Raw genomic sequence first — 144,179 nt, forward strand, 5'->3', positions numbered from 1 at the left:
GGGGGACAGAATGTCAAGTGTAATACCAGTTTTTTTCAGACTTTTGTTGACAGGTTTTTGCTTAATTGTCTTAATATGCTATTTATTTTTAAAGCAATAAAACAGAAAGATAGAACGATGTTCATTACTTTATATTGCACATGCAGGGTTTTTCCTGGCTCAAAACTAGGCGGAAGTGGTAAAATCCTGATCATGCATTTTAATAATAAGATAATTAAATTTGTATTTTTCATAGACCATCATATACCCTACTGTGTTTGTGGGTGGAGCTCGGTACCCCTAGGGGGGTCCGGGGGCATGCCCCCCTGGAAGAAAATGTGTAAATTTTAAAGATAAATGCATTAATCTGGTGTACTTTGAGTCACCCGAATCTGCTGTTAAAAATAAATAATCCACCCGCCAACCGCCCAAACCTATGATATTTGATCATCACATTACAATTATTCAAACTACAATTATTACATCACTGTTGGAAAACATTCTTATCAGAATACGTTTTTTACCTTTATAAAGGGCATTTTTTCCTTAATTTTATTAAATGTAGCCTATGCTTCATCTTTCATTTCAAATTGAAACTTTGTTACCGTCAGTGTATAGGCTATCAATCGCCACTTAACATTAGATTAAATTAAATCAGAATCATCCTTGCATTATCTGTGATTCCCTATTTATTATTAATATAATACTATCTATCTATCTATCTATCTATCTATCTATCTATCTGCCTATCTGTCTTACTAAACTAAAACTTTCCAATTGAAAACCTTCAAACTTCAAGCTTTTAAAACTACTTCAAACTTTCTGGTTAGGCTTTTTCAAGATAACTTAAAGTTTGTCATCATGTACACGTGTTACAACGCTGCCTGATTCAAGCAGGCTGTTAATGCATGAAAATACAAATTCAGCATTAGGCTAACAATCACCATGTTTATTCTAATTTGAAGGGCTTTGATAACATCTGTGAAAATAAAAGACATTACGAATAAAAAAAGATTGAAAATAAACGCACGTTTGTGCGGGTAGTGAATATTTTCAATTTACAACGAAACTTGTTCATTATTCAACAAGAGAAATAGGCAGAGTTATTCATCATTGTGCAACACAATTCAGATACCACATGACAATGTCATGATTCTGCCATCTAGTCCTTGTTGTTCTTTAATTCTTGAGGTAGGATCATGACAGACCCATGTTTTGTGTGCAAGCACATGGCCTTTTGTTTGTGCCATGTGCTTGTGTTGTCTCGTTCTCTTGCCCCGCCCTCTTGTTATCCTCGTTTTGTCATTGCTTTACCTGTCACCTGTTTTATCATTAGTATCTCTATTTAATCCCCTTGTGTTTGCTGTCTTGTGCCGGTTCATTGTGATTCTCAGTGTGTGTATCCTGTGATACATTACCTGTGTGTAAACCTTCTCGTGAGTACCTTGTGAAGAACTCTGTCTTGTAAAGTCCTGATCTTGTTGCTGTTGTTAGTTATTTGTCTAGTTATCTGTCAAGTCTTAGGCTGCGTCTCATTTCTCTGTCTTACCCCTTACTCTTACCCCTTCCCCTCGGTTTTGCGCGTTCATGTGAGGGGAAGTGGTGTCCCAATTCTCATTTTGATTATGGGCTAGGGCCAAGGCGTAGGGCTACATAGCCCTTGAAACGAAGTCTGCGGAGGACCACACTTGAAAGAGAGGGGTAGGAATTTCTCAGAAGTGAGTCGCACAAATGTATGTATTTTCAGCAGTTTAATGACACTCGTGTTTTATGATACCTTTAATAAAACGTTCAAGCGGTTTTAATTGTAATGTTTTTGTTTTGAATCACTAGTTAACCGCTAGCTAGCAGCTATGCGCTATTTGCCGTTTGCTAATGTTTTGCTTATGGTGTCGCCGGCGCCGCCGTTAAATACAATGAAACAATGTCTTTGACTGATGGCACACAAGCGTGCAAAGATAAAGAGAGACCAGGCAATCGATATCACAACCCGAGATGACGGCATCTTCGTTTGTTTATGTCAACGCGTATCGCTTCTGTTGACGTAGCAGCCAGCTAGCGGAAAGGGAAGATGACGCAAACGGTAATCGAGTGGTGTCTCATTTCTTAGAGAAACGTTCTTCCCCCTACCCCCCTTCACTCGGTATCGAAGGGCAAGGGGAAGACGCAGACAAAGGGGTAGGGGAAGGGGAAGGGGAAGGGGTAAGACAGAGAAATGAGATTGGCCCTTAGTCTAGTGTAGTTAGTCTTTGTTTTTGCCCACCAGCCTTGTTTTTGCCCCATCGTGGGTTTTGTTTTCCCTGTTTTGTCTGAATAAACACATGTCCCCCGTGTAATCTACGCCCATGGACACGTAAGTTACTTCTCTAACGTGGATTTACATAAACCATATACTATACATCTTAAAGATGCTTATTTTAAATGTCTATTTACACCTGACAGGAACATCTTCAGTAGGCCTAAGTATTGCAGAAGAGCACATCACAACATGAAATACACATCTGAGTGATGAATGTGTGCTATTATGTAGAACAAATCTATAAAGTAACTAAACATAAGTTATCTATTTTATTTGTCCATTACTGTTGATAAATTGAGGAACATTTATGTTGGATAAAAAGTTAAAACAACCTCAACATGTAAATGTAGTGTTGAGCTCATAAATCACAGAGGTAATGTGAATCTTGTCTGGATGTTACAGGGTCCGATGAACAGATGTGTTTATCCAGTGGAGAGTGGCTCATGAAGCTGAATGCTGCCATCAAAGGCTTTGAGTGAGTATACTACAGAAATGAATAACAACTATTTAAATATTAAGTTGTAGTTTATTTTAATTATTGTAATTTCAAACAGAGCTATTACAGCACTTTTCTGATTCTTGATTTCTGTGCATTTGCTGCAGATCTTTTGTGGTGGAGCAGGACCTGCAAGGAAAGATGATGGCGGCATTTGTGAAAAAAAGCGTTTTTGTCTTCTAAATAATACTGAAATCAAATGACATTGTGCGGTTGAAATGACTGCTTTTGTGTTATGTTTGTCCATTTTTGTAGGATATGAAATGTCAGCAGGCTGGTGTGAGCACTGAGGATGAGGAGCCCAGAGCTGAATCCTGGTGATGGTGCCATGGACGAGACCCTCCACCACTCCACCTGCCCTTACGAGACCCTCCCATCACTCCACCTGCCCTTCTGAGACCCTCCATCACTCCACCTGCCCTTCTGAGACCCTCCATCACTCCACCTGCCCTTACTGCCTCATATTGTGAAGCACAACGCATCACGCAACAACCTCAGGCACGAAGGAACGGCTCACCTCTGGCGGTCAGCTGATTCATCAGAATAAAGCCGCAGAATGGGAACCGCTGTGTTGAGATGGCAGAAGGATGTGGGGTTCAGCGCCTGTAGTCTACATACATGATTGTAGTTTGAATAAAGCTTTGTTTCATGTGTTGACTTGTATGCATTTGTTTATTGTGTGATGGTGACTTTCATTCATTCTTTTACTAATTTATAAAAATTTCTCATTGTTGTCAGTAAATAAAATATAATTATTTAATTAATACTTTATTTAATTGTTTGAATGAAAATGTAGATATATTTACTATATACACATCTAGAGTGTATTCATGCATAGCTATGACATACATTACATTTTGTTTGTTTTATTGAAATATATCATTTTCAGTAAAAAGTAATATAATTAAGTATTGGTCAGCATTTATCATTGTTATTATTGTATGTTTTGGGGTGGGATGGCAATGCAATTCATTCTGGGGTAATATTAATTTTTAATATTAATGATACTTAAATTTTTCGAGTATAAAATCAACAGTTTTCTCAAAAGGCAAATCTTTGCACAGCTGCCCATCTCCTTTGTGCAGACATTACAAGCACTGAGGAAAACGTACTCGGTTACTAACGTAACCTCGGTTCTCTCTAGAAGAGGGAACGAGTACTTGCGTAAGTATCTTACGCTAGGGGAAAACCTCTTTTCCTCAAGATATTGAAGCCAAAAATTATCCTTAATTTTGCAATAATGTAAAACGCATTGCAGCAGCATGCAGACATGGGCGAGACAGCTCGCGCGCCCATTGGCTGCTCTGCGGCAAATGCACCAGCCTATCGAAAGAGGCCCCTCATGACGTCAGAACCAATGAGGGTGCTTCGCGCCCATTACGTCATGTCCCGCCGAAAGCGGGTGGGGCTAGGGCTATAAATACGGCCCAGAGAGGCTGGTTTGGTCAGTTTTTCATCGCTGAAGTGAAGTGGCAAGATACGCAAGTACTCGTTCCCTCTTCTAGAGAGAACCGAGGTTACGTTGGTAACCGAGTACGTTCTCTTACGAGAGGTCTCTCGTACTTGCGTAAGTATCTTACGCTAGGGGAACACAATGTAAAACGCTGTGCGTGCTTGAGACATAACACTAAAGTCCCAAGGGCAGGTGCCCGGGGCTCATACAGTGCCTAATCACAAGGGACTCACAGAGAATCCGGGAAGAGGGGCTAGAATAGCATCATTCCTGTAATATGGAGCTCTGATAAGAGCATGTTATATCAAGTGTTCCACACAGCCAGGGCGAACTCGGCCTGGACTGGTAAATATGGGGGACTTACGCACTGCCCACAGAAGTATACAGACGATCAGTGATCGACGCTCTAGCAGTTTCAGCATCCTGAGCCGATAGCATCGGGCGGGCAATACTGAAAAATTAAACCGAGAGCAACCTAGCTTGTAAAGCGGGAACCTTGAGGTTATAAAACCTTATAAATGTAGACGGGGAGGCCCAGCCTGCCGCCATACAGATATCTTGCAAGGCAATCCCACTGGACCAAGCCCATGACGAGGCCATGCCTCTTGTGGAGTGCGCTTTGACACCTATCGGGCATTGCAGGCCCTTGGATGTGTAAGCTAGCGCTATAGCATCAACTATCCATCTGGATAGACTCTGTTTTGATGCAGCTAGTCCCTTAGAACGTCCGCTGAACAAAACAAAGAGCTGCTCCGTCTGTCTGAAAACAGATGAGCGAGACACATAGGCTCTTAACGCCCTGACCGGGCAAAGGAAGCCTGCGTCCCCCTCCTCTTCAGATACCGGCAGGGCCTACAGGGAGATAACCTGTGCCCTAAACGGTGTATTGAGGGATTTAGGAACATATCTGTGCTTTGGTTTGAGTATGACTCTCGAGTCATTAGGCCCAAACTCCATACACGTCGCGCTCACTGAGAGCGCTTGCAAATCCCCTATGCGCTTCACTGAAGCGAGAGCCAGAAGAAACACTGTTTTGAAAGACAAGAGTTTCAGGTCTATTGACTGTATTGGCTCGAATGGGGCACCTTTCATGGCTTCCAGAACCGTGGAAAGGTCCCAAACGGGAACTGAGGAAGGTCTGGGAGGGTTCAGCCTCTTAGCTCCTCTAAGGAAGCGAATGACCAGATCGTTCCTTTCTAATGACTGGCCAAGCGGTGGTTCAGCGAACGCTGCTATGGCCGCCACATAAACTTTGAGCATGGATGGGGTTCTTCCCTTATCCAGAAGCTCTTGTAAAAAGGAGAGAACCTCCGGCACCCCACAGCGTGAGGGTGAAGTGCCACTCGCTGTACACCAGCTAGTGAACACAGACCATTTTGAGGAATAGAGCCGCCTCGTAGATGGAGCTCTAGCCTGTGTGATCGTGTTTAACACTCCCGCTGGGAGGTTAACGGGTACCCGTTGATGGCCCACACATGTAGGGACCAAAGCTCCGGGTGAGGATGCCAGATCGAGCCGTTTGCCTGCGAGAGGAGATCCCTCCTCACTGGTATCGGCCACGGGGCGGTACTCGTCAGCTGCATCAGGACTGGAAACCAGACTTGGTTTGTCCAAAAATGGGGCGACGAGTAGCACCGGGCATCCGCTCTCCCTGATTTGCTCTAACACCTGGGGTAGGAGCGTGACAGGGGGAACCGCATAGAGCGGGCAGCGGGGCCACGTGAGCCAGCGCATCCCTGCTCTTGGAGAAAAATTCCTGACAATGAGCGTTCTCTTGAGACGCAAATAGGTCTATTTTCACTCTGCCAAATGTCCTCCATAGCAGTTTGATTGTCTGTGGGTGTAAAGACCATTCTCCTGCCGGAAGATAGTTTCTGGACAGTCTGTCTGGTCCCACATTCAGATGGCCGGGCACATGCGCTGCCCTGAGCGAGCGCAGATTGTGCTGAGCCCAGACCAGGAGGTGTTCCGTCAGCCTGTGAAGGATTCTGGATCTGATACCTCCTTGGTGATTTATATAAGCCACCACTGACATGTTGTCCGAACGGACCAAGACGTGGTGTCTTATCTGGGGACAAAAAATGCCTCAGCGCGTTGTCGACTGCCATCATTTCCAGGCAGTTTATATGCAGAAGCTTCTCCCGTTGCGAACACTGGCCGAATAATGGTCTGCCCTCGAGCAGCGCTCCCCATCCCGAGGTTGAGGCATCCGTAGACACCACCTACACACTCGAGGAAGTCCCCAGGCTTACTCCTGACCGGTACCAGTCGGTCACTGTCCAAGGTTTCAGAGCTGCGACGCATTTCTTATCGACCTTGAGGCGCGCGAGACCGGAGGTCCAAATACTGCAGCGGGCGCATGCGAAGCAGACCCAGCTGAAGCACTGAGGATGCTGAAGCCATGAGACCCAGCATCCTTTGAAAGTTTTTGAGCGGGACTAAAGCGCCGTGGCGAAAAATCTCTGTCATGCGCTGAATACTTAGTCTGCGCTGCGGCGACAGCTGTGCTGTCATAGACAGCGAGTCCAGATCTGTGCCCAGAAAATATATTTTCTGACTGGGAGACAGCGAACTCTTCGCCCAATTGACTGTGAGACCTAAATTCTCGAGGTGATCGAGTAATATGGTCCTGTGTTCTATGAGCTCCGACTGTGATCGAGCTAGAACCAGCCAATCGTCCAAATAATTCAGCACTCGTATGCCTCGGAGCCTGAGGGGTGCGAGCGCTGCATCCATGCACATCGTGAATGCGCGAGGTGCCAGGGATAGGCCAAATGGCAGGACTGTGTACTGATATGCCTGACCCTCGAAGGCGAATCTCAAAAATCGCCTGTGACGTGATGCTATTTGTATTTGAAAATAAGCGTCTTTCAGATCTATCGACATGAACCAGTCCCCTTGACAAATTTGCGAGAGGATTTTCTTGGTCGTGAGCATTCTGAACCGTCGTTTCAGAAATGCTTTGTTTAGCCGTCTTAGATCTAGAATGGATCTGAGACCCCCGTCTTTTTTGGGTACCAGAAAAATATCTGCTGTACATGCCCCCTCCGCTCTGAGCTTGTGATAAGGGTTCTATAGCCCCTTTGCTCAGTAGCTTCGCTATTTTGGCTCGAAGTAGGTGTGCTACTTCCTTTTCACCGTAGTATCGATTCGCGCCGCTTTGCGTTGCGGGCGTCGACCGAACTGTAGCGAATAGCCTCTTTCTATAATGTCTAGCACCCACTTCGAAACCCCGGGTAGCCTTGCCCATGCGTTTGCACGAATGGCTAGGGGTTGAATGCGAAGCGCGCTCTGGTCGCTCAGCAACAGAGGGGCTTCAGTGTGCTGCAACATAAGCGTCGCGCTTATGACATTTGAGGCAGGGGGCGCGCTGATAACAGCGGGCAGATTGCCCGCGCTCGACTCCTCTGCGGTAGTCAACCGAGAGGGGGAGGGCTGGGCGAGTCCCGTAAGACCTGTCATGTCTATGTGTGAATGTGGGCGTGGGATAGCGGGCACATTTACAACACTGAGAGCATTGTCCGCCTGAGCAGAGCGAATGCATGTTGGTTTCGTTTTCCAGAAACCTTGAGACATGCAGAACGTAGTGTTTGTGGGCACTGGGCAGTGGGCACATTTACCACATTTAATGCGCAATCGATCTGGGTCGATTTCATGTGCGCGAGCCCTGTGTGACGGGCTGTGTTTCTGTGTAGGAATGAGCACTGGCAGTGGGCATTTTTTTTCTACACTCATAACACCATCGGCCGTGGCCGGAACACCAGAAAATACACTCTTATGGGATTTATCTGGGTAGCTGTAAAAGCGGCGTTTGTGTGCAGGCACGCAGGCTGTGTCGCCGATTTGTTTACTGCAGAATACACTGGAACAGTCGCATTTACTGGAACTGAACGAGTGAGAAGTTGCCATAGAAACAGAGAGCGTCAACATGCTGGCGTTTGTTTGCAGGCGTGCGTGTATTACAATAGGCTCGTCCACTGCAATATTGACATTTCCAGAGAAATGTGTGAGAATGGAGGTAGATCCAGCCGCAGCTGGACTAGGGACACTCTCTTTTCTCCTTTCGCCAGTGACGCACCGAAACCATAGAAACGGTGCTTGGGTGCAGGCGAGCGGGTTGTACAACGCGCTCGTTGGCTGCAAAAATACACATCTGCAGTCGCCTTTTCAGGGAACTGACAGAGCGAGCATTGACGACATAATTTTATCTGCCGCTGGACCCGGGATCGAACACGGGTCTCTCGTGCGATAGCCTGAGAATCTGCCACTGGGCCACAGGGGAAGACACATAGGCATTTAGTTAGCGCGAGTATTATCAGAGAGCGTCAACATGCTGGCGTTTGTATGCAGGCGTGCGTGCGTGCATTACAACAGGCTCGCTCACTGCAGTATTGACATTTCCAGTCGCCTGAACTTCAGAGGGGAATGAGAAATGTATGAGAAATAGAATTCGGCCCGGCCGCAGCGGGACATAAACGCTCTTTTCTCCTTTCGCCAGTGACGCACGGGAACCATAGAAACGGTGTTTGGGTGCAGGCGAGTAGGGCTGTCAACGAATATTCTAAATTCGAATATATATTCGAATAGTTTTAAAAAACAGAAATTCGAACGTGAAAATTAATATTCGAATGTGAATTTCGAATATGGAAAAACACGCCCGCGGAAGCAGAGGCGCGGCTGTCTGCTTTGCGAGTGCGCGCGCGCTGCCTGAAGCCTTGTTCCGCAGACTGCGCGCGCACCTCCCCAAACGGACGAGGCGTTTACTCGACGCGCTCGCCGTTGTACTATTCTTTGAAACGATAGGGGGCGATTCGCGCTCGTGCGGACGCGTCGAGTATAAACAAGGCTTGAGGGACAGGTCACACGAGTCGCACTGCTGAAAGTTGACAGTGCACTAAAAGAAAAATGGAATAAATTGCAGTCAGTTTTTCCTTTTTTTAATACAAGCACCAATAATGTAAGTAGCCTTTTTCTTTTTTAATAGCACTTTATTTTTTATGAACCTCAGGGTAAAAGTTCTTTATTGTCACATTTCTCGGAATTGTGTGCCTCATTTTATTTAAAGTTAAACAGAAAAGTTCAATGTTTACCACAGCACAGCTCGCTCGGAGCGTTCAATGTCGGTTCTATACTGTAAAACTTCAATTAATGTTAATACATTTGTTTCAATCACTGAATGAAGCCTGCTATATTTGGGGCAAGAGTCGCGACCTTAAATTGCTTGCACAAAACTCTTGATCAGCACTCAACATGTGCTTATTGTTGTTCATTTAAACCGTTATGAGCAGAGAGAGCGTGAGCGCGAGAGAGAGAGAGAGAGAGAGAGAGAGAGAGAGAGAGAGAGAGAGAGAGAGAGAGAGAGAGAGAGAGTGCCTGCGAGTGAGCGAGACTGAGGTCTGCGGTCTTGGCCATTCGTTTATTTACTTGGTTTTGTGTTGGTAATACATTGTCAAATATGTTTAAACTTAAATTAACTACCTATACAAGTTATGTATGTCTCTTTGTATTAATTTGTCCTGTTATTGACGTAATGCGCGTCATTGAAAAAATGCGCAACCAGATGTTCGAATAGTTCGAATATTCGTGTGTTTTTTAGAGGGAATATTCGAACGTCATTTTTGAGCAATTTTGACAGCCCTACAGGCGAGCGGGTTGTACAACGCGCTCGTTGGCTGCAAAATGCACATCTGCAGTCGCCTTTCAGGGAACTGACAGAGCGAAGCATTGGAGGCATAATTTATCTGCCGTTAGACCGGGATTCGAACACCGGTCTCTTGTGCGAAAAACCAAAGATTCCGCCACTGAGCCACAGGGGGAACACAAAGGCTTTCAGATGCACGAGCATATAAGAGCGTCAACATGTTTTCTTCGGCGTTTGCTTGCAGGCGCTGCAATATTTATATTTCCAGTCGCCTGATCAGGGAACTGAGAAAATTCAGGTCAGTCCAGCTTCGGCGGGACTATAAACGCTCTTTACTCCTTTCGCCGGTGAGTGACGCGTGAAAGGGGCGCAGGGGCAGGGTATAGCTTTCTTGTACGTAAAGAAAAACTAACCCCGACCGTCCGCTTCCAGCCTCCCCTATGTGAACGGCGCAGTTTGCGCGGCTCGAACAGAGGGAGAGAGAAAGCTAGCCCAGTGACCGTCCGCTCCTGACATCCCCTGTGAACGGCGCGGTTTGCGCGGCTCGAACAGAGGGAGAGCAGGTATCATCCTCCAAGCAGGCAAGGCAAGCGGGCGCACCGGCGAGCTTTGCGGGTTGGGGGGGAAAGGGGCGTCTTGAAAAAGCTCTTTTAGTGCAATGAGAGTGTGTGTCGCGGCGGCGAACACACACACATACACAAAACACAGTAGCAGAGAAAAGGATATGTACGCCGGAAAGCGTCAGCAGAAACGGCGACTGAAGGCGGCGAGATGTCGACAGCAGCTTCAGATGCACTAATCCCGCTGGGTGCTTGACTCAGACGGCGCGGCTTCCTCTCAGGATCCAGCGATGCGAAGGCCCGCTGAAGAGATGAAAAACTGACCAAACCAGCCTCTCTGGGCCGTATTTATAGCCCTAGCCCCACCCGCTTTCGGCGGGACATGACGTAATGGGCGCGAAGCACCCTCATTGGTTCTGACGTCACGAGGGGCCTCTTTCGATAGGCTGGTGCAGTTGCCGCAGAGAAGCCAATGGGTGCGCGAGCTGTCTCGCCCATGTCTGCATGCTGCTGCAATGCGTTTTACATTATTGCAAAATTAAGGATAATTTTTGGCTTCAATATCTCGAGGAAAAGAGGTTTTCCCCTAGCATAAGATACTTACGCAAGTACGAGAGACCTCTCGTAAGAGAACCGTTCTAGGTAGGGCTGTCGAGTTACTGATGTTATGAGGTATCAATCATGGGTTTGCATACATAATATGAGATTTTTTACACAGGAAAAAAGAACCTACAAGATTGAATCTTAATATAAATTTTCTTAAATAATTCGTTATAATACATTTAAAAAATGCATTTTTTATATTTTTAGGCCTAGGCCTGAGGAATGAAACGAGAGTTAAATTCAACAAGAAAAAGAGGAAAACAAAGCAAAAAGCCACTTTTGCTTGTGGATGAAAATTTTTGGATATAAAATAAAGAAATTAACAACATATTCAAGAGATGACAATTTTGGGATTTCGTAATAAAAATAAATAATATCGTTAAGGATATAAAGGTGGGTCACATTAGTAGGGTTAAATATAAGAACTTAAATCAACCATAAATGTATTCACAAAATAAATGGCAGCAGTTTCTTCAAAAAGACCACAAAATGAGCAAGTTTAATCAATATCAAGATATTTACAGATATTATGATGAATTAAACGTGTCGTTCAAATCTTTTAAGTTGTTGCGCGTGTGATAACGCGTCGTAGGTCACATGACAACGTCAACATGGCAGATGTCCGGTTCGCATTCATACTCAACGAGATCTGGCTATAAAGTAGCCTACCTACTCTTTTAGCGCTCGTTAAGTAAGTATTGAAATTAAGTAGGCTACCTACTCATTGAGTATGTGGTTTCGAACGCAGCAAGTGAGTATGAGTTGCCTATATCAAACAAGTAGCCCTCTAGACTATTTTATCCCTTCGGGGAGCCCTCACTCACAAAAAGGTTGGAGACCCCTGCTGTACACTTATACGTTCAAAAGTTTGTGGTCAGTTGGATTTTTAAATGTTTTTTTAAATAAGTCTCTTATGCTCACCCAGCCTGCATTTATTTGATCAACAGTATTAAACAAACAACAACAGTATTGTGATATATTATTAGTAGTAGTATTGTGAAATCGCGCTTAAGAAGTCTCATTCCGAACACATCGCGATATTTGGCATCAGTTCGTGTGCCAGATGTTGGTAAAATACAAAATAGTATTTTTTATTTCAAATATGTATTTTAAATACATCATACTGCCCATCCCTGCTTGCCGGTGAGCATGTAGGGGGAGAGATACGATTTTCGATCAATCATCGAATATTTTTTTTTTTTCTAAGGTAGGCTATGACGTTCACTTCACCATGCACAATGAATACCTTATTATCCTTATGTGACTGTTAAACGTAACTGGTATCACCACAAACGTTATTCTGTGCCCTAAAAACTGGTATATTTCATGGTATTGTGTCATGCAAGGTAATTGCAAAATCTAGAGAAATGTGTGAGGTGGCCAGCCGGGGAGACACAGAGTATCATCAACTGTACCAGGCAAAGGCAAGTTTCAAATCAGTGCTTCTTCTGGGAGCGATATTTTTTTTCCCAGGATGGTTGGGGAAGACTCATGAATATTCATTAGGGAAGTCATCCCTGATTGGTCTGATGACCTACACCTAACCCCGCCCCTAAACCTACCCGTCACTGGGGTCTATGTGATAACCTACCCCAACCCCGCCCCTAAACCTACCCGTCACTGGGGTTAAGACCAATCAGGGATGACTTCCCTAATGAATATTCATGAGTCTTCCCCAACCATCCTGGGAAAAAAAAATTCGCCTCCCGCGATAGCGCTAAATTAATCCCCTAGTTTAGCGCCATCTACTGTTTTAGAAGAGGAAGTTGCTCAACTGCATTTGTGAGAAAATCTGCCTGGACACATTTGTGAGAAAATCGAGCCTAGCCATAGACATCTAAAAAAAAGCCAAGTGTCTCACAATCATAACAGACAGATATGCATTTGTATGCACTAGATTTGGTATTTGTTCAAAGGTTACAAGCAATTTTTAGGATGGTTTATATTTATTTGTGAAATATTATCTAGGCTCATTTATTTATATTTGTAAAACACAATACATATTTCTTACTCCACTGCATTTTCGCTCAAATTGACCTTTGTACTTGCAAATTGCTTTCTGATTGTTTGCGAGTCGAGTTTCTTTGCAAAATGCTGGATTTGTTTGTTTAATTATACAAATGCGGAACGCCCAACGTTTGAACCGGAAAACAGGTATAAGCATTTCCGGTTTGCACTACCGAACGCATCTGCAGCAGTAGGTGATCTCTGAGGTAATTTATTTTTTGCTTTTTTAGAAAACAAATCTTATTTCTGTTTTAATTAAAATGTCACGAATGCTTAAGTATCAGAACAATTTTTTTTATAAAAATAAATAAAATGCAGTCTTCATTTGATTGTTTTAATCGTCTGCAAGCAAATATAAAAGGTTAAACTACTATGATAGCATACAAGTCTAAACTAACTTACTGATAATAGCTAACTCTACATCGGGTGCCATTAGCAAAAGCTACATACTAACTTACATACCTTCATAATCATGAATAAATGAGGAGGCGTAAAACTTAAATCCTTTATCTAACGGAGTACTCTGGGCTCTGGAAGTCCGTTTAGCAATACGATAGTACATCTGAAATGGATAGAATGGTTAGCTCCTGTAAACACCGGCTATAAAAGGTCGCCATTCCTACGCTGTGTTTACCTCAGTAGCTGACGACCGGAAGTAGTTATATCTGTTTTGTAGAACCCGGAAGTATGTTGCGCATAACCTCTATTGTTTTGTTTAAAAGTACACATTTCAAGCTTTCTATAGATATATTTCTCAGGTCTGTGAGGCAAGTAGCTTATGAGACAAGCTCCAGTTCACACGCCGGCGTCTCCGTGTCCTGATTATAGTGCCTGCTATATTTTCTTATTCATTAAATCCAGGCAATTGGTTGATGAAACATTGATTAAAATTAAGATACAATTAATACAAAACGAAATGAACTTTAAAGAAAGGCTTTCTACAAAACCAAACTTAATGAAGTGGTCAAAAAATCATGTCTGCCCACTCCATTTGTCTCTTAATCTTAATCATGCTTTTCCAGGGCTCTCAAGTCTCACGCATTCACCTTGAGACACACGCATTTCAACCAGTTCACACGCCACACCTTGTATTTCTCACGTCACGCTGAGGAGTAAACTTGTCCCGCTATACAATTAATGGACGAGGTGCAGGCAAATGGAGGGAAGTTCAGCTGCTGTCTCGAACATACACATAACAAATACATAGACGCCCTATTGGCCGCTGGATCGTACATCAACGGCGCCGCCATATTGCGGAGGGCAACTTTCCCATACCTCTCATAACGAGAATTGAGAAAAATGTCTATTTCGTGTGCTGCTTGGGGCTTTACAAATCGCCACATAATTGAAAACGGGTCTCAGGGAATTACCTTTCACAAGCAAAACTGAAAATTTGTTTCTGGTTGTATTTCATTTACTATTTTTTCAGAGGAGAAAGGCCGCGAAATTTAAAAATACTACTGTTATTGTGTCACGAAATGTAGTTTTAAGAGTTTTTCAGTCGACAATGTAGTTGTTTAAAGCTCAAATCTGTGGTTTATTTATAAAGATAGCGCCTAGGCCTATTTAAAAATGTTATCTGACGGTTTCGGAGTTGTGAGATCCAGCGATCACCGGGCGCTCAGCGCTCATGTACCCCGCCGAGAACAGCCTTACCTCGGCTAGTGCTTCTGACGTTCGCCGCTGGATCTGATGTCTTTAGTCTAGTGGTTAAACATGAGAATAATTCGTCTTGTGTATATCTAACGGCCGATCTTTGGTCTCATTATCCTATAATTTGTTCCTTGGCAAATCGTTTTGGCTGAGGGCAAAGTGAAGTTTCATAACTTTATATATGTAGGCTATTTAACTTTAACGTTGTAGCCTGCTGTATGTTTGACTGAATCGTTTACTTTATTTCTTGACTTGTAGGCTATAGCTTCTTATACCTTTAAAAAACTGAAATTGAACAAAAAGAGACAGGGTTGCGTCATTTTATTTTATATCAGCCTATGTAAGAATATTTTAAAATATATTAATTTACATTATTATTGTTATTATAATAATATACCATTCACGATTATCAATCTATTATAGTTATGCTGTTAAATGATTGTACTATTCATAGTAACTAGCCTATTTAACTTATTATTTTTTATTGTCTATATTCTGTAATTGATATTTAATATTCTATTGCTATTATTATAGTATTATACATAAACTATATGCTATTATCAATATATTATTATTATTATATTATAGTACTTATGATATAATATAATTATACTTTATTACTATTTTATTTGCTGTATACTGTCTGTTTATTTTATTGACTCAACTATTTACTACTAGCCTACTTCTCACTTTATCTTATATTTACTATTTGCATTGCACTGTAGTTGTACCATATCATATGTATTACCATAAAGGATCCATCAGTTATCTTTGTTATTGCTAAAATCGGGTCAATGACAGAGTATGCTTTTTCCACAATAAGAAAACTTTATTTAATTTAATACGAAAATTAAATTATATCTCAGTATGGGGGTGTTCACAATTCTTATCCAAGAATAAAAAGCCAAATACATGACAAGCCTGAGCTTTGGCTATTCCTTATTAAAAATATATATTTTATAAGTCTAACTATCGAGATTTTAAATAACTAGAGATGGAACTTTTTTGTACACCACATACAAACCACTGAAATCGGTTGATAAATGTAATTTTTTTAAAAGTTTTTATCCAGAAAAACCGCAGCTCACCTGTTTACTTGCATTTGATTACAGCGCAGCGCAGTCTTGCTGTCCGCAAAATGGCGGACGCGTTGACCTATCGCAGCAACGTTCCAAAGCGGCCAATAGGGCGTCTATGTATTTATTATGTCTGGAGTTATACAGAATTAAATGCCACCTATCTGCCAATCAGAAATTAGAATTAGTTGTTTCTGGGTAAATTAACGTTACGTGTTCCCGCTGCAAGCACGTTCGTTACTAGGCAACACGCGCGCGCACACACACACACAAACACACGGAGTGGAAGTTGGGAGCGCAAGATCTGATGACTGCGGTTTGCGGTAAGAACCTCTTCATTTTTGATTTTACGATTCCTGGACGAAATATCTTGTCTGTGATCAGCTGTGAGAGCTGATGTTGAGGAATATAGCCAAATTCGTGCTTAATTATTTTTGATGCAGTCAAAAACTCTCAAAATATTATAAAGGGGTCATCGGATGCAAAATTAAACTGTCTCTCTCTTCACTGTCGAGATGGTCTCTTGATACAGCGTAAATGGATCACATTCACAAGTGTTCAAAACTTGCGTTTTATGCACATTTTTGTACAAATTTTGATTTCTTGGCCACAGAGATTGGCACAATGAGGACTTCAGGCAACAGGAAAATGCGAAATGATGAGCCATGAGACAGATGCCAGAAGAGTCACCAACAGCAACAAGACAAGCAGGCATGAGTCTACAACAAATGCCAAGAAGTCACCAACAAGTAAGATGTGACAAACTATTTATTATAAGTTATAGGCTAGTTAAAGGTTTTTAAAGGCACACTATGTAAAGTTTTTTTTCTCCGGAATTTGCCAAATGATAATGAGCAAGTACATCATGAATCCATCTTCCAAATCATGTTTTTGTCTTATCCTGAATTACTGTGATACACCTATAATAAGTAAGGCCGTGCACAGACATTTTGTTGGACACAGGTACATGCTCAGGTGGAAAAAAATGCCACCCCTCTTATAATTACTTAATTACCGGTAATGTAATGTAAAAAAATATATGAAAATTACGTTTTTACATACTGTAGTACTTACATATTGTAGAACACCTTTAAATTACTTTCATATTTATTTATATAAATAAATAAAGGAATAAGTATGTCCTTGAAATTGGTAAATGAGCACAAGCAATGTTGCGCATTACTGACAGAAATAAATGGCTATTTATTATTACTATTATTGTACTTCTCTTGTTTAGATTACAGTTGCAGCTGGAATAATGTTATGAAATTAGTGTTTTAAATGTAACATTTTAAGTGTAGAAAATATAAAATTATACTTTTCTGTACATAATTGGGTAAAATGGGGCTAAGTGTGCTTTTTATCACTCCCATAGTGTATGATTGTTGAACAAAAATATGTTGTTTATTGAACATTAAAGGATTAGTTAAAAAAATTGCTGATAATTTACTCAAAATTACCCATGTCATCCAAGATATCCAAGTCTTTCTTTCTTCAGTCGAAAAGAAATTAAGGTTTTTAAGGAAAACATTCCAGGATTTATTATTATTATTAATTTTCTTTATTTTTCTTGACCTTTCCAACGTGATGACGTAATACGTGGTGCATCTCAGAGATGGTACAAGACGGGCATTTGTGGTTAAAAAGTATATATATATATATATATATATTTATTTATTTGTATTTATTTTTTTAGAAAATGACCGATCGTTACGCTAGATAAGACCCTTATTTCTCGACTAGGATCGTGTAGAGACTTTGAAGCTGCATTGAGACGGACATTTGAACCTTCTTTGAACATTGGAATAGTTGGTTGCCATTGAAGTCCATTCTGTGTAGAAAAATCCTGGAATGTTTTCCTCAAAAACCCTAATTTATTTTCAACTGAAGAAAGAAAGACATGGATATCTTGGATGACATTGGGGTAAGTAAATTATCAGCATTTTTTTTGAAAGTTAACTAATCCTTTAAACGTACAGTATGGAATTTTTCGCCACTAGGGGTCGCTAACCTATTTACAATAACAAAGGCGTAGTTTGATGATGCAACATTTGCTAAGAATTATGGATCTTGTCGTCAACGTCAAGCCGACCGATCTAATCTATGGATCTAATAATGTTTATGGATGACTGAATACATCGATGCTTTTATCATGACTGTGATATGAAGCAGTTCGGGATTGCTAAGAGACAGCTATCAGCTATCATATAAGGAATATGGACATTTCATTCTACCGAACTAACGTTACACGCAAGTGCAGAATTACTACTCACAGTCACAGGTCAGTTTATTAGACAAATTAAACTTGTGAGGTAACGCAGCGTTGTTTCACTTGGTCTAACATTACACTATCACACTAAACTGCATTTGAATGTGTTGAAATGTATGTGTTAGTTTGTCTGTATGAGACTAGCAGTAAGCTAGATCAACATTAGAATAACATACAGATCATATTCTAACATTTCATCATGTTGAGCTATCTAACATTGATTAGTTTTATGTAAATGTGCTCACCTGTTTAATAAAGTACATGTAGAAGCGGTCGAAGTCTCGGATGTGGAGCTCTCGTTTATATACTGTCTATGGGAGCTCTAGGCATCTCGAAAACACAGCGCTGATATTGATTCTCGTTTTAGTTCTCCTTTTGTATCCAAAGTCTGCTTGCCATGGTCCATAATGTTTGAACGAAACAACAACAGCGTGCAAATAGACATTGCGAACTACCGTCAGTCGCTTTGGTTACTATCAGAGGGCTCTGGTTCATAGCTCTGGTTGCCATGGCAGTACGAGCGGAAACCAGGGACAACGCGGATATGACGCCATTGACGGCGACAAAACGGAAATAATGAAACGGGACGTTTCTCGAATTAAATGACAAATTTCTCCTGGTTTGAAAGTTGTTGGAAACAGTCGGGATAATGTAAGTACACAACTAAAAAAAATATATAACATAGATATAGTGATTTTTGCTATTTTTAAAGCAAAAAAGTTACATATTGTGGCTTTAATGGAGCAAAAGATTTTGTGTGAAAATAAATCAGAAAAGTGTTCTTATAAAAATCTTATAAATGTGAGGTGGCAAGTGCTGGCATAATCCTGTTTGTGGGGTAAGAGGCCCACCTTCATGGGGCAAAAGCACTTATCCAGTCAGAGACCAAAAGGGCAGGTTCAGGTTCAGGTTTATTGATATAGCCCATTCCATACACAGAACGGTAACCCAATGTGCTTTACATCATCATAACAATACATATATAATTAAAACAAGTTAAAATAAAATACAAGTTCAGTCAGTCGGTAAATCAAATACAAAACATCAAATACAAAACATCAAATACAAAACATCAAATACAAAACCCCCCGATTAGTAAAAGGCATCAGAGAAAAGTAACATTTTTAGTCTAGATTTAAAAATAGAGATAGAAGGAGAGGTCTTAATATCCATTGGAAGAAGATTCCAAAGACGAGCCGCATAACAGCTAAAAGCTGCCTCTCCTTGCTTAGTACGAGCACTGGATTGTACCAGTTGAAGTTTTCCTGCTGATCTAAGTGATCTTATAGGGCTATAAGTTTCAAACATTTCTGTTATAGAGAGGTCCTTGGCCGTTTAATGATTTAAAAAGAAGAAAAAGGACTTTAAAATCAATTCTATAAATCACTGGTAACCAGTGTAGAGATTTTAAAATAGGAGTAATATGTTCTCTTCTTTTGGTTCTGGTCAATAGCCTTGCTGCTGCATTTTGAATTATTTGAAGAGGTTTTATTGTTTTTTTAGGAAGCCCAGTGAAGAGACCATTGCAGTAATCAACCCTGCTGGTAATAAAAGCATGAATAAGCTTTTCTAAATCCACTGTTAGTATGAAGTTTTTAACCTTTGCGATGTTTTTTAAATGAAAAAAACCAGATTTTGTGACTGCCTTCATGTGGCTTTTGAAGCTTAGGTCACTATCAATAATTACCCCTAGGTTCTTAACGGTTTCTGCTACCTCAAAGCCTTTTGATTCCAGTAGTGTGGCAGTCTTTAATCTCTGATCTTTTCTCCGGAAGATGATTACTTCAGTTTTATCTGTGTTTAATTTAAGAAGGTTTTTAGACATCCAGTCTTGAACTTGATTGAGACAATGATAAAGAGATTCGAGAGGAGCGAATTCGTTGGGCGACAAGGATAAGTATAACTGTGTATCATCTGCGTAACTATGGTAACTAATGTAATTGTTTTTCATAATTTGGCCAAGCGGAAGCATATCGTCGCTGTCGGGCGGAATCCTCGTATCTCCAAAACCATTATATTTCAGGAAATTAAAAAAACTGCATATTTTTTGAGTTATTAAACATTGTATCGTTAAAGTTGGTATTATACCTTATATTGCTATCATATACTGTTGTATACCAACATTAACACAACATTTCCCTAAAATTATGTTTAGTCGGAGATACGAGATTTATGACTTGGGAGCGGGGAGATACGAGGTTACGCTGTCATTGATTAGAATGGAACGGACATAGACGTCGCTGCTGCTAGCAGTGTTCATCAAAGTCTGCGGTCGCGTTCAGCCTTTTGATTAGAGATAAGGCTTTAAGAGCCATTCAAATCTAATGATTGTGGTTACATACATCTTCCTAAACTCCATTTTAAACGTTTAAGAGATACGAGTGATGCAATACCAAAATATTAGGCTGTCTAAAATAGGCGGAAATTAATCTGCACGCAAACAAAATCGGCGGTCGCGTTGATTCTTTTGACTAGAGAAAAGGCTTCAATAGTTAACCAAAGCTAACGACTGTGGTTACATACATCTTCCTAAACTCCATTTTAAAGGTTTAAGAGCTATAAGTGAAGCAGAACAAAAAATGATGAGCTGACTAATGTTGTCTAATAGGTGGAAATTTGCCTAATCTGCACGCAAACTTACCTCCGTGGCTCACGGGCTTCTTTCTGCACCGAAGCATTACAGCTATCGATTTTTAACAAAACAAGCCTACTCAAATGTATCTTACCTAACTATTTTCACTCGTTATTGTCTAAAAAACAGACAGAGTTATGCAAAAATAGGCTTAACTTACTGGCGCCAGTAGACAGACCCTTTTTCTCCCATAAATAAAACCTGCTACTTGGGGTATTTTACATGCACAGTGCCAACTTGTATAATAATAAAAACAACAATTTAAAGCTGGTATCCAAAACATTTAATTCAATTCAAGTATCATATTAGATACATTTTAAAACTTCAATGCACAAGTATAAGACTAATAATAAGCCTAGTAATACGTTGACATTTAAAATACATCAATAACTGATATCATAGTTTAACACAGATAAAATCAGAGTTAAGGCTTGCTTTACGTGTTGCTCGACGAGGGTTTCTTAATCGTTGCGAGTTTCAATCCTGAGGAGACAAAATGCCGCGAGGCTCCCGCCGCGGAGTGAAGAAAAGGTGGAGTTACGAGGATTCTCAGACAGTTGAAGTGTCCAATGGAGTTACGAGATTTGCTCTCAAGCTATTTTCAACACTTTAGATTGGTTAATAATTTGTAAAAATAACAGAACCACGTGGGGACTGACCAATAGCATCGATTTGTGAAAAAATATGAAATTGACCAAATTTGGACATACGAGGTTTCCGCCCGACAGTGACGATATATAAATTGAACAAAAGGGGGCCAAGGATTGAACCCTGAGGGACACCACATGTTAGGGGCAAAGGGGCTGAGGCATGTTGACCAATAGACACATAAAAACTCCTGTGCTCTAAATAAGACTTTAGCCAGTAGATGACTGAGCCAGAAAGACCCACACAGCATTCAAGTCTTTCTATTAGTATGCTGTGGTCCACGGTGTCAAACGCCGCACTGAGGTCCAACAACAGAACAGTGGTTTGTCCAGCATCATTATTTAGCCGGATGTCGTTGACTATTTTAACCAGGGCTGTTTCAGTACTATGGTATTCTCTAAAACCTGACTGGTAAAGATCGAAACAGGAAGTTGAGGTCAGAAAAGCAGAGACTTGATTAAAAACAATTTTTTCCATTATTTTGCCGATGAAAGGTAAATTAGATATGGGTCTGTAGTTGTTAAGGACAGACCCATCCAAGTTGTTCTTTTTAACCCTCTGGGGTCTGAGTGGTTTTTGGGGTCCTTGAGATGTTCTGACATGCCCTGACATTTGTGCTTTTTTCAGTTGCTTATAAACATATGAATGGCAAAGGTATAATTACACTCTATTTAGCACAAACAGGGCTATCATAATATGTGAGCAACATGCATGTACATGTTTGTATTTTTGAGAGAATAATGTTTATGCATGGTTATTGAAAAAACTAAAAACTAAAGTTTCTGAAATAAGGCCACAAAACGCATACTAAATATGTGACAATAAGACTTTTGACTTATGGATGTCGTTGCCTAGAGTTTTTTCTTCAAAATGATGTGAAAATCATCCTGCCCTTATCATTCACATAACACAATACATTGATTTAAATCTTGTAAAACACTTTTTGTTTGTAAAGAGAATATGCGCAAGGGGCGTCAACAATTCAACACCATCATGCATATGTAGTGATTCACACCTGAGGAGACAATGGGGCCCGCATATTTAATGAGCCATTCATTCAGGTGTGTCACCTATAGCCACAAGAAAGAATGCAAGAGCAATATATATATGGGTCAGTGACGTGCCGCACTGATTTGCACTTCCAGGAGCAATAAATATTATATATTTATATAAAATAGGTTTAAAATTATATATATGCTTTATTCTCACATCATTTGTCCTCCTCACTGTTCATAATTGTGTGAAAAATTCAAAAATAGGTAACTTTTAGACTATTAATGTGGTCAAATGTCATACGGTCAAACGGAATTCACTTAAAGTTATTTAAGACAATTGCATTCAAAATGATTAAAAATGTTTAAAAATCATAAAATTTTTCATTTGGCATATTTATTCAAGTCTTAAGATAAGCATATTAAAGTGTCAGTGAGATAGACCTTAAAGAAATGTCATTAGTATCTAAAACAAATTGTTCCGGAAAGACACATTTTCCCTATGTCATACGGTAAAACAAAGTTTGGAAGCCATTTTGGAACTGAATATTAATGACTTAACTCATGTGACATGTGATGACATGACAAAGGCGTAGTTTGATGATGCAACATTTGCTAAGAATTATGGATCTTGTCGTCAACGTCAAGCCGACCGATCTAATAATGTTTATGGATGACTGAATACATTGATGCTTTTATCATGACTGTGATATGAAGCAGTTCGGGGTTGCTAAGAGACAGCTATCAGCTCCACACGCGACGCGAGTCCCGCAGATATAAAAGGAATATGGACATTTCATTCTACCGAACTACACAAGTGTAGAATTACAACTCACAGGTCAGTTTATTAGACAAATTAAACTTGTGAGGTAACGCAGCACTGTTTCACTTGGTCTACCATTACACTATCACACTAAACTGTATGAGACTAGCAGTAAGCTAGATCAACATTAGAATAACATACAGATCATATTCTGACATTTCATCATGTTGAGCTATATAACATTGATTAGTTTTATGTAAATGTGCTCACCTGTTTAATAAAGTACATGTAGGAGCGGTTGAAGTCTCGGACGTGGAGCTCTCGTTTATATACTGTCTATGGGAGCTCTCGGCATCTCGAAAACACCGCGCTGATATTGATTCTCAGTTTAGTTCTCCTTTTTTATCCAAAGTCTGCTTGCCATGGTCCATAATGTTTGAACGAAATAACAACAGCGTGCAGATAGACATTGCGAACTACAGTGGTCCACGTCTGTCGTCTTGGTTACTATCAGAGGGCTCTGGTTCATAGCTCTGGTTACCATGGCAGTACAAGCGGAAACCAGGGACAACGCGGATATGACGCCATTGACTGCGACAAAACGGAAATAAAGAAACGTGCCGTGTCTTCGAATTAAATAAAAATTTCTCCTGGTTTGAAAGTTGTTGTAAACAGTCGGGATAATGTAAGTACACAACTAAAAAATATATATAACATAGATATAGTGATTTTTGCTAATTTTAAAGCAAAAAAATTACATATTGTGCCTTTAAGTAAAGGCTTTACAATGGCTATTTTAACCCTTAAAGACCTAGAACATTTTTGGGGCGCCTGACTCACCTCTACTTTTCTTTGTTTTTCTAACCCATTCAAGCAGCAAGCATCAAGTGTCATATATCATTTTAAACAGGAGAGCCTAAAGTTTCCATCTAGCCCATTTAATATCACAGTTTTACATTTCTTTTGTCAGAGATTTTATGAAATTAACAGGATTTTAAGAAAAACGGCAGCAAAAAATGTGGTGTTTTCAGTGTGAACTCAAACAGAACTTCCTGAAGTTTTGTTTTTTTCCTTTTCCTATATTATAATTTGAACATGAACAACAAATGCAAACAATATAACAAGTACTGACAGCTGTGCAATATAAATACTAACAATACAATATAGCCTACAGAGTGTAAATGAACAAATTTCACAAATAATCTTCACAAACTAAATACAAAAAGAAATAAACAGTGCAAATGAAGAAATGGTTCATTGAGGGTAATATACTGAGTGCTAATGAACAAATAATGCAAATAATCTTCACAAACTAAATACAAATAGATAAATAAACAGTGCAAATGAGTCAAACAATTTTCTGAATCGGAAGGTTCCACCACCAGGTCATCGTCTAACAACTCGTTTAAAAAAAATCTATTCTAACACATCCTCAGATTTGTACTGCTGTTTTTTTTTACATACTCATGCTCTTTCGTGTTTTGCGCTATGGTCAAAAACTTTGCATCCGTTCGTTTTCATGCGTAGTTTTCAATGCATTGCGTTTGTTAAAATGTATAAAGAAACGAAATTGGTTGTTAAAAACACCAATCACTATGTTTATTGGTTGAGTTGATGACCGTTTGGACAAATCTGGGCATGGGGGTGGGACTAAGCATCAACAATCGTTCCTGTTTGGCTCAGAGAAAGAAACCACATGTGTTTCCTTGACGAATCACTGCTGCAGATTTTGATGACGCAATCACCGGCACTACGAAGCCACTGAATGACCAATAGAGACAACTAGAGACAACAGTGATAACACGGGAAAGCTGAGAATCTCATCTTTACGGTGCATTTTAAAGCATACAGATTGGATTAGCGACTCAAAAGTTATTAAACATTTTAGAACGATAGTTATTTTATGCCGCGGGCGGCTGTATCGGTCTTTAAGGGTTAAGGGACGTGGGAAATACGCCGCTCAGTAGAGAAGTATTAATTATTAAAAGCACGTCAGTTGCTATTAAATGAAGAACAGATTTGAAAAAGCTAGTAGGTAAAATGTCCAACTCAGATGTAGAGGAACTTAGACTTTGTACAATCTTTTCAAGGGTATCAAGGTCAACGGGGCTAAAATTTGAAAGAGTGTTGAACTCATCTCTCAGACTAGTTGGTGGTTCAAGGCAAGAAATGCTATGTGACGTATATGAGACATGATGTCTTATGTTCTCTACTTTGCTCTTAAAAAAAGAGGCAAATTCATTGCATTTATCAACAGAGAGTAATTCAGTAGGCAGATGAGGGGAAGGATTAGTAAGCTTCTCAATAGTGGAAAATAGCACACGGGTATTATTTGCTTTGCTGTTAATAATACTAGAAAAATGAGCTTGCCTTGCTCTACAAATTACAGAATTGTATTCGTGAAGTGTCCCTTTATGGATCAGATAATCTGAATTAAGTTTAGATTTGCGCCATTTCCTTTCTGTTCTCCTACATTCTTTCTTTTGCATTTTAACTGACGGGTCATTCATCCATGGAGTTTTCTGTTTGCTCGTGGATTTTTCAGTTTTAAAGGAGCAATGTCATCCATTATGTTTGTCATTCTTAAGTTAAAAACTTCCAACAAGTTATCAGCAGTCTTTTGGAATGGATTTTTTGACTCAGAGAGTGCTTGTTCAAAACGAACACAAGTTCCGTCATTTATAGTTCTCTTTCTGATCATAATGAAATTGTTCTGATGATAGAGGGACAAGCAGACTTTAATAAAAATGCAACTGTGATCATAAAAGGCCAAATCCACAACAGATGTAGAGACAGTTACACCCTTTGTGATAACAAGATCAAGTGTATGCCCCTGAGAGTGAGTGGGGCCCTGTATATGTTGTGTCAGATTGAAGGTATCAATCAAGGCCAGAAAGTCTCTAGCAATGAGGATTTTCAGGGTTATCTACATGGATGTTGAAATCACCTGATATAACAATGCTATCAAAATAGACACAGATTTCAGAGAGCAATTCACAGAAATCTTCAAGGAAGACTGTGACTGATAAAGTAGGAGGTCTATATACAGTTAGCAGCAAAATATTTGGGCAGCCTTTGAGAACAGCACAAAGATATTCAAAAGAAGCATAGTCACCATAAGATAACTGTTGAAACTGAAAAGAAGCTTTAAAAATTTTAGCTATTCCTCCCCCACGTCTATTTTCACGATTAACACGGAGAAGATTCAATTAGGGTAGTATTATAATTTACTGAATCAAGCCAGGTTTCAGTTAAAAGTAATACATCAAGTTTATATGTGGAGATAAGATCGTTAATTAAAAAAGACTTTTTGTTGAGTGACCTGATATTTAACGAAGCAAGTTTTACTGTCCGAAAAATATTTAATTTTTTTTATTTCTTAGGAATAAGAATTAAGTTAGACAAGTTAAGTCTGCGAACTGGGGTGCATTTAAGTCTATTCCACTTTGCTATTCTGGAACCAAGTTGCACGGTAATAGGAGCCTGTACGGACAAGACAGAGGTATGCAGGTATGCTGGGGTCATGCATAGATCTATAGAAAGGTCTATGCAGGGGGATAATTCAGCAAGGCCCTCATAATTACTATGCTGGGTAGAGCGAGGGCAAACTAGGGGAGGGTTAGGCTGAGCATTATGTCAATCAATACCAAAAGCTATATAATTCACTAAATTGGCAGTGAGCAGCTTGCCTAGTCCAAAAGGAATCAAAGTTAGGAATAAAATCAAGGTGCTTGAACAACACTTGGGGTCTATACAGTTGGTACTCAACCAGAATAATAACGGCGGCGGCAAATTGGGGATGTGTATTTGCTGCCCTTTACCGCTAAGTGGCGCTTTAATCACAGACTTTGAAAAGTGTCAGTTTATTCTCTCTATGACGTAATCTGCTGCGGCTCATTGAGAGCTGAGGTCGCAGATAAATTCAAGTTAAACATTGTAGTTAAACTAATTCATAATCACAGTACTGAAAAGAAGTACAAATTTAGAACTGAAAAAAAAAAATAGGCTTCTATTATTGCATCAAATTTAAGCAAAGCAGGCCTAGGCACACGTTAACATTGTGTGTCCAGTTTTTCTGTCATTTAGAAAGGCTATGCTTGTCAATAGGTTACTTGTCTTTTACTTCGTGTTATTTTAATTTGTTAGTAGATTTAATAACTGAAACATAACAGTGAAATAAATTAAAATAAATGATCGTAAAATTAAAACATTGTCAGGACTTTCTAACCGATGTTAGTCGGCATCATTTGTGTTTTTGGATTAATTAAGAATTAAATAGGCTTACAGTAGGTTGTTATTATTTGCATAATTTTCTTTAATAAATAATGAAAACATTTCAACATAAACATTGCAATAGAAAAATGTCACATCAATGAGGCTTTGCGTAAGGATAAGACGTTAAGCTCATGCTCACGAGACAGCGTTCAGACGATAGCTGTGTGGTCGACGCTTCAACAAATGCCTTGCGGTGCTTCAAGCGTTCTGAGTTTGAATCTCAGCTCTATCATATTCATAATTTTGTTTCTTGTTTAATATGCTATTTGTCAAAAATAAAAACTTCTGAAATGTTAATTTATTGATTCAAAACACTTTTCGGAGCATTGTTAGCCTATTCATTGTCTGTCCTTTTTATTTATAGGCGTTTAGACATTGTAGCCTACATACAGTACTATAACTGATGTTAGCCGACAGCATTTATGTTTTACCGTTCTTGATGCTTAAATAGAACAGATTCAGTAGAAATAGAACAGAACAGAAGTCAAGCATTTTGTTTAATTAATAATGGCACATTACAACATAAATTTGCTACATTCAGTTGAGCCTCTGTTGCGCTGTAGCCTACAGAGGACAAAACCCGAAGGTGCTGTTGAAGGAGATTAGGCTATCAGCCGATCGCACTAGAAGATGAAGATGACGAGGCTCGTCTTTAATCTGCTAAATTATAGTTTTGTGAATCATTCACGGAATTGAGACGATTGACAGTGATACCAGGCCATAGCAATGGAAGAAAATTTTCAAAACAGATTTGTGACATTTTAAATTTGTATTGACAAAGAAATTGAACAGTACAAAATGAAAATAGTAGCCTACAAAGCAACATTTAAGAATGGGCGTTTTTCTCTGCCTCTCTCGCTGGATCTCTTTTTAGCAAGTTTCTTTTGTCTCCCTCACTGCGCGTGCCGGGTGTCTCTCGATATTAAATGTTTCAGGGTAGAAACACAACATACAGCTGATAATACTGTATTTCGCTGCGTGTCATCCACACCAATTACAAACAATAACTGTAAAAAATTATTTAGCCTTTGTTGCTTCAAAGAAAAATAATGCTTTTTTGAATTCACCCTACAATAAAACGAGGTTGATCGCGAATTAAAGAGCTCTGTGTCTGCTGCTCACTTGCATTCGTTTAGTTGGCATGAACTAGTTTCGTCAACAGGTCGTGTTTAGACAAGGCCAGATTGTTGACAATCATTCACACTGCTCAAACATTCTAAAACTCTACAAAACCAGTTGAAACAACTGGATTGAACCCTTCAATTTATTTATTTATTTATGGAAAACCTATCCTGAAAGGAATTTTGCCTTTGCCTGTTCTGTATCATAAGGCTGGCTATCTGACACTCTCCATATGAAAGACGGAAACATTAACACCTGGCTATTGTCCTGCACCCCCATGATAACTGAACTGACCAAACCCTCCACAGGCTCTGAGAGGAGTCTGAGACAAAGAGAAGTCGCAGACATTAGCATTATTTAAATGTTGATAATGAAGGAATTAAATCATTTAAGCTACATGACATGTAGTAATATTTCTGTCATAAAAAAGTTTATTAACTAAATATTTCATTATTTCAATAGGCTAATTGAAGAATTAAAACACTACTTCGGTTTAGGCCAGCTTTTTCCAAGCAAAACGAAACACAAACATCAAACTCATGTTCATTTGTTGTCATGAAAAAAAAAATTCTACTCAATATTAAAATCCACAGGGATCTTTCAGTCGGACTGGATCTTTGGATCCTTAAAACCAGGATGCAATTTGTGAATTAAGCAGAGGGCGGTTATTTTAATTTTTTCAAATAAATCTCAAAACACAGTGGGTATTTCGTGCTGCTGTTAAACTAAATAACATTTAGGCCTATAGAATAATTATGAACTTAAATGAAACAATATCGCAACATTTCGACAAATAAATTATTTGATCTATTTTTACATTTTAATTCAAGGCGATTTACTTTAAATTTTTTCACTCTTGAGATTTTCACTCTTGCCTTGTCCTTTCCTCATTGGGACTCGCTCATAGGCTACACATGATAAACATGTTTGAGCAGATCCTCTGTGCCTCTCGGTTTCATATGGATTACATAATCAGATAACATTCTTTAAATATTTTGACATTTGAAGCTTTAAAGCTTTATAGACATAGCCTATTTCTTATTGTGAATGAGCTGAGGCAAGTGGCTTTCAGTTCACTTTTGTGACGCGCAGTTCCCGGAGACAGAGACGACAGATAAACTTTTGTCATTAGCCTATTGTGAGTGTACATGAATAAAAGTTTATACACTGTAAAAATAAAAGGTGCCTGGAGGAACCTTTTGGGGTTCTTCACTTTGCCACACCGGCGGAACCGTCTGTAGATCCTCTAGGCACCCTTTAAAAAGGGACGGTTCTCTGAGGAACCACACAGGTTTCCTGAGGAACTCTTATATTAGGCACTGTGTGGAACCACTTTGGGTGCCTCCAGGAACCAAAAACATTTTTTTTTTACTTTAATTTCATGTTGTTACTATGGTTACCATTGACTTCTATTATAATAAACAAACTGAACCAAATACAAAATAAGAATTGTTTATTACATATTTTAGATCCATTTTAATACATACACTTCCATGCACTTGGGAAAAAAGGTAGTAATAGATTATTATCAATGAATACACACTTTTTTTTTATAATACATAAGAAATACAATATAATACACTTCGATACGATACCAGAACAAAATACCTCGATACCGATACTGAATCGATACCACAGCAAAAAAACTAAAACTGTAAAAGTAATTGAAAAATATGACAGAACTTAATCATTGTTTTATAAATTAATTTAAAAAAGCTAAAAACTCACATGACCAGCATGTTCCTGCCCTGCTTTATGACCATTCCCTCCCCTTTATTAATAATAATAATAATAATAATAATAATAATAATAATTATGTCAGTGTGAACGTCCTTACCGAGATGTTTGCAACAATCACATTATTATCAATCATGCTAACATTTGCAAACCTTTCACAACTCTGAACAGGTTGAGATGACCAAAATCTTATTTCATGATACGAGTCATTTAATATTTTTTAAATGTAATTTTATAATTATAATACAGATATTTAATTTAATTGTATCTTTGTAATAAAAAATAAGCAAAAAAGCAAATTACAAACAATATGACAAATACTATAAGAGACAAATAAAATAAACAGTGCTTAATTTCTTTTTTGAAAGCTTTAGACCTTCTGTAGCTGAAACAATAAGGTCTTCACTCTATAAATTAGCTATAGACTGATTCTTAATAAATAGATTACATTTATTCAGTCAAGCATTGGGTGACTGACGGTCTATTTTCTTTTGTTGTTGGATTAACATTAATCACACAGAATATTACGCTGCCGGTCCGGCCCTTTAAGACCTGCACGTATCCAATACATTGGAACATATACGATTTCTTTTTACAGACGGTTTACGTTCACTAAAGACATACCCGACTGTGTTTACGTGAATACTCGCCAGGACGTGCATTTTTACATATAATTTTGACTATTCAAACCTAATAGTCCGCGAAAGAGAACTGAAGTCGCGATCGTATGCTGTCTGAACGGCGTGTGCGCGCGCTTCAGGAGTGAGCCCGGCAGCGCGAACACGTCCCGCGCTTTATTTTCTCATGCATGCACGTTTCTTTGTCAAGTGCTGCGCGTATATATTTTACTGTTCTGCTTCCGTTGTTTGGTAGTGAATGTACACGTCCTGACTCCTGCTGTCACACAGCTACGCAAATTAAGAAATACTGCTCTTATTATCTCTCTTAAAGTACCGGTACTAATAAAAGTTAATATCGTATTGTTTTTAATAGCAGGGTATCGCGATACCTTCCTAGTACCGGTACATCGTGCAACACTGGTATAAATAGGTTACACAAGAAAAGACATCTCAACAAAATGCATGGATACACATGTTCCATGTAATAAATCAATGTAAATTTTTAAATAAAAAATGTCCATCTTCACTTAAGGCGAGACACGGCAGGCAAAAACATAGTTTTTTTTTCACAGGTCAATTTTGAGATTTTGGGTTATTTGTCTTCAATAACATGTGTTCTTTCAGACTTGTGCTGAAAAAAGTCCAAAAAGTTGGCGTTCTAAATCATCCCGCTGCTCTGCGATCGCTGTGTCTGGTGCACCGTCATCACACACCGTTAGAAAGCTCTCTCTCTTCTTTTCAATGCTGTTGGATCCAAATTTGGTAATTTCCTGTCTATCAGCAACAAATCATGAAAGTAAAACAGGTGATTTAACTCGAAATGCGCAATCTCATTGGCTGATGCCAATTTCTGACAACGTGATTCGTTCAGAATCGTCATGTGACGCGCTCTGACATTTCCGGTTCTCAATCGACCAAGTGTTTACATGTTCCCTCGATAAACCACCACTTTCAATCCGATCGAAATTATTTGTAATAGAGCTGACACTTTGAGTTTGTAATGGGTTATGTTATGAAATATCTGTAGTGACTGGCTGCATGATATCGCTGTATTTTTACAGCCATGCGAGGCACAAATTAAAGCTTGGTGGGCCGCATGAGGCTTGCGAGCCGCGCAATGAGTAACCCCGACATAGTGCGTCGATGCGTTACGAACAAGCTGTAACATTTTGAACACATCTAAATGTAAGTCAAAAAGACACATCACATTTCAAAGCACTTGAAACCCACGAGCCAAATCCTGAAAACAGTCCCCTCAGTCAGCTGATGGTGAAGCTAACCAACCAGGCTCCCTTCAGCACTGGTTCAAAACAACTCAACAGAACAAAACTAATTATGAATCATTCAAAATATCAATATTTAGAACATTGGAGAAAGCAAACAAAGTAGACTAAATTGTTATTTGACAGAATATCTGCACACTGTCAGAGAACAAGAGACGGATCCTGACTAAATACAGGCTCAGTGACCACCAACTGGGTCAGACAGAGATGCACTTCCTCCTCCACTGGGAAAAAATATCTACACTAAGTGATTTACACCTTGGACAAATAGCCAAAAGAATAAAACTTCCCAAAGTTGAATCTGCCTGAGGGACTGTGATATACCGGTATTTAGTTTTTCCATTCCACCTGTGTGATGGACTGTTGATGTGTTGTTTTGGATGTTATGATCAGTGATGGATGAAGCAATAATGAGTTTTGGATGTTAAACAGTGTGATACATGGATTTTACTTGGACCTAAAGCATATTTTGTCTGTAATTCATGGCTTTCAATAGGAATTAGTGGAATTTTGCCATAAAAATCTTTAAAGGCCGTTTTAAATGAGTCAAAATGAGTTTTTTCTCACACTCCTAGTGACGATTTTCCACTTCTGTAGCACCTACATACACCAAACTTTACAGTCGTATTCCTAACTATATTGTGAAGGTTTGTCCAGAGGGATTTGTTGATATATCATTGTTGGCCTGATTTATATGACATTTTATGCCTAAAAATAGGGCGGAAATCTTTTTTTTAAGGCTTTTGGCAGTATTTTCTGATTTACAGGGTAATAAAAGGAGATATTCATTATCCCCTCTGATAATGTCTTTTCATTGAATATATCAACAAAATGCAAAAATAATTTTGTACCTTGTTTTTTTTAATGGTCAGATTTGTCACTTCAAAATATATGCAAATTAATGCATATTTAATTAGATATAGCCTCATTAGCATATTTAAAAATGAAATTACAGAAAACTTGCAATGCATTTTTTTTCTGCTATTCATGTGAGTAATCAACTGGTAAAGTTTGATGGTGATATCTGTAAGTTAACAATTTTACCCTATTCACCTGTAGTGTCTCGCCTTAACTTTAAAACATTTGTGTTTCAGTCCGCTTGTTAAGTCTGACGTCCCTGTTTCCATGTCCAAAAGCTCTATCAGATGCCAAAAACAAACAACAAACAGTGCTAATATACACTCATTGTGCTGTAATATTCCTGAAAATTATGATCCTAACCTTTATCTCTACTCTGAAATCTCAGATGGTTAGTTATTCAGCTATTTTGAATCATAAAATGTTGATGTCTGGGATGCCGTGAGACTGGAGACTGTAATGTACACTATGGCTTTTGAAAAGCATAAATGTGTGACTTGAATCAACAGTGCTATTAAATGGATGTTGAGTATTCTCACTAGAAACAAGATAGAGGAAGCAGAAGTAGAGCCTTCGACCCGGAAACAGTATTCCTTATGTCACAACAAGCAGAAAACATTTTCCATTTTAACAGAGTTAAGGTGCAGTAAAATTAGCTGTTGTTCTGTGAATGTTCACTGGTGAATTCCAGTCATTTCAATAAGAATCCACACGATCAGCAGTTTCGTGTGTGCAGGGTTCCAGACTGCGACCATTTTTTGAGAATGTGCGAGTTAAAATTTTATGTGGTCGCATTTGTGCGAGTGCATGGTCGTTAAATTCACGCATGAATTTTCCTGCATTGAACTTGTTTTAGCGCCCGCCAAAGTGAATTTTTGTCCCGCCAAAGTCTTATTTGATCGGTGAGTAATGTAGATAAACTGCTGCGCGTGACAGGGCGCATGTTTAAAATCGACATGAAATCAAAATTGACCCTATTTACTTTGTTAGCGCATATTACTAGTCTTGTGGTGAACAATTAATCCGTGCAAGTTAATACACAGAAAAAAAATTGTTTGCCGTGGTAATCTTTAATCAAAGTCTGAAAAGTTACTCCGGTCTGAAATGGCGTTCCTTTTCTGATGACGTAGGCTTGACGGCTTGACTTGAAAAACGCTTAACCACTCCCCTCAAACCGTTAGTCTGCTATGAGCAGAGATGGAGAGGAGGAGCACTAAAGTAAAACTGTGCCCTCTGTTCAATATTCCGTTTCACTTGGAAATACGTCACAACACTGGAGAAAAGTAATTGGCAACTTCCGGTTCACGCGGACTTTGAGAGAGAGAGAGAGAGAGAGAGAGAGAGAGAGAGAGAGAGACTCTCTCTTCGGAGCCAGGCGAAAGTGTAAATAAGACCTCACCGTCTCCAAACTAAGCGCTGTCTTGCTCTCTCTCCCTCGCACATATTAATCAAAATACACAGTGGTTAAAGGTCGGAAGACCAAAGTTTCATGTGGAGCATTCGGAGATTTTTTTTTTTTTTTTTGAATTATCTCTGGGTGTGAATTGTGCTAAATAAGTTGCCTTATCTTCTCTGAAAAGCGTTCCGGACATTCAGCTGACATAAAACAACACTTTAATTAAACGAAAAAAACTATCCAGTGATAAAATGTTTTCTGTGTTGACACATGTCCATGTCCTAACTGCTGGGATAATCATAACGCGCATGACACGTCCAATTCGCGAACTAATGACTCCTTTGAACCGATTAATTTTAATGAATGGTTAAAACAACTGATCTTTCCAACAGTGAACTCAGGAGACGTCTGAATTGGTGTGTAACTAATCAGTAACACTTTACAATAAGGTTCTATTTATTACATAAATTACATAAAAAGTAAAAAAATTATAATAATAAAAAATAAAACCACTTGTTTTTTTGAACAGCATATGACTACATTTTTCCACACAGTGCTATCAAGAATCGATAAGAGAAACGTTAAAGAATCGGATCGATCATCAGAATCGTCAGTGGCATTATTATTGATAAAATCTTATCAATTCCCATCCGTATGTGAAGACAGTAAAATTATAATCAAACATTAAAGAACATACATGTTTTTTTAATAGTTTTTTTTGAGAGTTAAAAGATTAAAACATTTAGCTAACATGAGGTCTTGTGTCACTTTCAGTCTTTTTACATCAATGCAAAACTAAGGTATGCAGATTAAGACCACTATTCATCAGCATGCATTGATTAATCCCATGGCATGTATAAAAAAAAAAGTGCCACCAACTGAGAAAGTTGGTAGCACCAGTGCAACCAGTGGAAAGGTTAGTCTGGAGCCCTGTGTGTGGTCAAAAATTTCACTATGGGACCAAGTTGGTCACTGGAATTCGCTGGATTTGACCAACAGAAAGCTGTGTGAAAGTTGACAATGACAATGGTCAATGGAACTTTTTGCCTGTGTAATTTAAAGAAATTCACAAATGTGACCGCACCTTTACATGCTACAACATAAAATGCAATCAGTAATAAAATCTTCACAAGGGACATTTGAGGTACTTAACGAGTTAGAAAAGTGAAAAAGGTGCATCAGCTTCATTTTCCGTTTGTTTTTCCTCTTTTCTGGTGGATGGTCCAGGCACTTCAATGATTTCCAGGTCTACAGGAGGATTTTTATTCTTGTTCAAACTTGTATTTCAGCTTACCGAGGTCCCTGCAAAGAACACAATTTACTGTTAATAAGGTTATTAAAGTGATAGTTGTGAACTTAAAATAATTTCCTCAGCCTTGTGACATTTCAAACCTGTTTGACTTTGTCTGTGGAACCCAAAAGCAGATCACAGGCATAATGCAACCCCAGTCACCATTCGCTTTCACTGCATGAAACAAGCAGAAAAAAATGTTGTAAATCATTCATGAAACCATTCTTATGTACACTTGTCTAGTTCAATTCAATGCAGCAATTTATGTAAAAATGATTAAGCTCCAAAAATGTCCCAGAAAAGATCCTAAAAATAATCAGTGAGTTCACAACTAATGTTATGGGTTGTGTTGTAAGTCTTTTGAAGCCATATAATAGCTTTTTCCTTTTTTTTTGTCGAAAAAGACTAAACTTGAAGTTATAATTCAGAGTTAAAATGTCTTATATTCAAATGCAAATGATAAAAATATTTGGGAACCAAACCTGTGATATTATTTTTCTGAGTAACATGAATGAGATTTGAGAGCATGAGGGAAGATTTTCAGAGAATAACTGATTAAAAAACACAAGTACACAGTCAAGCAATACAATTTCACACAGAGAAAGTTCATAGTAATAAAGTACTTGCATGTGAGCTGTTGGGTTCTGGGTAAAGCCTCTGCTGTTGGGTTCTGGGTAAAGCCTCTGCTGTTGGGTTCTGGGTAAAGCCTCTGCTATTGGGTTCTGGGTAAAGCCTATACTGTTGGGTTCTGGGTAAAGCCTATACTGTTGGGTTCTGGGTAAAGCCTATACTGTTGGGTTCTGGGTAAATCCTATACTGTTGGGCTCTGGGTAAAGCCTCTGCTGTTGGGTTCTGGGTAAAGCCTATACTGTTGGGTTCTGGGTAAAGCCTATACTGTTGGGTTCTGGGTAAATCCTATACTGTTGGGTTCTGGGTAAAGCCTATACTGTTGGGTTCTGGGTAAAGCCTCTACTGTTGGGTTCTGGGTAAAGCCTATACTGTTGGGTTCTGGGTAAATCCTATACTGTTGAGTTCTGGGTAAAGCCTCTGCTTTTGGGTTCTGGGTAAAGCCTATACTGCTGGGTTCTGGGTTAAGCCTATACTGTTGGGTTCTGGGTAAATCCTATACTGTTGGGTTCTGGGTAAATCCTATATGGGTAAAGCCTCTGCTGTTGGGTTCTGGGTAAAGCCTATACTGTTGGGTTCTGGGTAAAGCCTATACTGTTGGGTTCTGGGTAAAGCCTCTACTGTTGGGTTCTGGGTAAAGCCTCCACTGTTGGTTTCTGGGTAAAGCCTCTGCTGTTGGGTTCTGGGTAAAGCCTATAATGTTGGGTTCTGGGTAAAGCCTATACTGTTGGGTTCTGGGTAAATCCTATACTGTTGGGTTCTGGGTAAAGCCTCTGCTGTTGGGTTCTGGGTAAAGCCTCTGCTGTTAGGTTCTGGGTAAAGCCTATACTGTTGGGTTCTGGGTAAAGCCTATACTGTTGGGTTCTGGGTAAAGCCTCTGCTGTTGGGTTCTGGGTAAAGCCTCTGCTGTTGGGTTCTGGGTAAAGTCTATACTGTTGGGTTCTGGGTAAAGCCTATACTGTTGGGTTCTGGGTAAAGCCTATACTGTTGGGTTCTGGGTAAAGCGTATACTGTTGGGTTCTGGGTAAAGCCTCTGCTGTTGGGTTCTGGGTAAAGCCTCTGCTGTTGGGTTCTGGGTAAATCCTATACTGTTGGGTTCTGGGTAAAGCCTCTGCTGTTGGGTTCTGGGTAAAGCCTATACTGTTGGGTTCTGGGTAAAGCCTCTGCTGTTGGGTTCTGGGTAAAGCCTATACTGTTGGGTTCTGGGTAAATCCTATACTGTTGGGTTCTGGGTAAAGCCTCTGCTGTTGGGTCCTGGGTAGGGATGGGCATGATTAATCGACGATCGATAATTGATCGTTAAGAATTTCGTCGATCACGTTTATTTGTTATCGATTAAACTAATGCAGGTTGCGTTGCGTAGTGTGTCTTGAAGCAATGGAATTAATTTTAGCGCGGAGGTACCTGTGCATCCCGGCAACGTCCGTCCCCGGCTGCCCCGGCTTGACAGTCTCACCCCAAAACGTCATATACTGACGCGTCTTGACCATGCGTCAACATACGACGAAAAGGGTACCCCCATAACGTCCATGTGTGACGATTCGGGTTATGGGTAGGTTTAGGTATGCGTTATGGTACCGCTAGGAGGCGCTGCTGGTGCGCTTCTGTCTGCGTCTCATATTGACGTTAAAGGGGTACCCTTTTCGTCGTATGTTGACGCATGGTCAAGACGCGTCAGTATATGACGTTTTGGGGTGAGAGTGAGACCGGGCTGCTCAGAGCGGGTGTTTTCGGCGGCTGGACTGGCTGTCACCAGGTTGCGGTCGCGTCTGATCCCAGATCATGTCAACATATCTTTCTCAACAGACTGGTGCAGAAGTTCTATGGGAACTTCATGCGTTTTCTCAGATCGGATAGCTATCTGATTTATCAAAACGATTCCATTTACACCTGGTCACATAAATGTGTTTTTGCAAAACGGATATAAATCCGATCTTGAATTCCCGCGCTATCTGCATATTTAAATTGTTGCACGTCATCGAATGCAACTGATATGAGCTGCATTTTATTGATCATCAGCGAAAATTTCTAAATCAAAGACCGCAACAAGATATTGCGGCAACAGCCCTGGTAAGATCATTTCGGTTCTTTACTTTTAATGAAGATGATTGTGTGTTGATGAATGACTTTCACTTTGATTTGCGATAGTTTGCACGTTAGCTTGATGAATAGATGCTCATCTGTGGTGATGCGTGTTGAAGTAGCGTCGTCATATCTGGATATAACATGACATATAGCCTATAACACGCTCTCACACGTTTATTTCTTATAATTTTTGGGATAAGTCAAATTTACATATGTGGTTTCAACAACCAGATGCATTTACTCTTGTCCAGTTTCGTCTGGAATGCGTCTCAGATATAAAGTATAAAGTGGTTTGAGCGATCGGATTTAAATCCGTCTCGAATGCGTTTCGGAGGGCATTTAGATTTGGTCTTTTCACGACCGGATAGCTATCCGATCACAGAAAACGGATGAAGTGGCCATGGGTCTCTGTTTAAGAACGCCGGCTCGCAGCTGCAGGTTCCGCTGGTTTAGAGCACCGCAGGAATCTTCAAGTCTACCGAACGTCCAGTTTCACTGCCACAAGTTGATCTTCTTGTAATAAAGATCTCATCGAGGACAAACAAACTGTATTTTTGTATTTTCATTGCATTTTTAATTTATAAAAAGTTAAAGAAATAATAAATTTCAATATAAAAATATTAATGATTAATCGATAGTCGATCGTTAATTCTCCCGACGATCGACTAATAAAATTTAATCGAATGCCCATCCCTAGTCCTGGGTAAAGCCTATACTGTTGGGTTCTGGGTAAAGCCTATACTGTTGGGTTCTGGGTAAAGCCTCTGCTGTTGGGTTCTGGGTAAAGCCTCTGCTTTGGGTTCTGGGTAAAGCCTATACTGTTGGGTTCTGGGTAAATCCTATATGGGTAAAGCCTCTGCTGTTGGGTTCTGGGTAAAGCCACTGTTGGGTTCTGGGTAAAGCCTATACTCTTGGGTTCTGGGTAAATCCTGTACTGTTGGGTTCTGGGTAAATCCTATACTGTTGGGTTATGGGTAAAGCCTATACTGTTGGGTTCTGGGTAAAGCCTCTGCTGTTGGGTTCTGGGTAAAGCCTATACTGTTGGGTTCTGGGTAAAGCCTCTGCTGTTGGGTTCTGGGTAAAGCCTATACTGTTGGGTTATGGGTAAAGCCTCTGCTGTTGGGTTCTGGGTAAAGCCTATACTGTTGGGTTCTGGGCAAAGCCTATACTGTTGGGTTCTGGGTAAATCCTATACTGTTGGGTTCTGGGTAAAGCCTCTGCTGTTGGGTTCCGGGTAAAGCCTATACTGTTGGGTTCTGGGTAAAGCCTATACTGTTGGGTTCTGGGTAAAGCCTATACTGTTGGGTTCTGGGTAAAGCCTATACTGTTGGGTTCTGGGTAAAGCCTATACTGTTGGGTTCTGGGTAAAGCCTATACTGTTGGGTTCTGGGTAAAGCCTCTACTGTTGGGTTCTGGGTAAAGCCTATAGGCTACTGTTGGGTTCTGGGTAAAGCCTCTGCTATTGGGTTCTGGGTAAAGCCTATACTGTTGGGTTCTGGGTAAAGCCTATACTGTTGGGTTCTGGGTAAAGCCTATACTGTTGGGTTCTGGGTAAATCCTATACTTTTGGGTTCTGGGTAAAGCCTCTGCTGTTGGGTTCTGGGTAAAGCCTATACTGTTGGGTTCTGGGTAAATCCTATATGGGTAAAGCCTCTGCTGTTGGGTTCTGGGTAAAGCCTATACTTTTGGGTTCTGGGTAAAGCCTCTGCTGTTGGGTTCTGGGTAAATCCTATACTGTTGGGTTCTGGGTAAAGCCTCTGCTGTTGGGTTCTGGGTAAAGCCTATACTGTTGGGTTCTGGGTAAATCCTATATGCGTAAAGTCTCTGCTGTTGGGTTCTGGGTAAAGCCTATACTTTTGGGTTCTGGGTAAAGCCTCTGCTGTTGGGTTCTGGGTAAAGCCTATACTGTTGGGTTCTGGGTAAAGCCTCTGCTTTTGGGTTCTGGGTAAAGCCTATACTGTTGGGTTCTGGGCAAAGCCTATACTGTTGGGTTTCCGGGTAAATCCTATACTGTTGGGTTCTGGGTAAAGCCTCTGCTGTTGGGTTCTGGGTAAAGCCTATACTGTTGGGTTCTGGGTAAAGCCTATACTGTTGGGTTCTGGGTAAAGCCTCTGCTGTTGGGTTCTGGGCAAAGCCTCTGCTATTGGGTTCTGGGTAAAGCCTATACTGTTGGGTTCTGGGTAAAGCCTATACTGTTGGGTTCTGGGTAAATCCTATACTGTTGGGTTCTGGGTAAAGCCTCTGCTTTTGGGTTCTGGGTAAAGCCTATACTGTTGGGTTCTGGGTAAAGCCTATACTGTTGGGTTCTGGGTAAATCCTATACTGTTGGGTTCTGGGTAAAGCCTCTGCTGTTGGGTTCTGGGTAAAGCCTATACTGTTGGGTTCTGGGTAAAACCTATACTGTTGGGTTCTGGGTAAAGCCTCTGCTGTTGGGTTCTGGGTAAAGCCTATACTGTTGGGTTCTGGGCAGTGTTGTTTTTGGCAGCCCTTTTAGTTTTAGTCTTAGGGCCTGTCCCAATACCTCCCCTTACCCTAGATTTCCGCCCTAACCCTTGTTTTTGCGCGTTCTCGTGTAGGGGTAGGGTGTCCCAATACTCTAAAGAGCAAGGGGGAGTGCTATTCTCCCCTTAAAATCAACCCTCAAAACATAGTGCGGTCCGATGCAGGCTTAAAACGAAGTGGAAGATGAAAATTACCCAGGATACCTTGCGGACTCAGCAAGCCGGTAATTTTTTTTAAACAAGATGGCGGATACCGCTGGAAAGGAACAATTTAATTTTAAGTATATTTTCGCAAATAAGCATGTTAAAATTTCTAAATATGTTGGAATATGTTAGTTTGATGCACATCCAATGGTCTGTTAAGTTTTGAACACTAATGTTAGAAAATATTTCACGAAGCTATCTATCTGACGATGTTCATGATATCTGCCGAGTGCTTCGAGAGAGTATGCCCATCAAATAATAATCTGCTCTGGGTAACTTAGTTCATCTAATTTTATTTTCGATTTTGGCTTCCAAGGATTATAAAAAGAAGATGTGAGGTAAAACTATTAAAAACTAGCCGCGTTCGTCTAGTCTAGTGCTTCATCTTTTTCTTTACAGCGCGCTGTCACTTCTCCCTAACGTTAAACCCAAACAGCACTGAGCACAATCAGTGATTGTTGTAAAATGCAGTGTCTGCTGATTCTAAATTGCGGGAGGTGTTTGATTGTAAAAAGAGCTATTATAAGCACAATGATCCGCGCAAGAGACGTTGATCCTGTTCCCATGGCGGCGCGCGCGCGCGTTCGGAAACGGACTGCAACTAGACAAGCAAACTATACTTTGGGTTTCATGTGCGCGTCTAAACGATCAAATACAGACAAAAATATGGCTAAATGACCGGTTTGGAGATTCACTTTAACACAGTTTATGTCTTAAATGGGAGTTAGTTGTGGAATAGTTGGGAGAAAATGTGTATTATTTAGGGCTGGGGGAATTAACGCGTTAATCTTTGCGATTAATTTGAAATGTTTAACGCGTAAAAAAAAAATAACGCAATTGACGCAGCACTTTTTTTTTTTGCCTCGTTTTAATGATTTCCTGTTGCGTCTGCTATTAAAAAGGCCGAAATATGCCGTCCCGCCCCTCCATGTTCGGCGGTCAGGTTTCATTCTCGGGCAGCTTTCATGAGCGGGTCTTTTCCGCTCGGTATGTGCGTCGCGCTCTGTGCTCCGCGCGCACGCGCGCGTGAGTGTGTGTGTGTGTGTGTGTGTGTGTCGGTCGGTCGGTCGGCGCGCTCTGTGCTCCGCGCGCGCGCGCGTGTGTGTGTGTGTGTGTGTGTGTGTGTCGGCTCGCTCTGTCGTTAATGGCCCAGCAGCGGCAAGCTCTCCGTTCCGTGTGTGTGTGTGTGTGTGTGTGTGTATGTGTGTGTGTGTGTGTGTGTGTGTGTGTGTGTGTGTCGGCGGCTCTGTCGTTAACGGCCCAAAGGCTTCAATCATGTACTAAGCACTGGAAAAGTAAAGTCCACTCAAGTAACGTGAAATTTCTCTGTTGACTTCTGTTTGCTGAGCTGGTATAGCCATGCTGGGCAACAATGGTAAAATGACCTGCTCTGATCACATGCTCTGGTAATAATAGCTTTGTAGGACTATATTTTGTTTTAATAATTAATAAAATAATAATAATAATAATAATCTGTTAAATTGATTATGTTGATTGATTATTGAAAAAGAATAATATATTGATATATTGATGTTTAATATTTTAATATAGGGCTATTTTCTGTTCCCTTTTTTTCCTGTGTTGTTTAATTAGGTGATTCTAAGTTTAAATATTGATGATTACAAGCTTGGGGGAAGCGCAATTAATTGCAATTAATTACAGAAATTGTGCAATTAATTAGTTAATTTTTTTTAATCGATTCCCAGCCCTAGTATTATTAGATCTGCATTCGGTCTTAAAGTGGCAGCGTCTAATAAACCTGCTAATGATTACACCTTTAATGTGAATAACACAACTAAAGGCAATTAATTTAATAAGAATTAATCTATCTATAATAAACTATGCTGTGTTATTTTACATTTGATTACTTTATTAGATTTCTAGCATATTATTATGGATACTTATATCCTGATCATAACTGGGATAGTTATGTGCATGTATTCACATAGTAGTGGTGTCCCATTTCATAAGGAAAGATCTTCAACTCCACTTCCCTCGTTGAGGGGACTTTACTTTCGAGGGCACTCAAAACCAAGTGGAAGTTTTAAGGGGGGAGAAATGGGACGGGGCCTTAGTCTTTTGGACGAAAATGCTTTTTAGTTTTAGTCACATTTTAGTCACTTATAAACCTGATAGTTTTAGTCAAGTTTTAGTCGACGAAAACGCAAAAAGGTTTTAGTCAAGTTTTTAGGCAATTTTAGTAAAAAAAAAAAAAAAAAAAGTACTCTTTAACAAATTAATTTATGTTAAAAAGTATTGGAAATGGGCTTAGGTTTGACAGGTTGTAGCAAGTGTTGCAATTCGAGTGTTGTAACTCAATTCAATTTGAGCTACTACAACATTACACACAGATAAAGTGGTAACCGTGGAATCACTGTTTTACTCCAAAAAAGCCAGGAATAAAAACATTCTTACTTTGGCAATTGTGGCTTTATTATATAATTAGTTAAATAATAATTTATGTTATAATTTATGTCATAATCTAAGTTAATGCTCGGACACACTCGGTCTCTCTCGCGCGCAGACACACTCGGTCTCTCTCGCGTACGCTCGGTCTCTCTCGCGCACAGACACACTCGGTCTCTCTCGCGCGCAGACACAATCGGTCTCTCTCGCGTACGCTCGGTCTCTCTCGCGCACTGTCGCTCGCTCGCGCAGTTCGTTTCGCTTTTGTCCAGTCCGGCGCCTCATATTGAAGATGTGTGGCGAGTGACTAGCCGCAGCCGCAGGTGTGTTGTTGTTGTGTGGAATCTGGTGCGCGGCATGGCGGCAGCCGGGTGGTGGGCGTACCCAAAACAAGGATAGGAAGCGGCAGCATTACTGATACTTTTTTAGCTCAAAACAGACAGATTTCACGCAAAATAGGCAGAAATGACATGCATTGTGAACGTCAGACTTATAATCATTTTCGTTCCGTCTCGTCTCGTCAACGAAAACTCGAAAACGTCTCGTCATGTTTTAGTCACCTTAGAGCCATTTTTAGCTAGTCATCGTCGCGTTATCGTCATAAAAAAAAAGGTGCGTCAACGAAATCATTTCGTTATCGTCATCGTTGACGAAAACAACATTGGTTCTGGGTAAAGCCTCTACTTTTGGGTTCTGGGTAAAGCCTCTGTTGTTGGGTTCTGGGTAAAGCCTCTGCTGTTGGGTTCTGGGTAAAGCCTCTGCTGTTGGGTTCTGGGTAAAGCCTATACTGTTGGGTTCTGGGTAAAGCCTCTGCTGTTGGGTTCTGGGTAAAGCCTGTACTGTTGGGTTCTGGGTAAAGACTATACTGTTGGGTTCTGGGTAAAGCCTATACTGTTGGGTTCTGGGTAAAGCCTATACTGTTGGGTTCTGGGTAAAGCCTCTGCTGTTGGGTTCTGGGTACAGCCTCTGCTGTTGGGTTCTGGGTAAAGCCTATACTGTTGGGTTCTGGGTAAATCCTATACTGTTGGGTTCTGGGTAAAGCCTCTGCTGTTGGGTTCTGGGTAAAGCCTCTGCTGTTGGGTTCTGGGTAAAGCCTATACTGTTGGGTTCTGGGTAAATCCTATACTGTTGGGTTCTGGGTAAAGCCTCTGCTGTTGGGTTCTGGGTAAAGCCTATACTGTTGGGTTCTGGGTAAAGCCTATACTGTTGGGTTCTGGGTAAATCCTATACTGTTGGGTTCTGGGTAAAGCCTCTGCTGTTGGGTTCTGGGTAAAGCCTATACTGTTGGGTTCTGGGTAAATCCTATATGGGTAAAGCCTCTGCTGTTGGGTTCTGGGTAAAGCCACTGTTGGGTTCTGGGTAAAGCCTATACTGTTGGGTTCTGGGTAAAGCCTCTACTGTTGGGTTCTGGGTAAAGCCTATACTGTTAGGTTCTGGGTAAAGCCTCTGCTGTTGGGTTCTGGGTAAAGCCTATACTGTTGGGTTCTGGGTAAAGCCTATACTGTTGGGTTCTGGGTAAAGCCTATACTGTTGGGTTCTGGGTAAAGCCTCTACTGTTGGGTTCTGGGTAAAGCCTCTGCTGTTGGGTTCTGGGTAAAACTTCTGCTGTTGGGTTCTGGGTAAAGCCTATACTGTTGGGTTCTGGGTAAATCCTCTGCTGTTGGGTTCTGGGTAAATCCTCTGCTGTTGGGTTCTGGGTAAAGCCTCTGCTGTTGGGTTCTGGGTAAAGCCTATACTGTTGGATTCTGGGTAAAGCCTATACTGTTGGGTTCTGGGTAAAGCCTCTGCTGTTAGGTTCTGGGTAAAGCCTCTACTGTTGGGTTCTGGGTAAAGCCTCTGCTGTTTGGTTCTGGGTAAAGCCTCTGCTGTTGGGTTCTGGGTAAAGCCTCTGCTGTTGGGTTCTCAGGGCTCTAGAGTGCGACCGAATTTTGTAAGGGTGCGACTAAAATTGTACCTAGGTCGCACCTGTGCACCTAATGTCCTCGCATCCACTGCGTCTCCACGAACTAAGCGTTTGTTCTCCTTTGACGGAACTCACACTCTTCTCTCACGCGGTGCTACAGCTCGCACAACACTACAGCCCTGCTTAATGAGTGACGACGGAGGACAGAATTAAACATTCAAACGTAGCCTGATTACACTTAAGGCGGCCGCACACCGGACGCGCAGCTCAGCGCCGCGTCGCGCCACGTCTAGGACAACTCTCACCTGAAAATCAGATAACATCAGCAATTTTCTGATTTCTGTAAATAAATATAAAACTAAATGTATATTGCAGCACATGGTGAAGTCCGTATATACATTAACTACGATTTGAGACACATGTATACATGTAAATTTAATATAAAACTACGTAAATGGCGCTCTGTGGCGCGGCAGGATTTTGACCACGGTCCTGAGCCGCCGCGGACAGACGCCGAAAGGCGCCGCCGGTGTGTGTACTCTCATAGAGAATAATGTGTTCGAATTTAAAAGACGTGGCGCTGCGCGGCGCGCCGCCGAGCTGCGCGTCCGGTGTGCGACCCCCTTTAAGGTCTGTGATATTAGTCTGATTTTATTTTAGATTTCGGCTTCCAAATATTAGGCTATAAAAAATAATATATTGAGTTAAAACCATTAAAAACTATAGCCGCATTCTGTCTTACGCAACTTCTTCCCTTCGCAGCATTGCGCTGTCATTTCTCCCTAAAACTCAAACTTACCGACAGAATCAGCACGATCGGTGATTGTTGTAAAATGCAGTCTAGCTATTGTTGCTAAATTGCGGGACACGTTAAATAACTAAAAGAGCAATTAAAGGCACAAAAATCTGCGCAAGAGATGCTGTTCGCAAGGCGGCGCGCGCTCCGAAACAGACCGAGACAAGCAAATTATACTTTGGGTTTCATGTGCGCGTCTAAACGATCAAATATACAAAAGTATGTCAAAATGACTGGCTTGGAGATTCAGTAAAAACAGTTTATGTCTTAAATGGATGTAGTTCTGGAACAGTTCGGAGAATATGGTGCATCAGTGGCCTATTAGATCTGCACTCGGTCTTAAAGGGGCAGCAGTCTAATGAACATGCTGACGATTGCGCCATTACTGCGAATCAAACAACAAGAGAAAAATCACTCACAGCTCTTGAAAGAATAACTTCAGCTTTAATAAGCATTAATCTATTTATGATAAATTATGTAGTGTTATTTTACATGTGATTACTTTATTAGATTTCTTTTTAGACCATACCTGATCAGTAATGTTAGTAGACCTTCCTGAAATGAAAGCACTGTTTAGGCCTATACAATGTGTATCTTTGTTTAATTGTTTATCTTTTGTGTATCTATTGTTTATCTTTGTTTAATATATATAAAAAAAAAAGAACCGATAAGAATACAGTTAAAGTACCGGATCGATAAGCAGTATCGGTAAGAGTAGGAATACCGTTAAAACCCTACTCCCCGGTCAATGCTATTGGGTTCTGGGTAAAGCCTCCGCTGTTGGGTTCTGGGTAAAGCCTCCGCTGTTGGGTTCTGGGTAAAGCCTCCGCTGTTGGGTTCTGGGTAAAGCCTCTGCTGTTGGGTTCTGGGTAAAGCCTATACTGTTGGGTTCTGGGAAAAGCCTCTGCTGTTGGGTTCTGGGTAAAGCCTATACTGTTGGGTTCTGGGTAAAGCCTCTGCTGTTGGGTTCTGGGTAAATCCTCTGCTGTTGGGTTCTGGGTAAAGCCTCTGCTGTTGGGTTCTGGGTAAAGCCTATACTGTTGGGTCCTGGGTAAAGCCTATACTGTTGGGTTCTGGGTAAAGCCTATACTGTTGGGTTCTGGGTAAAGCCTATACTGTTGGGTTCTGGGTAAAGCCTCTGCTGTTGGGTTCTGGGTAAAGCCTATACTGTTGGGTTCTGGGTAAATCCTATACTGTTGGGTTCTGGGTAAAGCCTCTGCTGTTGGGTTCTGGGTAAAGCCTATACTGTTGGGTTCTGGGTAAAGCCTATACTGTTGGGTTCTGGGTAAAGCCTCTGCTGTTGGGTTCTGGGTAAAGCCTCTGCTGTTGGGTTCTGGGTAAAGCCTCTGCTGTTGGGTTTTGGGTAAAGCCTATACTGTTGGGTTCTGGGTAAAGCCTCTACTGTTGGGTTCTGGGTAAAGCCTATACTGTTGGGTTCTGGGTAAAGCCTATACTGTTGGGTTCTGGGTAAAGCCTCTGCTGTTGGGTTCTGGGTAAAGCCTCTGCTGTTGGGTTCTGGGTAAAGCCTATACTCTTGGGTTCTGGGTAAAGCCTATACTGTTGGGTTCTGGGTAAAGCCTCTGCTGTTAGGTTCTGGGTAAAGCCTCTGCTGTTGGGTTCTGGGTAAAGCCTCTGCTGTTGGGTTCTGGGTAAAGCCTATACTGTTGGGTTCTGGGTAAAGCCTATACTGTTGGGTTCTGTGTAAAGCCTATACTGTTGGGTTCTGAGTAAAGCCTATACTGTTGGGTTCTGGGTAAATCCTCTGCTGTTGGGTTCTGGGTAAAGCCTCTGCTGTTGGGTTCTGGGTAAAGCCTATACTGTTGGGTTCTGGGTAAAGCAGATACTGTTGGGTTCTGGGTAAAGCCTCTGCTGTTGGGTTCTGGGTAAAGCCTCTACTGTTGGGTTCTGGGTAAAGCCTCTGCTGTTGGGTTCTGGGTAAAGCCTCTGCTGTTGGGTTCTGGGTAAAGCCCATACTGTTGGGTTCTGGGTAAAGCCTATACTGTTGGGTTCTGAGGAAAGCCTATACTGTTGGGTTCTGGGTAAATCCTCTGCTGTTGGGTTCTGGGTAAAGCCTCTGCTGTTGGGTTCTGGGTAAAGCAGATACTGTTGGGTTCTGGATAAAGCCTCTGCTGTTGGGTTCTGGGTAAAGCCTCTGCTGTTGGGTTCTGGGTAAAGCCCATACTGTTGGGTTCTGGGTAAAGCCCATACTGTTGGGTTCTGGGTAAAGCCTATACTGTTGGGTTCTGGGTAAAGCCTATACTGTTGGGTTCTGGGTAAAGCCTATACTGTTGGGTTCTGGGTAAATCCTCTGCTGTTGGGTTCTGGGTAAAGCCTCTGCTGTTGGGTTCTGGGTAAAGCCTCTGCTGTTGGGTTCTGGGTAAAGCCTATACTGTTGGGTTCTGGGTAAAGCCTCTGCTGTTGGGTTCTGGGTAAATCCTCTGCTTTTGGGTTCTGGGTAAAGCCTTTACTGTTGGGTTCTGGGTAAAGCCTCTGCTGTTTTGTTCTGGGTAAAGCCTCTACTGTTGGGTTCTGGGTAAAGCCTCTGCTGTTGGGTTCTGGGTAAAGTCTCTGCTATTGGGTTCTGGGTAAAGCCTATACTGTTGGGTTCTGGGCAGGGTCCGAAATTAACTTTTTGGCTCACCTGCCACGGGGACTGGTAGATGAAAAAATCCACCAGCCAAGCATATTTTTTACCGGCCAAAATAATAAACAGCCTTTTTTTTGTCACATACATTCATTTTAGTACATTTAATTGAGATAATAAGGTAGGCCTATTATGTTGAATACAAACATTAAAAAATTGTCCAGAGAAAAATTATAATAAAGTAGGCCTATAATAAATAAAAAACATCTAACGTTATATATTGATCAGAATGAGAGAAATATATGAAATATTACTATCATTGGGATGAAAATGAATAAAACCATTTTTTGTCAGTTTTGTTACCTGACTCATGAGGAAGGGAAGACAGAACGTACTTGGTTACTTACGTAACCTCGGTTCCCTGAGAGATAAGGGAACGAGTATTGCGTTGCAAACGCTATAGGAAAACTCATTTTCTCGAGAAAAGAACGGCCATGGTGTGTAAAGCAGAAACGTTATGCACGATCCGCGAGTGCTGAAGACGTTCTGTACGGACTTTAGATTGGTGCGCGCCCTTTGCTCTCCAACTGCCAGCAGGACACAAATGGGCGGCGACCGCTTCTTCCAGTGCGGGAGCTTCACATATCCTTTTTCCTCAGCGCCGTCAACAGATAGAGCGTTAACTGTACGTACACACCGCCGCCGACTTGAGCTGCAAAGAAGCTCTGGCCGCCCGTCAAGGACGCTTGTCAAAAAGTACGGGGAAGCTTGACGCTTTGGCCGCTCTGAATAGTGAGTGCGCGCGCACGGCCAGCTCTCTCTCTCTCTCTCTCTCTCTGCTCGTTCTAGAGGCAGAAGAGCGCGCGCGCGCTGAAAATTTCATATTTTGGTATAAACATTCACCCGCCAGTGTGGCGGGTAGCCTTTTGAGATTTACTCGCCAAACGGAAAATCTACCCGCATTTGGCTTAATTTCGGACCCTGGTTCTGGGTAAAGCCTATACTGTTGGGTTCTGGGTAAAGCCTCTGCTTTTGGGTTCTGGGTAAAGCCTCTGCTGTTGGGTTCTGGGTAAAGCCTCTGCTATTGGGTTCTGGGTAAAGCCCATACTGTTGGGTTCTGGGTAAAGCCTATACTGTTGGGTTCTGGGTAAAGCCTATGGGCCAGTGACAAATAAGGTTTTCAACTGTTAAAAAATTCAAAAAGGTTAAAACTGCACATCAAAGTAGTTATTATCTTTATGGGGGTGTTTTTTACTTATTACTAAAATCTCAATTTTAAACAATGTATTTTAAGCGGTTTAACTGAGAATCATGTGACGACACCAGTCAAAATGTAATACGGGATAACGTTAATGCATTTTCTAAATATTACGATATTAAAACTTTTCAAATCAATAATACTTAATGAATATATAAAGTGATGCAGTAAACAATATTTGGAGCACAGAAAAAAATGTTTTGCACAACAATTTTTTCTCATTATATTGTGATTTCTTTAAACGTGACCCTACTTGTTCAAGTTCTTAACCCACATTTTAACACTGCAATGTGATTGAAAATGCGAAATGTCTGAAAATGTTTTACAGGACTTGGTATCATGTTATTATTGTTTCCTCAACTCCATGAAGTGAAATAATGCATTTCAATGGAAAAAAACAGCGTTATCCCGCCTGACTTAAGTTGTTACTCGGTATGACACCATATGAGTTAACACATGAATTGTCATTTTTACAACACTTAATAATGTTCATAAATAATTAATGTTTATGTTATGCAATGTTTTTCCAAGGAAATTAATTAGGCTCCACTGTAAAGAAATACAGATGTGGTTTTCAGTGTGTAAACTGTTACACACAAACTCAGTGTGGTTTCTTCCCAGATTTGGCAAGTATACAAATACATTTAAATTTTTTTTCATGTTTATGAATATCAGAACAGCACAACTTTTCAACATTAGGTTTAATTTAGAACTGAAAAGTACCGTGAATCATTTTATTGATTGATCATAGTCACTCAACATCAATATTCATAAATAATGTAAAGGGTTAAAGTAGGCGACCTTCACTCATTTCACTGAACATCATTTATTTGAACAACAAATTTACAAAAGCATGTAATTGAGCAACATATTTATAAAGAAAAATCTTATTAATGGGTTGAAGTATCTTGAATCACTAAATTTCATTAGTTTCATTAAATGAACACTACATTTTTATAGACTTAAAGGGGCTGATTCCCCAATATGACAGGTTGGACAATAATTAAGTGTAATTGTAATTGAATATTATTATGAATTATATAATTTGCTAATATTTAACTAAACAATGTTAATGATATGTTAATATCACAATTTTAATGGAAATTATACAAATTAAAGCTGAAAACTGTATAATAATATATTGTCAAACAGAAAGTAACTGTTATCCTATATGACAAAATTGTTATCCGGTATGACAAAACTCAGTTTAAATCTTAATCAGGCAGTATTTTTGGCTGCCTATAGAAATCTGCAACCTTTACCTTCAACTTCCAAATATGTAAATTCATGCTAAATAAACATATTTACATAAAATCCACATTATATATGTTATTTTAGCGTTATCCCATATGACACAGGATTTTACTACATAGTGTGCTAGTGAAGAAAAAGGGTAAGTTAAACACATTTTATGAAAGACATACTTACCTTTCACCATTGTTTGGGGGTCCATCAGGGTCTTCCTGATTGTGTAACATGCTGTCTCACATCGTGTCAAAATAAAATTCACAATAAAATTGCTCCAGTTTGCTTGTTATCCCGGATGACATTGGCTGACAACCAGTTTTGGGACAGAATGCTCCAAAGCATAACAATCAACTGGATGTCATATTCTTTGTAATATTTAAATATATTGTTGTCAAGACTCATACAATAATGCCTGTGGCAGAGATGTTAGGGTTTATTAGATTTTTTACAGTTTGTTTGGCTTTTTTGTATGTCACTCTAAGGTCCGGACAGTTATCCGGTATGACATTATGTGACTATAATGTCTAATAATTCTTACACTTTGTAATACCCTCAATATATGTTTATATCATTTGATAAACAGAGATCAATAGATTCAATAAATGTGCTTTTTATTAAACATTTCCTTATTTTGACTTCATAAAGGGGTTTGGACATCAAAATTGCACGTCACGTCATTGGGCCCTATACTGTTGGGTTCTGGGTAAAGCCTCTGCTGTTGGGTTCTGGGTAAAGCCTACACTGTTGGGTTCTGGGTAAAAAACAGCGTTATCCCGCCTGACTTAAGTTGTTACTCGGTATGACACCATATGAGTTAACACATGAATTGTCATTTTTACAACACTTAATAATGTTCATAAATAATTAATGTTTATGTTATGCAATGTTTTTCCAAGGAAATTAATTAGGCTCCACTGTAAAGAAATACAGATGTGGTTTTCAGTGTGTAAACTGTTACACACAAACTCAGTGTAGTTTCTTCCCAGATTTGGCAAGTATACAAATACATTTAAACATTTTTTCATGTTTATGAATATCAGAACAGCACAACTTTTCAACATTAGGTTTAATTTAGTACTGAAAAGTACCGTGAATCATTTTATCGATGATCATAGTCACTCTACATCAATATTCATAAATAATGTAAAGGGTTAAAGTAGGCGACCTTCACTCATTTCACTGAACATCATTTATTTGAACAACAAATTTACAAAAGCATGTAATTGAACAACATATTTATAAAGAAAAATCTTATTAATGGGTTGAAGTACCTTGAATCACTAAATTTCATTAGTTTCATTAACCCTCTGGGCGCCACGGTCGAGTTTACTCGACAAGATGCGGCACTGAATAAAACGGCCGATTTTGTCAAATAGGGTGTCAAATTTCGTTCGACCTCCCCTCCACTAGTTGGCAGACATGTCATACTTCATCCCCGACTCAAAAAAAAGTCATGCTTCTATACAAAATATTCGAGCTAGAGCGCATTGAATCAGTGCGAACAAAAGCGGAGCTAGTGTGCGAGTGAGCCATTTTATCAGAGCAATATTGTCAACGTCAGCGAGTATTTGCATTAGATTATTATTATTATTATTATTATCTAATGGCATCAATAAAGCTTACCCGCAATGAAGTGTTGGGTCTTCTATTCGCGGACCCTGATTCTGAAGGGGAATAACGTTATCTGCCTTCAGAAAATGACGGTGATTCTGAAAGTGAAAGTATAGCCCTACACCAAGCACAAACGGTGAATCCTTTGCCCAATATAACGTTAGATGGTCCTTTGCCCAATGTCAGTGGTGGGAACAATGTTTCCCGGGGTCGGAGTGTTCATCGCGAAGTTAGCAGGCATGTTAGTGTTGTGGGGAAAGAGGCGGCCGCGGGAGATTTTTACCGCACTAGCCATGGTGACCGTGTGCCTCTCCGCAATCGCGGCGACAGTATTGTGGTGGAGACTTTGTCTAATGCCACTGGGTATGTTAGACGAGGTCGAAGTATTCATAGGACAGTTAGGGGGCAACGTGGAGGCAGGGTGGGGAGTCGCAATGACAATGACAGTAGTCCGAGCTGTGCACACTCGGCGCGCGCGCGAGGCAGATCTGGCCGCGCCCGCGCTGCTGCTCGTAGCAGGAGAAGAGGCGATGTGACACGGGGCAGAGGGGCTATTATGCATAGTCTATCCATAGACAGTATAAGAAATGGACAGAGTCATCTCATTGGAACTCAATTGAGGCAAGTGAAGCCCATTTTCAGCGATTTTTTAGGACTTCCGTTCCTGACGCGCAGACTCAAACTGAGCTTGACGACGTAGATGTGACGTGAGCAACCCGTCTGTCTTCTAGTGGCTGTGGCATGAGAAATCTGAATCATTCCCTTCCGAATCTTGCAGAGACGGAGAGTGTGAGTAGGAGGTGTCCACGAGCTAGGAGTAGGATAAACTTTTGCTATGTATTCTGATTAATTATTTTGTAATTTTGCCTCCACGTCTCCCCGATTGCCCGCGAGCTTCTCCTCCCATCAATACGGTAATCTCTCTACTGTGCGACAGAGAGTCGCGTGGTTATGACGCAATCGTTAGCCTACTTTTATAAAAACTGTTTTTACGGGGCCATAACGTAAGCTACAAGGTAATGGAGCATTTTATACATTGTCGTGTTTCTTTAGAAATAAATAATGGACAAATGGAGTCTTCAAACGCCTCAGATGTAAAGTTATTCGCTGTCAAAGTGACGCCAAAATGAATGGGAGTCAATGGGATGCTAACAGCAGGTGAAGTTCTGCTACAAGATGGTGGCACGCGGCCGGCTTCAACTTCCGGTCGACTTCCTTCCCGCTTGAGTCTATCGCAAGACCACACCATGAAACACTACAAGAAATGTCACCTGGATGAATAGGGAATCATTATCTCTACAGCAAAAGCCCTGCAACAATTGTTTTTGTCTGCCATTTATTACACTGTTGATTTACTATCTATTTCCCTGACCATTTAGTAGTGTACAATATGTGTTCTTTTTTGTGTGTTCATGTCCTTGTGATGTGTGCGTCTTTGTCAGCTAAAAAACAAAAAAACAACCAAATAAACATCAACAAAAACCATAAAAATTCTATAATCCAAGATGACCGCCACCATATGACGTCATAATATGCAAATTAGATGGGAAAATGTAATCCCTACATAAACTTTGGGTCATCCTTAATATTTCTCTAATTTACAGAAAGTCTCTATCTTTTATCACTTTTAAGATATAGCCTTTTGAAATTAAGATGTCAAAATTGAACGTTTTAGGAAAAAACCTCTGGCGCCTAAAGGGTTAAATGAACACTACATTTTTATAGACTTAAAGGGGCTGATTCCCCAATATGACAGGTTGGACAATAATTAAGTGTAATTGTAATTGAATATTATTATGAATTATATAATTTGCTAATATTTAACTAAACAATGTTAATGATATGTTAATATCACAATTTTAATGGAAATTATACAAATTAAAGCTGAAAACTGTATAATAATATATTGTCAAACAGAAAGTAACTGTTATCCTATATGACAAAATTGTTATCCGGTATGACAAAACTCAGTTTAAATCTTAATCAGGCAGTATTTTTGGCTACCTATAGAAATCTGCAACCTTTACCTTCAACTTCCAAATATGTAAATTCATGCTAAATAAACATATTTACATAAAATCCACATTATATATGTTATTTTAGCGTTATCCCATATGACACAGGATTTTACTACATAGTGTGCTAGGGAAGAAAAAGGGTAAGTTAAACACATTTTATGAAAGACATACTTACCTTTCACCATTGTTTGGGGGTCCATCAGGGTCTTCCTGATTGTGTAACATGCTATCTCACATCGTGTCAAAATAAAATTCACAATAAAATTGCTCCAGTTTGCTTGTTATCCCGGATGACATTGGCTGACAACCAGTTTTGGGACAGAATGCTCCAAAGCATAACAATCAACTGGATGTCATATTCTTTGTAATATTTAAATATATTGTTGTCAAGACTCATACAATAATGCCTGTGGCAGAGATGTTAGGGTTTATTCGATTTTTTTTACAGTTTGTTTGGCTTTTTTGTATGTCACTCTAAGGTCCGGACAGTTATCCGGTATGACATTATGTGACTATAATGTCTAATAATTCTTACACTTTGTAATACCCTCAATATATGTTTATATCATTTGATAAACAGAGATCAATAGATTAAATAAATGTGCTTTTTATTAAACATTTCCTTATTTTGACTTCATAAAGGGGTTTGGACATCAAAATTGCACGTCACGTCATTGGGCCCTATACTGCTGGGTTCTGGGTAAAGCCTCTACTGTTGGGTTCTGGGTAAAGCCTATACTGTTGGGTTCTGGGTAAAGCCTATACTGTTGGGTTCTGGGTAAAGCCTCTGCTGTTGGGTTCTGGGTAAAGCCTCTGCTGTTGGGTTCTGGGTAAAGCCTCTGCTGTTGGGTTCTGGGTAAAGCCTCTACTGTTGGGTTCTGGGTAAAGCCTATACTCTTGGGTTCTGGGTAAAGCCTCTGCTGTTGGGTTCTGGGTAAAGCCCATACTGTTGGGTTCTGGGTAAAGCCTATACTGTTGGGTTCTGGGTAAAGCCTATACTGTTGGGTTCTGGGTAAAGCCTATACTGTTGGGTTCTGGGTAAATCCTCTGCTGTTGGGTTCTGGGTAAAGCCTCTGCTGTTGGGTTCTGGGTAAAGCCTCTGCTGTTGGGTTCTGGGTAAAGCCTCTGCTGTTGGGTTCTGGGTAAAGCCTCTGCTGTTGGGTTCTGGGTAAAGCCTATACTGTTGGGTTCTGGGTAAAGCCTCTGCTGTTGGGTTCTGGGTAAATCCTCTGCTTTTTGGTTCTGGGTAAAGCCTTTACTGTTGGGTTCTGGATAAAGCCTCTGCTGTTTTGTTCTGGGTAAAGCCTATGCTGTTGGGTTCTGGGTAAATCCTCTGCTGTTGGGTTCTGGGTAAATCCTCTGCTTTTGGGTTCTGGGTAAAGCCTATACTGTTGGGTTCTGGGTAAAGCCTCTGCTGTTTTGTTCTGGGTAAAGCCTCTACTGTTGGGTTCTGGGTAAAGCCTCTGCTGTTGGGTTCTGGGTAAAGCCTCTGCTGTTGGGTTCTTGGTAAAGCCTCTACTGTTGGGTTCTGGGTAAAGCCTATACTGTTGGGTTCTGGGTAAAACCTATACTGTTGGGTTCTGGGTAAAGCCTCTGCTGTTGGGTTCTGGGTAAAGCCTCTGCTGTTGGGTTCTGGGTAAATCCTCTGCTGTTGGGTTCTGGGTAAAGCCTCTGCTGTTGGGTTCTGGGTAAAGCCTATACTGTTGGGTTCTGGGTAAAGCCTATACTGTTGGGTTCTGGGTAAAGCCTCTGCTGTTAGGTTCTGGGTAAAGCCTGTAGCGACTGGGCTATTTGAATCATTCGTTCGTTTGTCCTGAATTAACAAATTCAGACTCTCTGTGTTTTCTAAGCACATTTCTTCCCAAAACGTTCTTTGCTAAGCTTACTAAAGCTTGTAACCTCCTATCATACGTCGGCTCCAGAGATACTGGAGCAAATAGACTTTTACGACACTAAATTGCACCTCAGAGACACTCCAGAACCTGAAACTAACATTCCTCTCTGTACCAAGAAGATAACAAAACTTCCTCCTGCTACGTGACATCACACCCCCACACACACACAAACATCCCTTTGTGTTTAGAATTAGGATAGAATATCCTTTAATATAAGTACAAGTACATTATGCATGTTTTATTAGTTTGTTTGATCATATAATATGATTTTCTAGTGTCTAGCTCTGAAATGTATTGTTGAAGAATGTCTTTCCAGTGGAATCGCATTCCGTAACCCGACTCCTCTTTCTAGAGGATAACACTTTACGACCCTGCACGAAGCTGCAGCCAAAGCTTCTCTGCAAGAGATAACGGGAAGCGCAACGTGACAGACATTCCAACACACACATTAACGCACACACATACACGAACTTTGGACATTAAACTTAGAATATAAGCATGTAACTTTTCATATACTCCTGAGTGTTTTCCTATGTTATATTCACTTCGTGTATGACATTTATTTGAAGGAACGAACTGGTAAATGCTTCTATTCATGCATGTGATTGTAACTAGGTGTTCCTACAATCTTTATATGACAAGTTTCATATCTATGTAAACCTCACAATCTAACAGAGTCGGATTTCGATAGCAGAATGCAATAATGTACATTGTTTTACACTTTTCATATTTCTGGAGCTGAACAGCTTACTCTCATCTCCTCATGAATCATTCGAGTGGGCGTTGTCTGACGAGACAAAGAACTTCTTCCCGCTCTGAAATCTCTGAAGGTGATTGGTTGTTCGCGCGAACAGAGGCGTCAACCTATCTTTTCCATAAAAGACCGACCCAGGAAATCTTCAATGAGCACCTTTTACGAACCCTCTTGGTCAGCGAGAAGATCCATATGGCTCCCTTTTAGGGAGCATTCTCCGTTTTCTCTTTTCTTTTCTTTAAGTCTTTTCTTTATTTTCGTCTTCGGACTCTACCTACGTTCAGTGAAATGAACGTAGCCGGCAACCTCAACTTTAAAGAGACTTGAACATCCCGCGGCCGCGCTCACAGAAGCAAGCCCTGCTTTCTTAAAGAAACACGCACGCTGCTCTTAGGACACACGCTCGAACACGACTCGGCGTTCTTCAGCAACAAAGAGAACCATTTTGCAAGATAAGTTATTGAACTTTTAATGTAATCTGATTTCTTGTTGTCTCTCAAGGTTACGGTGCCTGTGATTTTTCCATGCTGAGATCATCTCGGTGATCTCTCATCCTGAACTTTAGTTTCACTTTCTCCCTTTCATCCTCTCCCTCTCTCATCTGTTATCCGTTTAGTCTTGTATTTGTTTACGTGTTCTGTATACATATTTACTCTGTGTGAATCGTAGTTATGTATTCATTAGTTCAATTGTATTAAAACCTATATACTTGATTGATCCTGTCTATAATTCTCACATTACGAGTCCCTGAAATGTTTGATCTAGCTACAGGCTTTACAATTTGATTATGGTTTAGTAACCTAAATTTATAAAGACAGGAGAATAGTTTTCATGGCCAGAAAACTGATCTTTCTGGAATTATAAGAAGTGGTAACTTTTATGAGAAAGTTGGTGAGTTAATCTTGTGGTCGTTTGCGGGACAAATGACTGTTCGGTAATTACATTAATTTTCCATTAAGGGTTATCTCATAATCGATCTGAAATAGGATTATTGATATATGAATGATGAATTAGAATTCATTGTGATTGATTATTCATATATACAAATCGATCTATTTTCAACTTCGAATAAATTAAAGTAACTGTAATAGGCAAAATATTAATCATATTCATGATTAATTATTACAATTCCCTATAGATCATTTGAGCTAATATTAATATTAATGTACAACCCAGTGTTGTTCTTACAAGCCTCTACTGTTGGGTTCTGGGTAAAGCCTCTGCTGTTGGGTTCTGGGTAAATCCTCTGCTTTTGGGTTCTGGGTAAATCCTCTGCTTTTGGGTTCTGGGTAAAGCCACTACTGTTGGGTTCTGGGTAAAGCCTCTGCTGTTGGGTTCTGGGTAAAGCCTCTACTGTTGGGTTCTGGGTAAAGCCTCTGCTGTTGGGTTCTGGGTAAAGCCTCTGCTGTTGGGTTCTGGGTAAAGCCTATACTGTTGAGTTCTGGGTAAAGCCTATTCTGTTGGGTTCTGGGTAAAGCCTCTGCTGTTGGGTTTTGGGTAAAGCCTCTACTGTTGGGTTCTGGGTAAAGCCTATACTGTTGGGTTCTGGGTAAAGCCTATACTGTTGGGTTCTGGGTAAAGCCTCTGCTGTTAGGTTCTGGGTAAAGCCTCTGCTGTTGGGTTCTGGGTAAAGCCTCTGCTGTTGGGTTCTGGGTAAAGCCTATACTGTTGGGTTCTGGGTAAAGCCTCTGCTGTTTGGTTCTGGGTAAAGCCTCTGCTGTTGGGTTCTGGGTAAAGCCTCTGCTGTTGGGTTGTGGGTAAAGCCTCTGCTGTTGGGTTCTGAGTAAAGCCTCTGTTGTTGGGTTCTGGGTAAAGCCCATACTGTTGGGTTCTGGGTAAAGCCTATACTGTTTGGTTCTGGGTAAAGCCTATACTGTTGGGTTCTGGGTAAAGCCTATACTGTTGGGTTCTGGGTAAATCCTCTGCTGTTGGGTTCTTGGTAAAGCCTCTGCTGTTGGGTTCTGGGTAAAGCCTATACTGTTGGGTTCTGGGTAAAGCCTATACTGTTGGGTTCTGGGTAAAGCCTCTGCTGTTGGGTTCTGGGTAAAGCCTCTACTGTTGGGTTCTGGGTAAAGCCTCTGCTGTTGGGTTCTGGGTAAAGCCTCTGCTGTTGGGTTCTGGGTAAAGCCTCTACTGTTGGGTTCTGGTAAAGCCTCTGCTGTTGGGTTCTGGGTAAAGCCTCTGCTGTTGGGTTCTGGGTAAAGCCTCTACTTTTGGGTTCTGGGTAAAGCCTATACTGTTGGGTTCTGGGTAAAGCTTCTGCTGTTGGGTTCTGGGTAAAGCCTCTGCTGTTGGGTTCTGGGTAAAGCCTCTGCTGTTGGGTTCTGGGTAAAGCCTATACTGTTGGGTTCTGGGTAAAGCCTATACTGTTGGGTTCTGGGTAAAGCCTCTGCTGTTAGGTTCTGGGTAAAGCCTCTACTGTTGGGTTCTGGGTAAAGCCTCTGCTGTTGGGTTCTGGGTAAAGCCTCTGCTGTTGGGTTCTGGGTAAAGCCTCTGCTGTTGGGTTCTGGGTAAAGCCTCTGCTGTTGGGTTCTGAGTAAAGCCTCTGCTGTTGGGTTCTGGGTAAAGCCCATACTGTTGGGTTCTGGGTAAAGCCTATACTGTTGGGTTCTGGGTAAAGCCTATACTGTTGGGTTTTGGGTAAAGCCTATACTGTTGGGTTCTGGGTAAATCCTCTGCTGTTGGGTTCTGGGTAAAGCCTCTGCTGTTGGGTTCTGGGTAAAGCCTATACTGTTGGGTTCTGGGTAAAACTTATACTGTTTGGTTCTGGGTAAAGCCTCTGCTGTTAGGTTCTGGGTAAAGCCTCTACTATTGGGTTCTGGGTAAAGCCTCTGCTGTTGGGTTCTGGGTAAAGCCTCTGCTGTAGGCTTCTGGGTAACGCCTCTGCTGTTGGGTTCTGGGTAAATCATCTGCTTTTGGGTTCTGGGTAAAGCCTCTACTTTTGGGTTCTGGGTAAAGCCTATACTGTTGGGTTCTGGGTAAAGCCTCTGCTGTTAGGTTCTGGGTAAAGCCTCTACTGTTGGGTTCTGGGTAAAGCCTCTGCTGTTGGGTTCTGGGTAAATCCTATACTGTTGGGTTCTGGGTAAAGCCTCTACTGTTGGGTTCTGGGTAAAGCCTATACTGTTGGGTTCTGGGTAAAGACTATACTGTTGGGTTCTGGGTAAAGCCTATACTGTTGGGTTCTGGGTAAAGCCTCTGCTGTTGGGTTCTGGGTAAAGCCTCTGCTGTTGGGTTCTGGGTAAAGCCTCTGCTGTTGGGTTCTGGGTAAAGCCTCTGCTGTTGGGTTCTGGGTAAAGCCTATACTGTTGGGTTCTGGGTAAAGCTTATACTGTTGGGTTCTGGGTAAAGCGTATACTGTTGGGTTCTGGGCAAATCCTATACTGTTGGGTTCTCAGGGCTCTAGAGTGCGACCAAATTTTGTAAGGGTGCGACTAAAATTTTACCTAGGTCGCACCTGTGCACCTAATGTCCTCGCATCCACTGCCTCTCCACGAACTAAGCGTTTGTTCTCCTTTGACGGAACTCACACTCTTCTCTCACATGATGCCACAGCTCGCACAACACTACAGCCCTGCTTAATGAGTGACGACGGAGGACAGAATTAAACATTCAAACGTAGCCTGGTTACACTTAAAGTCTGTGATATCAGTCTGATTTTATTTTAGATTTCGGCTTCCAAATATTATAAAAAATAATATATTGAGGTAAAACCATTAAAAACTATAGCCGCATTCTGTCTTGCGCATTTTCTTCCCTTCGCAGCATTGCGCTGTCATTTCTCCCTAAAACTCAAACTTACCGACAGAATCAGCACGATCGGTGATTGTTGTAAAATGCAGTCTAGCTACTGTTGCTATTTGTGGGACACGTTAAATAATTAAAAGAGCAATTAAAGGCACAAAAATCTGCGCAAGAGATGCTGTTCGCAAGGCGGCGCGTGCTCCGAAACAGACCGAGACAAGCAAATTATACTTTGGGTTTCATGTGCGCGTCTAAACGATCAAATATACAAAAGTATGTCAAAATGACCGGCTTGGAGATTCAGTAAAAACAGTTTATGTCTTAAGGCGAGACACGGCAGGCAAAAACATTGTTTTTTTTTCATCGGTCACTTTTGAGATTTTGGGTTATTTGTCTTCAATAACATGTATTCTTTCAGACTTGTGCTGAAAAAAAGTCCAAAATACACATTTAGGTCTTTATTTTACTACACTTTGTCTGTTTGAGTGTGCAGATTTTGCCTAAATTCATCAAAAGTTGGTGTTCTAAATCATCCCGATGCTCCGCGATCGCTGTGTCTGGTGCACCGTCATCACACACCGTTAGAAATCTCTCTCTCTTCTTTTCAATGCTGTTGGATCCAAATATGGTAATTTCCTGTCTATCAGCAACAAATCGTGAAAATAAAACAGGTGATTTAACTCGAAATGCGCAATCTCATTGGCTGATGCCAATTTCTGACAACGTGATTCGTTCAGAATCGTCACTTGACGCTAGGGCTGTCACGATGTTAGATTTTTCACACCACGGTTATTGTGGCCAAAAGAATTCACGATATCGATATATCGCGATATCTATAGAATCCATTTCGGGTAGTTATCAGTCAAATTCATTTTTACTTTTTTTTTGTATAGTTTTTCTTTTTTACTCAACAAACATAAGGATACTGATTGACAAGGCACATGCATTTTTTACTTCTTGCGTAGGCTACTCAATCTATGGAAAATTCTTGTGAAGGAAGACAAGCATGTTAAGTTTATCTGGTTTCAAACTGAAGCAAAACACTGTCTAAAGGTTTCCTGAAGAACTGAAAAGCTCTTAAACCTATTGTTGCACCGGCGCCAATAAAGTCATGCAGATAGCAGATTTGAATAAAAAAAGTGCAAATTACAAAATACAAAAATAAGATGAGTAAAGACAACGGGGTTCTTAATTTTAATAATCACCCTTTATTAATATATGAACACAGAAACCCCCTGTTAACAGTTAATCTCACGTTTCCCATTCCATGACTAGTAAAATAATAGCCGCGTCGCGTGTATGACAACTCAAGGTAGGTATCTCACACGCACGCGCATCTCAGTTTATGGCCAGCAATATCATTGTTTAAGGACATTATGGAATTGAGATAATGTCTGTAACGTTACTATGTTATGATTACACTGTACAATTAAATAATAGTTTCTGAGTCTGTGATCTGAACACTTTACCTCAGAGCGTCCGTTAACTGAATGAATTGAGAATATCACCTGAAAATCCAATAACATCAGCAATTGTCATTCAAGCAGCTGATTTCTGTAAATTAATGTAAAATTAAATGTATAGGCCTATTGCAGCACAGGGTGAAATCATTTACGATGATTTGAGACAAATATAATGTAAATTTAATATAAAACGATGTAAATGACGCTCTGTGTCGCGGCAGGATTTTGAACATGGTCCTGAGCCGTTGCTGGGCGTCGCAGCCGACGCTCTATGAGTGTGTACGCTCTATGCGTACACACTCGCATAGACGCTCTATGAGTGTGTACACTCATAGAGAATGTGTTCGAATTTTAAAGACGTGGCGCTGCACTTCTCGTCCGGTGTGCGACCACCTTTAAGGTGCTGTTTTCTTTGAAGCCGAAGAACTCTGTTCTTAATACTGGCGAGCTTACTTTTTCGGGTGTGGAGTGGACAGAGTGTTCCACTCTAGCTGCGTCGTCTTCTTATTTGACAGGTGTCAGCGGGTGCAATACTGCCACCTTAGAGGTCAACCAGGTACTGGCGCTGGAGTATTTACGTGTCATATTATCATAAGAGTCCTATTCATTTTAAACATTGTGGTTGTCGCCAATACCGGTATATTGTCACACTCTAAATTAACACGATGTCGATATTTCATGCTTTGAATATCACGATTATCGTCAACACCGGTATATTGCGACACCCCTACTTGACGCGCTCTGATATTTCCGCGGAAGTTCAAAATGTTGAAAGATATGCGTGCAAAATTCTCTCAGAGAAGCCGAAAACAGTTGTCATTAGCTAGAAGACACAAGGGATTACCAACGAAGACAAAAGATGATGAAATGGGTCTTCACTATTTTTTTCATTAGAGCCGCACTGATAGGACAAAATCAGTAGAAGAGCCATACGTCGTCCTTTCAGTTTCGGTTCTCAATCGACCAAGTGTTTACATGTTCTCTCGATAAACCACCTCTTTCAATCCGATCGAAATTATTTGTAATAGAGCTGACACTTTGAGTTTGTAATGGGTTATGTTATGAAATATCTGTAGTGACTGGCTTCTATGATATTGCCGTATTTTTACAGCCATGCGAGGCACAAATTAAAGCTTGGTGGGCCGCATGAGGCTCGCAAGCCACGCAATGAGTAGTGTGTCGATGCGTTACGAACAAGCTGTAACATTTTGAACACATCTAAATGTAAGTCAAAAAGACAAATCACATTTCAAAGCACTTAAAACCCACGAGCCAAATCCTGAAAACAGTCCCCTCAGTCAGCCGATGGTGAAGCTAAACAGAACTCAACAGAACAAAACTAATTATGAATCATTCAAAATATCATATCATATTATATCATATCATATTATATATATTTAGAACATTGGAGAAAGCAAACAAAGTAGACTAAATTGTTATATGACAGAATATCTACACACTGTCAGAGAAGAAGAGACGGATCCTGACTAAATATAAAGGCTCAGTGACCACCAACTGGGTCAGACAGAGATGCACTTCCTCCTCCACTGTGAAAAAATATCTTCACTAAAGCCTAGTTCACACGGCAGGATAATTAGGCCGATTTTAGCCCCGATTCACCCCTTCCGACAATATTAAGGATGCTCCGATTATCGTAAAATAATCGGATCAGATATTCCTGCCGTGTGTGGTGTGTTAAGACTGCTCTCGTCTGCTCGGAAGGACGTCGGGACCGCTCCGATCTCAAATCGGGGATATCCAACATGTTGGATTTATTTGGCCCGATTTCTTCTCGTGTGTGGTGTCCCCCGAGCACGCAGCCTGTGGACTGTGGAGTGTAGCCAATCAGAAAGCGAGGTGACGAGGCGGCGAGGAAACACCGGGAAATATAATCAAAACAGCCGGCGGCATGGCGCACCAGAAAGTCCGGTGGACGTCAGAGATCATCGCCTTTTCTTTTGATAACGTTTTTTTTTCGGTTAAAAACAAACTACAAACTATTGCCACTGCATCCTCTTCGTCCGCCATGATTGTTTACTCTGAAGTCACGTTTGATCTCGAGGTATTTTGCGCGATTTCCCGTCTGACCTGAGAATGCTCGGGAGTCAAATCGGTTCGTGACTTCGTGTGTGATGTGTTGATTTTGCCGTGTGGCTGCGCACCACACACTGTACGACCAAAACTGTAAGACCTGTGATTTTTTTATCCCCGTGTGTGGGGTCTCTCAGGTTTGGAAAATCGGCCGACAATTTTCAAATCGTCCCGTGTGAACCAGCCTTTAGTGATTTACACCTTGGACAAATAGCCAAAAGAATAAAACTTCCCAAAGTTGAATCTGCCTGAGGGACTGTGATATAGGCCTACCGGTATTTAGTTTTTCCATTCCACCTGTGTGATGGACTGTTGATGTGTTGTTTTGTATGTTATGATCAGTGATGGATGAAGCAATAATCAGTTATAGATGTTAAACAGTGTGATACATGGATTTTACTTGGACCTAAAGCATATTTTGTCTGTAATTCATGGCTTTCAATAGAAATTAGTGGAATTTTGCCATAAAAATCTTTAAAGGCCGTTTTCTCAAAATGAGTTTTTTCTCACACTCCTAGTGACGATTCTCCACTTCTGTAGCACCTACATACACCAAACTTTACAGTCGTATTCATAACTATATTGTGAAGGTTTGTCCAGAGGGATTTGTTGATATATCATTCTTGGCCTGATTTATATGACATTTTATGCCTAAAAATAGGGCGGAAATAAATTTGTTAAGGCTATTGGCAGTATTTTCTGATTTACAGGGTAACAAAAGGAGATATTCATTATCCCCTCTGGTAAAGTCTTTTCATTGAATATATCAACAAAATGCAAAAATAATTTTGAACCTTGTTTTTTTCAATGGTCAGATTTGTCACTTCAAAATATATGCAAATTAACGCATATTTAATTAGATATAGCCTCATTAGCATATTTAAAAATAAAATTACAGAAAACTTGCAATGCATTTTTTTCTCCTATTCATGTGAGTAATCAACTGGTAAAGTTTGATGGTGATATCTGTAAGTTAACAATTGTACCCTATTCACCTGTAGTGTCTCGCCTTAATGCAGTAAAAAGCTGTTTAATGGTTTAAAACTTGATACATATCCATGACTTGACCGGGAAACACAATGACATGAAACGTAGCACTTGACATTGACTTTTACCACATGAACCATGAAAGGCACGTACACAATAACAATAATCAACCACTGGCAAGACTAAACACGGTTAAATAACTGAGGAAACAATAGGATAACAAGAAACACCTGGAACTAATAAGCATAAACAAAAGAACTACAAAGACCATAAAAAGAACTACAAAAGAACACAAACTCATGAATGGCCAATTTAAAGCACATAAAGCACAGGCACCTGACAGTATCATACCGTGGACTAGTTCTTTCATTTCATACAAACAGCTGGTGCCATCTTGCCATTTCAATATTGACTGTGGGGGAAATGATCTCATAGGACTTCAGTATTAATATTATTACAGTTTTTTTTTTTATTTGCTTTGGTACTATTTTCACAAGTAAAGTGTACATTCTCAAAACTCACAAAAGATCATCAAAAGTGCACTTTTTTGAAACATTTTTAGCATATTTTCAATTGTGTTAGTACATTACACAAAATCACAAAGTATCCTTTTCACAACACAAAATAAGTGTTTCATTTATATAAATGTTTCAATCACAGTAACTGTCTTTCATTAAGCTCTTACTATCTATTAGCTCTTATAGTTTCCATATAACTTGTTTGCAATTTCCGATATGGACAACAACCAAATGTAATGAATTCTTATTTATATTATTATAATAACCACTATGTTCAAAGTGTGTGCATGTGTGTGTGAGTGAGTGAGTGAGTGAGTGAGTGAGTGAGTGAGTGAGTGAGTGAGTGAGTGAGTGAGTGAGTGAGTGAGTGAGTGAGTGAGTGAGATTACCATGATAGAGACTGTCACATTACTGTAACTCACCCTTCATCAGGTAAAGATCAACTACAGTACAGATTCAATCATTTGGCACAGTGAGAACATTTACTGTATTGCCAGCAAACTCAGTTCTAGCACAAAACCTCATGGCAGTTTCATAACTTCCTTAACCACCTTTTGATAATAACACACAAGATAGATTCTATTACAAACATTATGGATTCAATTACATAAGTTAGCTAATGTAAGTGTATTTTCCAATGTGGCAACTGTATTACTGTAATTATTTAAGCAACAAGGCTGATTTGAAACATGTTTCTTGCATTGTTAGCTGTTGAATGAACTGATTGTTAAAAGTAATAAATTGAAAGAAGATTTTCGTGTTTCGGTGATTAAACCAAATGTTCACATTACATATATTACAATAATCGTGTGTTTGAAACAAATATCATTTATTTATTTATTTATTTATTTATTTATTTATTAATGTATTTGGTGTAATAAGTGGGATAATATAGAGTCAACCAACCATTATTGTCAAATGATTGTTGAATGAATGAATGAATGAATGAATGAATGAATGAATGAATGAATGAATGAATGAATCACTGACAGAGTGATCAAAACTCCAATGTAGAGACTGTGTAAAGTTGCCTTATCGGTGTGTTTAGAAACCACCCATCATGGCCTTTTTTCACATACTTTAAAATTAAGTGACAAAACACCATTACAAAACTTACACAACTGTTGAACAACTAACTTTAGAGGTGAGTGTTTGTGGTTTCACAAGCTTTTCTAAGAATCAAGAGTTTCAGAAAAGACCCAGCAGGCATCACTGTTATGCTGACCTTGCTGTAGTTGCCACTGACCTGAGGATATTAGTGGAATAAATCACACTTTAATGTCCAGACCTCTCCACACCAGCAGAGGAACGCAGTGCAGTGATAAGACTGAATTCCCTCAGAAGTGAGCTTACAGCTGCGAGGAGGTACAGGATCCGTGAGGACGTGGGAGCCAATGAAAGAAGGAGGTGACTGATATCTGACCTTCTCTTCCATTTGACAGCTTTTAATAAAGTCTAACCAGGTCTGTAAATTCTTCCATGACATACTGCCTTTCCGAATACAAGTATCCAGAAAAAGAAAAAAATATGGTGGCGGTGCAAGATGCTGTAAATTTACACTGCAAACAGAACCACCTTCACCGTAAACAATTATTCTTGTTTTACAAGAAAATACTATTTTAATCTTTATACATCATAATTTCCCTTTTAAAGCCACAATATGTAACTTTTTTGCTTTAAAAATAGCAAAAATCACTATATTTATGTTATATATATTTTTTTAGTTGTGTACTTACATTATCCCGACTGTTTCCAACAACTTTCAAACCAGGAGAAATTTGTAATTTAATTCGAGAAACGTCCCGTTTCTTTATTTCCGTTTTGTCGCCGTCAATGGCGTCATATCCGCGTTGTCCCTGGTTTCCGCTCGTACTGCCATGGCTATGAACCAGAGCCCTCCGATAGTAAACAAAGCGACTGACGGTAGTTCGCAATGTCTATTTGCACGCTGTTGTTGTTTTGTTCAAACATTATGGGACGTGGGAGCCAATGAAAGAAGGAGGTGACTGATATCTGACCTTCTCTTCCATTTGACAGCTTTTAATAAAGTCTAACCAGGTCTGTAAATTCTTCCATGACATACTGCCTTTCCGAATACAAGTATCCAGAAAAAGAAAAAATATGGTGGCGGTGCAAGATGCTGTAAATTTACACTGCAAACAGAACCACCTTCACCGTAAACAATTATTCTTGTTTTACAAGAAAATACTATTTTAATCTTTATACATCATAATTTCCCTTTTAAAGCCACAATATGTAACTTTTTTGCTTTAAAAATAGCAAAAATCACTATATCTATGTTATATATATTTTTTTAGTTGTGTACTTACATTATCCCGACTGTTTCCAACAACTTTCAAACCAGGAGAAATTTGTAATTTAATTCGAGAAACGTCCCGTTTCTTTATTTCCGTTTTGTCGCCGTCAATGGCGTCATATCCGCGTTGTCCCTGGTTTCCGCTCGTACTGCCATGGCTATGAACCAGAGCCCTCTGATAGTAAACAAAGCGACTGACGGTAGTTCGCAATGTCTATTTGCACGCTGTTGTTGTTTCGTTCAAACATTATGGACCATGGCAAGCAGACTTTGGATACAAAAGGAGAACTAAAACGAAAATCAATATCAGTGCGGTGTTTTCGAGATGCCTAGAGCTAAATTATCAGATCTTAGTACTATGCTTTCCATTTTAGCATTGTCTCCTGTCATTTAAGCTGCAAATGTGTTTTTCAATTTAGGGCATTATGAATATGTTAATGAGAAAGCTATTTCCAGCCTTACTTTTGCAAATACTTGGTATACTAAAGAACTGCTCGTGATGGGAAAGAGAAAGAGCTGTTTTCTTTCTTGAAGGCTGGCCGTGCCTAACTAAAAGCCTTATTAAACATAGTGTGAAGTGGATTTTAATCGGCACCATATGCGTGCATTGTGTAGCATTACTTAAGTGAGAGAAAGGAGTCAGCTTGATGGAGGCGACAATCTGACGCACTAGCTTCACATCCCGACATGTCAGTCCTTTCAAACTAACACTGTCAGGCACCATGAGCATTTCATGGATATGACAATTTAATCAAATCTCACACAGAGGGAGAACAAAAATTAGCTCCGCCTCTTAAGAGCTTAGCATGTTGCCGAGGGAAGATTTACACACAAAAAACAAACAAAAAAACAACAACATTTGTTTGAACTATGTGAATGAAATGAAGAGTAAAAACTGGGGGGGAAACGTGCATGGAACAAATTAAGTTTCTGTATTTAATGTTTATTTTTCCTCTGTATAGTGTAATAATCTTAAGTTGTTTAAAATAATATTCATATATAATATTTATATTCATAAATAGAATAAAGCTTCGTCATTAAGGTATGCAAGTAATGATTATGAGTAGTACAACATTGCACTACATTAACACTTAGCTGCTAATATGGAAACAAGTAACAAATTACTCAAGTGTTACCTGACTCTTCAAGAACTACTAGTGATCTGGACCAGATCACTTTCCTGCAGAGTGACGTAACACTTGAGTAAGTTTGATGCATGAACATGTTCTGAGTAAAAAAGACAATCTTCAATAACTGCTTATTTTTATTTTATTCATGAGCAGGTGCAAGGTAAGACTGAACATTATAATTCAGGTATAATTCAGATGTGTTATCACAATCTGGCACATCAAGACATTTTATTTTGGCTTTGAATACAATGCAAAATATGCAATAGAAAAGTTATTCTATCCCTCATCAGTGTGTCTAAGTAGGTGAACCTTCTGTTGACTGTTTACCAAATGTACTAATAAAAATCGAATCACTTGGGAGTTTTATATGTAAGGCTGAGTACAAAGTACAAGTAATAAGATTTTCAAAGAGTTAACACTTTTTTTCATTAACATAACACTTGTTTTCTTTTTTTGATTGGATAAAACCTTGGACCTGCTAAACAGTGGTCTATTAACTCAGTTTCTCAAATACTGGCTGGTATTTGTTCCTTTGAGATTTTTGTAAATAAATAAATTTAACTCACATAAATACAAAATCACATATACATTTTTAGTTGCTAGGACAAAGTAAAAATTCCTTGATTTCACTTTTAAAAACATTTCAATACTTAAAAATAAGGAAAAGGAAATTATAGAGTCAACTAAAAGATATGATAATGTGAAGCTATTAACTGTCATGGATGTTGAAGCTAGTCAAACAAGCCCACACAATAATTGTGCTTCTTCCTGTTTAGAAGATTACAGTGTCTTGAATGCTAAAGAGTAGGTGGTGAAATAAGAGGTTTTCTGATACACTAAGAAACCCTGTAACAAAATAAATAAAATTTGGAGTCCAGTTTCCACTTTGCTAAAATATTATCTGTGGTAATATCTCCCACAAGCATCCCTCAGCTCTATTAATTACTCAATTGCAGTCATACAAGAAAGGAAGATAAAAATGGTGTGGGCCAGATGTTTCACTGCATCTAAAAATCTTACATCTTACATAGGGCATATATTACTCCAAGTTGTATTAAATGAGGATCAGATCTGATCCTTGTTGTCATATATGTAATAATTATACAGTAGGTTCTTATTTGCATATGTTTATGTTTCGGGAATGCCCTATGGTAGTACCTTTATGGACCTTTGTATGTATTGTCCTCTCTGATCATTTACATCTGGAAATTCCCCTTGCTCTTCTTGCTTTTAGATGACTACACTTCAGCTATAAATATTCATCAATAGAGGATCTTATTGACAACAGGTACTATCTTAAAGGAACCGTATGTAAGATTGTGGCCAAAACTGGTACTGCAAACCCTGACTGGAGGTTGCCAGTTAGGCTGCAGGATCCAGCAGGAACGTAGGCTGCTACAAGGAGCTTCCAATGGCAAGTGACGAGTTCTACACAGTATTTTTTTTTTCTGTTAATTATGTTTATGCTTCATGAGAGATGTTTTGCGAAGTAATTATGCATCGCAATTTTTTTTTATCCGACACGTTTGTAGCTGCAGCTGTGGTAACTAGAGCAGAGCTGGCAACCCAGATGCCGAAACACTACTGACTTCATGATTAGTAGATAGGTGGAGGATGGAGCATCAGGCCAAAACACAACATGACAACATCAAAATCAGTTGAGGGCTGCAACTTCACTTTTAAACGACAATATCCTGGCCGGACTACTGTTTTCAGTGATATAAGTATTTGAAATGAACATGATTTCTTAATGTCTAGTGACATATCAGGGCCATTTTATGATTAATCGAAATACATTTCTTACATACGGTTCCTTTAAAGCTATGGATTGAACCATCCACCCCTTCTGCTTCCATCTGGCTTTCTTACTTCAGAGACAATGCCTTGCTCGAGATCACCACTGCTAAACTCAGTGGGGCCAAGGAAAGAACTATTATAAGAACTAAAGCTAGTTAATAACCGCCGAGAGGTTGTTCGAAAAACAAAAATCCTGACTTCCTAATTGTCACAGTTTCATTCAGTTTGGACTTTGTTTAGATTTTTTTCATTTGCCTTGTTTGTTGTCATGGTCACTCATTTGGTTCGTCATTCAGTTCAGGTGTGTGTGATTAATTATCCTTGTTTAGTGCTGGTACTACTCGACCTCAGTGCTGCATTTGACACTGTCGATCATAACATACTTCTTGACAGGCTGGAAAACTGGGTGGGGCTTTCTGGGATAGTCCTAAAATGGTTCAGGTTATACTTAGATGGGAGAGGTTATTATGTGAGTATAGGAGACCATAAGTCTGAGTGGACATCCATGACATGCGGTGTCCCTCAAGGCTCAATTCTTGCGCCACTCCTGTTCAACCTGTATATGCTCCCAATGAGCCAAATAATGAGAAACAACCAAATTGCTTACCACAGCTATGCAGACGACACACAGCTGTACTTAGCCCTATCGCCTAATGATTACAGCCCCATTGACTCCCTGTGCCAATGCATTGATGAGGTCAACAGTTGGATGTGTCAAAACTTTCTTCAATTAAACAAAGACAAACTGAAGTTATTGCGTTTGGAAACAAAGATGAAGTTCTCAAGGTGAACGCATACCTTCTCTCTAGGGGTCAAACAACTAAAAATCAAGTCAGGAATCTTGGCGTGACACTAGAGTCAGACCTTAGTTTCAGTAGTCATGTCAAAGAAATAACTAAATCAGCATACTATCATCTGAAAAATATTGCAAGAATTAGATGCTTTGTTTCCAGACAAGACTTAGAGAAACTTGTGCATGCTTTCATCACCAGCAGGGTGGATTATTGTAATGGACTCCTCACTGGCCTTCCCAAAAAGACCATAAGACAGTTGCAGCTCATACAGAACGCTGCCGCCAGGATTCTGAGCAGAACCAGAAAATATGAACATATCACACCAGTCCTCAGGTCTTTACACTGGCTCCCAGTTAGATTTAGGATTGATTTCAAAGTATTATTACTGGTATATAAATCATTCAATGGCCTAGGACCTCAATACATTGCAGATATGCTCACTGAATATAAACCCAACAGATCACTCAGATCATTAGGATCATATCAGCTAGAAATACCAAGGGTTCACTCTAAGCATGGTGAGTCTGCTTTTAGCTATTATGCCAGCCGCAGCTGGAACCAGCTTCCAGAAGAGATCAGATGTGCTCCTACAGTGGTCACATTCAAATCCAGACTCAAAACACTTCTGTTTAGCTATGCATTTACTGAATGAGCACTGTGCCGCTGTTCGTCCGACTGTACTGTATTGTATTTCATTTGATTTTTCTAAACTGTTTTAATTATTCTTGTTTCTTTTTATTATTTTAATTTCTTCTATGTAAAGCACTTTGAATTGCCATTGTGTATGAAATGTGCTATATAAATAAACTTGCCTTGCCTTGCCTTGCCTTTACATGCGTATACGTTTAAGTTCCCTTGTTTCCATTCATTGTTGTTGGGTCTTGTCACTGTTTGGATGTGTTGTTGTGTGCTACTCTCATACTGAGGGTTTATTAAAGACTGCCTTGCTAACTTTGTGTTCGTGTGTGCTCAAGCAACACAATCTGTGACACTAATTTATGTGTATTTGTATCTAATTATTTTATTTTAGTCTGGACAATTTAAATGGCATCTAGTTCATTGAAGCATTGATATATGCTTCTGATACAGCTGACACTTATAATAAAATGTTGATAAAAAAAATTAAAGGTGCACTCAGTAACTTATTATTAACTCTAACAATTGCATAATGAGGTGCAACCCTCTCCATGGAAAACAGTGTATCTTTAAGACAGAAAAAATACACAAATATATGTTATTTCATAAGTTAAAGCACCCCATTGTGCTTTTCCGGACATTACCTTTCATGTATAATATAGTTGTTTGTGAATGTAAAAGTTCTGCAATGTGCAAAATTAACAACGCAATCTCAGAGCAATTCGTACGTATTTGTACAACCACACTTGTACATTTTTGTACGATTTGTCTAGACTCCAGTGATGGGTAGGTTTAGGGGCAGGGTTAAGGGTGATCCTTCCTACACTGTAAAAAGTGATCAGTTGACTCAACTTAAAAAAAATTGAGGAAACCTGTTGCCTTCAAATTATTAAGTAAATAAATGTCATGCTTAATCGAAAAAATTAAGTAATGTGGAATTGTCAAGTTCACATAACTTAATTTTTTCAATTAAGCATTAAGTTTATTTATATAATCATTTTAAGGCAACTGTTTTACTAAAAAAAATTAAGTGAACTGAACACTTTTTACAGGGACGCTTTTTGAAAAATCATACGAACTAGCCACCTCGTAAAATATGTACATATACCATGAGATTGGGTTGAAATGGAGTTAATGTTTCCCAAAGGAAAGATACAATCCTGAACTGCCTGAAACGAGTCATCAGTAACTCCAGCGTTACTTCCTGTTCAAACCTACATTGGTTTGTAACATATTTGCATCATGCCAGTTTAAGATTTTCATTGGATTCCCACAAACAACGTCTAATTTGACCCACCAAACCTGTAGTTGTAGCTGAGGACTGGAAGAGTTTGGTCGTGTTGGTGACATGCAGAGAACTCATAAAGCAAATCCACTTTGCAAATTTATACAGTAAAACTGTCACCATTGTTACTGTTCATACCACTGGGTCTACGATGAGGAAGCCTCCAGAGATAAAATTCAGATATGCTAATGAGTGTTTCGTTTGCCTTAGCAGTAGACCATTCACAAGAGACTGGGCCATCTGACCTACTCTTGGATCACCTTGGATGCCCACCCCACACAACCACAAGAGTTTTTTAGTGTGTGTAACCCCTTTGCACTGCTGCTGAAAAGAAAATAACTTCCAATTTCCTGTGATGGTTTAGAGACTAAACACAGTTCCATATTTGTCAGAAGAAAAGGGCTTTTTGATCAAAGTTCTCCCCCGAAGATACAAAAGAAGCGGCAAAACAATAAAGAGTTTATCATGAGTGCTTTGTTGCTGTCGTGACTTCAAAGAGCGCTGAATTCATGTGCCTTTTAGACCAACCTTCAGACCTATTCTGATTTCTTCTTGTTACATGAGAATAGACAGAGAGATTAAAACAGATTGCACAAAATTTAACATGTCACCATGACAACACCTGAGTAAAGTGCACATTTGAAATTGTAAAGGGAAAGCATAAGCTGCAGTATAAAGTCATAATATCTTTATTGGTAGCAGTGCACTCGTGCATTAGTCCAGGCAGGCTGATTCGATGTTTATTTAAAACTGTATTAGGGCAAGCTTTAAAAGGCTGGAATGGCTATTCTTTTGTATACAACCCTAAACAAGGCAAAACAAGGAATGAAATACACTGTGGAATTTACATCTAAATGTTCTGAATTTTAAACAGCATTGAAGGGTGAATTCACTACAGTTTCAGCTCAAAAACCTGCATCATAGCAAGGTTCTAAATGTATTGAAATAGTGCTGTAATTTTGAGCTATTGTTAAATTGTGTCATTGTCATTATTTTCAGCACAAATGTCTATTTTTTCGTGGACAATTTGGCTCATTTTGCCGAATTCACAATGTTCTGTGCTATTATTAGTGCTATTAGTGCAATAAATAAGAAATAGAATTCATTAAAAGAATCATAAAATTGTTCCATGTGACTTGTGTGCTACATTAATAAAAGGGATTAATAAGCATTAAGTCCATTTTAGATAAGTGAATGAATCGTTCTTTTGAGTTGGATCGTTTCAATGAATGAATTGATCCAGTTCACAAATTGACCATCACAAATGTTCTCTTTAACATGAAAGCTCCAATGACTAGTGTATTCATTTTAATCAAATTTTTTAATTTTTTAAAATCATTTAGATTGGAACAACTTGAGGGTGAGTAAATAATGGCAGAATTTGAAATATTGCATTAAAAACTGCTGAACCCAAAGTTTGAAGTTTGGAATATAAATAATAAATAATATAAATCATGTCAAATCATGTCTCAACTTTCACAGCTAAGTTAACTAGCGACATCGCGAGCTATTTTAGTCTGACTGACTCCGGTGGCCAACTAAAGTTACTATTACTAATTATATAATGACCAAAAACAACCAGAAATAAATGTTCAGTCTTACTTGTGAAAGGTAATTCCCAGAGACCTGTTTTCAATTGTGCAGTGATTTGTACAGCCCCAAGCATCACGCGAAGCAGGCATTTTTCTCAATTCCCGTTATGAGAGTTATGGGAAAGTTGCCCTCCGCAATATGGCGGCGCCGTTGACGTACGATCCAGCGGCCAATAGGGCGTCTATGTATTTATTATGTCCATGATTGAACAAGCAGGAGGATGTGACGGTTGGTCGGTATAGTATTTGTCCCGCCCCTCCTCTCCTGTGATTGGACGGATGGGTAAAAAGCGACTGATGAGTTCTGCAGTTTACCCATCATTTTTCAACTCTTGGCGACCCAGAAAAATCTCAAGAACAAAATAGACGCTCAGTACATTATCACGCTGCTGCCGTTTTTAATCATGTGGTGCTCTCCTATATTAAAGGGTTAGTTCACCCAAAAATGAAAATTCTGTCAGTAATTACTCACCCTCATGTTGTTCCAACCGCGTAAGACGGGAAGCGACGGGAATACTTTTTGTGCGCAAAAACAAACAAAAATAACGACTTTATTCCACTATTCATTTCCTTCTCTCTGGGCCTCGTAAGTGTTTTTGTGCAGCGCGTCTGTGTTACACGTCACCACGTAGGCTCACTATTGGCCGACGCTGGTCATGTGTGTGACGCGCAGCGCAAAAACACTACGCGAACCAACTAGTGGCCCAGAGAGAAGGAAATGAATAGTGGAATAAAGTCGTTATTTTTGTTTGTTTTTGCGCACAAAAAGTATTCTCGTCGCTTTATATACTTAAGATTGAGCCACTGTAGTCACTTGGACTATATTAACGATCTCTTTAATAACTTTTCTGGGCCAGCAAGTTTGGGCCACCTAGCAGCCTACGGAGAAGTTATCAGCTCTCAGATTTCATCAAAAATATCTTAATTTGTGTTCCGAAGATGAACGAAGGTCTTACGCGGTTGGAACAACATGAGGGTGAGTAATTACTGACAGAATTTTCATTTTTGGGTGAACTAACCCTTTAATATGTACGCTTGCCTTAAGAAAAATCTTTGGTGGACACAAAGCCATTATTTTGATCTGTTCAATTTAAAATGAAAATGAAGCACCAGCTACTAAATGAGAATGTGTTCTAGTATTATAAGTAGGTGCAGAAGTGCACTCTGTGGTATGCATGTTGTCAGTATGCTTTCAGCTCTTGACAGCTGGTAGAGTAAATCTCAAGAGACAAAGCATGGAGCCGGGCAACAGATAGTGCTCAAGTTGATCCATACAAACCCTAGCTAAACTCTAGTGTAATAAGATGTGTAAAGCCTGAGGCAGAAGGGACTGATCCTGGCTTCCTCCTGATCCAGCCTCCCCTGAGCTCATCAGCAGTAAACTGTGAGAGTTGTCAAGGCTGGAGGTCATTCTACGACAGTGTGAGTGTGGAGGACAGTCTTCTGCATAACACCCTGCTGCTTTCCCTGCTATTCTGTCAATGACATGATACTCATTTCTTTGTCCAGATCTTTAAAGAATTAAATAATTATATTTAATGTTTTGTTTTTATGTTTGAGGGGCTTCAAATAAATAAATATAACATATAGTGTAAAAAATTTTGTATGTGTCATTAAATGACAAGCAGTAGTTTAACATTGTAAAAGAAAAGAAAAGAAAAAAAAAAGAAGATATTTTGACCTTTTATGAAAAGGCACTTTAGTTAAGATCAAATTGAGTAACTCAAATAATTCACCCAAAACGTTTCTTTTGTGTGTGTGGTTAAGGTAGTCCTACGTTTTGGCGACGAAATGTCCCAACAAAGATGGCAATATCCAAAATCCTTGTCCTTGTGGGGACATTTTTTTGGTCCCCATGAGGAAAACATGAAACCAAAATGAAACCAGCATGAATAGATGACACTTCTAAGAACTTTCTACATGATTATTTGTCATTGACCTTTTAACAGAGTGTAGCAGTGAACATTCTGAATGATGTAATTGAAACAAATTTGTGAGATTAACGCATTAGAAGTAATCAGACTACTTTTTTCACTACTTCACTCCATTACCACGGCTCTCTGCCCCACACTGTTTGCCACAGTTAAATAACACAAATATACTGTATGTATTTTTACTCTCACTTTACTATTGTCTTTGCTGCTGACCTTTGATGATTCAATTCAACCGTATTAAAAAGCAAAAATGTATTTAGATTAACATCACATCTGTGTTTATTTTTTTTGGTTTTGTTGTTGAAGAATGTTGAACTTTGTTCCCCTTCATCCAAATATGGCAGCACAGCTGAAAGGTTTGTTTGAGATGTGCCCTCTAATGTACAGGCAGGAGTTTGCATTGGTGAAAGGGCCTTTACATTTGCCAAAAATATAACTTTTGGTTACACTTTATTTTAAGGTGTCATTGTTACAGTGTAATTATATATTTAAGTACTGAATAATACTAAGCAACTACATGTACTTACTAGGGTTAGGGTAGAATTAGGGTTTGGTTGAGGGTTAGTTGCATGTAATTATGCATCATTTACTGTTATTACCATGGTAAGTACATGTAACTTATGTAACAAGGACACTGTAAAATAAAGTGTTACCGAACTTTTTTGTTAAAAAAATAATAAATTCCAGCACAAGTGAGAAAATCTAAAATAATGTAAAGCATTACTTACCATAAAAAGTAAAAATTCGTTTTTTTAGCGCAATATTGTAATGCATTACATTTAAAAGTAACTTCTACCAACACTGGCCATAGTGTTATAAAGCTATACAATTTTTCATAATTTTCAAATACATACAAATATGTAAACAGTTTCAGATTGTTCGATCGTGCCATTTGCAATGCTTTATGGGAGTTGTAGGTCACTGCTGAGCTCTTTTGGTACAGTTGTCATTTCCATAGTAATGCTGACTTACAGTTGAAAAACTAAAAGGTTATCTTTTCACTTTTGGAACTGTACAGTTGAAATCTATTACATTTAGTGTATTCTACCTTATTCATTGTTAAAAAATATCAAAATGGTTTAAGTGTTTAGGTCAATATATGCAATGCATTCTACTGAGAGTGCACTGAGAAATGGCAGTATTAGGAGAAGGCTGTTGTTTATTTTTGTAGTTCAATATCCTTATTGCCTCTTATACCCATGTAAAAAATCCTGAAAAAAAATGTTTTAGTAATGAACAAAAGACTGAATAAATCTTTGTGCAAGTCCTCATTTTCTCCATTATGTCTATGACAATAAAAGGTAACAAAAAGTCCAGAAATAAATTGTATTTCTATAATTAGAAATAAATCTGACAAGCTGCAAATTCTGTCTGCTGCCTCCAGGTCCCGTTACCGCCTTCAGTTTGCAGAATTACAACGTGACCTCCAGGCTTCCGCCAGCCCTTAAGCTGCCACACAAAATGTGTTAGTAAAAAGTGAGATCTGAATCTGAGGTGACCTGTCCTCCATTAAGAACTTAGTCACAGGCCTCTAAAACATTTTATGATGCATTTTTATTAATCGCAGAGAGAAAGCGAGATTAGGAACCTGAATTGACCACCTCGCTGCCGAATAACGAATCTCTAAACCCGAATAAAGACTAATAAAGCTTTAGAAATAGAGCAAGTCAATAAATTACCAATGCATTTTTGAACACTGATTAATTCAATGAGGTATCAATGTAGTTTACCTCATATGTTTCCCAAAATTGCTTCTGGCAAGAACTGTATATTTGTATGATTGTATGCACTTTAAAATGTATTGCTTGATGAATAAAAGCAAACACTGCAAAATATTGTACATTAAGCATGATAAATACTAAACATATAATAATGCTCAGTTGCGGTGAACTATTTTCCTATTCATACAATGCTAGGCCATTTGTAACTTAACTCTGATTGGTTAAGCACGCCATCCAGCGGTCAGATATTTCTTAAAGTTTGTCATATTTATTTATTTGGTGAGTAGCCCATTTTGTCTAGTATCACTGTTTGTGTGTACATATCCAAGTAATTGATTCACATTAATCTAAACAGACAAAAATAAACTGGTTCAGCAAGTAAGAATGCTTTAATTAATAGTTTCATACTCTTGATATGTCAAATATCCACAGACACAAAAGTGAGAACCTCATCGCTTTGAAAAGGCCACTTTGAAAGCTTTTTAAAGTCCTGCACGCAGTAATTTGTCTTCAAGAGTTTCAGAGTTGCCCACAGGAGCTTTTCTCTGTGCAATTATTGGATGCAATTATCAATATTTAGTTTGAAGCAAACAGCTGCATGTCACTGATATAATACAAACAGATCTGCCTGTGAAAAGACTGAATAAACTGAGGAAAAGAAGCTGTTCTCCAACAACTAAATGAAAATGGTGTAATTTTAACAGTGTGAAATGGCTTGTTGGTTGGCTGGAGTGATGAGGAGGACCAAATTTGAAAAAGCAAATTTGAATAGTACTTTAACTCACAGAGCAGGGAAGAAAGCTGAGCATTTTTCCTGGAATCTAAATTTCCTGTCTCTCATTGTCACCCTATCATTAGATCACAAGTCTACATTCCATTTTAGATCACTTATTTCACTTTATCTTTATCTATTCCTGCTCAAGGCTGCATGGTCACCAGAATGTTTTTTCTTTCTTTCTGGTCTTCATAAAAGGTTGTTGTTTTGCTGATGTTCCCATGATGTTTTTAATTAGCACAACCAACATTTCCAGCTAAACCTTATCTATAATATTTAAACTGTTATTCCCATTTATCTCAGTGAACATCAACGGGCACATGACAGACCGGCATTAACCAGCATAAACCAGTCTGAACCACTGAACTTGTCTGCTGGCCTAACTTGGTCTTTTCAGCTGGCATGAGATGTAATTAAATGCCTGTATTCTCAGTACAAAGTGTATGACCAGGCCAGATGGCCATCATAGTAGTGGCCACAATCCTGCATCTGCTTTATTGCAAAGCCACTGCAGTGTCACATGTAGTTGGATGCACCGCAAATGTCTTCGGGGAACGCCAGTGTATTCCGTCACACTGACAATGGCCCACCCAGCACTTTCATAGATAGGATGGTTGATTATAATGAGGTCTGCTTCTCTACAAATTCCCATTTCCATGCCAGTGCTATAGTCGAGCCTTATAAGTCCCTCAGTCTTTGATATAGGCTCCATTATGCTCCATGCTTGATTTCAAGGAAACTCTCAGCTTACCCGGAAAAGAGAAGCTTCACTGAAAGAAAAATGTCAAGACAAACTTGATTGAAAGGCTTGTTGCATTTTCCACCAATATTTGTTTAAAATAACCTCCTTGATTGTCTTCAGTTAATTGCTGGTAATTTCCTCCGTGTATAATATTACTCTGTCGACGCATCACAGAATTAGTTGCAACACAATTAGCGCTGGCAAGGAAGCTAATAATTTTTTATTGGTTCCAGTTTCAATGTCTCATTATTGTTCAGATTAAAATAGAAACAATGTGAACTGGCTGGCTCAGTTCCCCTGATGCTTTAAATGGCCAGTGTTTTCCTAATAACACTGTTAGGGGGTACCATTAAAAGTTTGTTATGCCTGACCTTTCTGGGTAAGCTAGTTATTCAATCATATTTTCACCTTTGAACAGATGTGTGATCCTGAATGATAAATGAAACTGCGACTCGTGTATAAATCTAAAAAACTGTTCTTAAAAATGCAAATGAATACTTTCAAAAATGTTACATTCAGTGACTGCATTTCTAAACTAATTAGCGGCAACAATATTTGTAAGACACTGTATGGTTATTAAAACAAAGTTTGGGAAACATTTGCAAGCAAACATATAATGCATCACCATTTAAAATAAAATCAGACAAATAACTGCCAGCAGCTTTAACCTTTATAATTCTCTCTGGAGCCTGTTTCCCAGATTCATTATAGCAGTACATCTAATGATATTTTTATCCTACGCTTAATTCCCAAGTGGCTCAGAGCGGAGTAAGATGATTTGTAGTTCCCACATATGACATATGCATCATTTGAGAATGCTGACATACTCACCCTGTTCAATCATCATGTCTATGTATATCATCCCTTTTAAATTCTAAATTTGAATTGAGGCAACAGACGGTATACAGAATTTCGTTTTAATTATAAGGAAGCAGATTTAGATTACAGACAGACAGACAGACTCTGTTGCTCATTCTATCGGTCTCTCGTACAGACAGAACGAGCAGATATTCCTGTTCTAATTAAATTTCTTGTGGGTCATGGCCAAGTCAATACAAATTCCAACTCAATTTTAATTCTGAATTTTACACACAGCTGATGACTGGAAACCATAAACTATAGTTCTTGTCAGGGTTTCTCAACAACAGATGATCATGCATAAAATTCTAGAGGGCTAATGAATGACTTAATGATCTGTATTTAGCACAGATTGTTCCATAACACCACCACAATAAATGTACTTCCCTTTCACATTAGAACTCAGAACTGGGGGACTGTCAGATTACACGCTCACAGCAAGAAGAGCCACCATTAGGAAAAGAGCAGGGATCCCTGGTCATACAAACTACAGAGTGTTTGTCAACAAATAAAGCAGATGCCACCAGCACAAAGGAAATACAATCTAAAAGTGAAACTCTTGCCACCAGATGCTTCCTGGCTGCCAGTTCTGAGGGTGCTGCAATTAAGCAAGCATGAGCCACAGAGTAAAACACATGCGTTGTTAGAAATAACCATTAAACTGTGCCTGGTTTCAATCAGATGATGCCACATATGACAACCTAGTTCACAAAACAGTGAGCATTTTCCATTAGCCTATTGTAACTTTAATTGGCCTTTTTATTTTTCAAAGCTTAAATTGAAGGACTGATTATCCACTGTGATTGAGAAATGTCGTTTTGGGTTTGCACTGTTGGACAATTTATCAAGGTCCTCATGAGATGCTGGAGTCAGGAGGCAAAGCCTGGTAATTCAAGTGTTTGAAGAGATACATCTTGAGTGAAGAGAGAAGCCACCGATTCCACTCTACCACAAACTATAAGGCAAATTGCTGCTTTAAGACACTTGGCTGTATTTATAGCATTTAAAACCAACCACTTTCCTTCAAACCACATTGCACAGTGGAGTCACTTGCCACTTTTTTAAAGTGGTATAGAGACGGTCCTTGAAATTGTTTGCAACAAAGAGACTCAGCGCTCTGTACCCCTCTAGACAAAAGGACAGCTTATGGGAAATTTTTATTTTGGAAGGTCTGATTAGGAGTAACAAACATCTTCAGTCAGACTGGTGTGGTAACGTCAACAGTATTAAAATGCAAGGGCCCATATTAATGCTCTGTAGTACAAGACCAGTGTTGTGAAAAAAAGAAATAAAATATTAATAATAATAAACAAAAATATAATAATAATAATAATAATAGACCAAGCTAGTGGAATACCAGACAAATGAGCACTGATCTTTTAGATGACTGGTAATTCAGAATTTATTGAACAGCCATAATCCAGAGTTAAGTTTTAGAATCTAGAAAAGTTTATTGCAAAATAAGTTAGGAAACTTAACCCTCTGAGGTCGAGAAACGCGCCGACGCGTTTTGCTGGATTTTTTTCACATAGCAGCAACATAAACTTAAATTACTCCGTCATTTATGGTTATACAGAAAAAAGAAATATAAAAAAATAATCTGTGATATTTCTACTTTTGTATGTGTCCACTTACAATCAAATCAAAACATTGTGCTTTTGTAAAATAAAGAAAATAAACAGGGTGTGCGTTCTGCCTCTCCGTCGCGGTGAACTTTTTTTTCTTGAGCACGTCTATAAACTGAAACAAAACTCAGCGAATACTTCTCACACATTTATGAGCCATATACCTTTATACACATTTAAGTGTGTACTTTTAAATGATCGGATTCAAACTGAAAACACATATTCTCTGTTTAAGTAATTTGTATAAAACCAACAGGATGTCCAGTATCTCAAACGCTTGCTAATTACTTTTTAATTCGACACGCCCACTCGCGCAAAAGAGATTCACATGCAAATCTCCACATGGGACGCGAACGCCCTCGTTACATCAAACACAAAACACCAAAACACTTCACAAGTCTCTGCTTTTCGTCGAGTTTGGAAGACACGTCTGAGCTTACATTGGATTTACCCCAGAAGAAGAAGAACGCGATTTGAAGACAAGAAAGATGTAAGGTAAGAAATTCTTACTTATTAGTTTATGGTATTGTTGCATAAACTTCACATTGCAGTTGAACTGTTGCTAGATATATGGTGAATATTATACTATTTAGACCCGTGTTTACTGTTAAATACTGTTTGTGGATATCTGCTCAAACATAGATATGTATAACCATAATGTTTAATATTTTGGAGCGCGATGGCGTTTGAATGTATCATATTTTGGAGCGCGCTGTGCGTTTGAATGTATCATATTTTGGAGCGCGATTGCGTTTGAAAGGAAAAATGCACCAAACATTAGGCTTTATGTTTTTACTATTATCTCATTTCATATCATCATAACGAATGGAAACATTTTAAGTAACATATGATAATCAATATATTTTTCTCTTGCGTAGTTGTTCTTGAAATCTTTTGGAAGATTTAATTTATTGTTATTATTATTTTATGCAGCACTGCGTAGCCTATGCCTACAAGGCACAACAAACCTGGTGTTCATTATATATTGTTGGAAACGTGTGTGTGTGTGTATTCTGTGAATTTTAAAAAGAAATTTTAACCAGAAAAATCTAAAATCTATTCCCAAAATCGTGCAGCCCTATAGTTTCTCTTGATATCAGTATGTTCACAGTTTTTTCTTTTTTTTTTTTTCTTTCAGGGACCAGATGCAACTGAGTCCTGCTGACTTCAACATTTACATGAGTCTCTGTATATGAACATGGTAAAGTGAAAATCAAACACCTTGGAAATGAAAGGTATGTACAATGTTTTTAGGAATGGCACAAAGGTCTCTGTCTTTGGATCATTGTTTTCAATGTGCTCTTTTGTCATTTGTATTTTTGGATTGTGTTGTGTTGTAAATAAATCCAAACAATCTAAAAGCCATTCTTTTTTAAATCTCCTCATTCTTTGTGCAAGGTTGCTCTGAATGACAGGGCCTGATCGCTCCTAATAGGGCAGTTAGGGGAGTGTCTTTGTCTTTCTCAGGTGTTGAAGGCTTACATATTCATGAGATGATCACGCCTCTTCGCATATGGCTTTGTCACACAAAACACGTCTTAGAAATTTTAAATCAATATATTGTCTTATCTGAATGAGCAGTCAGGGTGATTTTCACATAGTTTTGGAGCAAATATTCTAGGCTATGTCATACAATTTTCAAAAGTCTTGTGAAGAAATAATCAGTATGGGTTTCATGGCCTTATTTCAGTGAGAATTTTTTTTTGTATTTTCACAAACCACGCATAAATGTCATTATCTCAAAACTACAAACTTTTACATACATGCTGCTGATATATTATTGTAGCAGAGTTTGTGCTGAATACAGTGTAATTAGACTTTAGCCATGAAAATGTCACTAGTAACAGAAAAAAACACAAATGTCAGAGCATGTCAGAACACCTCCAGGGCCCAGAAAACAGCTCAGACCTCATAGGGTTAAAGGACAATTTCTCCACTGGAGACAACTATGTGTACCATCTGCTCCTAGGGACCCAGAAGCTCCCCCTTTAAAAGAGAAGTCAGAAAATGATTCAAGTATGCCACAGACTATTAAGTAGAAATAAGTGGCACTCACTCTTCCTGTTGCAACTCTAAACACAAGAATCTGCTTCAGTTGGGGTGCAAACTGATGTACTGCGGTGAATCAAAACCTAGTAGAGAACACGCTTTAGACCAAGTGAGAACACGTTTTAAAGAAACACAAGCAAAGAGTAAATACAGTCTTCATCAAGGGAGCCAAAGTTGTAGGTTCCACAAATGTGAACATTTTGAGTGTGAACCGTTTGTAGTGGGTTGGGAACTGCAGGTCTGAAGAACCATCCACAAGGATCAAAATAGTCAGGTAACGACCATCCTGGTAGGGACAACTGCACAACAGTATAAACAACTCTATCCAGAAACGTTACACTACAACAGGGTTCCTCAACTTGCCCTGGAGTGCAAATGTCCTGCAGAGTTTAGCTCCTACCCTGGTCAAACACACCAAGATAAAGGTCTTCAAGATAACAAAAAAAAAAACACAAAAAAAAAAACACAGGTAGGAGAGTTTGATCAGGATTTGAGCTAACTTCTGCAGGGCAGGGGGCCCAGGATTTGAGGAACCCTGCACTACAAGGTCACTTTAGCAGTTACCCATGCACAAGATCCCACTGGGGCAGGCTCTGAGGGTCAGGGTTTGAAGATGCCCAGCAGCGATCCAAATTCAGAACAGTGTTGGGGTCAGTCTGCTCAAATGTGCACTTCAACAGACTGGCTCCCACAGGACTTGTCACAGGATATTCAGCAGAACCATAGTAAGAGTAGGCGGCCTGATCTTCTGCACAAGGCAGACAAGACACATTAAGGTCTAGACCCATTTCAAAGGGTCTACATGAGAAAGAGGACTTACCTTCCACACATCCCTTGGGAAAGCACTGCCCATTATCCAGCCTAAGCTCCACTTTCAGAGGTCCAGGAGCAACCACAGGAAGGGGAGGAGGAACAGTGTTGACTTCAACAACCAGTGCTTCAACAAATGTGTCAGAATATCTACACTGGAAGAGGAAACTGAAAGTGAAGACTCAGGTTAAAAGACCTGAACCAAGTGTCATGACAAAAATGTAAGTGCAATTACTCACTCATAATGGCTGTCTCTTGTGATTGAGACTAGAGGTCCATCACCTTCTTCATTAGGTAGAAGTCATTCGGTTTTCATAGACTAGAAAGTCATCATCCATCTGCATGGAAGTTAAAGTTAAGTTTAACAAAGCATATAAGTGCTACCTAAACATCAACTTCCTACCATCATTATGGTGCCACAAGTGGTAACAGGAAACTTGTAGATGGCAAAAGCTATGGTAGTGCTAACAGGAGCACAAGGAGAATCATTTCCTCCCAAAAGGCTGATAGACTCCAAGTTTAGTCGTGGAAGTTGCATCTCTCATTGCCACAACTACAAATTGCCCATCTCTTGTACACTGGACAGTCACTGGCAAAAAGACAAGCATAAACTTCAAATCAAGACATGCCGTGTGAAAAGTTAACCATGACTATCAGGGTTAAGCATTAGTACAAAGTAAATTTAGGCATAGTACATTAGGATAAACCCACACATTCCTTTGCGTTTTAAAATGCAAATTTCAAAATGACAAATTTAAGTTGTGGGAAACTAAAGAGTGCATGAGGACATTACCATGTTGAGAACTAATGCTAGTTCTAAATGTAACTAGAGTCTAATTAGAAAATGAATGATCTTAGATTTGACAGTGGCGTTACATCACTTAAAGGGACGTTACATCACTAACCCTAACCCTAACCTCTGGAAAGATGAATGTGTATTTAAAATGGGTCATTAATGTAGAAGAAATGTGAAATTATTTTTGAATTTGGAGCTTTCTAGACTGAGAAAAGCCAGAAAATGTATTTTTGGCTTATGTGGATGAAAGACAACAACTCCCAGAATGCACTTGCTTCGCTGCCCTAGGAGACCACTCCCAAGCCACGCCTCCTGGTAAGAGTGCTCACCAGTTAAACAACAAGGGTTAGCTACTAGTGAGTCTCCCCGGGATTTCGAGATCGCCCAAAATGTCCGGGATTCGGCTTTTGCGTTCGACAGTCGCCATTCATTATGTTTACTGTGGCGAGCAGGACGAGGCTGAGGGGCGCGGGAGAACGGCGCGAGGCCGGTGGCGTGATTACCGACATGGGCGTAGGTTTAGGGGGGGACGCTAGGTACTAGTCCCAATCAATATTTTGAGATGACAAATTTGTCCCCACCAATATTTAGCAAGCTCCTTTGAACTGCTATTTGGATCTTTGCGCTGCTATTTGGATCGATTCCAACGGCCAAAACAACGACAGTACAAGAAACGCCGTAATTTGATTGGCGGCGGTGTATCTGACAGGCTACACGCGCGGGCCGGGACTACTTTTGTGCTTGCACTGGCAGCGAGCGGGTGGTGTGTGTGTGTGTGTGTGTGTGTGTGTGTGTGTGTGTGTGTGTGTGCGCGCGCGCGTCGACGACGGTAAGTTACCAGGGCTGTCTCTCTGCCACATACAAAGGCCAGAGTAAAACATTTTAATATTCCGTTTTTTGCCACTTTTTGTACTTTGTAGATAGATCAGCTATGCCACCCAAGAAGAAGAAAGGGGACATACGAAGCTTTTTCATAAAGCAGAGTGTAAGTAGGCAAAATAACTAGCCACACAAATAAACTAGCAGTAGTAGTGACTGACCAGGCTTTCAAATGCAGATTCTACTGTGGAAAATAGTATTGATTGGTGATAGTATGTGTTACCATGTTGTTACAGTTAAACCTAGCAGCAGCAATCTTTCAACTAAGGTTAAGAGTATTGATTAGGCTGTGCAGCACTGATAGACTCATAGAAGTCACGCTATCATGATAGAATGCTACGTTAGCAAGTCACTGAATGTTAATTAGCTGACCTTAACTTAGAATCTTGCAGTCAACATAAACAGTGGATCTGAGACATTTTTCGTTTCTACATTCTATTTATGTAATGTATTTGTGAGTGAGTGTAGCCTAAAAATTTAATATTTAAGAATAGAATATATCAATAGAATTTGATATAGAATAGTAGATACAATTTTAGTATTAATGGAATACTGTAATAATGGATAATAATAATAATAATAATAATAGATAATAATAATGGATTTGTTGTGTTGAATGCATACTATGATACGTGTGTATTTTATTCATTTGTTCATTATTTAATTACATATAGAAAACTCATTCCAGGGGGAGGGGGAGGGGGATGTCCCCACCAAAGCTGAGGCCAAACCTACGCCCTTGATTACCGATGAGCAGTTCGTGCTGCAGTCAAAGACGCACTGGTCTCGTATCTCTCACGGAGGAGCGGGAATTTTCTTAGCAATGTCAAAACGCACATCAACAGATCACTTGTTTAGCGTTCATGTAAACACTACATTCAGATTCACCAATCGGAATGAATTCAGATAGATTGAAACAAAGGTGTGCATGTAAACAATGAATGGCGACCGCAGAAAGCAAAAGCTGAATCCCGGACATTTTGGACGATCTCCACGGCCGGACATGTCCGGGAAAAAGAGGATGGTAACCCCTACTACTCAGCTTTCTCCTACTACTCAGCTTTCTCCACAGAACAAGAGCCTGCTAGCTTAGCTTCCGACTGTCACTGTGTATATTCTGTGAGTGAGATCCCACCTCCTATGGGCGGGTTGAAAACATGCGGGACAGCCCCTCCTACTGGCTGTAGTCTTTAGCCTCTGGCCAAAAAAATCCTCCGATGACGCAAAATGACGATTTTTGCGTCATCGGAGGATTTTTTCCAGACAAAATATACATAAATCTCTCGTCTCAGGGGGATATGAGGGTGGAAAGCACGGTAATTCGAAAATACTACAGGTTATCTACTAATACAAAGCTTAATGCTAAATACTGAAGTATCCCTTTAATCTTAAAGGGGTCATATTATCAGTGACGTACCGTGGGGTTTCAGACAGGGTCTTGAGTAACGATTACTTTTACCCCATGCTGGGGAGTCTTTTACCCAGTATGGTTTAAAAGGCCCACCTTGCCACCTCATACATTTATAAGATAAAAAAAAAAAATTCAGTGTTTTGTTTTCACACAATATCTGTTGCCCCAGCAATGTTCAAAAACTTTTCTGCAATCATACACCATGAGAGTAGTGAAAAGCTAAATTTTTCTTAGGGTGTGCCTTTAGCCCCATTGTACCATATAAGATGCTTACCGGCTCTGCCATAGTAGCACTGCTGTCCATCAAAACAGCAATTTATAGCATTACAGTTTGCAGGAGAAATGCCAGGCTCTCCACACTGCACCTTCTCACAGTCTCCCATATTGCATTTCTGAAAAGGATCTGCTGGCTGCTTGACCTCAAAACTCAAAGAAGATTGTTGCCCAGGCCATTCTAAGGCTTGTTGACTTTGTGCCAATGAATATGCTGCACATAAATGACTAGTGACACAAAGTACCACAAATCCCAAACAGCTCCAAAGCACTGCCATTGTTTCAGATCTGACCACAACTACTGAACACATTCAGGCAGCTATTTTTAAAGGTTGATAATTAGCTATGTTTGAAGGTACCGCTGTATTTATCATCAATTAGCACCCAGATGATAGATAGCGTGATCTATCAAGATCTGCACTGTTTCAGCTGGCCTCATCAGGTTTGATAAGCTATGTCATGCTATGAAACCATTGTGGTCTTAAATTGTATGCTTTCATACATAGCAATACAAACTACACCATAGTTTACAGAACATGTTTTATTTTATTTTATTTTTTATACTTTTTGTTTTGATTTGGCACAGATGATTCTTAGGAAATGCCCTGTTAGACATCCTATTTGACAGTGCTTTACAGAAACTGACAATTTGTTTAACGTTAAACTTAGCCTATAATGGAGCTTATATTATGAGTGAAATTGCTTACAATGACAGATGCCAAGATGAACACATGCAGTGCTAATGTGAAAACTAACGGAACTTTCATTGGTTTCTGGTTTGAAGCATGTCACGTGACTAATGAGTTTTTGGATGCTATTAAGTCCAGTATTTAACTTCTGGTGCTCCTCATTTGGGAGTCACACTTGTTATCTTCGTGGTCAAAAGTGACCGGACACCTGAAAATGAAACTTTTTCAATTGAAATATTTTTTTCAATTAATGCAGTATTTCAGATTAATATAGGCCTTTTAATAAAAAAAAAAAATTGAAGGCAGATTAGCGGCATCTGTTGAGCGGAAAAAAAAATCATTTTGATTTGAAGTGTACACGTTTTTGCATTATTATTACTAGTCAAACCTGAATACAGGGAAAGCATTTTGTTACACGCAACATTAAAATTGAATAAAAATGTAACAAAACTAAACAGGAATGCTTTATCACAGCTTAATCCATCTGGATCTGACCTCTTATTTCAGTCTTCTGACTCATTTTTGCTGTATGGTAGTAGCACCACCAGTTAATTGTGTGTGTGTGTGTGTGTGTGTGTGTGTGTGTGTGTGTGTGTGTGTGTGTGTGTGTGTGTGTGTGTGTGTGTGTGTGTGTGTGTGTGTGTGTGTGTGTGTGTGTGTGTGTGTGTGTGTGTGTGTGTGTGTGTCTTGCACTCTTGATGCTTTAGACACCGTGGCTGTACATTCTCCAAATTTTTGTGTTTTTGTCGATTTCCCATTCATTTCCTATGGTCGGTCTGACCTTTTTTTTTTTTTTGACCAAACTGCTCGAATCATGCCCTCAATTTATTATTTTTTTTGTGTTCACATTCCAAATGCCATAAAAATGCCATTTTGATGAAGCTGTGATTTAAAAAAATATATAAAACAGAAAATTCTTCGGTCAAAAGTGACCAAAGAGCACAAGAGAGTTAAAGCTTAAGGTGCAGAAAGAAATGTTTTGTATTATAAATTTATTTGTATAAGTATACATTTTATTAGATATATTTTGATCACCTAATCTACTCACCTGCACTTCTCCACACTACAAAAAATAGGCATTTAAATATACAGTGACAATTTTAGATAAAATATACTGATATTTTTAAGTAAAAAATAAAATAAAATAAAAATGATTAAGTCAGGATTAAAAGGCCCCATTCAAACCTTAGTCATTGGTGAGGTGAAATACTTTCAAATTAGTAGTGAAAGCGTAGGTTGTGCGTTTCAAAGTTCACTCCATTTCCATTTAAATGAATAGCTGTGTGAGCACTTTTGAGGAAATATGACATTTTAGTTAGGTTAACATATTGTGTATGTTTTTCAAAGTCATCATCTGTGAAATTACAAAACCACAGGCACAGAGAGAAAGGGGGCTATGTAGAGGCCCAGTAATATCATTACCAAACACGTAAATCATCAAGCAGCCATTTGCACATCAAGCAGACATCGCTCCTGGCGGATAGACAGCTGTGGTTGTTGGGTTGCTCAATTTTAGAAGGGAAGCAATGCCCTTCACAAACTTCTAATTATATGAATGTCATAGTAAATGCATATAGATTATATTGGTATGCTGAAGATCTTTTTGTTCTATTAATGACACAGACAGAGAGTCAATGTTCACATCATTCTGCTCAGTTCTGATACAGTATTTTGTTAGACCCTGGATGGTCCAGATTTGGCTGGTTAGCATGGTCCAGTTAGACCTCTGGGCCCAGTAAAAAAAATAGGAAATCCCATGTTTGCTATCCAGGAAGCAATCTATTTTATCCAGTTACTAATTCACTTTTGTGCTATTTAAAAAAAGAAATAAAAATGTTCTGAATGGGACAAAATATCAATGTAGGCTACTAGCTTTGTAAAGAACAATATAGGTAGTCCAATCTTTACACTTTATGTGTTTTTATTTGAACAGGCACAAAACAGCAAAACTATACAAACACCCCCTTCCATTTTCATTTTATCTTTAAGAGGCTCCTCAGCTAACCCAAAACTAATAAATTAAACAAACACATATACATGCAAAAGGGTATGTTTCAGGAAAGGAGAGAGAGCAAGGACTCAAGGATGCAGTGGAATGGGCTTTATTAAATGGCAAAATAAACATAAAGTAAGTAAACACCATGCACACCAACAACTATCTAAACAGGACGGGAACACAAGGGGAGGAAATAGGAGAGGAAATTAGGAGGGTAACAAGGGAGAGCAGGTGGGGCAAACAAACCAATAATCAGATAACAAAGAAGGGTGGGGTTAATACACAAGACAGCAGAGCAATAAATGGCAAAAAGAAACAAAGCAAAGCCAAGTGCTCACACAAAACATGACATAAGAACACACAGCTAATAAGAACTTACTGTCTCTTTAGCCCACTTTCAACCACTCCTGTCCTGATATATTTGAAGGAAGGATCTATGCGCGGGTAAATATGTTTTTTTTTTTACATATCTTTTGATCTAATGGACAAAACATTCTTGTGCAATTTACATATGAACACTGAAACATATGAAAATATGAAAGTTTAGTCAACTTGAAATGTAAAGTTGTGACAACTTGGAAATTGACTAAACTTAAAATTTTAAGGCAGCACAAAGACTTTAAGTTGAAACAACTTTTTTTTGTTGTTGCAGTGAATGCGCACGGAGACGACGGAAAAACATACGGAGAGCATCAGCTTTCGTTTCTGCTCTGATAGCTGCAAGACCATGCCGAACGCTGCGAGTGCATGTTAGAAATCAGGAATGGTGAGAGAACATTGGTAATTTTTTTGTCTTCATACCAAACTTGGGTCTCCAGCCAACAAAGTTTAAATCCCGATTGGCTAGCGTGCTTCAATTTTTACACATCAAGTCAGTAGGCCGAGAGTAGAGGGTCTTTTGTGGCTGTTCAAACACATGCAATCCGGTCGAATGCGTTTTCGACTACCCCTGGAATTGGTCGAAAGTGGACAAGCTCAAAATGATTTAGACCCCATTTATACCTGTATTTAGCGTCGTCTACCTGTGATCCGATCGACCAAAACGCATCTTAATAACAGGTGTAAACAGGGCCATTTAATCTGGAAAATAATTATCTACATTTGGAAATCCCATGTTTTGCTATCCATGATGAGGTAATTCATCTTACTTTTGTGCTGGTTTTTCAAAGCAAAATAGGATTGGATCACCCTGATCCAGATAGACACTTTTCCAGATGATCAAATATGGATTACCAGTGCTTCAAATTGGGTTACATTTTACAGTATAGGCTGCTAGTAAGGAACAACAGGTAAAGTGGGGCCACTTTATTTAAAGAAAAAAACCCCCAAAAAACATAAACAAACAAACAAACACACCCTTCCATTTTCCAAATTCATTTAAACAAACAGATCCCTCAGAGGCACTAAAGGAAAAATAAAATATGAAATGGGAGAAAAACTATATAGTTTAATATATCATTTATATATTTAGTTTTTAAATGTTTTGAGTTCCCCCAAGAAACATTGTGTTCATTCGCAAAGAACTCAAGTTTTGAGAGTGAATGCAAAGTTTCTTTGGGGAACGCAAAACATTTGCGAAAGAACGTAAAAGTATTCAAATTCATTTTTTTCTTTCATCTCATTTTTTTTTTTCTCTCCCATCACCATGTCCCTTTTGGTTTCCATAGCCCCTTATGTGACCCACAACAAAAACAAACAAATATACATTCAATAAGGGATGCAGTTGTTAGAAACTACTTTTGACTGGTTCATCTCTGATAATTGTGCCAATGTTTTGGGTAAAACTCACGTTTTGTTTCTTGTTCTTGTTTGTCTGTCATGTGATCCTGCCATGTGTCTTGTCATTGGGTAATCGTCTGATCATTGTTCACAGGTGTTCCTTGTCTTGTAATTAGTCTGTGTATTTAAGCCCTCATGTTTGCCCTGTGTCTTGGTCGAGTATTGATTGTTTCCTGTTTGTTTTTTGTTTTGAGTTTCCAGTTTCCAGCCTTTGTTTTGTTTGATCACATTTTAATCAATTGTATTTGGTTTCTCACTTCAACTTGCCTCCAGTGGACTAAATCATTGGTTGTTGTTTTTTTTTTACAACCTATTGTTGGGATTTGATCGGGCTACTTTTGAACAACTGGGCCCTGGTTTCTAATGAAAGTTTGTTTGTTTGTTTGTTTGTTTTTATATAATCAAACGTGTTAATTATCAACATTTCATTATATTATATTAAAGAAACAATCTAATTTATCTTAGCTTGTCACATGTAGCCAAAAAAAATAAATAAAATTAACTCATGCCTTTCTTTCATGCATTTCCATCTTACTTGCAGTTCAACACAGTTGAAATGACTATGCAAAAGGAAATACCATTGTGCCTTTTGTTCTTCACTTATGGGAGGTTAAGTGTGAATTTTGCTATATATACATATAAGAAAATTACACGTAAGAAAGTAAACGAATGAAAAGATGTTTGACCAAGAGTAAAATAATCTATTATTTGACAATTTTAGAACAATGAATCACAAATTTATTTCTTCGGGGTCTACAGATCAACCATGCTGTAGTGCCTGTGACGCTTCCTGTTACCATTCCTTTACTTTTTAAGAAGGATAAAAATAATAGAAGCAAATGCTGAACAGTTTAAACTTATGCCCTGTGAATTCTACTGGTGCTAATTTAGTAATTTGTACTGTGAGGCATGTGTGAATTCTTATTTATGTAGAGTAGACTTCAATGCAGTTCTTGTTCTTTATAAAGTCAAGTTAAAGGTATTATAAGTGTTTTATTTTTATTATGTCACACATAAAAAGTGCTGCATTAACCGGTCCTACTGATCTGCTCTGAGAGAGATTCGAATCGTGGGCTCTGGCGTGGGAGGTGGGTGCTGTAAAGAGGAGGCTAAAGACCACCTCTTGAGATCAGGGGAGTGAGGTTTACTGAACAGCTGTTACTGGCCTACGACAGTTACACTCACCCCCCTAAACCTCACTCCCATCCGGGTCATAGCACCAAATGTAACCTGTCCCACTGATCATCTTAGAGTGAGATTCAAACCGTGATCTCTGGTGTGAGAGGCAAGCGCTCTAACAAGGAGGCTAAAGCTCTTATATGCACAGCTCTTACTGGCCTATGAACTCTTTCCCCGCCAGGGTTTTTCTTTTTTTTTTTTTTTGCCAGCCACTGCCAGCATTTTTGTAAAATAATTTTAACATTTTCATGGCCCCCCAGAAAAAAAAATCAATAAAAAAAATCAATATTTAGAGCAAAAAGCTGAGAAAAATGCATCTTGTCAAAGACTACATTCAGATTGGATTCAAAATGATGATCAAAACATGACTAGATGGAGAAGATTGAGTCCATCAACACCCCCAAAGCTTGCACAGTCCTCTATATAACACTTCTTGGGTCGACATTTCATTCAGTAACATTAGGCAGTTTTGATTTATATGCCGTTTAATGTTGATGATTGCGTGATTTTACATTGACAGCTTACATATGCGATCGCTTGTTTCTGCTTCTTCTTCACATGTCTTTTGATCTGGAAATTTAGTACTCTTTAAGAAGATGCCTAATAGCGCCTCCTATCATATAACAGTGAAAACACGGAAAGCCAGAAATTTCCGTCAATAGCGGGGAAGCTGTCGGTACACGATCCGTTCCACCTACACGATCCGTTTCACGCATGCACGTAATTACGTACGTTAAATAACAAACGGGTTATTATGGGCATATTTTGTTATTCTGTGCCGTGATGAAGACAGAAATATTATGTCGGTGCCTGTAACAGTTTTATACACTGCTGTCACGTTATTTGAGCTGTTTCTGGATGAAGGTAGACTGCTGACAGTGAGTCGTGTTGACAGAGTTCAGGGAAAACTTCCTAATGTCAAGTTTAAAATGAATACGCGCTTAAGGTGCGTGACAAAAACACACGCGCACTTCAGTTAGTGCGATTCAAGTGTTTACATGGTTAAAAACGGCGTACGCCACCTGTTTTAATACGATTATAGTTTACATGAGGTAAAAAGCATAATCGCAATATTGCTAAATCCCATTATACGCATGCGTAGAACGGATCGTGTAGGTGGAACGGATCGTGTACCGACAGAAGCCTTGTCTCATAAATGACGAAAATTTACGCCAATGGTTGGAAAAGACTTCAATAAGTATCTTGAGAAAAATCACTCCTGTCACTGTGACAGTCCTCAGCTCTGCAAACATCAACGAGTCATGAAAACAAATACTTTTTTTTTTGTAAATGACAGAACACCAGCACAAACCCTCTTTTGGCACTACTGCCAGGATTTACTAAAGACGTGCAGTGAAAAATTTGCGCTGAAAAGGCGTCTACAAAGTTATTTTTGCGGCTGACCTTATTGCATATACTGTACATTTATCAGAGTTTCCCATTTCAGATGCAAAATTTATGGGAGGACAGTATTTAAATAAGATAATGTGATTCACTAAGGTTTGCGCTGGTCAATTTACTAATATTATTTGCGGTAGTTTTCAAAGGCCCACTGAAGTGCTTTGAAACGTGCAGTGTTATTCAATGTGTTGACATAATTTCCACTGAATCATACGGTGGCCGAGAGAGCTCAACACGCTGCAACTGAAGAAAACACATGCAAATAGAAAAAACACCCGCAAATTAAGAAAACATCTACATCAGTTTTACAACTTGTGCTCCAAATACTCACAATATTCAAATATGCTTAATAATAATATACTCAAATACTCGCACTGCAAAAGTTCACATCACAACCAAGAAACACGCTGCAAATAGCACAGACCACAATGGAAATGTTTCCAGCCAGGGGACCCCAAAAAGTGACGAACCCGTCTGGGACATGCTTAGCTCAAAGTCTACTTCTTTTTTTTTTTTCTTTTTTTTTGCAAAACATACAGAGATGACATGTTGTTTATGACATATAACGTACTCGGTTACTAACGTAACCTCGGTTCTCTCTAGAAGAGGGAACGAGTACTGCGTAAGATATCTTACGCTAGGGGAAAATCCTTTTCCGCGAGATATTGAAGCCAAAAATTATCCTTAATTTTGTAATAATGCAAAACGCGTTGCAGCAGCAATGCAGACATAGGCGAGACAGCTCGCGCGCCTATTGGCTGCTCTGCGGCAACTGCAGCAGCCTATCGAGCGAGGCCTGGCGTGACGCCAGACCCAATCAGGGCACTTCGCGCCCGCTGCGTCACGTCCCGCCGAAATGGGCGTGGTCTAGGCCTATAAATATCGCTCGCAGGCAGCTATTATCTGGTTTTTCATCATCGAAGCAACCAGAGCGTGTGCATGCACGGCAAGATACGCAGTACTCGTTCCCTCTTCTAGAGAGAACCGAGGTTACGTTAGTAACCGAGTACGTTCTCTTACGAGAGGTCTCTCGTACTGCGTAAGATATCTTACGCTAGGGGACCCAATGTAAAACGCCGTGCATGCTGAGATCTGACACCAAAGACCCAAGGGCGAAAGCCCGGGGTACATATAGTGCACAATCACTCAGTGAACTCACAGAGAGTCCGGGAAGAAGGAGGGGTGCAGCCTCACTTTTCCACATAAAGTAGCGTCGAAGGGACGCGAATTTCATCATACAGACAGGGCGGGGTACGGCCTGAACTGATGGGAAAAAATGTGGGTCTTACACAGTTTGCCCAGCTTTAAACTGTCGAACATCGAGCTGTGCTCAGCAAACGCAGCATTCTGAGCTGAACGCATCAGGTCAGATAATACTGGTAGTTTAGACCGACAGCAGCCTGGCCTGCAGGGCGGGAACCTCTAGGTTATAAAACCTTATAAATGTAGACAGGGAGGCCCAGCCTGCCGCCATACAAATATCTTGCAAGGCAATCCCACTTGACCAGGCCCACGAAGAGGCCATGCCTCTCGTGGAATGCGCTCTGACACCCAAAGGGCACTGCATGCCCTTGGAGGCGTATGCCAGCGCTATAGCATCAACTATCCATCTGGATAGGCTCTGTTTCGACGCGGCTAGTCCCTTAGAACGTCCGCTAAACGAAACAAAGAGCTGTTCCGTCTGTCTGAAAACAGACGAGCGAGACACATAAGCTCGTAATGCCCTGACTGGGCAAAGGAGGCTCGCGTCTCTTTCCTCATCAGGGACCGGTAGGGCTGACAGAGAGATAATCTGCGCCCTAAACGGTGTGTTGAGGGATTTTGGAACATAACCGTGCTTAGGTTTGAGTATAACTTTTGAGTCATTGGGCCCAAACTCCATGCACGCCGCGCTCACAGAGAGCGCGTGCAGATCCCCTATGCGCTTCACTGAAGCGAGAGCCAGCAAAAACACTGTTTTGAAAGACAGGTGTTTTAAATCGATTGACTGCAAAGGCTCAAATGGCGCACCTTTCATGGCTTCCAGAACCGTAGAAAGGTCCCATACGGGGACTGAGGGAGGTCTGGGAGGATTCAGTCTCTTAGCTCCTCTAAGGAAGCGGATGACTAAATCGTTCCTTCCTATTGACTGACCAAGCGTTGTTTCTGAGAACGCTGCTATAGCCGCCACATAAACTTTGAGCGTGGAGGGGGCCCTGCCCCCATCCAACAGCTCTTGTAGGAAGGAAAGCACCTCCGTCACATCACAGTTTGTGGGTGACACACCACGGGCTGTGCACCAGCCCGAAAACACTGACCATTTCGAAGAATAGAGTCGTCTTGTAGACGGAGCTCTAGCCTGCGTGATCGTGTTTAATACTCCTTTAGGGAGTCCAACATGTACCCGTTGATGGCCCAGACATGAAGGGACCATAGTTCCGGGTGAGGATGCCAGATCGAGCCGCGGGCCTGTGAGAGGAGATCTCTCCTCACTGGTACTGGCCACGGGGCAGTACTTGCTAACTGCATCACGGCTGGGAACCAAGGTTGGTTTTTCCAGAACGGTGCTACCAGCAGTACTGAGCATCCTTCTTCCCTGATCCGTTCTATCACCTGAGGCAGGAGAGAGACGGGGGGAAAAGCATAGAGCGGGCGGCGGGGCCACACATGGGACAGCGCGCTCCTGCTCTTGGAGAAAAATTCTTGACAGTGAGCGTTTTCTTGAGACGCAAACAGGTCCACTTTCGCTCTGCCGAATTTCTTCCACAGCAGTTGGACTGTCTGTGGGTGTAGGGACCATTCGCCTGCCGGAACATTGTTCCTGGACAGTCTGTCTGGTCCTATATTCATGATCCCTGGCACGTGCGCTGCTCTGAGCGAGCGCAGGTTGCACTGAGCCCATACTAGGAGGCGTTCTGCCAGCCTGTACAGTTTCTCGGATCTGATGCCGCCCTGGCGATTTATGTAGGACACCACAGACATGTTGTCCGAACGGACCAAGACGTGGTGACCTTTTATTTGGGGACAAAAACGCGTCAGCGCGTTGTCTACTGCCAGCATTTCGAGGCAGTTTATGTGCAGGAGCTTCTCCCGTTCTGACCACTGGCCGAAGAACGGTCTGCCCTCGAGCAGCGCTCCCCATCCCGAGGTGGACGCGTCCGTGGACACCACTTTCACCCTCGAGGAAGTCCCCAGGCTTACACCTGATTGGTACCAGTCGTTCGCTTTCCAGGGTTTCAGAGCTGTAACGCATTTCTGATTGACCCTGAGGCGAAGCAAACCGGGTGCCCACGCTTCGCGTGGGACTCGCGCTTTCAGCCAAAACTGCAGCGGGCGCATGCGTAGCAGACCCAGCTGGAGCACTGACGATGCTGAGGCCATGAGACCTAGCATCTTCTGAAATCTTTTGAGCGGGACAGACGCGCCGCAGCGAAAAGAGTTCGCTGTGCGTCGAATGTCTACCGCGCGCTGTTGTGATAGTCGCGCTATCATGGATAGTGAGTCCAGTTCTGTGCCCAGGAAAGATATTTTCTGACTGGGTGACAGGGAGCTCTTCGCCCAATTGACACTCAGACCCAAATCCTCGAGGTGATCGAGTAAAATGGTCGTGTGTTCTATGAGCACTGCGCGAGATTGCGCTAGAATCAGCCAATCGTCCAAATAGTTCAGCACTCGCATGCCTCTCATTCTGAGGGGTGCGAGCGCCGCGTCCATGCACTTCGTAAATGTACGGGGTGCTAGGGACAAACCGAACGGCAGGACTGTGTACTGATATGCCTGGCCCTCGAAGGCGAATCTCAAATATCGCCTGTGACGTGACGCTATCTGTATTTGAAAATACGCGTCTTTCAGATCTATTGACACAAACCAATCTCCTTGGCGAATCTGCACAAGGATTTGCCTGGTCGTGAGCATCCTGAACTGTCGCTTCACAAGCACTTTGTTCAGCTGCCTTAGATCTAGTATGGGTCTGAGACCCCCGTCTTTTTTCGGTACCAGGAAGTATCTGCTGTATAGCCCTCCCTCGCTCTGATCTTGAGAGAGAGGTTCTATGGCCCCTTTGCTCAATAGTTTCGTCACTTCGGCTCGAAGTAGATGTGCTACTTCTGTTTTTACCGTGGTCTCGACGCGCGCCACATAGCGGCGAGGGCGTCGGCGAAACTGCAGCGAATAGCCTCTTTCTATAATGTTCAGCACCCACTTCGAAACCCCGGGTAGCTTTGCCCATGCGTCTGCATGGATAGCTAGGGGTCGAATACGAAGCGCGCTCCGCTCGCTCAGCGATGGAGAAGCTTCGGTGTGCTGTAACACAAGCGTGTCGCTCGTGACATTTGAGGCATGGGGCGCGCTGATGACAGCGGGCAGATTGCCCGCGCTCGACTCCTCTACGGTGGTTAACCGCGAGGGGGAGGGCTGGGCGGTTCCCTTGGGAACTGTCATGTCTATGTGTGGATGTGGGCGCGGGACAGCGGGCACATTTATCACACTGAAAGCATCGTTCGCTTGCGTGAAGCGAGTGCACGTTGGTTTCGTTTTTACAGAAACCGTGAGACATGCATAACGTGGTGTTAGTGGGCACTGGGTAGTGGGCACGTTCACCATGTTTGAAGCGCAACCGATCTGAGTCGGTTTTATGTGCGCGAGCCCTGTGTGACAGGCTGTGCTTATGTGTAGGGATGGGCACTGGGCAGTGGGCATTCTTACTACACACGAAACACCATCGGCCGTGGCCGGGACACCAGAAAATACACTCTTTTGGGGATTTATCTGGGTAGCCGTGAAAACGGCATTTGTGTGCAGGCAAGCGGGTGACAGAACCGACTTGTTGGCTGCAGAAAACACTGGAACAGTCACATTTTCTGGAACTGGACGAGCGAATAGCTTTGGTGTGAGTCCGGCCGCAGCGGGACTGGAACACCGTCGTTTTCCTAGCTGTGCTAGGACGACTTCGGGGCCTCGGGCTTCACCGTGATCCTAGGTCGCGAGCCGCGTCCTGCGGGGCGGCGACCGGATGAGCGGGAGCGCGGTCTCGCGCTTCTGGCCTGGCGGCGTTGTGAAGTGGAGGCAGTGGACGGTGGCTGTGGCTGTGAGCTCTGAGCAGACGGTTTCGCACGGCCTGCTGCAGAGCTGGAGCGCTTCGGGAGGAAGTGCTTCATGGCCTGAGACGCTTTCTGTACCTCTGCGAATCTCTCCGCGAAATCTTTGACGGAGGATCCAAAGAGGCCTGTGGCGGAAAGCGGGGCGTCGAGGAACGCGGTGCGTTCAGACTCGGCCATTTCCGAGAGCGTCAGCCAGAGATGTCTCTCAGACACGGTGAGAGAAGCCATAGTCCGTCCAATGGCTTGCGCTGCGGACTTAGTAGCACGAAGAGCGAGGTCCGTGGCACTCCTTAAGTCCGGCACACAGATCGCGTCAGGTCCTTCCTCATCCAGCTTACGGAGGAGATCGGCCTGGAAGATCTGGAGCGTTGCCATGGTGTGCAACGCTGACGCAGCTTGCCCGGCGGCGGAGAAAGCGCGGTGGAGCAAGCTCGACGTCGTGCGGCAAGCTTTAGAGGGCAGGGCCGGCTTAGCGCGCCGTCCAGCGGAGGGCGGGCATAAGTGGGCCGCTATCGCCTCTTCAACCGGCGGCAGCGAGAGGTATCCTCTGTTCTTGGCATCGTCAACGGCGGAGAATGCCAAAGAAACAGCAGGACGCACTCTAGCAGAATAGGGGGCGCTCCAGGACTTGGCGACTTCTTCGTGTAACTCAGGAAGAAAAGGCGCCGGTCTGGACACAGGCGAAGCGCGCTCCCCAGGCAGGATAAATCCATCCAGCCGGTTGTGAGCGGGCTGCTCAGGCGAAGACCACTCGAGGCCGAGGCTCGCCGCGGCCTGTGCGAGTACTCGCATGAGTTCCGTCTCAATAGAAGCTCTCTTGCCTGACGAAGTGCGGGCAGGGGGTGCGGGGTCCTCAGAGCCCGCCCAATCCTCACTGCCTGACGCCAGGATAGAGCAGGAATCATCCTCTCCCAGCAGGGCTTCCTCATCCGCGATATCAACGGAAGCGGCGGCAGACGGCGGCCGCTGTCCGTCAGGAAGCGAAACAGAAGAAGCCGGGGAAGCAAGCGGGCGAACCGGCGAGCTTTGGCGGCTGAGGGAGGGTTCCGGGGCCCGCTGGGCACGGCGCTTTTTACGGCGCGACGCCGCGGCGGGCGGGGGAGCAGTCTCGGTGAAGACGGCTAGGCGAGTCCTCAGAGTCGCCATTGCCATCAGCTCGCAGTGAGGGCATCCGCCGTCAGCGAGCGCGAGAGCTGCATGTTCCTCACCCAGGCAGGAAACGCAGATCACGTGGCGGTCCCCGTCGCTGAGTGTGGCTCTGCACGAGCCGCAGGAAGGCATCTTTAAAAAGACGCTAGCTCTTTTAGAAATGTGCGTCGCGGCGGCGACACACACACACAGAAATACAGTGCAAATAAAAGAGAAGGATATAAGCGCCGGAAAGCGCAGCAGGAAGGCAGGAAGGCGGCGCGGCCAGCGACTTCAGTGACTCGTCCCGCTGAAGGTGCTCTCTCTCGACGGCGCGGCTTCTAATCCAGCTCCAGCGATGCGTGTGCTTCGCTTGAAGGATGAAAAATCAGATAATAGCTGCCTGCGAGCGATATTTATAGGCCTAGACCACGCCCATTTCGGCGGGACGTGACGCAGCGGGCGCGAAGTGCCCTGATTGGGTCTGGCGTCACGCCAGGCCTCGCTCGATAGGCTGCTGCAGTTGCCGCAGAGCAGCCAATAGGCGCGCGAGCTGTCTCGCCTATGTCTGCATTGCTGCTGCAACGCGTTTTGCATTATTACAAAATTAAGGATAATTTTTGGCTTCAATATCTCGCGGAAAAGGATTTTCCCCTAGCGTAAGATATCTTACGCAGTACGAGAGACCTCTCGTAAGAGAACTTTGTATACAATATATCAAATGTATTAGCAATATGTTCAATGTCATCAGAAAAAAAAGAGAGTAAAAGAACATGAGGGTAATATATTAATCTATACATCAGTTACATTGTACAAATTTTGTCATGTTATGTTTAAATAAGTTTCATAAGAAATGCTAGGTAATGCAGGGTCAAAAAAAAAAATTTATTTTGATTTGCAACAGTTATCAGCAATAATAAGACATTTCTGTCGTTAGAACAGCTATTCAGCTGATGGACACCGTGCTGCGTTGTCATGGGATCATCCCAGGTGAATCCACAAGTTACTAAAGTTACTCACTTTTGGACATGCCTGACACAGACCCTCCGACTCGAAATAAACAATATCCCGGGGAATATGTTACTCCAGTAACTCCAACAGTTCACTGAACTGAGACATGTTGTGCTGAGAGAAGTGATGAGCACGAGCAGCTGATACTGTGCATGCGCGCACTACCGAACGTACAGGTACAGAGGTTCTTGGATCACCAGTACAGAACCGAGAACTGTTTCTTTCGGACACATTCGACATACTGAGGACCGATGAGCTCATGAGCTGAGCATGCGTGCAATTTTTTCAGAGGGACGAAAAATGTTTCTTAATTGTTGAACATCAGTAGGCTAAGTGTTTATCACATGTTTATCACATAATTACTGTCTTATCTCTGTATCATTTTAAAGATTGGAAACACAATGAATGGATTGTAAAACTTAACATTTATTATTATACTAAAACATTATTTTCAGGAACAGCTCATTTAATTTCTTAGTTGATATAAAGATTTGACGTAAACTCTTGCCAAGGTTTTAAGGGTGCTTACTAGTAAATGTTTATAATGTGTTAATCAAAACATAACGTATTGAACATACTGGAGACATGCATCGACCTTTTAGTTTTGTCGACTGCATAGTAAGGTTTCAGCAGTTCTCAGTTCAGCACATACAGGCTTACTGCAACAGAGTTTCTCGATTCAAGATAAGAACTGGTTGTTGCAGCGGTTCTTTTGATACAGGACACGTTTCGATACAGAGAATCGATGAGCTGGAGATACTGAGCATGCGTGATTGCTAAACCGAACTTTCTTTTGGCCGACTGCATGCTGTGCTGATACATGAGCACGGGTGAACCGAGGACTTAAATGAGGGGCCTTAAATAAGGGGCCAGTTTATTCACTTTATATCTTTAAGACATGTGAAACATCCACGTTTGCTCATCGCCTGTAAGGGTTCATTTGCAAAACGTAAATGTAAGAAACTTATCCAAGATGATTATGACAATAATGACTATTTATTTAACTGAAGTTATGATTACAAATGCCTTTATTTGAATGTATTTTTATCCGCCAGGATGATAGAATTTACGTCATTACGTGAGGACGTAAAAAAAAGAACTGGTGAACCGTTTTTTTTCTGTTCGAAAGAACCAGTGCGCGGGAAAAGAACCGGACCGTTGTGGTCTGTGCTATTTGCAGCGCGTTTCTGTATTTGGTTGTGTTGTGAACTTTTGCAGTGCGAATGGCCAAAAAAAACCCGCATCACTTTTTTTACGTTTTAGTTGAAAACTGTGCCGTGTAAACTGCCCCTTAAAGCTACAATATGTAAGATTTTTGTAATAAAATATCCAAAAATCACTTGCACAGTGTGATATATTTCCTGCAGTTGTGTACTTACAATATCCCAAAAGTTCCCAAAGATTTTTTATTTCAGAGAAATTCCCATTTTAAATAATGGCTCATCCCTGTTGCCCTGTTCCACTTGTCGCCTGTCAATGACGTAATATCCGCGTTATCCCTGGTTTCCGCTCGTACTGCCATAGTAACCATGGCAACAGACGTGGACAACTGCGTTACAACTGTGCTCGACAACTGAGTACGCTCGCACTGTTGTTGTTTTGTTCAAACATTATGGACCATGGCAAGCAGACTTTGGGACAAAGGGAGAACTAAAACGAGGATCAATATCAGCATGGCGTTTTCGAGATGCCGAGAGTTACACATAGAATAACATTATAACATTCAACACACTCAAATGCAGTTTAGTGTGATAGTGTAGACCAAGTGAAACAGCGCTGCATTACCTCACAAGTTTAATTCGTCAAATAAACTGACCTGTGTGAGTAGTAATTCAGCACTTGCGGGTAGTTCGGTAGAATGAAATGTCCTTATTCCTCGTGTGTGATGCTGATATCTGTCTCTTATTAGCAATCGCGACCTGCTTCATTCCACAGTCATGTTAAAAAACATCAATGTATTCACTCATCCATAAAAATTATTATATCCTTCGGCATGACGGCAAGTTCCATAATTCTGCTTATGAGTCATCAACCTACACCTTTGTTATTGTAAGAGGTAGCGACCCCTAGCGGCTGAGGATGTGTAGTTTGAAAAGTGTACTCGTCAGTACAGTTCTACTCAGTGCTGTTTCTCTATTTCTCCTCCTAATCTCCTCAATATCGCTTTAAAATATTGCATTCTGTGTAAAATACAAACGAGTCTGATACATTTTGTGGTCTGCGTTGACTCGCGCATATGATCCGCTCTATGCTGTTGTGTCTCTGGACTGGACTGGACTGTGTGCTCTGTGGCGGTTTGCGTGACACTAAAGCGAAACCAGACTTAATTTGCCCCAATGGAAAGCATTTACACTATCTGAATTGTTCCATATCCACTATATAGTGCAATATGTGCCATTCACCATATAGAAAATAGTATTTTCAAATAATAGTAATCCCAGCCGCTGCTTTAAAGCTATTTGGTGGTGGGATGCTTCAGATTCTAGAGAGCATTTGATTGGACAGAAAATCTGATGAGAAGCTGAAGTGCAGGGTGATGTCATCAAAATTGTTGATCCATATTGGTGGAAGCGAGAGACTGTAAGTTTTGAATGCTTATATCTTCTAAATGTGAATTTTGTCATTGTTTTGGAGCACACTAGCTTATATAACTTTAAGGCTAACATATTCATACTTAATGCCAAAAAACGTCAGTTTTGATTTCATCATGACTTTAATGCCCCAAAAAAAGCATGTCTTAAACCAGATGCTAATTTGCGCTGGTAGATTGCGTTGATCATTATGGAAATGATCCGGCTGCATCTGTGTTCTTTATTGCGCATTGTCATTAGATCACGAGCAGAACTTTCCACTCCCATCAGTGCTTTTATGGCATTGTCCTCAAACATAATTTGCCGTCTTTAGTAAATCTGGCTCTGCATTTATGCTGGTATTGGATTGGTTGACATGCCTTTGTAAGGTGGGGTTTTGTAGAGGGAGTGTGTGTTTGGAAGAAGGAGGGGTTCATGGAATTAGTACATCCTTTTTTTTTTTTCTTTTTTTTTTTTTAATCAATGAGATTAATTAAATGTTCAATGCCATCACATTTGTTTAATACTTTTTTTTTTTTCAAATTTGCAATTATAATGGTTTTAATTATAATTCTAAATTTTAAAATAAATGAATTTTTATTATTTAAAATGGCATAAATAATGTAAATTCCACTGGTAATCGTGAAGACTAGTAAACAAACCTGTCAAATGTATATGAAAGGTTGCCATGGCAATCTGCTGATATGTTCTGTCTTTGAGAACTTACATGCATAGCCTCTAGCAGAATTCTGATGCAGGAGTCATGCGCCCATTGGTCATTAAGGGCAAGCTTGTACCGCGCTGGACGCCCTGCCACAGATGTTCACCGATTTGGTGGACAGTTTAAGTGGATAACAAATATCCTCATATTTACAAAATAGACTGAGAAAATCGTTTTCAAAGATCATCGGTCAGATTTGATCTTTTCTGCAGAACACACAAGGAGAAAAATGTTTTTCACAAAAAGAAATATATATATATATATACTAACTTTAAATTAGTAACTTATCTTGTATTTCTGCCTTGGCAGATGTTTCACAAATGAAAAATACACTAGTATTAAAGATACAGTCCATTCTCTGAAAACACTTAATATCTTATGCAACCTTGCAAGAATATTGTACTGGTAAACATGTCAAACAAGACTAATTAAAAACTTAATAAGTAGCTATTTTTTGCAGTGAACTTTTTGTCTGACACTCATGGGTGATTTATTAAGCATTAAAGTGAGTCACAATGTCCTGCCATTACACTTATTTCACCCAACCGTATTTTCATTACTTTTGTGTTCTGTAGCAAAAAGAAAGTCACATGGGTTTGGAACAATATGAGAGTAATTAAATGATAACAAAATTCTCATGTTTGGTTAAACTATCCCTTTAAATAGCTGGCTGTCCAATGTGGTTCCATTCACACAGCGCAGGTTCATAAAAGTCACTTTGAAATCCATCTTCGATTGGTTCACTTCAGTTTGGTCATATTATACAGAATGTAAACGTTACAGTATTTAGCATTCTAAAACAAAACTGAGCGCATTGTGCTGCTGAGTGAATGTAGCCCCTGTGAATTTGTCATTTTGTTCTTAAATGCAAAGCAGAGACCCATTCGGGGCTTATCAGCTCACAGCCTGAAGGGTTTGTTTAGATAGCATTGTAGCGGCCATGTTTAAACATGAGTAGTCGAGTTCTGCCTCTCCCTACAAATGAGTCAGTAGCAAGAGTTAGTTTGTATCCTGGGAAAGCAGAGAGATATCGCTTCATATATCACCCATAGGATTTCAGAACACTGTATATCATCGCACGGGCACGCAGATACGGCATTATTCACATACGTTGGGACATCTGGTCCCTGGAGTCTCTTATCCTGCAAATTCTCTCACTTTCTGAGTGAACAGTGCCTTGGCTGGCTGTTTGTGACTTGTACTGGGGCCTAAATGCCAAACTGTGAAATAGAGATGTGTGAAGTGTCTTCCCTCAGTGGGCAGTCAGAATCATCAGTCCTCCATCTGCCACTATCAGTCACATCTCTTGGCTTTAAGCAGCTCTTCGCTCGGATCCACACTGCAATAAAGGAAGGCACACACACACACACACACACAGAGAAGGACACAGGGGCTCACTAATGCTAAGGTCTGACATGAGATGTTCCAGTAATGGGATGAGAGTAGCATCTCCTGAGTTTACCACACACACTTAGATGGGATTGACACAGCTGTGGATGCTATTTTACCATGATGGATGCTGGTTGGGGAAAGAGACCTCCCATTGCGTAACTAATAGCCCCATGGTTTCTGTGTTTGTGCCTCTGCAAATTTATGTCCTCCATCAAAAGGTCCCTAGACTAAGGTAATGGTTTCGCTTTCCAAACATGTTTGTTGACATCAGGTGAGATGCCTCTCGTAGCCAGACTTTTGACTATACAACATAAGGTCTGGAACACATTACTAATATTATTATAGCCAATAATCACTTTTGTCACGATATATTGTGTTTGTTAGTTTCTTTTTTCTTGGACTTTTAGTTTATTTTCATTTATCACATGTATTCCTTTGTTTGAGTTTTCCCTTGAACCTTGCAAACTGAATCTTTATTCGAAAGAGATTATACTATAATAATGGATTTTTAAATGTTATGTTTTCATTTTCATTTTGGTTAAAGTTGTACCAATTTTGATGAGTTTTTGTAAAAAAAAAAATGTTTTTTTTATTTTTTATGTCTATATAGTATTTTTTTTATTAATTTATTATTTTGGATTTAGTTATTTGATTATATCAAGCTAAAATAAATGAAAATGAGAAATGCTGGCTTAGCAACTAGCTGAAATAAAATAAGTTTAAGGTTTTTTAAAAATATATATATTTTCATGTGAAGAAAATGTTTTAGTTAACTATAATAGTCTTGTCACTATTGATTATTTCATCCTCAACAGGAAATTAATCAATGTGCTACCTTGTATGACTTTGTTCCAAATTGCATGAAGTCAGCCAATCAGATAAGAGTTTGCCAGATTGAGAAAGTGCTTTTCAATTTTGTGAGCAACATCAGACGGTCAGTGAACAGACTGTGGAGTTTTATTAAGAGGTGATATTTGCCACCTGGAACTGGATATCAGGGACATTTTTTTTTACTTTATGAGGGTCTTTGGCCTAACCACACAACAAGCACAGTGTGTTGTCAATTCACAAAGGGGTTCAAAAGTCTGAGACCACTAGAGAAAATGTTTCTGCAATATATTATTAGCATATTCTCAGCATGCACTTAACATGGGCTCCTCAAGTGTAAAACCTGATCATGTTCTCCAGCATGATTTTGAAAATATTTTAAATGACATTTTGAAACCCATATTTTTTATGTGGCCTCAGATTTTTAGAAACCACAGTACATTTCAAACACTTAAACTGGATAAATAGCATGAATACAATTCTAAATCTAAATTATTTTGACTGTTCAAATCAACATAAAGTGCACATAGAAAGCTCTGCTAGAATACAATGTAATTGTCCAGTCTTTATGATAGATTTATTCTGAACAGTTGTCAGTTCACAATTCCCTGCTTTTTGTTTTCTAGGGGATAGTTCTGTTATCATTTACTCACCCTAATGGCGTTCCAAACCTGTATGACTTTCTTTCTTCTGTGAAAATATTGTTGACTTTTAAAATATCTTCTTTTGTGTTTTTCAGAAGAGAGAAAACCATGTGTGTTAAGTAACAACATGGAAGTGAGTAGACCTAAATGATGTCAGAATCTTGATTTTTGGATTAACTATCCCTTTAAGGATTAATGTGTCATCAATGATCACTTCTTCTACTACTCCATACTTTTTAATTTGGAGAATGATCCAGTGTGGGTCTTTTTTGTAAAATAATTTCACAGTTTCAATTCCTTAATCCATATCCTTGTGGGTTTTGTCTTGCTAGCTTCAGATGCAGTTGAAATACAGGAAACAAGAAGAATCTCACAGCTTCTCTGGTTTATGTGCTCCCTCCAGCGCATCTAAATGTTTGCTGTGTAATGGATTTGAAACACTCATTTAAAATGGTCTCTTTGATTTCCACCCACCCACTCAAAAGCTGCCAGTGGGAGTAGAGGGGATGGGCCACTGTCTCCACTGCAACTCTGCAAGACTGATCATTCAAGCTTAAAGGCTATTAAACTGAGCTACTCCCCGTCTCTCTCATACCGCTTGGGTTATAGGTGTAGAAAAAGGCAATCATTTGTTTCTAAGATGTCATTTGGCACCAAGCAGAATGCTTTCTGGTCAAATACATACATAAACTCATTGAGGGGTTGAAAAAAATAATTGAGAAGCCTCAGTGTTTTCAGTAAACAAACCAACATTTAGGCAAATGAGTTAATCACGGATTCAAAAAATGCTGAAGGCAGCAACCAAATCTTTTTGAATGTAAATTGAAGAATATTGCGATTTAGAAAATGTTAATTAACACACATCATTAACACGCCTAAAGTTGTTCTCGGCTTTGACTTAGCATGCAGAGGCGTTTATGAACTCTTTTTTGTTTGTTGTGCTGGGCAATATGGCAGGAAATTTGGACGCATACTGGCAAATTGAATGGATGCAGCATCAGAAAAAGTTGGATTGTCATGTGATCTTTTATTAGCGGTTATGACTGCAGTCTTAATCAATTGAGTGTAAATTTATTTATTTTTTAAAAACATTTTACCCATTTCTTTATGTGCAAAACTTTTTAAATGAGGAAAAAAGTAGAGCGCTCCTTTAATATGTTCAACACTGTTCAAATATGTTTAATTGCTTACCTTTTTTACCTTTCTGTGTGGACGATAAATAGCCACATAATCACAAACACCGAATATGAATACAAAGATAAATCTCTTCACTTTCATGGTTACAAAGCAACTAATAGTTGAGTAGTTGCTGAGTTTTGGATGATTTGGATGATGCTTGGAAATAATAGAAACTCATGACTAAGGATGACTAAGGGAGACAAATCAAGTAGTGAGAGAGGGTGAATTGGCAGATAAAAAAAGTAACATCTGAATAGTGAGGGAAAAAATATTCAGGAAGACATCACCAGAGCTTTGTGTTATTGGACTAATGAGGACAACCAGGGCAAAACTGAAGATCTGGAATTACAACAAGCACCAACTCAAAAAAGAAAAAGAATTCTGTGAAGTTCTGATGAACTGTCATACAAACCAACTCTAACTGTGCTTAACCATATTGGTAAGAAGAAATGTATCTTCAACACGGGAATTCTGAGAACCATCATTGCGCTCATGTTAATGACTGTCTATGTGTGGATTAGCTGGCAGTAATTGCTTTCCCCTCTGGTTATTTCTTGCTGAGGGATTTTGAATAACAAATCTGTTATGAAGTATAATTGTGTGTTTTTTTCTCAGATACAGAGATAGTATAACTGAGCATTAGGATACCAATTAATAAAGAATGAAATGTATTATTAAAAATTATCAGAATAAATTTCCCAGCCAAATAACATTGCTCATTAGGCTGATTTGCGGTTGCAGAGCAACATGACTACAAAGCACGGGTAATTTTACAATGACTTTGAACACAGCTTTTTATCCATTCAGAATTTAAAGGCAAGTTTATTTAGATAATTTCATACACAATGCTAATTTAACATGCCTCAAAAAAGATATTGAAAATAATAAAAAGTTAAAAAACATTTAAGAACATAAAAAATGAAAAATGTGTAACAAAGTTTAATTTAAAACTATACTGTACCTTAAATTTTTAAGTACAGACGACTTGAATGTTTAAGTAATTTCGACTTAAATGACACAAAATTTACTTTATTTTAGTTTTTTTTATATACAGTATATACAAAAAGTTGCCTGCCAGAGCCAACATTTTTGATAATTTTCACAAAAATTTCATGGCTCAAATAATATTTTGTTGTATGAATATCTGAACATAAAATATATCAAAAGAAAGAACAGAGCCTCTGCTTACAAAAATTAAACATTTTAACTTTTTCCTCTTTATTTTTATTCCAAAGACAAATGCTATTGTTTGTACAGAGATTGTATTTTTACATTTTCAATCCCTCCCCAACCAACCCAGAACAAACTGCCTAATATGATGTTAATTAAACAGTAATAGTTCAAAATATAATTAAATTAAATAATAATAAATGTCATGACATTTTTTATCAACACTTGAATGTGGGAAGTTCTATTTAAAAAAATTTTATAAAATAAAAAAGCTGTGAAAATCGTGTTTTTGTCAAAGACTACGTCTGGATGGGTTTCAGAACAATGAGCAGATCGAGTCCATCAACACCCCCAAAGCGGAAAATTCTGTCAATGGCAGGGAAGCGTAGTGTCATAAATTCCATCAATGATGGGGAAAGAGTTCATTTAACTAATTATATTCACATCAGATAACGGCTGTCAGTCAAACTGGTCAATAAGCCACTGAAAATAGCAAAGCAACATTTAAATGTGTCTTTTTATGTACAACACAGAATAAAGCCTTATGTTTAGAGTGCATTAAAGTCTCTCGTCCATATCTTTCTGCCAGTGCTTTGATCAGACGCTGCAGTCGATAAAAAAACAGGCACTGTCACAACAGACTATGGTATTTCACATCAGTAGCAGGACCATGGAGTGCACTGGATGGAGTGATAATCTCTAGGCAGAGTAATTCATGCTCAAAAAAGCTGGTGCCTCCTACACCCCCTAATTTTCTCCCCACTCAGTGGAATGCAGAGCGAACAGGCAAGAAAAACTGCTGCTATAGTTATAAAGTGAATGCACTGTTGGTGTAGATTAACGTAATTATTTTCCCAATTGCCAAATGTCACCAAACAGAGGATGAGATGCCCATTACGAATGGAAACTGAATTATCATTCTTCACAACTGTTTATCTCGTTCCTGCTGTGATCAGATTCTTCTGAGGGCTAGTTTGCAGAAGGGCATTAGTATTTTAGGCTTTATGATTTTCTGATATTTCATTATGTTTCCCTTATTGATCTCATATGACTTATGAAATAGGCCGCTTTTGTAGAACTCTGCTCAAGGGGAGGGTTTGAAACTGACTCTCGGATGATGGCAGATGTGAAGTTCTGCTTATTCTTGCAGAGTTCTTCAGGTTGTGCCAGTTGGTTATGACAGAATCCTAAGGCACTGCTATTAGAAGCCTGATTGGAAGCCCATGGCGTTGCTCCTGGCACTGTAGAAAGTGTGAGTGAGGGGGCGAATACTGATTCAAAATTATATCTGTAATTTCAGAAGTATGGTACGTGGATGCTAAGTCAAATCTCTCTGCGGAGTGTTTTTCCTTTCACTGAACACTTAATAAATACACATATAAATACATATAATATTTATAATGCTCATTGACCTCATCAGATTAGGGCATTCATTCAAGAGATATGTTTACATGCTCTAATTATCCATAATCGGAATTAATCCAATCCGGTTTAGATTCTGAAAGTTCTGTTTATATGAACCCTAAACTTTGCAATCTGATTCACATATTCGTTTACATATGCATTATATGTATTCCAAAGAAAACTCCAACTTTTAGACATTTATATCTGACAAACTTATATTTAGTAAATATGCCCCCGGTTTCACAGACAAGGCTTAGTCCCAGACTAAAATGCATGTTTGAGCTGATTTAACTGAAAGCAACTTGCACTGACATATCTTAAAATATATCAGTGCCGTTGTTTTGTCTCAAGATTCACACCAGTAATGTTTTTTTTTTCTAAGGCATGTTTATAAAATCTACTCAAATGCCCTAATTGAACTAAGGCCTAATCCTGGCTTAATCTAAGCCCGGTCTGTGAAACTGGGCCATTCAGTCTTATCCACTGACCAAACATGAGACGTAAAATAAACATACACACTTTGGTATGAAACCAAATTAATGTAATACACATCATGACACTGCACATGTGCACAAAGTGTTTTTGAATTTGAAAATAGTCAGATCCAAGCGTTTAAATCCTTTATTTTTCCCTGTTGATTTAATTATTTCAGGTCTACACCACCCTTTCAGTCCCATTCAAATTTAAGTCGGATCGAGCTATCGGATCGATTGGTGTGTTTACATGAAGGCTTTTCAGTCCTATTGAACCATCAATCATTATAAACTGATTATTTTGGTGCATGCTAATGATGTTTGCCGAAATAGGTACCATTTGGAAAACCTTTCAAGAATGACTTGTTTCTGAGGAACCCACAAGTTTGTGCAAGAAAGTTAGTCCCTGTAACTTCTCCAAAAGGTTTCAATCAATGGGGCCAGTCGGTAATGCAGATCAGAGAAAGCATTTCTATGAGAAAGACTCGAAAGGCGAGATGATATCACAATGACATTTATTAATAAATAGACCAGAAAATGAAAACAAAGACATTGGATGGTAAAATTCTTTGGAGCAGGCCCCGTCCGCCCCGTCGGAGGGTAGCGGACTCTGCATATCCTGCCTGAAGATGAAGGCAGGGGCGCAGCCGACCCCCGGGGAGGTATGGACAGGGACCATCCTGGTGGTGGTGGGGAGGATGGAGGTGAATGTTTGTGTCATCATCTGCAAACCCAAATGTGTAAGTAACAATTTTTAATACTCCAAGTATTAGATAGTGTTTGGATAGACCAGACAGTAATGAGTGATGTAACTGAGACTTCCTGGCAGAACTTTACGCTAGAGCTTTCACATCTTAGTGCAGCTTTTATGCAGCATTTACTCAGCATTAACCCAGATGGATCTACACTGTAGGCCACACACACAGCGCCAACACATTACTGTCCAGAAAGTGCATGTTAGAAGAAATAAAGGACGATATTTAACACTAAACAAGTCAAAATGCTGGCATTCATGTTTGTTCTTTACAGTCACAAGATATCTGCTATGGTTCTGACTATGTCAATCAACACAAATTCAGGACTCCTTACACAAAATTTTGCAGTGCGTAAGTGGCCATAGTTAATTACAGTTCTCAGTTCTTCGATCAAAGAATCCTTTGTGCCAAACATCCATTACCTGCAAAAGTGTTGACTTTGACCAAAATTACTTTGACCAATTCCAGCAATTGAATGGAATTCAAATTACCACATGACTCTGGCTTGTCAGAAATACTTTGGAAAGTAATTTGGACGTAATTTTCTCCTGAATGGTGGGAGAAAGCATTTATGATTCAAATTAACAGTATAACTAAACTGCTAAATTATATATTATACTAAAAGTATAAATACTAAAATTGCATCAAGTCCCAATCCTTATCATCTGAAAAGGGGTTAAGTAAGAATGCTGTACAGAAACTTCATAATAAGTAGCCTGTCTGTGACCTTACATGAACTACAGTCACATGCTTAACTACTGCAATGTTTTATTATCCCATCTAGAACTTTTTCAGATGATTTAGAACACATCAGCATGTCTAATCCTCAACCAGACCAAGAAAAGCCACGTCAGACTCCTCTTGCTTCATACTCACTGTCCCTTTTCACATTTCACGTTTAGTCCAATCTGTAAAACATGTGCATCATCAACGTGAGTTCTGCCGTGGGTCCTACTATCAGTCTAGTTTGTCTAGTTATCTACGAAAGCCTCATCAGCTGTCTCTGTGCATCAGTATTTGAATTTACAAATATACATGAATGGACATCTATAGAATGTGATTCAATTTCCATTTTTATCAAGGGATAGTTCATTTAAAAATGAAAAAGCACAAAAGAAGAAGCTAAAAATGTTTCAGTGGAAAACTCTTTCCACTGGTCCAATGTTGCTTTGGACCCCATTGACTCTCATGGTATGGACAACAACCGATGATTGGATTGTTCTAAAATATCTTATTTTATGTTCCACAAAAGAATGTCATACAGGTTTGGAATGAAATGAGGGTTGAGATGACAGAATGTTACATTTTGGATGAACTATGAAGTTAAATAAATAGGCTGACAGTTTTATTGTTATTGTAAAAAACAAAACAAAAAAACTTGCTGCCTTAATTTTTGAAGTAAAATCTACTTGGCTGTGTATACTGTATCAACTTAAATTACATTAAACTGACTTAAAAATTAAGTTTAAAATGGCTTAACTTATTTTAATGAGTTGAATAATGTAAAAAACATGTTGTCAGGGGTAGGTCATTCATACAAATTCATATTGGGCAACTTGTAAAATATGTAGGCTAGCCTACTATTTAGTATAGTATCGAAATCTTACGAATTTATACGAGTGAGGTCGTATGAATTTGTACGAATTAGCCACCTCGTAAAATTCAAACCAATTGCTGTGAGATGGTTGAAATAAGTCACTATCCTCATCTAAAGTACAAGCCATTAGTTTCATTAGCCTGTATTAATCAATATTATGTACACTGTGAAAATTAGCCAGTCCCACTTGGCCTGTCTGAATCCACCGAGCTGTAGAGAATACCAAGTATTAAAGTTCTGCAAGGGTGGTGAGAAAATGCCACAGTTTTTCACAACCACATGGATGAAGGCACTGTGAACCAAAACTGTTCTTTTTTTCCATCTTAATAAAAACTTAAAGTTTCCCCACCTAAAATATGTATTTTATTTACATAATCATTTTTATTTAACAGGGGGGAAATCCATTAGACTGCCATTTCACCGGCAGAGATAAAGTTATTACTCAGGTTGAAGACTACCTGCTGTAATTATATCACCAGCCTCGTTGTGAATGTTTTTGCAAGAAGATGTAAGACACAAACACTGTTTATTTCCAGACACAGGCTGATAAAATCAGCAATATGAAAATACATTTACATATAAATAATAACCGACCCAATTAAATGTGGGCCCATTGGCTGCGTGCTACATCATAATCGATGGCAACAGGCAGGTAATGACACAGCAGGATTGGACAGTGAAATCTGAATAGTGATCGCAATTAATGACACCATTATTCATGCTTTCGTCATATGGAGGATGAGAGTCAAATGAATGCTATTAAAATGAGTTAATGGAGCCTTGATTGATTGCAGTGTTAATTGAGTCAGAGATCCATTTGAATAGGCACAGAAACACTTCCATTTCTTTGGGATCTAAACACATTTTCAGTCAAACGTGACTGTATCTTAGATTAGGATAAAGGATCATTTCTGTCTGTAGATAACTAGTCAATTCAAAACAAATTCACTGATTCATTTGAGTCTAGTTTTAATCCAGTTCAACTACTCAAAAAAATTAATCATTACCTTAAGGCAAGAACACAGATTTTTTTTTTTTTTATGTACTGGTATTTATTTGTTTGTAAGTAGGCTAAGTAAATAAATAAGTAACTAATTAAATAAATAAATATGTAAATAAATAAATAGTATGTACCTTTTAAATTATGAGTACAGAGTACAGTGTAGTTTAGGAAACTAGTTTTCAAAGTAAACTTCTGCTATAGGCTATTCATTGTGACGCTGTCTATAAAAATGCAATGGCCTTTAAAATATATTCAGCATTCTGATCCAGTTAGTTAATTTTCAGTTGGAAAGTGATGACAGTCAAATTCCTAATAAAAAATTGTTGCATAGACAGCATGTTTATGATACAGGAAACAGTTTTGGCATAATGCAACAGAATAAAGCAGAGCAGAAAACGGGTGTACTTAAAGTTCAGCCTCGAGGATAATAGAGCAGATGGTATCAGGAGAGTGTCAGCTGACTTACATATGAGCATAGGACATAAAACAGTGCTAGTTTATATAAAAATGGAACATGGTGATACTGCTACAAGTCACATTCTTTCTCTGCTCTCTGTTGTTTCACTGTCTCTGTGACTTATAAAGGTGGGCTTTGAATTCCCTGGCCTCTACAGTCCTGCCTATTAAAGCGAGATGGGCTGTCAGAGAGGTTTCTGCTACCACCCACTGAACAGTAGAAGAACTGCAGCGTCAGGACACGCCGAAGTAAGCACTCGCCTCTCATCACATATTCAGAAAGCACTGCAAGGTCCTCAGCACTTTCTCTAGCGTATATCTAGTATCAAGTATCATCCTCCAAAAGTTTTAAAGCTTGCTGCATGTACTCTTATTTTCAGGTGACCTGAGACTGACACAAACACTGGTAGTTTTAAAGGAAACAACACTTTAAATCCTCACCATGTATTTCAGGTTCAATACCATTCAAAAGTTTGAGGTTGATAAGATTTTGACATTTTTTTGAAAGTCTCGTAATGCTCACCAAGGCTGCATTTATTTGATCAAAATAAATACAAATACAGTAAATACAATGTCTGTGTGTGTGTACAATATATATAAAGTATACATATATATATATATATATATATATATATATATATATATATATAAAGTATACATACATATATATATATATATATATATATATATATATATATATATATATATATATATATATATATATATACTGTTTATTTATTTATCCATTCATTCATTGTCAGTCAGTCAGTCAGTCAGTCAGTCATGGCAAAGGTTTCAGTGTCACATGCATCCTTCAGAAATCATTCTAAAATATGCTGTTTTGGAGCTCAAGAAACATTTCTTATTATCCATGTTGTATACAGTTGTGATGCATAATATTATTATGGAAATGTGTTACTGTTTTAGATTTTTTGATGAATAGAAAGTTCATTGATTTGGAATAGTATAAATGTCTTTCTTTTCTCTTTTCCATTTTTCTCAATTTAATGGAATAAAACAATTTATTTAAACAAAAAATATCTTACAGACCCCAAAGTTTTGAATGGTAGTGTATATAATTTAGAAATATTCCCATTGTATTACAGAGTTACAGTGTATGTTGCTCACTGGCTTTCTATGTCTACTTCTTACTGTTTAGTCTCTTCTGTGACCAAATGTAGACCTCACAGATGGGATGTATAACTGCTTGAATCATAAGTTAGAGCTTTTCACAATCATTCAACTGTAGCATTAGTGTATAAAAACTAACAATGTGGTCGGCTTATACAGAATAGTTACAGTTATTCCCTCAACGCAGATACATTTCTGAGAGCATATTTTAATGTCAGACATAATTCTGAGATGAGGCTAACCTTTTCAAACATTTTACTGCTTTGTGATCTGGCAAAAAACAGTCCCACCATCGCTTGTCTTTTACAAACATTTGCAATACTCTATTTGGCCAATATTCAAGTTTTTCTGCAATGTATTTCACCAGATATCATAATTCATAAGATTATTTATGTATTAACACTGTGTGTTGACAGTCAAATGTATTTTTTTTTATGACACTCAGAATGTATAACATTGATGAGGTGAAAGGTTAAGTCACTTCAAGTGAATGCATCAGACGATAGATTTACATAAATTAGCATGATGATTGCCATTGCCATCTGTATGCTAAATATGAGCATAGCATTCATGTACTATAGCGGCATGTATGATTTTTTCCTGAGAATTAAACCCTAGTAGTTATAAGTCTCCAAAAGAGATTCACTAAATGTATCATGACAACGTCACAAACTGTGCAGAGATTTGCCAAGAAACTAAAGCTAGCAAGCAAGGGATTTCACATATTCTTTGTAAATCAATTTATCCATCAACTTTTAAAGTTCTATACTCTTATGCTGCACTCAATTTACCTCAAAAGTCTGAGCAGGGAATATTTTGCACAGATAATGCCAACGTCCTTGTCCACAGATATAGGATGGATATGCACCACTGAGTTTATTGAGGCACAGATAAATAGAATTGCTAATAAACAATATATTCCCATTTCACTACTGTTGATGCACTGACCAGCCATATTGGATTCTGAAGTCAGGGATGTTGCGGTTCCTCTGAGTTCCTGAGTCGGAAATCTCAGAATTTTTGACTTCCGAGTACAAATGGAACGCACCATTGCTGTATGTCTCTTGACCCTTCGCAAAGCTCCACACCATTGCTTGTCTGCGTTAGAAACAGTAACCTTTACAAAACATCCATTAGGAATGAATAGTAGATTTCCATCAACAGATTAATAAAAATAAAAAAAAATATATATATCACATGCAACTGGGTGCTACTATTATAACTGCCCTGGCAAAAACATTTTGACCATAATTATGAATAATAAAACCATCTAAACACATATAATCCGTGTATCATTCGTTCAGTCGTTTTTTGAATTAATATTGAATATAGAAAAATAAGAAAACGGTTCCTTTTTCGTTTTTTCATTTTTTACAAAAAAACGAAAAACAAGAATTCAGCTGGATTTCTCGTTTTTCGTTCTCAGTTAGAAAAATGAATAAACAGCTTGAATATTCGATTTCTACACGTGGGCGGGAATTAAACGCCCATTTCCTCTGATTTGTCAGCCGAAGATCAAACTGTTCCGTCATCAGTTCTGCACAGCAGAATAAGAGTCCTCCGTTGTGCGGATTCCTAACGCATTTATTGCAACTACATTTAATCTTTTTCTCATCAAATAACCAGACTAACGAATGTCTCGACACAACCCGTACCGGGGAATAGACTAGACGGGGCTTTCTTCTGTGTAGACCAGGAGTTCTCAAGTGCCAGGGGGTCCGTGAAATAATTTGCTATTTTCCGGATTGTAAAGTCAAGTCACAGGGTTTTTTTTTTTAACAAGCACGCTGTGATTAATCTTAATGTTGACCTTCAAAAATATATAGGCGCGCCAAGAAGGCTATTGGCTGTAGGCTATTTTGGTTGATTTTTGGTGTGCGCCAGAAAGAATATAATAATCATTTATAATAATTATTATTCTTATATAATAATTTCAAAGGCATATGATATGTTGTAGTCATTTTGAAAGTACACAAATAGACATATAATGTTACTGTTTCGAATGAGAGTATTAAACGACAGTAGCTATTAAATCCCCTGTTGAGCAACACATCCAAGTGATGTCGGGTGTCGCAGCCTGTTCGTTATTAAAATAAAACAGTCAACCAAACATATAAAACGTTATTCTGCTTAATTGGTCTGTTGACATTCCAAACTAATTTCCCTTGCTGTGGAGATGCTGATTTACGTGTAGTATTGGGACTCGAATGAAGTACGAAGCCTTCTTTACATTATTAATTAGCATCCAAATGTTACATTGCAAATATGGATAGGCTACTGGACGAATGAGAGATGCCCGAAACCAACGTCTGCTCCTGTACAGTTTCAGTTTCTCGTTAAAATACGCATATTATGTTATTAATAGTGTTTATAATGTTAATGTTGTATTTTATTTACCGGTCTTTTACACTATTTATGAATATGCTTTTTTTACAACGATGTGACGCGCGCGTTTCCCTCTCAACATGACCCGGCGCGCCACGCACAAGCGCGCATCCTAGAGATATAAATTATAATACATTTTAATGAAACACAAGGCCTACATCATAAAACTTCTCCAGTTTTTAGATAGGCTAGTCAGTCTGAATGACAGTTTATACGTTAACGTTAATATAGGCCAATTATATAGTCAATGCATTATTCTTTTCTTTTTGTATTAGTGTTAAAAATATTTAATTTACAACTAATTATATTGATTTATATCTTAATTTATATATATATATATATATATATATATATATATATATATATATATATATATATATATATATATATATATGAATTACTGGGCGAGTGCGACAATATAGGCTAACAGCCGGCTGATGCAAATCGTAGGTGAATTTATATATACACAGAAGAAAGCCCTATCTAGTCTATTCCCCGGTACGGGTTGTGTCAAGACATTCGTTAGTCTGGTGGTTTGATGAGAAAAAGATTAAATGTAGTTGCAATAAATACGTTAAGAATCCGCACAACGGAGGACTCTTATTCTGCTGTGCAGAACTGATGACGGAACAGTTTGATCTTCGGCTGACAAATCAGAGGAAAGGGGCGTTTAATTCCCGCCCACGTGTAGAAATCGAATATTCAAGCTGTTTATTCATTTTTCTAACTGAGAACGAAAAACGAGAAATCCAGCTGAATTCTTGTTTTTCGTTTTTTTTGTAAAAAATGAAAAAACGAAAAAGGGACCGTTTTCTCATTTTTCTATATTCAATATTAATTCAAAAAACGACTGAACGAATGATACACGGATTACATATGACTTCCATTAGAAAAGAGCAAACGCTCGTCTGATAATAATAGCAAATGTCAAATGTCTTGTCAAGGGAACATTGGTGATAGCTTATGAATTTGAATGGTTACCAGCCTGGATCTTTAACAACTGGCCAGACCAAACCATCAATTTATTTGTTTTGACGTTTGTAATGGTCAGTGTCTGATGGCTGTCTGTTCTGCTTTTCTTATCATACTATTGCCCCAAGTGTTATGTAAATCCCTTTAATTTTTTTTTAATTTTTTTACCAGGCTCACATCCCTCATCTCTGTTCACTTAGGCATGCTAATTTAAGATTCTAACTCACACTAATATGGACTCTTTCTCCATTAGCTTAAGATCACAGCACACACATTCAAGTAATAAGCTTCTCCATATTCATTCTCATATTTACTTCAGTAGAATCAACCATATAATGAACATACAGTCAAGGCTTTTAAATAAATTAAATGTTATTAAATACATAGGATAGGTATAAGTTGGCAGGACTTTCCCCCCCCCCCCCCCCCCCCCCCCCCCAAAAAAAAAAAGAATCTTTACATCAAAGTAAAAAGTGTGACAGCTAGTCCCAGTCTCCTTAGTGGCACTAACAATAATCTTCATTATCAGAAGTGTCCTTAGATAAAATTCAATAAAATATGAGGGAGGGGGTGCCTAATATGTCGATGTCAAGCTCAGCCAGGAACCTTGGAGTTGTAATTGAAGATCAATTGAACTTCACAGACCACATTGCTAGAACTGCCCTTCCTATCAGAGCATACACAACTCTTTGTCCAAGCGCTTGTTCTATCCAGACTGGACTACTGTAATGCTCTCCTGGCTGGTCTTCCAGCTTGCACTGTCAAACCTCTGCAACTGATCCAAAATGCTGCAGCAGAGTGGTCTTTAATGAGCCAAAGATAGCACACGTCACTCCTCTCCTCACAAAATTGCACTGGTTGCCAGTTGCCGCTCGCATTAAATTCAAGTCACTGACGTTATAGAACAACCACTGGCTCTGCTCCCTTTTACCTAAACTCATTATTTCAGACTTATGTGCCATCCAGAAACTTGCGCTCTGCAAGCGAACGTCATCTTGTGGTGCCATCTCAAAGAGGCACAAAATATCTTTCTCGGACCTTTACCATGACTGTTCCCTGCTGGTGGAATGATCTGCCCAACTCAACCAGAGCTGCTGAGTCCGTATAGCCATTTTCAAGAAACGGCTGAAGACGCATCTTTTTCTGCAGCGCTTGATCCAGTAATGCTTTCTCTTCTCTTCTATTTATTTATTAAAAAATAAATTAAAAAATAAAAGATTAAACTGAGAAGGGTCATAGCACTTGCATTATTGTTGTCCTACTGCTTCTATAGTGCTCATTTGTAAGTCGCTTTGGATAAAAGCGTCTGCTAAATGAATAAATGTAAATGTAAATATGTCTTGTATTCTTCCAGAATTCCTTTTCCTACAAAGCTTGTCACAGTCTTCTGATTTAGGCGCTGCTTTGTAACAAAAAAACATTTGAGAATTACACCATGCTTGTCTGAAGCCTAAGTCCAGTACCAGAGCATGGCCTGTCAGAACGCCCACTCCGGCTCTTTTGGGTCTCACAGAGTGGAGATGCAGAGCTTTTGAGTACTGAGCAAACCCTCTCTGGGAAGTAGTCCACCTCTGAAAAGCTTTCATCTACACTTTGAAGTCAGGCCTTGTGGTCAAAGCTTCAACACCACCTTTTTTCTTATTGTTGTTAGTGTTCAAGCACATGCAGCATCTTTCATTGGTCTCAGATAGACATCAAGGTAAATCTAGATGTTGGTGAGCAGCAGACACTCTAATATGATTTGTGCAGCAGTTTTGTCCCTCAGCATAAAAGTATTTGGTGCATATTTATACTACAGCATGGTTGAATGCTTGATTCTGATTAGATAGCGGCAAAGCAAATTATACAAGACAAATATGATCCCAAGAAAAAGTATGATCCCACAAGATTACTTTTAATATCTATGGCCACCTCGAATGTACATTAATTTTAAATAACTCAATGGTCCATCATCAATTATTCCTTGCTAGAGTAAAGACAAATGCAGAGGTCCTGTAGAGCACAACACATCAGTATTTGCAAACTAAAGTTAATAACAAACAGCTTTGGTCCACAACACAGTTAAATTGTCCCAAACCACAACAGAATTACACCATAATACAACATGTATGTAACACCGAACCTCACATATCAAAATATCATCTAAAATAAAGAGAAGAGGGGAACATGTATCATTACACAGAAACCAAGTTAAAATCTTTAAATATTCAGGGAAGTATTCTTATTCTTAATATAATCTTACTGTATTAACTAAAATGTATAAATATGATTAAATAATTAAAACAATAATTAATAGTTATAAAACAAAACAATAATTAATTCAGGCTGAAAGAGAAGCATTTTGATTGTTGAGAGCTGCATTAGTTGCCTACACAAAAGAGCCGAGCCATGTGAGTGCACATGCACTTCTTAATGTAGCTATTCACACAAATATATGAAGAGTTCAGATGCAAAAGCCTCTAAGTGCCATCTGAAATTTTCTTCCAGAATGATCATTTTTATCAAGCTCGTATATTTAAGTTAAATAATTTCACTTAAATGGCAATGCAAATTACCTATTAATTGTCATTTAAGTGAAATTACTTAACATAAATATACAAGCTTTATAAAAATTATCATTCTAGAAGAAAATTTCAGATGGCACTTAGAGGCTGAACTCTTCATATGCAAAAATGCGTATAAGAACCACTCCGTAATCAAAAAACGTAATAATTTCTAAAACACACTACACTATAAAGAACACTAAACAGGCCACAGCTGCTATTCAAACAGTGAGATTAACCTTGCTGTTATCATTTTATTTAAATGCGGACTACCAGCCACCTATATACACAGTTCAAAACACAGCAACTCACTGTCAGCAAAATTGTCTGCTGTGAAAACAGGCCAAAGACCAACACGTCCTCATTCACGTTCACTGAAACTGAAAGCGATTTGCATGGTACATTCTGCACCCTCACCTCTGAAATCCCTCAAAGCTTTCCCTTACGAAAAAGAAGTTTATTCAAGCATGCTATTAGTATATACTTCTTTTAAACTAAAAATAAAAAAGTACTTCTCAGAAATATATTTTATGACAGCCTCCCTTGCCTCCTCGGTGGAAACGCCCCTGACTTACAATATACTTGCAGTATAAAACTACTAAGAGTATACTTCAAAGTGTGCAAAAAAATGTGCTACAAGTATTCGACTAGTAAACTATTAGTATATCTATAAGTTAACGTGTAGTATAGTTGCAGTGCGAACAAAAAACTTGTAAACCAGTTATGTAGGCTACTCAAAGTTTACTACTCTTACACTTAAAGTATACTTAAAAATATACTTTTATAAACTAAAAAGTTGGCCAATTTAGTCCCAAGTAGTATTAAAACAATACACTTACAAGTATACTTCTAGTGCATTGGTATTAGTATATACTACATAAAGTATACCAACGCATTCTCATCCTAGGTCGTCATATACTGACGCTTTTGACATTTCGTCTACATCCGACGCACATGCATGGCACCCTTTAGCGTCAATATGAGACGCAGATTATGGGTAGGTTTAGGTCTGGGGTAGGGTTAGGGTTAGACCGCTAGGAGGTGCCTTCTGGACCATATTTATCTGCGTCTCATATTGACGCTAAAGGGTGACGTGCGTCGGATGTAGACGAAATTTCAAAAGCGTCAGTATATGACGCCTTGGGATGAGAACGGGCTGAGTATACTTAAAAACAACTCAATTAAATTAACTTGAAGTATACTTTTTGCAAGGGTTTGTTCTTGGTCCAGGCTGTGTTTAGTTTTAGCAGCCTGTAGAGCGATGACATACTGCATTGCATCCAATACATAGTGGGCACATGCTTTTTATTGTCCAAACCTGTTTAGCACAAACTCTGATTCTAAAAATGTCATTGCTCATGTCAATCACAGTGCTAAATGCCTACATAATGGTACAACAGATACGAACCTCTACCCTACACCCTAACTTAAACTGGTCTGGGGAAAAAAAACGTGTCCACTACGTATTGAATTTAATGCAGTACGTCAGGGCTGTACAAGCTGCAGCGAGGACATCTTGGCTTAGTTCAGTAGCACTATACCAACATATTTCAGTGCAATATCATATAGAGACACACAGTGGATGAAGACTGGCCTTATTTATTTGCCTTCTTGTGTGCACAGACTGCACACTGCACAAAAAAAAAATAGAAATTTCTAAAAACAAATATCTTAAAACAAAAGATTAATTTACTTTGGATAAATGAACTAAGATATTGTTTTTAAAAATAAATAAATTGCGGAGTAAGAAAAAAATGCCTTTTTTTCCTTTAAATTCCGTTTATTTTTCTTACCTAATTGAAATTTTCTTGTTTTAAGCAAACTTTTCCAGAAAACAAGAATTAATATCTTAAGTAATTTTGCTTCTCAAGTAAATGTGCCTTGTTTTAAGCATGTTTATATATTTGAACTGGAAAACAAGACACAAAGTAAGAAAATATTTTCTTTTTACAGTGCAAGAATGAGTAAAATAAGTTTCTTCCTGCACTCCTACTCCACCAAGATCCTAATTTTGTCTTGTCTTGTCATTCAGTTAGATTATTGCAAATTACTCCTCGCAGCCTGAATCCTCCATATGACCCCTTGCCTTGCGCATATGCAAAATGCTGCTGAAGGATTTCTGATACCATTACACAGCAAGAAGTTAATTAGCATTTCAACTCCCTGTAGATACTTAGGAGCTGCCTTTGTGTTACCAATGAAAATCAGGTGAATATTCAAATGTTGTGTTTCTGTAACCAGCGAAATATCATCAGCAAGGTGTCTGTGAATCAACATTGCGTTGATATAATCTTAGATGTTATACAGAAAATGAAGAACAGATGGGATGACGAGAGACAGATGTTGAATGCAGGATATGGCACGAATGTTCTTTATCTGGCAGATTAGTTAAACTAGCAACAAATTGTGTATAGGAAAAATCTAATTTCTACTGCTAATCAGTAATGGTCAGTATTCATGAAGAGTTATTCTCACTGATAAGCATGGAAACCATTCAGAACAGGTCAGGCCAACAATGACGACAACCATCTATTGGTTTTTAGTGGCAGTTTTTGCACAATGTAAGCCACCTCTCACTAATAATTTGCACTTTGTAAATAAAAAGGAGTGACATAATATAAATCAGTTGACAGTTAATGTGACATTGGCAGGCTCCTATATACCTCAGATAAGATACTGAATAAAAATAAAAATATATCGTCAATAAAACAAAGCTAACCCTCTCAAACAGAGATCACATGATTGTTTTTGTGATATCTGGTATAAGCTACAACACTCTAGGTACCTCACCTCAATGTGCTATTTTATAATTAGGAAATTTCCTGTGCTAGAGAAAAGGTGACTAAAGCAAGCTGAGGTCCATTTATGTACCCTACATGTGTGTGAAATGTAACACATAAGACGTAGGCTTACCACTGCTTTCCAATAACATGGGACTTTATTTTGGTGTCTATGTGCTATATTTTAACTTTGTAACTTGCATTCATACTGAATCGGTGATTGTGCAATACAGTTAAATCAGCCTTTGCCTGTTATTTCATATACAGTACACACATATATAAAAAAAATATCTTAATTTGTGATTTTGTCTTTTGTTTTTCTTTGTTTTTCTTTATATATATATATATATATATATATATATATATATATATATATATATATATATATATATATATATATATATATGTGTGTATGTATGTATGATCAAAACTGTACTTATTCCAATTACAGGAACATCATAAAAGATATCCATGAGACTCCAGGGGGCTAATAAAGGCCTTCTGAAGCGAAGCTATGCGTTTACCAGTCATGAATTAGAAGTCTAAAATGAGAATTTTTAAAGAGAAATGTCAGAGTATTTCGATATAAGAGAAGAGGACCTTGAGTTTGTTGCCCAGCCCTATTTGTTTGAACCACGAGAGGCGTCAAAGCTTACGCTACTCCTACATTGCGTCATGGGTTACTCTTTTGGCGTAAGTCAACTTGCGTAGGCTGTCTGCCTAAAGCTAGTTATTTTAGCTTATAAAGTTTTGAATATTTATATATTTCTTACACAAAAGCATCACTTCGCTTCAGAAGGCCTTTATTAAAGGTATAGCGGAGGATCTTTCCAAATTTTAGATAAGACCCGCCCTCTCCACTTTTTGAAGAGTTTGATTGATTCACCAGAATGATTGACAATTAGGAGGACCAATAGTATAGGTTACCCACCAGGAAGTAAAACATCCTCCGCTATACCTTTAACCCCCAAGAGCCATGTGGATATATTTTATGATGGATGGAAGCACTTTTTTGGGCTTCAAAATTTCATCCTCTATTCACTGCCATTATAAAGCCTGCAAGATCCAGGACATTATTTAATATATCTCCAATTGTATTCGGCTGAAAGAAGAAAATCATATACACCTAGGATGGCTTGAGGGTGAGTAAATCATGGTGTCATTTTCATTTTTGGAATGGAATGAAAAAAAAAAAAGGAAAATGGAAATGACACCATGATTTACTCACCCTCATGTCGTTCCAAACCCGCAAGACTTTTGTTCATCTTCGGAACACAAATGAAGATCTTGTTTTTGTTTGTTTTTTTATACGTTATTTATGAGTTTCAAGACAATATTACAACAAAGAAAAACAAAGCAAAACAAAAGACAAAATCACAAATTAAGATATTTTTGATGAAATATGAGAGCTTTCTGTCCCTCCATAGTCAGCAACACAATTAACACTTTGAAGTTTATAAAGAGATTATAAAACTAATCCATGTGAATTTTGTGGTTTAGTCAAAACATTTCTGAAGAGACCCAATCGCTTTACATGGCGAACAGGGTTTTGTTTCCCGAAAGCATCTATGGTTGAGAGCCAACTATGGTCTCAAGTTTCGTCGTTATCAGCATAGTTTAACGAGTCGGTTTTTCCCGAAACCATCGCTCCAACGAACATTCGCAAGCAGCATCACAAAGTTGTGTGGTTGGAATGACAGCTCTCTATGTGGTTAGAAGCATAGTTCTATGTTTGCATGACACGTGGACTCAATAAATCAGTATCTTGAGCCAAATAAGCAAGCTGACATTCAGGACAATCTATATCTTTTATTTAGAATACATAAAAATGTAATTTACATCTTTTAGTTTGTCAAGAGATTTAAAGCGTCGTTTTTGAAGAGTGCGCATGTGCAAACGTACTCTACAAGGTCTAAGAACGAGCCTAATTGAATCTGGAAATAAAGCAAAATAACTGAGAAAAATTAGTTCGCTGATCAATGTTTATATGTGAATAAAAGCCTAAATTAAATCTGTTCAACCTATAAAGCGATTGAGTTTTTCATAAAAAATTGGACTAAACCACTCGATTCATATGGATTACTTTTACGATCTTGTTGATGAACTGTTTGAAGGTCAAAGTGTCAGTTGTGTAGTTGTCAACAGAGGGACAGAAAGCTCTCAGATTTCATCAAAAAGATCTTTATTTGTGTTCCGAAGATGAATGAAAGTCTTACGAGTTTGGAACAACATGAGGGTGAGTAATTAATGACAGAATTTTCATTTTTGAATGAACTTTAAATAAATAATATTAAATATTTAGAGGTACAAACCTTAACTTAAATGTAACCTATAAAATGGTTGTAGGAGGAACATTGTTTAACAGGCTTCATTCATATTTTCTAACAAACAAATTCATAATTAAATTGCTTTAGCTCCTATAAAAAAGGACAAAAAGAAAACATTTTATACATTTTGATATGTAATATTTGGTAATGTATAGCACTTTGGTCAACATATGTTTTTTTTAAAATGTGCTATAGAAATAAACTGTGATTGATTCTTTGCTGTGGTAGTAGACGAAACTAGTAGTGGCTGTGGTTTGTAATCCAGACCTCTCAACGTCAGTGCCCAACGGCCTCCTCTCCTCACGACCTCTCATTAACACAGGTCAGGTGTTGTGTGTCTGTGATCGGTGGTCCTGCTTCCACTGGTCTGTTTTAACCGTTCTTCTTCGAGTCCCAGCTCTCCGGCTCCCCAGCCAGTGACATTTGTGGATTTCAGAGCAGCTGTTGCTAATAACCGAGGTCACAAACCTCTCGGAGAAAGCCCAGATCCTGACATTTCCTCCGCTGAATGTAATATCCAATCATACTGTCTCCAATAACACACAGGTCACCACCTACATTATTAAACAGGCTCTTAGCTTGTGTTACAAGCTCTCTGCTCGGAGAATCTGATTTTCAATAAAGATTTGTTTGCTGAAAAAAGTGGCACAGAGGGGGAGATGGGAAATGAGATGACTGTGATAGTTATTAGGAGGAGAAAGTTTAGTGTCATTTTCTTTAAATCTATAACTATACAAACATAATTATCAGACTAAATTAGCAAGAAATCATATAATGATAAGTTAATATGATATTAGCATAAATATGATGTTCATAATGCATTTTATTTTTATTTCAGTACACATCCAACCCAAATGTCAGCACTGTTAAGAACTCAACACCCAAATAAATGGTTAAACGGCTAATCTATGACATCTTCAGTTTAGATGTCAAACAGTCAAGCACACACATACATAGACACTGTAGAAAATGGAATCGTGTTCCTTTCGAAAAGGTTAACTAGTTCTCTGCCCCCATCAATATTCAGCAGCTGGGCCGGCCCCTTAGATTAAACTCATCTGTCACTCAGTGACCTGCGAAGAACAACCAAGAGTGCAGCTCTTTATACTAATCACACACATACAGAATGTAGAACTACTTTCAATATGTCCACAATCCACATAATTGTCATTATTATAAGTGGTTCTTCTCAGAGCTCACCTTGATTAATGACCACTTTTCTGACCTCAGACCTGGTTTCAAACCGCATGCTGAAGCAGTGTGTATTTATTTTTTAACAGGTTGCAGCACTCACACTTCCCATGTAAGCAGCACAGTTATGTGCAGCAGCAGGCGGATAGCAGAAATGAAGCAATCTCAGGGCAGGTTATGCAACTTATTTAGGTAAGTTTACTCAGAGTAAGCGGTTTACCTAAATTTTCGGTTCGAAAACCTGAGGTGACTTTCAGGGTATGTATAGTAGCCATAGCATCTTATTCTCTGAACATAACCTGCTCCAGAGTAGGTTCTGTTCTAGGGTTAGTTTACTTCAGAGGTATTCAATTGTATTGTACAAATCCTACTAAGGTTAGGCAGGCTGATCATTTTCAGTGGCCCACTCCTGATTTAATTTATGTTTGTTGTTAAAGGAAATACTTAGTGTGGTAATCAAAAATCATCAAAGACATAAGGAACACATAAAGGGGGGAATTTACTAAGAATAAATATAGCATCTGCTGTTACCATCATTATATCTTTATAGTTTTAGCACCCAATTCCCTAAAGAATTATGCAAATCAGACAATGGAACAAACACACACAAAGTCTGATCACAAACATACAGTATAAATGGAAACATACATTATACAGTTTAGCTTTGATTATGCCCAAAAATGAAATACTGGTTGATCATGCATCTAAAAAAAAAAAATCATCAAATGTTTGTGCATGTAATTTGACATCCCTTACGAAAAAGTTTATTCAAGTGTTCTATTAGTATACTTTTTTTAAACTAAAAATAAGAAAGTATACTTTCAGTCTACATTTTATATACTTCTCAAAAATATACTTTATGTACTTCTCAGAAATATACTTAAAATTACACTTAAGTGTTCTTGACTTATACTGAGAGAAAAGTGTAGGCTAGTCCACTGGTAGTGTGTAGGAATTTACTCTATACTTTTCCCCACCATTGACTGAATTTTCCAGCTATCCATGTTTTCACTGTTATACGGTAGCGCTATGACACATATTCTAGTACAGAATCTCCGGAACAAAAAACAGGAGAAGAAGAAGTTGAAACAAGTGATAGAAGATTGCTAACTCAAATGTAAAATAACGTGATCATCAGACATTAAAAAGCGTGTAAATCAAAACTGCTTAATATTACCAAATGAAATGAAATGTAACCCATGAAGAGAAAACGACTGTTAAGCTTTGAGGGTGTTGAACTCGATCTTCTCCATGACAAAAAAAAATATTTTCTCAACTTTTTTGTTTAAAATGTTGCCTTTCTTTATCAAACTTACCGACATTCAAGTGTTGATAAAAAAGGATGCATGAAGTTAATAAAATGTTTTTAAAATGAAAATGATAAAAATAATATCTACATTTGAACATAGTAGTATACTGCAAGTGCAAAAATAATATATAAATAGTAAACTATAAGTATAATGTTATGTTCACTTAAAGAAAACTAAACTAAAACTTGAACTAAACTAGTAGTTTACGGAGAGTACACTTCAGTGTGTACTTTCATAAACTAAAAAAAATGACTTCTTGTATTAAAATAGTAAACTACTAGTATACTTATTAGTTCACTTAGTACAGATGCATTACAAATGAGAAACCTAGTTGTGTACTTAAAGTTTACTACTGTTACACTTATAGTACACTTAAACGTATACTCTTATATACTAAAAGTGGGCCAATTTAGTCCCAAGCAGTATTGAAATAGTACACTTACAAGTTTACTACAAGTACACATTGATATTAGTATACTTACAACATATACTTAAAAATATACTTGAACATTACTTAAGTATACTTCATAAAATTAACTTGAAGTACTTCTTTTTCGTAGGGGATATCAAGACTGATCATGATGGTCATTTACAGCAAACCTGTCTACAAGTAATTAGATAACAACTCCTCATTTAATATAGGAAACGTGTTGAAATGGAACCATGGGTTTTGTGGTAGTACATGAAGACAGCACATAAATTATGAATATTTGGGTTTAAATTGGGTTTGTCAGTTAAACTTAATCTAATTCGTGTTCTGGTAGTCACCATGTTTCTTCCAGTCAGTGACACATGCTAGAAATACAAGGTCATTAGTTCAAATCCCATTGAACACATAAAATGCATATGTCAAATGTGCAGTATATTGCTTCAGATAAAAAGCGACTGCATTAATGAATAGTGTGCTGTACTAGCTGAGTATCTGGTATCAGTCTTAATGTGATGTTTGGGAAGCTGAACAATTTATATTGTCAGTGTAAGTGATGAAATCAGACCTGCAGTGGCCTCATATTTCTGGCAGCCTGAACCAACTGTAAATCTGACAGTCTGATGGGTGCATAACCATGCTGACCCTCTCCACCTGACACACTGACAAGCCAGCTGAAGCTGTCAGAGTCTGACACCACGCTCTGACACGGAAAGCAGTGATTTTCAGGTAAGGAAACAAATAAGAGTGCTTCTAAAAGAAAAAAGAAATGATGGGCAGTCTTATCCCTCAATGCCCATCCATGTTCAAACTTCAAGGCACTGTTCCAAAATTTTGTGTGCTGTCTGGGGGGAAAAAAGCATTTTAAGGCATCAAAGACTTTTGTCTGAGGCAAAGACACCTTCTTTTGACCAAATTCACATAATGCATTGCAAAAAGCTCAGTGGAGAAAGCCATCCAAAATGGTGGATGATTACTAACAGGTGTGTATGTCATGTAAACAATTGGTTAGGGATGCTGACAGATATAGTTGGCTTTATATAGCCTACTTTATGTATGATCTTGGGGTCGTGAACACGACCAAACTTGACCATGTACCAAGAAAATGTTTTATAGTCACAGCTAGATTTGGAACTAAAAGTGCAAATGCATTATTTTCCAACTCGATAAAAAGACAAGAAATTAAGTGAAATGACTGACAACAGGGGTTCAAAAAAAGCCCCTGTATTTATTGATTGCAAAGAAAACCTGAAAAATAATGACTGTTGGTTTCATGAAGTTGATTGAATCCAGTTTTTTCTTTTTTTTTAATGGAGAGTTTTTTTTTTGTTTTGTTTTTTATCTGAGAAGGTGTTATCCAGACACTGGTTTTATTTGTCTGTGTTCCTGGTTTTTGTTTTGAGCACGTCTGTGTTGTCAATAAGACTGTCATTTCATCATGTGAGTAAATGGCAAGCAATCTATTTTCTAGTGACTCTTTCCCCATTTAGACATGGTCTATGTGATGGCTCCTCTATTATCTGAAAAAAATATGTGCATTCGAGCTTGTAGCAATCAATATACTTCGATGTGAACAGCAAAACATCTTGATGGATACATCTTTTCTACTTTCTTTCTTTCTTTCTTTCTTTAAAGCAAACTGTTTTCACTCTTTACACTCTATCTTATTATATACATCGCCCCCAATACATATGCACACTCAAGCATGCAATACAAGCAAAATTGACCTTGATACGGCACTAGCATTGAACCTTGACGGTTTGATGAATAATGATGATTGCAACTAACAAACCTCCCGTTTCAAGTAGCATGCTGATCTATTTATGATGAGAAGAGTTTATTTCTCTCTCTCTCTCTCTCTCTCGCTCTCTCTCTCTCTCTCTTTCTTTCTTCACACTATCTTTCACTTCTCCCTTTCTCTCCCTTTCTTACCCGTGCAAGGCTTAAGTAACTCATTAGCGCATTCATTTGGGGCTCTCACTGTTCCTGTAATTGAGAGCTTCATTATTGATTCTCCGTCTGGCGTCTGAATCTATTGCTGAAGTAAGACAAGTCAAACCTTTCCAATGTACTTCTCCCCATATTGCATACTGTGGGAATGAATCAACATGGGATCTCCTGTTCATTGCCTCAGCATCTTTGCTGCTCTTCTAAAATTAATCTGTGAAATACCTTAAGCATTGTACTTAAGATTTTTTCTCTTAATTAGTGTGGTTAGAACTACAGCTCTCAAGCTGTGGTTAGAAGCATAGTATCTTGTTAAATGACATGTGGACTTAAATAGTTCATGCTCTTGGGAACAATAAGGAACCTAACTTTCAGTACATTCTATTTCTCTCATTCTATTTAAATATATACATTTTAGCGTGTCAACAATCAGCCCTGTTTGTGAAGAGTGTGCATGTCTGTCAAATGCATAAGGGAACTCCGGATTATGACGTGATGAATCAAATAAAGCAAAATGACATGGAGCAAACACAGTGAAGTAGTCATTAGGTGCCATGTTTATTACAGCAGCATCTCGGAGATCTCAAAAAGATTAATTAGCAGAAGTTATCACTCCTCCACATGCATATGATGTCATTAATGACAGTCCTATATTGTTGAACCAATTTGGTTCAAATGACAGAGGTGCGACCATGTTACTATGGTTTCGGGAAACAATCGTGACTAGTTGGTTAGTTTTTCCAACGATGCATCGTAATATGGTAGTTAATTAGCAAGTTACACCAATGTACGGGAAACGCACTCCTTATAATTTTTAAACAAGAGAACTGATAAAGTTGTTTAAAACCAGACAGATTAGTCAGATTAGAGCTTGCCAGATCAAGAAAGTGCCTGCCAGTTTAGTGTGCAATATACGTCAGATGGTTGGTGAACAGTCTGTAGGCGTACCGTCTGAGGCCGAGATACACTCTGACCGAATTGTATTTTGGTAACTTTGACATGACTGATGTCGAGACAGGCCATTGGCTGCACTCTCTCGTCCTCATAAATCACACAGCCACACTAAAAGTGACGTCATGTTCAGCGGTTCAGGTTGACAGGAATTGATGAAAGTCACAATCTCCTGTGACACCGGCAGATTTACAGGCTGTGGGTTTAAAACTCTGCTTTTGAGTGCAGGCAAATGCCATAACCTTCCCCTTATGGCATTGTTAAGGGCTATAGCTGCCTGTTATGTCATTTTGTTTATGGGTCTAAACATTTCCTTAATGGTGCGCTTGGCAAATGTGAAGGCCATCAGTCTTCTCATAGCCATCCTCATTTTGACAAGAGTGTATTTTGTAAATAGGAACAGCCTGGCTGAGTGTGCATTAACAGCATCACAAAACATCACTGGTAAACATCCAGATGAAATGAGATGCGAGGCATGGCTGCGCATGTTTATTGCTACGGGAAGACATCTAGTCTTGATGACATTGAGATGGTTTTGTTTTCAAAGAGATACAAAACAAAAATGAATGAAGTCTAGAACTACTTGACTTTACAGTGATGTGGGACTTGCCAATTAAGCGCTATTCCACTAAGCAATCATTTCATTTAGTTTATGTCTTTGGAAAAGACCGATTGATCTTGCAGGCTTGAGGAATGATTGCTGGATTCATTTGTGAGAGGCTATAAATCGACGCTCAAGACTTTTTCAATCCAGCTACCTTAGCGGATCAGTGAAGTGAGCTCCTTTCATGCAAATGCAAATGGTCTCTGGAATAAGGAGGCCCATTTGTTCCTCACTTAGGTACACTTAAATATTGGATTTCAAAGAAATAATAATGGTGATGAATAACTGTTCATTTATCCGACCATGCTTAAAGCATCGTCACTGTCATCTGCAACATGCAGTCCATAGTTTTTGGAATTGACGGAAAAAATACAACATAAAAAACGCTTTTTTTTAATCAAACTCTAATGTGAAAAAAAGAAACAGAAAAATAAATGTAAAATATTTTATTGTCAGAAACGGAACTTTCTTAAATTTACTTGAATGAATGTTCATTAAAAGCACACACCAACTTAAAAATAAATAAATAAATGAAATACAATTGCAGTGTTCATAAAAACATTGTAAAGTTGTGTAGTCACTAGGAGGAAACAGATACAAATGACTATTTTACTATTTTTCACATTTTCTGTGCTTATTGTTGGAGAAAACATATGAAAATAGATAGATAATGGATTTAAATATAGTATAATGTGTTAAACAGAGCTGTAAGCACTTATTGTTAGCTGAAAGCCAATTAGCCACATTTTAGCTAAGCATTTGTTACAAATATGCGAATGGTGGGCATTTGAATATGAATGAGATTTCTGCAAATTTCTGTGGGCGTAGATTCTGAGCAAGTCTGTTATGATTCTGGAATACACAAAGACTGTAAACAAGCCAAATATCTGATTATTTCAAAATGTGTTTATTGACAAGTCCACAATTCATTGTATTTAAATTTTGGTTTTACTAAGAGAATTCTGGATATCATGAATATTTGAGACTATATAACAGTCTGATGTCTGTGCCTCAAAGTCTTTTTAAGCTAAATTAGAAATAAGAAATCCCTCAGCCCTACTCAAACAGATGATGGGAATAATAACATAATCCTTAATGCCTTTAAGACTTCCTCATAAAAAAATATTTCTTTAATTGTGTTTATTCGAAATAATAGAATTAAGACAGGTATATATATATGTATATCCCATCCATATATATATATATATATATATATATATATATATATATATATGGATATATATATATATATATATATATATATATATATATATATGGATGGGATTATTTAACAAATAAACAAAAGAAAAAGAAAGGAGCATGACCATGCAGGAAGCAAATCCCTGATTATATTTCTGCCTTTGGAAGCTAATATCAAAGATCATGCTTCTCTGTAAAACGCCATGAACTTTGCACAACCTCACAATGGTCTGAGTTCCACCATTTTCTCTTAAAAATTATTTATATATGAAGGTCATATGAAACGGGTGCGCAAACATTCACAGAACCTGAAAGCAGTCTGGTGGGATATCTTTCTCATCGTTAATAAATGATAACAGGGGAATTCAATCAATGTTTGACCTTTAGGCGTTTGATGAAAACATAATTTATGGCTTTTTAAAGGAAGATTAAATTGTTTTCTTCCAACAAACTCTCATTGTGATTTCCTGCCGGCACTGGACACTTTAAAGGAGAAAAACTGTTAAGTAATGACTATTGCTCAAACTAGTTGCCGTTAATCGCTGGGAAAATTACCTTTTTTTTCGTATGTTAATATGCTGATGTGGCCAAATGCTTTTAAAATATAGCCTAAATGTGAACTGTTTATGTAAAAATAATGTCTTCTTTTTTTTTTTTTTTTACACCGTGGTCCAGTGCCATTATCAAAACATTGCTATGTTTGTGGATCCAGACACTGAGTTTGGGGCGGGACTATATGTCAGTTGACCAATGGGAGGAGTGTTTGGGAGGCTTGTTTTGAAAACAGTCATTACTTTTCTTGTTCAATATGCGCCTAGACCACGAAGCCGGTTTAGGTGGCTAGCCAGGTATGTTTCAGTTTAGTTTACGCCAACCCTGGGTTTTAGGCACCATGAAAGTGGCTTGGCCTTTACCGGTGTTCATCACCATAGTAACTTACGCTCCGCAGCTAACCTGCTCCATGGTATGTTATGTTCTGAGTAAGAGATCTCAAACCAAAATTGGATCAGTCAGCTCTGAGCAAAGTGACACATGTCTGACACAATAAAGTATTTTATTATTACCCAGTTACTCTTGCTCCAAATTAAAGGTCACTACATAGTAAATAATTCTTGAATTCAAAATTGTCTGGCTTTTTGCGATGATTATTTATTATAATTATTTTATATGATTTATATGACCCCTAATCGATTACACATAAGCAATTTTAGTTTAACAATTATTACTAAGCATTTAGATTAAATAAATAGAATAATGTAAATATATACAGATAATGTGTAATATAAATTAGATTTGGAATAGGTAGATACAGCTTTAAAATTATTACATGTGAGCTTACATGTTTGAGTCTCTGTATACCTATATTATCAACTACAGTATATATTGTAAACTAACTTCACAACTTTCACTTACACTGATATAATATAGCAAGATATTTTCTTCTTGTGTAAATGCATTTATGTACTTCATATTCTTCAATCTCTTAATCTCTTAAATAATTGAATAGTGCTGACCCTCTCGCTGTATCGTTTTTGTGCAGTCACTCAAAGTAGTGTCGTACCAAGAAATAATTAAGAGCACACTTTTGCGTCTGACTTCAGTCTTTATTGAATCAACACTGCTCTCTCATACAGAGAGCTAACAACCAATCAGCATTTAGTATGCAAATCACCACATGTGGACCGATAACATTTGTGATGGATTTTTTTAATGAATAAAATAGTAAACTGTATATCAAACTAATCATAATTAGTGTTTGCTGGTGGGATTCTCAATGGAATTTGGAATTTGGAGATCCTCCGGCCGTGCTTCTTCTTGGGAGAGATTCTCTGAGAATTATTCGAGTAATCTCCCGGCCGTGATTAAAGCATTTAAAGGACATTTGCTGAAGTCTGTCTGTTTATTATTGCTGCAGCAAGCTAGGGAAACAAGTTATTTAGCAAAACACTAGAGACCTTACTACCAAGTGATGTGTGGATCGCGTTAAGAACACTAGAGACCTTATTCCCAAGTGATTGTGTTCGATAGCGAGTTTCGTGGTGATGTCGTCCAGAGTCGGCAGGGGGTATTGTGGCCTTTTGATTGCTTTATTCAAATCTCTGGGGTCTAAACATACCCTGAGTTTTCCAGTGCGGGACTTTTTAACAACCACTATGGCATTAACCCAGTCTGTGGGTTCCGTCACGTTAACAATAAAGCTTGTTTTTTTTCCATGCTGTCTAGCTCCTCCTTGAGGCGACTGCGCAGCATGAACGGAATCCTCCTGGGCGGATACACGCAGTAGCGCGGGAAGGGTGGGGGGCTGTGGACTAACATAATTGTACTTTAAAAACGTGAAATAAAAATAAATAAATGGACAACGTTAACTAACTCTCTTATGCCTAATGTAGTGAGTGTTCAAGCTACTGAGAAAATGAAATAAAGTTTGAATTTGTCATGCTTTGTTCCGATCAGAGCACGTGAGTTGAGAGCGCATTTCTGAATATTCTGCTCCGCTCGCTCATTCCGCTCAGGGTCGCTCGCTCAACCCAGAATGGCCTGCTGGTTCGGAAATATGTGTAATAAGGGCTGCCTCCGACTAAAGTTTTTTTCTAGTCGACTAGTAGGCCTAGTTGTTCATTTAAGACATTAGTGGACAAATCGCCCCTTTATATTAATTTTATTACTTAAATAGGCCATATACAGGATAATGAGCGTGTGTAGCCGCACTCAAGCGCACGGCCGCACGCATTAAGCTTGCCACAAAGAACCGGCAAAAGTATGAATGTGTCAAAAATAGCAAGGAGACATTTAATTGTTTATTAATAAACTGCTGTTTTCTGTGTTGCTGCAAAGATGAAGTTAGCGATGCGGACTCGACACATTGGATTACATAATCAGAGAGTAGCCTATTTCTTTTCGTTTTGAATAGTTTCGTTTAAAAGTATACATTTCAAGCTTTCTATAATAGATAGCCTATATTTCTCAAATCTGTGAGGCACAAGCTGAGTTTCGGCGCCCTCCAGTTCACGTGCAATGCAAGTGATTGTGCCGCCTTATTACATTGTCTGCTATATATTTGCTTCTTATTTATTCAATACAGGCAATTGGTTGATAAAACATTGATCAAAATTTAGATACAATTTATACAAAAAAAAAAAAAAAAAAAAAAAAAGTCTTTCTACAAAACAAAACTCAATGAAGTGGTCAAAATCATGTCTTACCCACTCCATGTCTCCAGTCATATTGCCATCTCATGATGTACCGTTATCTTTCAATATGCTGCATATGCTCACTTTTATAAAATAACATTAGCCTATAATATTTAAACATAAATATGAAACTAAATGTTTTCTTTAATGTCTACTACAACACATATACAGTACAGAGAAATGTCATGTCGTCAGCCACAACATAATGACATCACATATTTTCCAACCCAGCCCTCAGCCCTCAGCCCCCCTCGCATGAAACAGCTTCCAGTGCGCCTGGATACACGACAGGGACAGCTGCAGGATCTATGTGTATAGTACATTCTCCTGGAAACTCACCGATCCCGTGAAAGACATCCTGGAACTCTTGCATGATATCACAGGGTTTGTTTGTATCTGCATCCACTGAAAAGACAAGCTTTATCAGCCCCAGGTCCAGACATGCTCTCAAACCAAGTACGGGAGGTACATGTGTACTCACAATGTAAAATTCCAGCACAGCTTCTGTGTCTTTGAATCTACAGTTAAGCAGACATTTACCTTTTACATCCAGTGGCTATCCGCCATAGCCTGTAAGACGGTGCATCGTGATCCTCTAAGACAGGGATGGGCAACTTCGGTCCTGGAGGGCCACTGTCCTACAGAGTTTAGCTTCAACCCTAATCAAACACACCTGATCAAGCTAATCAAGGTCCTCAGGATCATAGATATCCATATAAGGCTATGTTTTAAGGCGGAGTCTCGAACGGCATCACCGGCGGCCATCTTGTCACAGGGAAGCTTTCTGGCGAGCTCTGTGGTATCTGAAGTAAGGTGAGTGATCAGCACGATCACAAATCCTCTTATCTCGCTGAAATCTTGACGGATTTACAAACGGTTTGGTTTCTTACAAACGTTATTAACGTGGCTATAATTCTGAACGCTGGAACATGTTGAAATTGCAGATTTTCTTAATTATTCATATGTATGCAGTGTCATAACTACATCTCTGACGTTTATAACAAACCAAACCGTTTGAAAATCGGTAGAAAATTGAGCAAGTTATGGTTATTTAAAGGTACATGCACCATTAAATCACAATGTTACGAGTGAGCGAGCTCCCTGTGGCAAGATGGCCGCCGTGTGCGGACGTCAACCTCCATTGGCCAGCAGCGCGGATGAGACTTCTAGCCTTTATTATATGATATCTATGCTCAGGATTACTAGAAAATTACAGGCAGGTGATTTTTAAGGGTTGGAGCTAAACTCTGTAGGACAGTGACCCTCCAGGACCGAAGTTGCCCATCCTTACTCTAAGATGTCTGTATTTTCCACAGTGTGTACAGTTCTACGTGTAACAGGTTGTTTTGATTTACATACCTTCGCGAAGTGGTTGAGTTTATTGCATATTTTGCACAGACGGCCTCATCTGCCACATGGCCTGTTTTTTGTAGGTATCTCTATCCGTTTCATTCGCGGTTGCTCCGTGTTTCTGTCTGTCTGCTGTTGACTTTTTGCTTATCACCGCATGTGCTGCACGGTTCTGTGCTGCCTTTGCATGTGAGTTTATCATCCTGAGCTGGTCTTGCGCGACCGTGCTATATCAATCGCTTTTTCAAGTGTTAGATCAGCACTTTGATTTAGCAGTTTCTCTCTGACTTTTGGGACGAGTTAGTTGCAAAAATGACAGATTATGTCATTTACTTTACCCTCATGCTGTCTCAAACCTGACAGGAGGTATTGTACAAAACAGGTGTTATTGGTATGCCTCATGTACATGCAGTTTGTGGAAAAATAACCGTGAATTAATATAAACTAAATAATCAATTAATGGTTAATGGTAATTTCTTTGAACATATGAACAAAAATCCAGTAAATTCATTTTTACAAAAAGTGGAAATAAAATCTAGTACCAATTGGATTTTTAGTTTACTTAGCATAATGTATTACTATAAAAATGTAATCCATGTTGATGAAAAAAAGCTAATTAGTATCCTTTCAAGAACTGAACTCGACAAAGACAAGTCTCCTCTTTTTATTACTTTGTGTTCTGTTTTGTGAGGCTGTTTTGTTTTTAATTAATCAAAATGTAATTAAAATCTAAACATTGTAACCATGATTTCATAAAGTAAACTTGATAACTGAAAAATTGTAGAAAGAATGAATGTTACATTTTCTTTCGAAGAAACATCTTATTGTTTCACGACCTTGAGCACAAGTCTTTGTAATGTCTAGAGTAGACTATAAAACTGTAAACTCTGTTACCTTTTTGAAGGCACAATTATATCCCACCATGTATTAATTTATCCTCAGATGGAACAATGCATCTTATTAACACCTAAACACATTATTTGTCCGATAGCCTGTTTAATATCTTACAAAAAAATAGACCTTTTTTTTTTTTTTTATCAAACTGGAAAGGGTGCCCAATTCAAAGAATGAACTGGAGGAAATATGTACCACTGCTATAGTAATTTCAAAACAAAATTAAACCCACTTTTCAGAACTCCGTTTCAGTTTATTGCCTTTGTCCGTCTCGCTTAAAGGTTTCTCCTGTTTCACTGCAAAGTAAATAAGTGTGTGTGTGTGGGGGGGGGGGGGGGGGGGGGGGGGGGGGGGGGGGGTGCATTTGAATTGAACCTCTTTCTCAAGCAGCAGCAAGTCAGATATGAGAACTGAGTGTTTGTGTGTGGCTTTTGCTGCATAACACAGAAAGCTGGGAAGAGAGAAAGAACATTGCTTTAATGTAACGTCTTGAGCAGTGCCTCGCTGACCCATCCCATCATGCACTTACACTAAGTTGCTCTCTAGAGAGTCCTCCAGCCTTCCTCTGCCTCCCAAAGGGCCCCCTGCCCTTGAATATAAATTGATGACAGATATTTAAAGCAGTTACATTATTAACGCCTCACATTTCACACTTCTATCCTTTTTTTTTTTTTTTACTCTAGATGGTAAACGTGAGTCAGAGGCAGTGCATCGTCCTCCGTCCTCGCATTTCAAAGGCACCTTTTCTCATAAAAC

At 39.2% G+C, this 144,179-nt stretch overlaps 2 long non-coding RNA genes across 2 annotated transcripts; both read left to right on the plus strand.

The window, feature by feature from the left end:
- Window positions 1–2,308: 2,308 nt before the first annotated feature.
- Window positions 2,309–3,429, plus strand: LOC309503687. Its single transcript, XR_014207819.1, has 2 exons — window positions 2,309–2,753; window positions 2,882–3,429. It is a non-coding gene; the product is annotated as an uncharacterized lncRNA (long non-coding RNA).
- A 12,608-nt stretch (window positions 3,430–16,037) lies between these two features.
- Window positions 16,038–93,463, plus strand: LOC309503261. The gene is made up of 3 exons (XR_014207586.1): window positions 16,038–16,090; window positions 16,383–16,516; window positions 93,105–93,463. It is a non-coding gene; the product is annotated as an uncharacterized lncRNA (long non-coding RNA).
- The last annotated feature ends 50,716 nt before the right edge of the window (window positions 93,464–144,179 follow it).

Source organism: Leuciscus leuciscus, assembly GCF_965113295.1.
Source record: "Leuciscus leuciscus genome assembly, chromosome: 7".
NCBI lineage: Eukaryota > Metazoa > Chordata > Actinopteri > Cypriniformes > Leuciscidae > Leuciscus > Leuciscus leuciscus.